The sequence below is a fragment of the Chiroxiphia lanceolata genome, chromosome 14 (assembly GCF_009829145.1).
Source record: "Chiroxiphia lanceolata isolate bChiLan1 chromosome 14, bChiLan1.pri, whole genome shotgun sequence".
Taxonomy (NCBI): Eukaryota; Metazoa; Chordata; class Aves; order Passeriformes; family Pipridae; genus Chiroxiphia; species Chiroxiphia lanceolata.
The window spans coordinates 8,895,609-9,012,708 of NC_045650.1; the positions used below are offsets into that span (position 1 = coordinate 8,895,609).

Sequence of the window (117,100 nt, forward strand, 5' to 3'; positions counted from 1 at the left end):
TTCCCCCTCCTTCTTAACCAAAGCTTCCCCGATGATGCAGCCTCCAAAGGAGGTGTTTGGAGAGACAGGAGAAAGCTGGAAGCCAGCTGAGGCTGTTTGGAGCCTGAGGACTCACAGTCAGCTGTGTGACCCTACTTCCCATCTGCACTGCTCCCAGAGGGATGCCTGGCCACATGTAGCCATTTCACCCTGCTTGAACATCCCAGGACCCTTGCAATGCTGTTAGTAGTTCTCTTTCTGCTCACAGACCACTGCCACTGAGAAGCCCAGAGGGTCTCTCCTGCTGCTGCTTGGAAGCATCAGAAAACCTCTAGTTGCTGCACCTCACATGTTCATTGCAAATAAAAGGCAGACCAAGAAACAGTAGCTATAGCAGGCAGGATGGAGATCATCCTGAGACGCCCAGGGCCAGCAACTGTAGGAAATTTGCTGGAAAAAGTACCCCATGCTAACCTGCAGAGAAAACCACATATTGGCCCCTTCCAATCTGATGGGTTGTCTCCTAATCTGGATTAAGTTTAACCTTGAGAGCATGTCCGGGCTGTACAAAGTGAGCACCTGAGAATGTAAAGGCATGAGCAGCATCTGCTGGATGAGCCGAGCCAAGTGCAGCTGCAGCTTCTGCAGAGTTTGGGAAAACCATTCTCTCTGCTGGTCACAGCACCTCTAAGGTGACAGTGTTTCCCTGCAAACCATTCTAAAATACCCAGATATCACTCACATCAGAAAACCCAGGGCTGTGGCAGTCACAGGGATTTCAGGGCAGCGGTGGGAAAAGCTTTCCAGGCAGAGAGAGTGTCTTAGTGAGTAAATTTAAGACAGCCAGGACACCCAGCTCTGAGCTGTCCTCTTCATCTCCCTTCTGCTGACCAAACTCTGGCCATGATGCCCCAACGCTCCCACCTGCTGGGGTTTTTGTGAGCCACCAAGCTCCAGCTTTCCCTGCACAGCCATTCCTGTTCCCTTTCTAAAAAGTGAGGTATCTTTACTGTATCTCTTTTTACTTGCAGGTCACCGCCCTTTGAGATGAGTGTTTTTGAGGTGCTGACATCTCACTGAGAGTTCCAATGCAGTCCAGGAGCATCAGCTCTCAATCCACTCCCCAGCTGGGGAGCTGTGCTCCTGGGATTTCCTGTATTGCCCTTCTCCAGGAGAAGTTTCAGCCTCATGGAGAGCTCAGTTGCATATGTTTCTTCTCTATTAATAGAAAGAGATAAGCAACTTCTGAACATACAAATGTAATTCTCATCCTGTGGAGTCCAAAGGACTTCTGCCAGGGCTCCCAGGACTTTTCATCTATTGCAGAGATTGTCAAGGAGCAGCACAGGAGGGAAACAAAACCAGGAAATATGGGAGGCACATGTGCATGTCTGATTAACTCGACGTTTTATGATAAACAAAGCAGCTCAAGGGCCCTATTCTCTCTGTCCCTGTAATAAATCTCCCAGTTTTACTGTTTTATGATGTCAGACATCTAAGAGCTTTCCCCAAGTTGCAAATACAACATAAATTACCTTGGGTAAATTCTGCAGACACTAATGTTATCTATAAAAACCCTGGCACTAATAACTTCACAGAAAGTCTGAGGGCTCCCAGTTTGTATCAGCAGAGTTAATTACTGTGTGCAGGCTGTAACTCAGAGGCACCGAGATTAGGAGGATGAAGTGCCAAACTGTGAACTCCTGAACCACAGCTACTTTGGATGCCAAAATAGATGGTGACCCTGACCCGAAGTTTTGGGTATAGGCTTGCAGCATCTCTCAACAGAACATGAAAGAAATCCATCCTGCTTTTATCCCAGCAAAGTCAAAGACATCTCACCCGGGTGCAAAGAAGCCATACTAAGAAGGATGAACCATGTCTCCAGGAGAGTTGCATTGCTGCTTATTATCTTAAGGAAAGCCTAGGCTGTTGTTAAGCCCTTTCCCACCCAGTCTGTGCCATAAAACTGACTGTCCTCCACAACCAAATCACCCCGTGGGCAAATCGTGACTTTGGCTTTAATGAAGAGGCTAAAACAGTGATTTCTTCTCGTGTACACGGTCCCTCAGACACCTGCGGCAAGGGCTGTGCCCCCCAGGATCTGTTCTGGGCTCAGTTCCTGCAGCAGTGCACTGGAGAGCTCTGGGAAATGAGGTCAGACCCTCTTTTTTACATGTTTCTGGCAAAAGGAGCTCAGCTCAGGGCAAATTGGTGTCCCCAGGCATGAAAGAGAAAGGGAAAAAATGGAGGCCACAGAAGCCAAAGCCATCCACACCACCCAAAACATACTTTCTAAAAATAATGGTTAGTGGTCAGATCATATTTAATAAAAAAAATAGGAATATTGAAATCACTCAGCTCCACGACATGAGTTTAGCAGACAGTTTTTAAGATTTAAATCTAAATTTAGTTGAATTAAAGTTACAATTGCAGTTGAAGAGCGCAGCAGCTTCATCTCTTCATTCTTAAGCCTAGAAGCAGTGGCAGTTGTTCTGTAGAAATACAGTGATTTCAGTCCTGTTTGCAAGTGAAAATGCAAAGTGATATCACAGTCAGCAGAGAAACAGCAACACCCCCATACTGAACTTTAATGCCACATTCATTGGTTTTAGTGATACAGCTCATGGGAATGGGACTGGACAGCAGGATGTCTGGTGGAAGACTACAGAGGAAACCACACATCCAAGAATCACCCTTTTCTTATGGCTTGTGACCAACATGACTTAACTTTTCCCATTCACTTCAGCAGTCACAGATCTTGGTCCCAAATCTTACAATGCAAAACACTTAACATTCTTTTTTTTTTTTAAATTCATGTGTGATTTTCACTGCTGAATCTTCAGGTGGTGTGTGTTGTTAAAGATCTCCCAGGTCCCAGAAGCAATCCCATGTCTACACCAGCATTTAACTGCATCTAAATTTGGTTTAGATTTCCTCTCTCCCCGTCCTTTGCAACAGATCTCTGTAAACAGTTGAGCTATCAGCATAACTTAATTAGGAGTCAGATTTTAAATGTGAACTGGGAATGTGTTACCAAACACAAAATCACAACTGGTATAAGGAACATCAAGCAAGCCACTGCAGACGAGTTTATTGCTGTTCATACACATCCCTCCATCACAACTCGTCAGGAATGTGCCACGTGTTCCCAGCTCCTGCAGAGCAGCACCATTCCCAGTCCTCGAGGAGGTTCCCCCAGGTGTGGGCGTGGATCCCACACACACTGCACCCGACTCCCCTCCTCGCCGTACATCTCCACGTTCTTGGCACTTCCACTCGGGACTGACGATGAGGCTCTATCTGTTCAACAGTGATCAAGCAAGTGGAATGAAATGTAAAACATCAGCACAGAAATCCCTCCTGCCTTTGAGGTTCTGTTGTAACTTGTCAAGTTTCACTTAAAATATGACAAACGTGACATTCTACAAAGTCTGCTGGATTTGGGTGGTTATTACCAGAGAGTCTCACACGGGAGATGTTTTACCTCATCTGTTACTGGAAGCATCACAAAAATGCAACCTAGATGTCTATACACACACTTCAGAAAAGGTGAAACTTAGCCCAATTTTTTCTTTTTTAGAGAGAGAAGGAAGGCTCAAGTATCTGCAACAGGATAGGGAATGCTTTACTAAGCCTGTTCTCACGAGAGTAGATAAATAATGGTTATTTCCATGTGACAACTATTATTCATAAATTAATATAAAACAGATTAGGTATCAAGGCACCAGTTACTGATAATCCATGTACTTAGAACATTCATGTCCCCATAATGACCATTTCATCTTCAAAACCCCTCACTCTCAACAGAGTGGACAAGACCTTTACTCATAGTTAAAAACCTCCCAAAGGTGCTGAGAATGCTCATCCTGTGCTCAATAAAACTAAAATTAAGAAGTTTGTCTACTACTTTCTGGTTAGGGCTTACGCCACCTTTCAACTGTAAACTTTCAGAAACATCTGTATTTAACTTACAGCCTAGGGGCTTTCTCTATTACTACCAAGCTAAAAGACAGTTGGCAGGTTTTCCTTGGTCAAAAAAAGATATCAGAAAACAATGTTAAAACAATGAATTATGCCAGATTTACACAAATAGGGCCTATTACACACACACACAAGTTCTCTGATAAAAGCTTGACAACCAATTTTATTTCATGGCTTTGACTCTGGACTACTAGCAAGCTTCATAAACCTCTTAAACCCACTTTCTACTTTTTAGCTCACTAGTAGTCACAGTAAAAGCACCATAAATACAATTTTACAACCCATTTTACTTTGCCTCTTGTGAAATGCGTATTTATTAATCCGGCAAAATATCCTGCTGGGAGTTTATGGCAACTGTAGCTCCAATTCTCTCATGAATTCATTTCCCTTTGAACATGAAAAATGAAAAAGCAGCTTCATGTAACAATTTATTTTTTTAAGTATTCAATAAAATCTCCCCAAACTTTAAATATAAGATTTATAAGGAAGGACCTTCATAAACACAGCAGCACCAATTTCAAGAGCATGAAACCTCTAATAGAGTGACTGGTGCTCTTGAACCAGCTCATAACCAACCACAAGCTGATTTCTCTAATGGCAACTCTGTTGTTTCCCACCTCTGGGAGAGAACAGAAGGGAAATGGAGATTCTGTTGGTAGGAGGGGAAAATATTTACGAGGCCAAGCTGCCATCAAGAGCATACCTGAACCTCACTGTACCAGCTCCTCCTGGTACACCAATGCTTGGTTCTCTTCATTAAATTGCCTAAAGCCTCACTTTTATGCCACAGGCACTGCTCAAAAGATGTGGCTTGGTACTCATCCCAACTTAGGTGATCTGTCCCAACAGTTCAGTAACCTGGAAGGAATAACTACACAGAGGGGAGACCTGAAGTCCTCATACCAAAGATTACATTTTGGAAAGGGTATTAAACATTTAACTACAATTACCTGGTATTTGTATGACTATGAAGAGATACAGAGTCATTTTGGGTCCTGTTAAATTGTAGGCTTAGATGGTGCAAAGCAGCTTCCAGCAATGAATGTTTCCATATGCCAGTTAATAAGCTTCGAGTCTCTCACCCATTAATCCGAGTGAACATCCCTCTACTCATCTCCAACAGCATCCGTGACACAGCCACTGGAATTATGTGTCTGCAGTGACTCTCTGCTCAGCTTCAAGTGCAATTCGAGATTTTGGGGAGCCTCTTTAAAGCCTTGACATTCCTGAGAGAAGAATCCCTGCAATTCTAAAGCTGAAGAGGCTATTAAGATACTCCATCTCATGTAATCCAGCACTTAAGCACAAGCTCTGCAGAGCAGGAAAAAGGCTTCACCTTTATGAAACACCCATTCCCCAAACCCATTAGATTCACTTCCCAACAAGCTGCATCAATCTTCACGGGATGAAGAACAAGGAGATGGATGTTTCAGAGGGCTAAAAGAAGGAAAAAGGGTTTGATCTTTGACAGAAAATGATGGTTTGTCCAGCAAAAAAAATTTTGAGGAAAGCAGAGTAACCACAGAGCTGAGTAAGTTCAGAGGCCCCTGCCCATCCTCCAGCCAGGGATTCAAGTCACCCACCAGTCCTGCTTGCACAGACAACCTGCAGCCAAAACCACGGTCAAACTGCTTATAAACAATACACATCTCAAAAAGTATCAACTGGTCAAACTACTAATGTGATCTGTGTCCAAGAAGTGAAGGCCTAATTAACAAGAAAGGAAACAAGTCAGACAGAGTTGTGCAGTTTTTATTTGAACAAAAACCAGTGTCGATATTTTTAATAAAGTCTACCTTACACTAAATGCATGTACATTTGTAAGAAGATACCTAGTTGTAAAGAAGGTGCAGGATAATATGTACAATCATAGTTAAGTTAAAAAAATTCACATTTTATATAGATTTACTTGACAGTCCTATGCTTTAATGGTATATAAATGGTAACCAAAAGAGGTAACAAAAAACCCCCCCAAATCACAAGAAAATTCAGCCGGAGGACTGCACACGTTTTTCAAATAAACCAGTTCACAGAATTTTTATTTGTCCTAAATCAAATTCTGGATATAATGTCTGAATTATTAGAATGAACATGTTCCAATGAGTATACTGACATTTTTGTTTTTATCAAAATGGCAATGGTGCCATTTCCTTCCATAAAAATCTGTATTTTATGCTGTAGTCTGGTCTTCAGCTTTTACAAATTAGAATAATTACACAGGATGTTTTTCAGTACATGGTAAAAATTATCAGACAGCAAGGGAGATATGTTCAAAAGACACTTTGAAGCTTTTCAGTCCACTTTCACAACACTGTAAATCTTACTTACAAACCAGAAGCAGGCAAAAAATCCAATAGTCCCTAAAATGAGAAAGTGAAAAAGGTTAGTTTATTTTACAGTTTGCTCTGAGAGAGAAATCTAACAAGTACTTCCCAGCAGGACAGAATATAACATTGTAATCCAGCTAACTACCCAGAATAACAGCACTTCTTAAATTTAACAACACACATTCATCCCCCTAAGTTATTTATTTAGAGCAAAGATGACTTTTAGGACCAGGCTGCTGACATCCATCACTGAACGTGATGCCACCACCACCAGCAGACACACAGGCACCAGTTAAGACACTGACTTTGTACACAAAGTCAGCCCCTACCTGGGTTTTTGAGTCTATGACACTTCACTGCCACCCGTGAATTATGACATGTAACAAAGCCTTGGAAAAATTCACCCGGCCCAGTTTTATATTCATCGTGCTCTATTTATACTCAAGAACAGGGAACTTCTTCCTCTGTATATCCTGTTACCTCCTTTTGCTAAAACAATGCTCTGAGTGCCACAGCAGTTGGGAGCAAGCAGCAAGTGAGACTAACAGGGACAAACCAAAACACTGTGTGAGATTAGTACAGACCAATTTTCTATTTTTAACTAATGAACAAGCCTGTGGTTTTCACCTACAGTCATTATTATGGGGCAAGTGCAAGGACATCATCCGTCACATTCACTTTTAAATTACTTTAAGAACTTCATATGCAAGGAGACAGAGACCCAGTCACTTTATTTAGTCTTCAGCCTCTAAGGAAAGTTCCTCACACCTTTACCTAGGGGTCAGCTGCCACAGAGATAGTAAGTCTTAACAGCCAGAAAAAAGGAAGGTCTGACTTCCAGGTGAATTCCCTCTCAAGGACACAGCCACATGCCAGCCCTGTGATAGCCCTTACCAGCTACACTTCAGCCAATTGCAAGATCGTGCACTCAGCTCCTCCAGTTTTACATTCATCCTTTTCTGTCTGCTCCAGGTTTTTTTCACCATTTAATTGTGACTGATTCACTAACTAGATGGGGTTTTATTAAGCATTTGTGGTTTTTTACATTAGTTACATTTCTTTCAGATCACATCCACACATTTCCCAAGTGAGAAACCCATCTTGGGAAGCTTATTATCTACATGCCAATTCTTACATTCTTCGTGCTACCATGTATATTTGCAGTTAAAGGCTTTTTGACAGCCTACTATTATATGGCACAGATTACCCTTTCCCTCCAAGTTTGCAGTTATCATCCTCTGAAACAGTAAGAGATAGCAGATTTACGGCTGTTGATAGGAGATCAGACACCAACCACAAAAGGAATATAATTCCTTTGTAGGCTTGACATCACTAAGTCTTTGCAGTTCATGGTCAATTCTCACTCCTTCCTACTGTGTCAAATACTCCAATATCAGCATTGTTACTCTAAGCCTTACTCTCATGATTTTTTCCTAATAATGGCTCTCAGCATTTGCTTTCTAGTTGTTTCTATAATATAGCCCACTCAAAGCTTTTTATGGTTTTGAAAGCCATGTTTCTTACAAATATTTAACAGATAACTTAAAAATTTATCTGCTGTTCTACAATAAAAGTGTAGTATCATAACAAAAATGTACAACTAACACAAGAATGAGAGTTACCACAGTTCTGCGAGCATGCCACAACTTAATATGGGAGCACACTCTAAATCCACAGTATTTTCCTCCAGTCCTTGTTAGTCTGAATCTTTATAATACATCAGTTTTCTACAAAACATTGCCTCAGTCATAACAGAACTTGAAGACCTGAGTAATAACAGGAAGAAAAATAGCTCTGAACTAGTGTGGCTTGTTTGAAAATTCTAGCCAGAATGTTTTCTACGTTTAGCCCATTTCACAAATCTGTCACTGGCTCCAGATTTTAGCACTTTATGTGGGAAACCACTTTATACTACATCTTTAGGCTTGTGCTTACAAGTGTAACAGGTCCCCAGATTCCTCTTTTTAACCACCTTGACTAAGGCCAATTTTAAAACACAGTTAAGTGCAGGATCAGTTTCCTACACGTGCACCTCTACCCAATACAGCTGCCATTAGTAGTTGCACTGGTTAAAATCCAACCTTGCCAGCCCATGTAGCATGACTTGAAACATATTTTCTTGAAGAGCATTCTCAGCTCTTCAGTCTTGAGCATTTTTCTAAGCACATCTTGCACTGAAATTAGAATCATCCCGTATTAAAATGAGCCTCTCATTAGAACAGGAGGACTATTTAGGTAAGCTTTAGGTAAGAGCCACCTTAGGATCTTGCTTTTATTTGTCTCTTTCAAAACACATTCAAACTGAAACCCAAGTTTTGAAGCACTGTCAACAAGGAGCCACCTCTGCAGCTCCCAGCTTCTCGGACAGACATCAGTGAACACAACATGACAGAAGACAGATACCCAAAGGTGTTTTTGTTAAAGCCGTAAAAAAAATTCTAACACTAAGTACTTAAAGCTCTCCCCCAACAACAACAAAGACCCCAACAAAAACCCAAACAAACAAACAAAACCCCACAAAAAAACCCCAACCCCACAAGCAAATAAATACGAAGACACCACTGGCTGAAAGAGTTGAGACCTCTAAAATTATTTTCTGCTTGGTCTAAACTCTGTTTCACTGTGAAGTTTTTACAGCTTTCAGATGCACATTTCTGTGAAATGACCCAGCACCAAGCCTGACACCAATTCCTCTAATGAGCCTATAAAATCTGTTTGTTTGGTTTAATCCAATATAACAAATTAGTTTCTTGGCTCATGTTTATTTTAACAAATCCTAAGCACTCACCAGCTTAAACTGAATGAAAGAACACCTGGTGGCCTGCACTGAAGAACTTACTGTTGTGGGGTAGACCTTTATTTTTCCCTAAGTAGGTGACCTGCACATTTTAAGATTCTGCCTTTTCAAATAATCCCTACTACTCTAGGAAACTGATGCTATCTCAGTGCAGAGCAGCCTGCTGTACATCACTGATCGTCCTAGGGAGGTACTGCTAAAAGATCTTTTGCAGGAGCTATTTAAAATTCAGGAACACAGTTGTGAAGATGTCGCAAGCAATTTCCCTAGCCAAGAGGCCAGATATGTCCAAAAATCCATTTATACTTAGTATAAAACACCTCAGCTGTTTTTTGATCTTTTTGTCCTCAGGTTTATAGACTGCTGAATACTCTACAACATACATACCACCACTTTCTGATACACAGAAAGATGATGTTACACACAGAAAGCTGGCATCTGACTGGGTAAGGGAAAGGTATTAGTAAACATAGTTTAAATTCAAAATTAAAACCAAGGATTATTGCACAGAATAATGTCAAAATACATTAAGCAGACTCTTCTGCTCTACTCGCCCCTTCTAGCTTTATTGTTTAATGAAGAAAAAAGAATTCAAAGCACGAGCAGATTGTAAGAAAGCAAACAGAAAAGCACTCTGCACTTCGCTGATACTTCTCATGTACCTTAAAAGCTCTCTGTATCATACTGGTTTCAATCACTGCTCAGTGGTGGGTGCTTCAGAATCTCGGATTCTAAACACAATCTACCCAGAAGATCAAAACTCAATTTTGAAAATGGCATTAACTCACGAGTGAAAATGATGTTCAAAAATAGAGGTCACTGTAAAGCAACATGCTTTTGACTATGTTCAGCATTTTTTCGTCTCTGAGAATAAAATGCATGTAATCATGTAGCCATCCCCATTCACCCACCCTTATTATTTCTTGAAAGATTAGCTGCACTTTGTACATTAAAACAAAATTGTCTGGTTTGGGGGTGCACACTAATTATTAGATTTCACTGGTCAGATTGTATTATTGTCGTTGTTGCCATACAAGCACTCAGTTCCTATTTACTTATTCACTATGATCTCTTTTGTAATGCCCAGGGTAACACAACATGCTGCCACCGAGGAGGTATTAACACTGCCCTTTATACTTCTGTCACAGTTGCTGAGACCTAACGGGCAAGAATAGAGAAAATCAAAATACCTAGTGCTAACTTAAGTGGAACAGATGAAGGTCCCATTTTGGGAACTCTATTAATGCAAACAGTGTGTAAAATTACATTAGCAAACTCCTTCACCTCCAGAAACTCATGAGGGACTGAACCCTTATTTTCTAAAGGAAGGGCTATTAAGGAATATTTTACAAAACAAAGCAAAGGGAGCTGTCTTTTGCTTGTACCATCTGTCTAGAATAGCTTGCATTTCAGATCCAAAAATCTATCATCAAACTAAATATGGAAAATTTATCACAACATTTTACATTATCAAGGGTTTATTACACACTCCATGTCTCTGTTATACCCATTACCTTTCTAGTGACTAGCTGTTCTATTAAATGTTAAAAAAAAAAAAAGGACCATGTAGTAGCTTTCCTCATGAACTACAAATGCAGCACAGCCAGCACTATTGTGGGTTTATTTCAAAATAAAAAGAAGACACTGCAGCACAGTTTATTATTGTACTTCTGGGGCCTCACTGGCCTCCATATCAAGAACTCCAGGATCAGCACATCTGAAGCTTTTAATGCCATTTCAGCTGCTGCCATGACAATTTCAATTATCATTTTATATATGAAAGGGATATTTTTAATTCTACCAATTTGCATCTTGTAAGTGAAATTGAAATTGGCAGGATAGCAACTAACCTATGCTAAAATCCAGACACATATTAACATATTGCTTTAGTTTAAAAGTAATTAAAACATTTTAGACTATAGTTTGAGGGTTGTGTTTTTTTTCTTTTCATATAGACGGAGATATACTATAGAAGACATCTGGAGCTTGTCTGTTGCACCAGGATTTAGGCAGGGGTTTAACTGGCAATATGCCAACTTCTATGTTTGTCTTCTAATAATTAAAAAATAGAATAATTAAATCCTCCCCTTTTTTCCCCACCCACTTCTTCTAAAAACTCCTTTTGGCTTTCTTTTGAAGAGACACATATCTAAATAACAAATAAAAACCTATCAGTAAGTGCCAGTTAATGTTATTAGATACAATTTCTACAGAGTAACTGCTTTGTTCAAACACATACAGTAATTTTCTTCAGTGTTTATCATGAACAGTGCTTTTTTTTTTTCTCGTGTCAACCAGTATTAGAAAAAATAAAGATGAAAGAGATTTTTCTCACTGCTGCACTGACTTGGTCTGAAGCTAAGACTTACCTTCATTACCTATTTTAGCCACTCTTTTTTAATTGCATTTAACTGAGTTAAGGGATGCATTTCATAAAGTGAACACAAAGCAATTACAACAGGTTTCAACAATCAGTCAGAAGAAGTTAAGAAGTAACAATATAAACCATCATGACATCCACAGTGAAATCCTCTATCACAAGTCTTTGGAGTGACGAACAACCAGTCATATATGAACCAGCATTTTCTCTAGTTCTGCCATTGCTGTACTTCATGCCAAGCAGTGATACATAAAAGATCTGACTTCATGTGTTAAATCTACATATACAACAGCAGCAGTACGATGAACACCAAGATAAAATGCTCCTGGCTATTTTTAAGGGCCAGTACCCTTCAAAGAGCTTCTAATTTCCTCTAACACATGGTAAATCTGGCACAGATTTCTCATCAAATCAATCTCGAAATTATAGTTTCAGTCAAGTGATTATGAATGTTAGAGTGAGTAATTCTGTAGAAGACATGTAGTCTGCATGAGTAACAGCAGAGACGTTGGACAATTAAAACTGGAGAGCCCTATTTCAAATACCCTCCTCCAGTTAAGGTAAATTCCTGCCATTAAGAGGTGGTGCTTAGTGAGCAGATGAGGCCACTTCTAACAATACTAAAACCTTCTCTTCTCAAACTCCACTTCTTCCCCAGCACCAGCCTCCTTCACTTGCTGAGAGTGAAAGCTGAAAACATTCTTTATCCGCCATATGCTGAGCGCAATTATCTTTAACTACACAACTTCTAGAACCAATTACCAAATCCAAAATCAAGTTAACACTTGATATCAAAGTGAACAAGAACAGCCCTTTGAAAAATATAATGGTTTGAACTCATTGCTAATATAATATTCAATAAAGGAAAATTAATTATGCTATAAATAAATGTAATTTCAAGTTAGGAAAAAACCATAAAGAGTACCTTCCTGTGATGTGTGGTGTCACAAACCATAAAAGTAACACTGCCTAAAGAGTCACAGATTGTATCTAATGGTTCAGAGAATCTAAATTTCACCTGATGCTTCTCATTTCAAAAGCAGAACCCCCCACATTCGCTTTAGATTGAACACTGTACTTACCTGTGAAAAGGAAAAAAATCAAGACCATGATCATTGTGTAACCAAAGTATAAAATGGTGCTGGCAGTTCCTGTTATCTGGAGTTTGGAGAAGAAGTAATGAACTGCATAGATAAAGAGATAAACTGCTGTAAAGCTGCTGGTCAAGAACGACCTCCACCACCAGTGATAATCCTGAAAGAAACAATAAACCAGTCACCAAGAGTCACCAGGTAGAAAACAAAATCTAAATAAGCCGGTTAAAAAATAACATTGTCTTCTGAAACACATTTGATTCTGCAAAATTTATCTTAGAAAAAATTCCTACATAGCACCTAGGTACTTTTTTTTCCTACAAGTCAGCTGATTGCTTCCACTATGAACATGACATTATTCTAAGATCAAGCCTGTTTATTTTTGCTTATCTGTTGCCAGTGGTGGATTTTGAAGCAAAAGGCACAATTCAGAAGAGTGGCTAAGACAGGCATGTCAAGGCTGACAGTGCAATCCATTCAGTGTCCAGCACTTCACAGTACATGTGAACACCTCACCTCTATTTCTAACATCTCCCAGCTACAAGTGGCATCTACACCAGAACTGTAACTTTTACCTCTGCACACAGATGGAAGTAGCACAGCAAAACTGTAGCCTCTGAACACGTAATTAGAAGAATTATAAAAACTAGGAACAGGAATCCAAACATGTAATACATCTGATGAGACCTAAAATTAAAAACAAAGGAAAACAAGAGTCCCATTTTTGGTTGAAGTTCTGAGTTAACTGACAGTGTCACATTGCCAGATGCTAAGTTAACCAAAACCTTCCAAAAATCCAAACAACAAACCCAAAAACCCCACACCAGAGTAACTTTAGAGTAACTTTATTGACTAATTCATAAAAATTTATTTTTAAATTATATTTTTTAATCTGGTAAGAGATAAGGGAAATAACCAAATTAACTTTTTGGGGTAAAGGTGACAATTACTGCAGTACAGGATTAGACAGAGGGAGTATTAGTTGCACATTCCCTCCATACTTCCCTTCTGTAGGATAAATAATGAGAAACAATTAGGGAACTTGCTAATTTCAGCTACAAAAGTCTAGAGTATACCTGTTTGTCACCTGATTACATTTTTCAGCACAGCTATATTACACGTTTCTATTTTTGTTGAGGACAAATATGAAAAGCTAAACTAATATATTTGCATTTAGAGCTGGTTTAGAAAACTGTTCTGTAAGATCTCTTGACATAAACAGAGGACACCATATGAAAACCTGGCACCTTCAGGACAATATTTTCCATTGAACAACAATATACTGGCATTTCATGTTTCACAATGTGAAAGTTTGAAAGATTGCACTGGTTTAATTTTTCATGCACCTGCTTGATTAGGTTTTGACAAGATTTTGGAGTGGAGTGGATGGTTCCTGGAGAGCAGAGTTTTTGTTCTGCAGAACATGGAATCCCAAGATCTTGACCCAGTTCTGATCTAACAGCTGAACCTGCTAGATCGTATTAGTTTCATAAATCATAATATAATTACACAGTGGATTAGGCTCTACCTAACCACAACATTATGGAACCACACTTGTGCTGTTCGAACCAGCAAGATAAAACAAGGCAACAGGACTCTAACATCACACTTTGCAGCTGTCATTAAAAAGAACTAGTTTCATAAGGTCTAAGAACAGAAGTAAATATATAGATTCCAGAAATTCCACAAAAGTTTGCACGATGATCAGAACTTTTAGAACTGGACTATTCCTTAGACTAATTGGTTCAGGATGTCCAAACTCACTGTGTGTATTATCAAACCAGAGGAAAAAAAAATAGTGATGCTCACCAAATGCTATTCAGAATGAAAAACAGTTGAATAAAAATACAGCCAAAGGGCAAGATACCACCCATGATGATACCAGGCAATGGCTTTGTGAAGAAGGACTGCTCCGGGATTTGGCGAGGAATCTGGTTTGTACGCACGGGATGTTCAATGGGCTGCAGAGAAAAATACCATAAATAAATGATACATTGTTACACCATAAATAACATTACTTTTCCCAAATATTGGCATCTAAAGATTTGATAAACATAGCTATATTTTCATCCATAAGCCATCGCAAGTTTTCAAATAAAAATACCCTACAAATGTGATGCCTGTCATTAGGAAAAAACACGTGTGCTTTAGACATTCCAACCACTGGCCAGTAAGCAAGTCAGAACATGAAGGAAATAAATCTGTTCAGTCCTTAATTAAAATTTAAAAAATCCAATACCACCACCTTTTTCTGAGTTGTCTGGCATTATCTCAAACTAGTGAAGCACAAACTGAAGCCCTTCTGAAGTTGTACTTCAAAAATGAAACTACTGAGGTATTGCTGAAGCAAAAAAAGCATGCAAGACCTCCAAGAGCACTGTGAAATTCTGATTCTAGTGAATGGACAGCAAAAAAAATTAGTGTGACAATACAAGCATATACTTGATTTCAAAATCATGACCAAGTGAAACATCATTTTACAATCACTGGGCCATAGATGTCTCAATTTGACCAGTTCCTGTATGCTTAGAGATTCAGTGGCTCAACAGCAGAGGACAGGTGTATTTCAAATCTGTACCTGGACCCCTACCTTCTCTTTGAAGCCAAAATAGGCACCAACAAAGGTTAGTGGGACTGAAATTCCAAACCACATAGCTAGGATAGCAACCAAAGTGCCAAAAGGGATGGCAGCTGACGATCCTTTCACCCACAGAATGAGATTCATAATGAAGAAATCAGCAAAGACAATCCTGAAAGATCAGAAAAGATATTAAAATATTCGGGAAAAGAATATATGTATCAGTTAGTATTAAAAAACATAAATCAGTTGAAAGTCTGCACAAGAAAAATGTAGCTTCTAACAATTTTCCAATCCCCCAACAGTCCTAATTCCTTTCACCAACAGTGCAGTTGAAGTAAAAATGCCTGCACCATCCAATGCTTGTAATACAGGTATCTATGGCAAAGCCAATATTTAAATAGACTCTGCACACAACCCCAAAAAGTAACAGAAACATTCCATTGCAAAAATCTATAAAAAAATGGAAAATAAATAAAATAAATAAATAAAACCCCCTCTTATCTGAACCGCCTTTCCTATTCTTACCAGACATATTTTCTCTATTTAGGTCCTTTGTAAATAGTAAATTCCTTCTGAATAAATACAGTGATATCAAAATCTCATATTTAGGCAGCCACATGTCACTCTCACAATAAATGTATGTGCTGCTGCAGGTTGTGTCACAAGCAGAAAGGGGGGATTAGAGAGGGCTCTGCCCTACACAGAAACCTTTGTATAAGCATGGACTTACACATATTAAGTAGTCCACACCTTTGGAGAATTTAAATAGACACTGCTTCAGTCATGACATGTCTCCAGACCTGTTCTTCCCTCCCCTGTTAAGCACATCTGCCTCATTTCCTAAACATCCTAGGAAAACACTAGAAAACAACTCTGAAACATATGGTGAAGATTCCAAACATCCCAATCTGAACACAAAGCAAAATGTACTGCAAAAGATCCCCTTATAAAATAAAAGCTTGCTTGAATTGCCATTATTCATAGTTTCAAGGATGCACCACAGAACATTGAGCCTCAGCAAGGGCCCCTGCAAAGCGCACCATTGTCTGGGTTTTGTTAAAAAGGTGCTCCTGAGGTAGAATTTAAACTGCCCTGAAGTGAACATGTATCCTCCACTGTAATTTAAAAGGGAAGGAAGGAGGATTAGAGCAATAGACAGCCTCCTTTTTTTCCTAGGAGAGGCCTGAGACTTGCCAAAACAGTTTGGGGGAACAGACTTGTTCAATAAGCACACCCAAGCGACCCCTGCTGTAAGCATCTTGTTGAACAAAAAACAGAAATCAAATCCATTTTCGAAGTCTTGCTAATCTTTATCATCCAGCCGAGCTCGTAACACAGACCCCACTTACCCCCTCCAAAGTTAGAAAAAAAATACTGCAAATAGGAACTCCCATCAGTCTACTGAGACTAAAAAGACCTTGGGCTGTTTATGATATTATGCAAATTCACTGAGCTAGCATAGCGTAATCAGGACATCTGTTCTATTCTACCAGCCCCAGTCATTTCACTTCCTCTGTGAAACTCAATTTATTTGGGTGTTTACATGACCAGCACAATAGTTTTGTCCATCGATATATATATTTTCTTCTCTCTCCTGATAATATCTAAATGACAGCAGGGAGACTGAAGCACATTTTGTTTAGAAGTAAGATATCTGTAGAAATACTACACTCGGCTGTTATCGAATACATTACCTTTCATTTGATGAAATTCTACTTTACTTGAAACCAAGCCATGTTTTATTCATTCTGGGGTTTTTGGGGGGAAGAAATACCTTATGAAATTTATAATCTTTTCCTCCACTTTTGCCAAGGACATTTGGCAGTACCCAAAGCTGAAACCAAGGAACTGGACATTACCTACATTTATGTATGAAGACGACAACCAGAATTACCTGGAACATACCAAGTGCTATGGTACCAGACTGGAATTACCCCATCACTGTGCCTAATGTTCTGGTGCAGTGACTCTCAAAGGCTGTGACACTACCTTGCATCATTCCTCCTACCCCCACAGCTGACTACAAAACAAGATGCTAAGAACCTGTGTTCTAGAGTACCAGGCTCCAACTCCTCTTCATATTCTCTTTTCTTCATATTCACACACAGGCAGTACAGAAAGGGAACAGCAGTTTGGAGAACCATAAACAAAATCACACAAACAAGCTTCATAACAATTCACTTTTTTTCCCCAACTCCTTCCCACAAGGGGAAACAATACTAACCCAGGGCAAAGCAGAGCTGTAAGCAAGACGTTTGTCTTCCACTTCTCACCTCTGAATGCTGAGGGGGAAAAAGTAAAAACAATTTCAAGTTCAAGACTTTTTCCAACTGTTTTACAGAATGGCAGCAAGAAGCAGATTTGTTGTCTGAGACACCAGCTCTCATCTGAGGTTTATATTCAGCCCAGCAATTCTGAATTTAACATGTTGTGTCACATTAAATAAATGCACATACTCACTCTTGTACATTCTAGCAGACACGTAACCAGCTGGAGTTCCCAGCAAGACCCACAATACAACTGCACAGGTCATCAAAGCACCACGGTTGGCAGGGGAAAGAAAACCAAGGCAAGCCAGGACTGGAGAGACAAAAAGATTTGGTTATTTGTGGACACATGTCAAAATTCCCCTGTAACAAATCACTGTGAAGGTTTATCCCTTTCACTACCAGACATTTAAATGAAGACTGTGTGCATAAGCTTGACCATAGCTCTAACAGCAGTTTCATTCAAAAGCATTCTCTCCACCTCGCCTCTTAAGAAGAAAATTTCTCAAAGCCAAAAGGCTGAACAGTAAAATACCACCATCCACCATGATGGACATTTTACTTAGGAACACACTATCCTGAAAATTAACCTCTTTAATTACAGAAGGCTGTCTGAGTGTGAACCAATTGTAGAGATCAGCCTACATATACTTGCAAAAAAGGAGTTTGTCAGTAATCTCCAGTGTACAGTTGGTTTTAAAGAGAAAAAGGACTTTCACCACCAATTTCTTTCTATGCTACACTGGTTGCACAGGAAACTATTGCAGTTAAGTAAGATACAGAGTTGTGACCAACACTGAAAGACAAGCCTATCAAGAAAATTCCACTAATCTTAAAGCATCGTGTAATAAATAGAAAAAAAGTAGCTCCTCTATGAAAGATCAAAAAAATCTGAATCAAACTTGGAGAACAAAATTTGAAAAATGCTTCTTGTGTAGTAAGTATCAGTGTACCTCCTAAATCAATTATATAGTAATAAAAGGAATGGTCATAAACTTTACAGATGACAGATAAGAAAACACCATCTTGTGACAGATGACATCATCATATGCATTTATAGCTATCTGAGGTAGGCTCTCATTATCTCAATGTTGTGTCAGCACCGTTTCATTGGTGTGCACTCTGGCTCTTATTTCTGCATGGCTGCAGATTGTCATATCAAACATATTGGATAGAAAGTGTTCCCAGAACATTAAAGCTTTGATTACATGTCTTTGAACTTGCATTACTGGACCCTTACATAATTTACAGCATGACAAATTGTTTCTGTTTTTTAAAAAGAAACTTGTAAGAAGGAAGTTTGATTTCTGTACTCATGAAGAATCTGAATTAGCCCAGAGAGCACAATGTTTTCAATGACAACACACCAGCATTACTGAAGCTACCCAGATTAGTGTTATGAAACTGCATTAATATTTTATTTTACTTAAGGAAGGACTTAAAGGCTTCTGTCATTTGTTTAATAATATTGCATCTTTCTTATCACTATTACACTACAAACACATCACCTTAATGAAGTTACTTACATAAAGTAATAAATGTCATAATGAAAATTTGTGTTCCTTGGCCCAAAAAGACAGAGAGTAACATTCCCTTCCTTGGGGGTCTAAACACATCTCCATGAACCAGCTTCCAGCCAAATTCCTCTTGGGCATCTTCCTGTATAAAATCAACAAGGTCTTTAGCAAAGATACATAATGCAGTAGTGAATTAACACAAACAAGATGCAAAATACATATTTAAAGTTTGATTAACTTCCAGTTAAGATCCAAAGCCAGACTAATTGCATCTGATTCATCACTCATTGATTTCATAACCCCCTAATGGTTCAGTGAAAAAGGCAGGATTTATCAAGAAAATCCTCATCTCTTAAAGCAAGAAAAAACCAAATGTAATTAGCCAAACCACAGAACATCATTCTAAATTTAAACTAAAACAAAGCATTCCATTTAATTCAACTGCAATCTAGTTAAAGCATTTATCTTTTTCTGCTTCCCTTTCAAAGCACATCAGTCTCAATGACAATACTGGGAAAGAATGAAACTGTCTCTGTACTACAGGAGAAAGTTTGTTCCCTGGAACCATGAGGGACAAATACCAACACTCTGTCCCACTCCCAGAGGTGAAAAGATGGATGGCATGGGCAGGGGGGATCCTAAGGAACCACTGCTGAAGAACAAGGCTCTTCAATAGAGTCACTCAAAACAGACACTGCCCCTCACACAATAAACCAACCAAAACCAACACACGACCACAAGACCACTCTCCTCCTCATAAAATTAAAAGCTACAGGTTTCATTCAACCCAGGAATACTGAGTTGAGGTCAAAGGACTGCCTACCACTAGAATTACAGCATGCAAAAAAGCAGGGTAAAGAAGAATGCAGATGACACTGGCAAATGACACAGAGCATCTTAAACTGCAACAGATTATGTAACATTTATTTGTGCTGGAAGATTGTCTTTGACTTCCTCACAATGATACCTCTGCTTGCTAGAATTTATCTTGGTGTCTGAAAAATAAAGAGAAACCAAGTCTGGAAGATTAAGACCCCCATATTGGCCTATGGGCCACAGTGTTCATCTCAAAGCTCAGTTTTTAATAAAACTCTTTCATTACAGGTCAATTAGTTGTGAGTCAGAGTATTCTGTTTAAAAAATTCAGCAGTGTTTTGTATTGCTAACCTTTATGTTCAAGATAAGGATAAGAACTGGACAGCTAAACCAAGTAGCATGCTACACTTTAGAGTTTCAAAGAGTATTTGAGGAAAATTACTCTTAAATTTTTTAGAAGTGGAGTAATCCTCATCTTATCCATTAATTTAGCTTAGTTCTCAAAACATTCTAACAAAGATTGAAGTCCCCTACACTCAAGTAGTCATTACCAAAGAGATTTGGAAAAAAACCAACTCTCACTGTTGAAAACACACTGACATGAGTTCTCTTCAGTTCTGGAATCCTCTCTTAGTCATTAGACCCTCAGAGTAATCTAATGATTTCTAAACACTTCATTACTGTTTGTCTCACTAAATCCACAACACACTAAAGCCAGCTGGCATTAGCTGAACATTAAATGCACATATTAGGACCACATCCACTGGCTCCTGCATTGATTTCTTTTCAAGTGCAATCACCAGCATCCCCTATGTGTGAGATACTAATTTGCTTCACTGCAGATTCCTCAGCCCAGCTCCTCTTTTGCACAAATATTTCACACCTTTTTAAATAAGTTCCTTGAATTGAAACAGATCCTTAAGTCTCTCACACCTGGCAAGAAAACAAAAAGTGTGGTTCTCTGAAAGTCACACCTCTCCCTGCTGTTATCCATAAAAACTAAACAAACTTCTATGAGTCTTGTTCTTTATTACATTAAAAGTTATCAACTAATAAAGACAACACAGGATAAGATATTGAACATAATTTAATTGAGAGTCTCACAGAAATAATTAGTTAAAGGACGTGGGAAAATTTTTCAACTTAAATTACTGTCTGGATTTGCATTAACAAAAGATATTTAATATCAAAACCACAAAGAAGAATAAAAGTATTTTCAGATGTTTTAGTTTCAATATGAAAATTTTTTGTGCATTTTGAAGTATTTCTTTAACCAGATAGACAGCAACAACAGTGAAAATTCAAACCTTTGTAGCATCTGACATTACTTCTCATGCTTAGGTTGCAGATATCCCTTTTACCAATGAGAATGAGTGAAAGGCTGAGTAAAAATTACTCTGAGCCTACCGGTCAAGTATTTTTAACTCACAACCAGCTACATTCTCTTCCACTAGAGGAACCTGCCCCTTTCCCATTTTAAGGAATACATATTTCAAAAGAACTCACAACAGGTTCAGGCAGATGGCAGAAGGTTTCAGCCACCTCATTAAGTCAGACAAACCAGACTCAGTTTGACACAGTGATTACCAGGTCTTTGCTAAGGCCACGTAACATGACTTAAAACAGGGCTGCATTGACACACTTATGGCTGATGCTGGAAGGGACCTCTGGAGTTCAGCTTGTCCTGCACAAGCAGGGCCACCTAAAGCAGGTTAGCCAGCAACAGGTCCAAATCACTGTCTCCAAGGATGGTGATTCCATAAAGAACACACTGGCTGCTGAGCTGTGTGTCATACCACCTGCTGCACGTCCTGACTGACTCCATAATGCAACCCCAGGACTCAGGAGAAACTGCCATGTCTTGATGGTGAGCCAATGCCAAAACACTTTTTAATGTCATCACTGTGTCTTGTGGCTGTTGGTGTACATAATAAAGTATTATTAAATTATTAATAAAGTATTTATTAAAAACCAGGCTTTCCTTGGGAACAAAGGGACTTGCATTTCAAACACAAGTTTGTTTACTATCAAAAAGTTTCTGTGAATCACTCCACGTGCCTGTCCTTGCATATTACAAGTTCATCCAGTGATGCTAGAAAAGATTTTCACATCTGCCCATGTACTCCTACTGTTAGAAAAGAAGAAATACCAATACAGTTACTTTTAACCCCCAGAGATGTTAGCATGTTTTAAATTCATCACAGTTACACATCTCTCTAGATGTACTCAAAACTAATTGATAGACATCACTATCACCAGAGCACTGTGCTCAGGTAAAAGCTGTAAATTTTACTCACTGAAGAGTCAATCTGGTTGTATCTTGCAATATCTTTATGAAGAGTCCTCAGAATGATCATAGCCACCATGCCAGATAAGAAGAGAACAATTACGAGGGAATTCATTATACTGTAAATAAAGAAAAGGTCAAACTTTTAATCCAGTTATTCAGGTTTCAGGACATGCACTCAGTTCATACCAAATGTACACCTCAAGTCTGATGAAATGTCTTAGATATTCAAACCTTTCAATGTTTTCCCACCTAGAGAAGAGAAACTGTTCTCAGTTGTGTACCTCTATGATTTCTTACGAGACAGAAGTGAGAACAGTATTTCATGATACATTGCTAATTCTCAAGACAGTTACATATTGCTTTTCTGTTTTCCTCCTTATATACCTCAAAAGTAACCTCCCTGGTGAAACAGCTACAGCTCTTAAAGTAGACTGTCACGTAGATTTTGTATCTATCAACCAATTAAATTGACATCATGCCATTTAATATTTTGTAGAGATCAATTTAATCAGATTAGCCTTTTCAAACACTTACACTGCAAAACATTAACACTTCAACACAAATTATGTGCTTACTTTTGCATGGTAAGTAGGGAAATAAGAAAGAGCTTTTCACATACATCTTTTACTCGTAAAAAAAGACCTCCTTTTTTACTGTAAGCAGCAGCTGAGTACAAAACACACACTACACTTATGTACCTCTCACTTGTCAGTCAGAGAAACCCAGACAGTGACAATAAGAACACTGCAAAGGAGCAAAAGTTCTCCCAAATGGAGGTGATAAGAGTAAAACACTGGAAGCTGCTTTCCCTTTGGACAATAATGATGCAATCCTTTAACAAAATGCAACCTGACAGTTGCTCCCCAGAGATGGAAATTTCTTCACATATGAAAACAAAAAAGTTTTCTTGCCTAAAAACTTACAGACTTTGTTCTACCACAGCAGACATTTTATATATCTATAAATCCCTAGAAGCACTACTAAGAAATCTCTGTGCTCCCCAGCAAGACTTCACCCCCCAAAAAATGCAGATCTTACCTAAACCACTGGATGTTTGTATGAGGCATGGACTCCAAAATGTAGTCCCACCTGGAAGCCCACTTAATATTATTCTTTTCCTACAAAGAAATGAAACAGCAATTAATTGAAAGAAGTACAAGTTCATTGCAGTCTCCAAGAAGGAATAAGCACACCAAATCTTTCCCATAAACCTTCCAGTCAGCATTCATATCTAAGTTTGGGATCAACCCTGGATGTTAGACCTCCCTCTTGCATTAATTCATCTCTTAAGCCTCTAAAAGAGTACCCTGGTTATTGAAATTCCCTATTCATGTCTTCTACCTTCAACTGAGGTTTCACTAAGCCTCATCTTTCCATGATTCAGGATGTAGCTGCCTGCAGATCCCAAATACAGGCTGAAAAACTATCATACCATTACTACAAGATTCCCTCAGTACAGCACACTGATCTTGAAACTTCAACTTTGTCAAACATACTCCATAAACATATTTCTAGTTTTCCCTGGAACTTTTCTTTCTCATCACATTCAATGCATTTAGCACAGGCTTCTTCACTCTGCCATAACAATGGCTGATACAGATTATTTTCCACTCTGGGTCATGGGAGACAACTTTCATTTCCAGATAGTGCTGGGATGGATTTAAGAAGTAGTTTCACCCTAAAAGATTCTTTTATTCTCTTCTGTCTCCCTTTTCTAAAATTTACATGAAAGCTGCACAAGTGAGGACTCTTTCTGACCCACAAACCTTGTCCTCCACAGCTGATCTCATGGGATGTACATACCTTCTGTCCTGCTACCAAATTTCATCCCCTGACTGGCATAATATTTTACAGAATTTTTCATGTATTTACCAGGTGGTAAGTCGGTACAGTTCATTCTCAAAATTCAGACTGTATCACCAGCTTAGAATTTTTAAGTTCTGGACAGAGAATGTGACAATGAAGAACTGCACCAACACAACAAGGTGGCCAAAACTGCCCTGAGTTGTTCTTTGTCAGCCCAATCAGCAGACGATCAGTAGTTCACAGCTATTTGATCCAAGGTTTCAGAAGTGTGGTGCTAAAGTTTGTTACATGTTTACATTTTTGTGCACCTGTGTACTAAACATTAACCCATGCTGATGCATACTTGTCACATATACAGAGCTACATACCTTGCCCATTTCAACTAATTAAAGCAGACACCACCACTGTCTCACCAGAAGTCAGCTGCCGAATTGGAAAGGACCCCAAAACAGTTACATATTTAACTGCTTTATGTATTCAGGCTGACTGAAACTAATGTTCTCCCATTTAAAAACACTTCTTGCTGATAAACACTCCCTTTTAAGTTATCCTGAAACCACTAATAAAAAGTAAAACGTGTGAGGTATTATTTCAAATCAAGGCTAAGGGATAACAGACAGAATAAGCAGTTTTGAAGTGCCATCTGCTGGAAGCAACTAAACTCACGGGATCTGAGCTCTACCTGCTCCATGCTGGAGAAAGAGGGAGTAGGTACCCAAACACCCAACACATTGCGTGACTAACCACACAAAGTTCACACTGAAATTCTAAACTGCAGTTTACCATCAAGATTTAAACACAAACGTTAATGACAGAAGGCTCATTCATGTAGGAAAATTAAGAGAGTCTAAGGAGGATTGGGTGTCTCAAGGGAAAAGTAACAGGATATGGAGTCTTGCACCTCAAGGTCATTGGTTCAAATCAAATTCAATTTGGTAGGATGAAAGCTGTTACCCTGCAATGGCTGCCTGACTGCCTGTACAAAACAAGCTGGTGGTCTCAAGCCAAATCCTCTAAGATTGGCATCTGACATCAGAGACACAACCACGCTTTCAGGACAGTCTGGAACCAAGGTACCAAGGTCTGAAGTACCTTGAATCAAATTACTGTCACCCCCAGAGAAGGTTCACTTTCCATGCTGGGGCAAACACCCATTTGCCAGAAAGCCTAATTTCCTCCTGTCTAAGTCATTACAGGCTGAATAAAGCATTAGAGTGTTGGTAATCATCAGAGTATTAATTCTAAAAGATAAATGGCTGCCTACTCTAAAAAAACCCTTGTGAACAAAATAAAAGCAACACAAAATAAGACAAACCTTTCAACTTCACTAGAAGAAAAAAAGCTTTACAATCAACGTTTAACACAAAAGTGTCCCCAAACATATAATACAAACTGTTCTTTAACATGAGACTCTCAGTACCCTGACTAAACTCTGTAAGCAGAGTTTACCTCAAGGAAGATAACACTTGCACTTATTCAATCTACTACCTTTCTATTAGTAATAAAACGGAGGGGGAGGGCAAAGTCATTATTTATACATTCAAAGCATCACTTAAACTACAGTGATGGAAAACCTACTAAGAATTTAAAAAAAATACTTCACAAGACCATCCTCATGGAATTTACACTGCTCTAATCCAGTTACAGCTATTAGCAAATTATTCAATTCCTTTGATTTCATTCTTTTGGGGAAATACATATTCATGTAACAGACTCAATACTTACTTCAAATGTCACAGAGTAAGTGTAGATCAAATTCAATTTATTGGTGAATTCTCCAGGAATCTCCATAGGTGGACCTTCACAACTTAAGTTGTTTTCATCTGTATGTTTGTAGCTAATGGGGAAAAAAGTTAAATAAATTGCATATACCATCCTATGCAATTTGAGGTTACAGGTAAAGTTGTTTGCTAAACATGTGGGGGATGAGAACCGCTGACCTCTAAAGGTCACAAGATGTGGTTCCACCCTGTCCCCTTTTCTGCCATGATCACAATGAATCCTGGTCCTAAGATAAAATGGTGGGCTGCAAAGTCTGGAGATCTTTACCTGGAAAGATGGTTTTAACACAAAATATCCCTTCTCTGCCATCATACCCCCCTTGCACATTTTAACAAGACTGCATTATTGGCAACTCAACCTCAGTGTGTGCTTGTCAGCCAGGAAGGCTGAGAATCTCTCAATCTCCCACAGCTTCTCACCTCTCAAGTTTCACAGGGAGAAGGGGGTTTATTTTATTTTGGTGGATTTGGGTTTAAAAGTTCAAATATGAAACACCTTCTCTGCAGTACTTGAGAAACACTGCAGCTATAGAAGCACAAAGGCTAAGAAACCTCAAGGTTTTCTTGAATTCACTCCTGTAAACCCCCTCTAACACTGGAAAATAGCTTTCCTCTCATACCCTCTTGGGCAAGTTGTATTTACCCAATTTAGATTAACAATTCTACCATACATTATTATATGTCCACAACTAAGCCAAGCCACAAGATAATAAAAACTTCCATGCAAGGTTAGGGTCCTCTAACCACAAATATTGCCCCATCAGGAGAGCTTCAAGGTTGAAGCAAAGCACCAAGTAAAACACCAGGACAGAGAATGACAAAATTAAGGTTATGTGCAACCTAACTGTGCCCCCTCGTGGTCTGTACTGCCAGGGAAAAGGCAAATGCTCATTTTTTCAATCACTCACAGAATCATAGAATGGTTTGGGCTGGAAGTGACCTCAAAGATCAGCTACTTTCACCTCCCCATTTAGGATGCAACTGATAAAGTTTTAATAAAAAAATGGAGAAGGTTGGTAGACTCTTCTTGCCACCACCTCAGAGCAGATGTAAATGGAAGGAATAAACCTGTATAGCAATTATAATTCACTAAAAACACACAATACTGTCACAACAGAAAAGACAAGCGAATCTGAGTCACACTGTAGCACACGTCTGTATGACTGAGAAACGCTGGTAGCAAAATTTAAGAGTGTATTTAACCTCTGTGGAAAAGAGGGAATAACTGAGCTAAAAAAAAACCAACCTACTTTGAAATTTTGTAACTGGACTGCAGTTTTCAAATGTAGGGAAGTATGAACTGTGCATGAACAGACTGACTAGAGGCCAAAGTAATTGCTTCAATCTGTTCCTGATCTCTAAGTTGTTGCACCTCCTTTCTGGTCAATGCAGAAACCATTAAACTTCTGTTTAAGAGAATCAGTTAGTCTTCTTAGGATATTAGTTGTCATCATCTGCTGTTCTGAACACCAGTATAAATTTGGTATTTCACCCATACCTCAGTATCCAAACTTACACAGGAAAAGGTACACCTGTACTGTACACAAATACTGCACATCCATACAGAGTACATTTGGGAGACACATAACAGACACAACATGGGAAACTTATTCAGTTAAAGGATGTTTCTCAGTGTATCTGAAAACATGCACACTCAGATGCAAATCAATCAATATATGAACAAGACTGTTGTTCGTGTCAGGTTCTAAGAGTCTGCATAAGCAGTTTTCCCATCAGGAGGGACTTCAGGGAACATTTTAAAAACAAAGTTAAATGACATGTACAGTTGTGTAAGTGTCCTTGTAACTACAGTTCCAGATATGAACAAGCATATGGGAAGCTTTATCAGAAGTCAGAATAACGACTTCCTCAAAACTTATTAACACCAAATATCACCCCTAAGTTTGGAAGTGCTGTCAGGACTCCTGAGTACCAGAAGCTGCTGCTTTAATGCACAGTTACCTTTGTGGCCTCAGTCTCGCCATCACCAGTCTTGCACCAGGCCAGTTTTCATCCTTCCCACTGTGGTACATGATTGTTATGTCAACGTGGTTGAAGAGGTAGAAAGTGTTCTTCTTGTTAAACTCTGACTACAAAACATTACCAAGAGATTGAGAAACTTCTCCAACAGGAGAGGGCACAAGCAGTCAAGAACTTTAAAATGAGACTGATGCTGGATGAAGGAAACACTTCAACATTAATATATCTGTATAAAATATTTATATATTTTTCTATATGATACTGAGTTCTATAAACTAGAACTCAGAAACTACACAAGAAACTATCACATCTGTGTTACTACTAAAATTTAAATGTCTTTACCAAAAAAGCCGCCAAAGGTACAAGTAATTCAGATTCACCATTTCTACACCTCTGTTCCAGCTACCAAGCCTTACAAACCATGTTCTGCTTCAAAAAACTACCCTTCACCTTCAACAGCTTTTCTACTTTGTCATCCCTATGCTTTCAGAATTCAGAAATATGAGGTGATACCAGAGTCAATTAAGTTGACTTGGATTTTCTTTTCTCCTCAATTCTGTCACTGTTTAAAAAAAAAACTTTAATTTGAATTAGAGGACCAGGATGACAGACTGCTAGCTGAGTTTCCAAGTAAAAAAATTCCTATATTTATTGTGTATATCAGCCATTTTCCAATTGACATACAAATTCCGTTCTTTGCCCACTACCAGCAAAATATGAAGGTGTCTTGCATTAAATTTATCTGGATTCTTCTTCTTTCACTATGATCAAGATTCTCATTGGGAGAAGACTGGAATCATCCCCATGTCATTCTATAACCCTGTCTTTAGGTCTCTGTATCCTCCATTTCCAAAGCAGCAGTTGAAGTAATAATGTAGCTCAGCAGCTGCATAACTGCAAGGATGAACTGTAGCTATGACACTGCATGTTAACAATCCCTTTCCTGGCCCCATTTTAAAGAGATAATTATGTCTGAGGGAACAGGTATTTGGGTATACTTGTAAAAGTATAAATCCCAGAGATGACAGTCACATCCATGGTGCTACCTTCTGATTTGCCCATGGGCCAGCGATCCCCCTGGCACTACGCCATGCAACATTCCCACTGGAATTAGAATTCACAGACCAGTATTGACATTGGATACACTGGCAGAGCCCCCACACCACTGCCAGCACACACAATTTACACAGCACTTCATGGATACCCATGAAAAGCTCCGTAGGCTCTCTAGGAAATTCAGTCACTGATATCAATGTATGAAGGCCTCCCAGTGAAAAAAAAAAAACAAATCAGCTTTTCATCCAGGTTGCTGACTTTGCTTTCTGTGTAACAGACAGCTCTCAACACAACATACACCAGTATCAACTGAACATACACCTCACATACAAAATAATGAAGTGAAACACCAAATTGGAACAGGTTATTCAATCCACAGATCACTTTCAAGAGCCTGGGGAGCCTGAGGAGCAACTGAGTTGGAAGGTGACTGTAGACAGAGTAAACTGAGCATGCATGATAAATGCAACACTTCAAAGAAGCGTCAGACCTGCTGCACACAAATGAACTGACTGCACTGCACACAAGCAGCAAGACGTGGCAGAGTAGAGTCATAGAGAGCTCCCTCCTCCCTGAGGAGTGTGGTCCCTTCCTCCAGGAGAGATAAAACTGTATCACTATTATCTGTAACTGTACTAGTTCACCACAGAACTCCCAGGAGGACTGACACATTTCCAGTTGTTGTCAATATAATTTTCCCTGTCGCAGCTGTGTTTGTTACCTTCCAGCCATCTGGGAAAACCCTGACACATTTAACTTGTAAACTGTGCTAGACCTAACTTTTGCAACTAGAACACAGTGCTCATTTCTAGGTCTTCACTAGAAAGCTTCCATCTGAAAGTGATTAACGGAAGGTCTTGCTCAGTAATATGACACAGACAAAGAATCAATAGGTACAAGGATGGATACACATGAAATTTCAAAACAAACCCACAATTTTATAAGGCTTTTAAACACCCACACCACTTATAAAACATAAACAGGTCAAAAGACCTAGATATACACTTTATTTGGACAATTGTATCAGCAAGTGCTGCATACAGCAGCAGCACTCAGCACTGTCAATGCCCACATTCTGAACACTAACCATGTTTACAAAAATACCTGTTCTTTCTCAGGAAAAGAAAACTTAAAAATAAAACCACAAACTAAGCCACATCTATACTAAGAAGAAAAGTTCCATCACTTACATTTATAACACAAGCATCTTTAACTCTACCATCTGGAGTAACAAAACATCCTATTGGAAATCCTGGATTACAGTATTTTTGTCCATCTTCCACATCATAGCACCACGTTACAGGCATGTTATCGATAATCCTAGACAGAAATCATCAAAGAACACGTCCTCAGAAAGGGATGCACCTGCTTTCCCACTGACATTTCACATTCATGTAACGCACACAGTTTTCACCAGTGCCCACAAGATGCATAGCAGAGGACAACTATCACATAGAAGGAAGAAAGCAACCACTTAGAACATAGATAACAACGTCAAAAAGCAGAAAAAAGCCCCCAAAAACAACCTCAAGGACACATCTCAGCTTACCAGTGATGCTGATAATTCAACTGCATTCCTTTCTTCAAAAAAGCCAGTTTGCTTTTATCAGCACTGTTTCCTGGATCATATGACCTTGTACAAACCTTCTTGCATGTTTCTTGCTTTTTAAAAGTGAACTGTCAAAAAAAAAGCACACAAAAGAAGAGTCATTTCAGTTTTGCTTCAAAAGTATTTTAGAGTATTTTTTTCAGGTAAAGCTGATTTTTTTATTTAGTTGCTTCACTTCCTGACTATAAAAGTCCCATACAATGCCTTTAACTTCACTGTCAAGATTTACATATATCCAGCAGTAGCAATCCCCTTTTACATTGCTAAAAATCTCCTCAATAGTCCAGATAAACTACGTTTGGATAAACCCTGAGGACTGAAAATGTAAAATCAGTAGAAAAGTTATTGCTTTTTTCTTTTACCAGTTTGTTTTATTTTGGTAATTTCATCATCTGCTAAACCAGACTTTCCCTACATCCTTTTTGAACATTTCACGTTAATTTTAGCTGGTTTTCCCCATGACTAAGTTAGTAGACAAGGCTGCCAAAAATCCAAAAAGTTGCACAACATCTAAGCTTCAAGCACAGACACCACCTAACACAAATATGCTTGCATTTGCATCTCAGCTTCTAAAGCAGTTAGGATTTACCTGCTACTGAGCAAACATACTTAAAACACACCTGAAAATTGTAATGGTATCAAGGCCTAAGTGCTAACGAGGAACAGCATTTCCTAATTGCTGCAGTGTGCAGCCATTTCAAACAAGTAATTGTTATAATACTAATCTATTCAATAGGTATCCAGTCCAAATGATCCATCATGCTACATATTTAAGATTCTTGTGACCAGCAGCCATAAAACTTAAAATTATATTAGCTCAGAGAATCAAAGGAGACTTCTAGGAGCAGTTTAGACAAGGGAGGGAGCATCACCTGCTTAGCAGACTGATGAAAAGATGTGACCAGGTCCCTAATGACTGAGCAGCAGCAGACTCAGAAACTGCTGCCTCTTTTTCCTCACAGGGATTTGGAGTATCTAGCAACCACCACACACAAACATAGCCCAGTTTTCAGCTTCACTAGCAAATCCCAGTCCCAACTGCACTTGAACAGTACCCAGCTTTCAAACATTAAGAGCCACTGCGTGACCACAGCTCCTCTATTGCTAACAGCTGTCCCAAGTTGATAGTAGAGCTTTTTGGAGATGCTGCATTTGATCATTGCTAATGCAGGGCATGAGACAGAAAAATATCACATACTTAATCTACAAAGTATTTGTATACACTTATTTTACAGAAGATTTCAAGTGATATGCATCAATAATGAAGAATTTGGTTTTAAGCAACAGATGCTAAGTGTGTCCAAGCAGGAAAGAGCTGCAAGTGAGCCCCAACTTGACTTCCCCTTCCTACTCTGGAAGTTGCACAATAGTACCATCACATATACAAAACAGTTCCTGAATCACCACTTTACAGCCTCCAATATTACACTCAATAAACTAATGCTTTCAGATCATGTAACACACCACAGTCCAGCTATTAAATAACTGCCTAAGATACAGTTTCTGGACTTCTTTACCACAGAGCAATAGGAAAGAAGGATGATTACTGGCTCAGTTTCCTAACTTTAATTAACCACCCCAAGATGCCTCTGGGCTGGGAGGAGTTTTGTTTTTATTACATAAACACTATAAAACTTATATTAAAAATATAAACAAAAATAATCACACAGTCATCAATCTTGAGCTATGTCTATGGATTACAGCCATCAGAATAACAGCTATCAAATTTAAATAGGATCAACTGCAAGGGATAAAATAACCTTATATGGAGATGATGCTATTCTCTCCCCAAAAAGCACTTGTCCAAGATTTTCTGAGGGTCTTTTCTCTTCCTTATCTTGACAGAAGTCAAAACTGGAAGAAAAGCAGCAAAAGTTACCTTTATTTCTTATTGACATATAATTGTAAATATCAGCCTAAAGCAAATTCTTAAGTTATGTCCTTAAACAGAGGTAGCAGTAGGTTGTGGAAAAACAAAAACAACAAACAAACCCACACTTATCTTTGGTGTATAAGTACTTTTTCTCAATAAGTGGTTCTAAATTCACAGGCTTTCCTAAAGTTTAATGTAAATAGAGACACTGTGGGCTTTTTGAGCTAATCTCTGGTCTTGCACTGCACAGGGTAATATCTACAACAACCTGCAAGATTCTCTTTTCTGTGTGCCCAACAGCAAGACTGCAAATCATGTGTATCACTGCTTTGTAGGCCTATAAATATATGCAAAAGCAGGTAACAGTTTTCACAGACAGGAATCAAAAAAACCAAACCAAATCAACAAACCAAGAATTAGCTACAGGGCTTTGGTGTAAAAATGAAAACTAACGGTGATTAGTCTCTGGGCTTTAGTCACCAGAAAAAAGAAACTCAAAGCTCCTTAGATTTGCATAACAGGAAGAACTTTCAAATATATTAAATTGCCAACATTAAATCCTGTACTCAGCTGAAAAGAATGCACCCATGAGAAACCCTGCAGCCTTGTTTTAATAACACCAGAGGATGGGCAGGTGGCACAGGTGTGGCCTTCGTCCCTCCCACGCTCTTGTACTTCATTCCTGCCGCTGAGACTCGGATTTACTCTTCCATCCCTACAGCCAAAATACTGACACCTGTACAGTATCAGGAGCCGAGAACAGAAAACAGCCTTTCCAAACGCTCCTGGAAGCCTGTTGTAGTGTACTTACGCATCATATTCGTATGGCAGAACTGATTCAACCGAGTCCAGCCTGTTCACGAAGAGCTCAATTAGCGACTGAAACAAGAAAGGAGAAGAAAAAGTATGAAAATAGAGACTTTCAGAAACAAACGCGTGGCTGATTCGAAACGCTTAGCTTAGTGGCAAGTGCTGCTATCCCACAGCGGAGTTACCCCTGGCTCCTGACAGGCCCCGGCCACTCCAGGAACAAGGAACCAAGGATCCTCCCGGGAAGTTCAGCGGGAGAAAGAGAACCAAGGAAATACGCGCTGGGGATGTCTGGCTTCCCGGAGCAAAGGTTGTCCCTGCGGGAGGACACCCGGGGCGGCCAGCAGCGGGGTGGGGGACACCCGGCGATCCCCTCCGGCCGCGGAAGCCCCGAGCGGGTGCTGAGGAGGGACCGCCCGCGCCGGGCCCGCCCGTGAGGGCTCTCACCTTGCAGCTCTCGGTCTCCTCGCCCTCCTCGCAGAAGCTGACGGGCGCTAGCCCGGGCAGGTAGAAGGCGGCGCAGAGCGGCGCCACCGTCAAGAGCGCGGCAGCCAAGAGCCTCATCTTGCAGCCTGGAGGGGCCAAGGCACCATGAGGCGGCTGCAGCCCCGGGCAGCGCCAGGCGGAGGCGGCCCCAGCCCAGGAGAAGGCGGGAGCGGCCGCGTCACGGCCGGGTCGGGGCCGCGGCGCCTGCGCAGTGAGGGCGGGAGGCGCTGGGCGCCATCTTGGGGAAGGGCACCCCGAGGTTCGGGAGTGACGGGGTGAGCGGGGAGCGGCTTCAAACTGACAGAGAGCACGGTTAGGGGGGACATCGGGGACAAATTCCTGACGGTGAGAGTGGTGAGGCCCTGGCACAGGATGCTTAGAGAGGCCGTGGATGTCATATCCCTGGAAATGTTCAAGGCCAGGTTGGACGGCCCTCTGAGCATCCTGGTCTAGCGGAAGGTGTCCCTGCCCATGGCAGCCGATTTGGAACAAGATGATCTTTGAAGTCTCGTCCAACCCAAACCGTTCTAGGATTCTATGATACCAGAACCTCTTTTCAGGTTTTAGCCCCCAGCATTGTATCACAGAATCAATTAGTTTGGAAAATACCTCTGAGATCATCAAGTCCAATCTGTGACCATGACACTGAGTGCCAGGTCCAGTCTCTCCTTAAACACCTCCAGGGACAGTGACTCCACCACCTTCCTGGGCGGCCCATTCCAATGTCAAATCACCCTTTCTGTGAAGAAATTCTTCCTAATGTCCAACCCGAACCTCCTCTGTGGCAGCTTGGAACTATGTCCTCTCATCCTGTCGCTTGTTACCGGGGAGAAGAGCCTGACCCTAACCTGGCTACAACCTCTTTTCAGGGAGTTGCAGAGAGTGAGAAGGACTTAAATTGGATTTTACCAGCTCAGAAATTAGAGGTGGAAATCCAAGGTTTTGCATAGCAACCTTGAAGAATTATATTTGATGATTTTTTGCTGCAGCTTGTGATGTTTGCAGCCACAACAGTGGGATGGTGCCCCATGGCTCCTTGATACAATGCAGCTACAGCCGTGCCACAGATGTGATGCCAAGCTCCAGGCTCACCTGCTCAGCTGGCAATGGCAGGAGCAGCACTCTGGGACAGCTGCAAAACCTGTCTGAGAAGCAGGGTAAGTGCAAGCAATGGCTGCAAGCCCAGCTCCATGCAACCATGGCAAGAGAGATACTCACTGTTGTCTGAGACATTGTGGTAAATGCATTGCTGTCAGCACTGGGTAGCAAACACCTGCATCTTCCTCTCTGTATTTCCCATTCATGCAAGCCGTTGCCACTCTAGTTTTCAACATTATATTTGTATTGGCCTGCAAAACCTCTATGTCCAACAATTTTAACCCATTTATCAATAAATAGTGAGTTGCCTTTACTGTAGGACAGTACCAGACAGAAGAATAAAGAGCGTATAATAATTGTTTATCTTGTGCCTCTTCAGCTGAGCCTGGAAAATTTGTGTTGTCATTTCAGGCAGCTCCAGCTATGTCTTAGGTACCTGTGATCCACCTCATATTGATAAACTGAAAGGGGCCACAATGAGATCCCAAACAGATGATTTGGGAGGAGTACATTAGGGAGTTCCAGTTTAGAAATGGCTGAGAAAGTCAGTGCCAGAAACAATTATTTTGTGCTGCTCTCATCCACTCTAGTCTGAGTTTTCTCAGTTTTGCTGAATTTCTATAAATAACTATCCACTGACAGTGCCTGCAAAATTGCTCCTTGTCACGAAAGTATTAAACTGATCTTTTCAGTTATTAGTTTTTGAATGTATATCTCAAGGGAATTACATTTCCTTTTTTATTCGTTCTGAGTGAGTCCTGTGTGATCAGATTATTTATGTATTCATTAGTCCCCATCCCCCAGCTCTCCTAAACCCTTTATCCATTTAAAACCACAAGTATGATGAACTTGGTAAAAGGCCAATGTTTGATGATAATACGCAGCATGGTACAAGGAAAATCCAAAATATTGCCCTCTGCATGAAAAAGTTTGTAGTTTAAAATCAACCACATTGTTAAACATCCTAGGATTCATTTGAGAGAGCGACATTTTAGTCAAAAGCTACCATGAAAATCCAGCAAATGCTACCCTCATAGATTGTTGTCCACCCCTCCCATCTAGTGGGCTCATTTTTAGGGTTACATAAGTAGCATACCTAATTTTTTCTGCTTTGGAAAATGTAAGGAAAACTTCCTAAGCTGTGATGATGCATGGGCAAGTATATCTGTGCTAGTTAGAGAGCAGCTGTCCTCTGTGTAAAGGTTGGTGGAATTTTCCGGGTCTCTGTCTCCCCAGTTGTCCCATCCAAGTCCATTTCCCATTCCATAGGGGCCAGTATTAGGACCTCATATTACTACCTTAATTTCGTATTAGAAAATTCAAAGTTGAGAAATCACTTGCAAAAGAAACTGTCATAGCTCTTCAGCCTTGACCTTCCTGCTAAAGAGGGATTAGTTTCCTTTCAGACTGCAGTTTGTTCTCTGATGATTTCTGTAGTTTCTCTACAAAAAATCAAATTTTTGGGAATAAAAGAAAAGGAAAAGAGGGGGAAGAATTGTAAGAATTAAAGAGTTATGTATCCTCTAATCCTCTAGGAAAAGATCTGTCTCACTGAATTTGGAGTGAGACTACACATGCTCTATGCAGGGAGACATGGTAAAATTCTGTTCCAGTTTGCACTGAGGATGCACCTAGGTTTTGATGAGAGTCCTGATGAAGATATCTCTTAGGACAAAGGACAGAAGAATTAGGCCCTGATACAATTACAACAGTAATGTTCAAATGCTGTTTCAAACATGATTATGTTCATGCTGATCCCACCAAGCTACATGTACAGTACATGTTAATACACGAGCTACATGTACAGAATGTTAATAAAATGAAGCCTGCAGTTACCAAATATTTCACTCTTGTAATCATAGAAGGAAAACCAGACTTTGCACATGCTTATCTTTCCAATTACTCGTGAGGCAGTCAGCAGATATACTGTGGGTCAGAGAAGCACACAGAGACCACACATACATAGAGACCTTTTTTACCATGTTTCTTACAGGACTAACAATTCGCTTTAGTTTTCACTATGCATCCCAGGGAGCCTCTGAAGTTTAAATTCTTTTGTATTGAAACTAGAATTTGAAGCTTTTTTTCATATGATAATTGGATGAGGATCTGGCAATGCCATTCTTCAGCAACTGCATTGATATCACGGGCAGTGCTCGCCCACTTCATTACGAAGGTCATCTTTCCCTTTTCCCATGCACAGTAACAGTATCCAGAAACTCTGAACGTCCACGCTGGAAAGGAGATCATCTTCAAGAATGTACTGGAGTCTAGAGCAGTGTTTGAGAGCTCCCTTCCTTTGTGTTCTCAACACAAGATGTTGTTTCCTGCTTTCCCTAACACAAAGAGCAGCTGAATATCAGTAGCTGACAGAGGAGACTGAAAAACTGAAGATAGGAATAGAGTCTGATGCTCTCTTATCAGGATGGAGCAATTATGCAGCTCTGTGACTGTAACAGCACTGGGCAGTGTCTGTGGGATGCACAGACCCTGTGGCACATCCCAGAAATAAACGTCTAGAGAACATGCAAGGGAGAACTTAGAAGACTGGGTGTTGGTTAGACTGGGTGACCAAGAAAACAGGCCTTGATGACTATTAATATGTTTAGATAATCTACAAGTTCATATTATGAAAATTTATTTTTGCATGCATGTATTTCCCCCTAACTTTTCTGCTATCTGGTTTAGCCATCCAAAGAAAATCTCCACAACTGAACTTCAGGTATAAATAATTTAAAACTGGAGTTAGCTGAACCAGTGCAAACCTTTGTGCTATCAACAAACACATTTCATTTTAAACCACACTTGATTTGGTTTGCTCTAAGTCTCCAAGGAAGGGGTACTGACATGGACACGTATTGATCAAACTAATTAAAAATGCCTTTAAGGCTGTTTCAGCTGAACTGGGTTAAGCTCCTGCACAGACACTTCTGACAGTACTGGGAGTGATTTTGCTTCCAAAGCAGTGACAGATCTGCTCCTTCACAGAATCACAGAATCATTGAGGTTGGAAGGGACCTCTGGAGATCCTCCAGTTCAACACCCCTGCCAAGGCAGGGTCACCTGGAGCAGGTGACACAGTAACATGTCCAGGTGGGTTTGGAACGCCTCCAGAGAGGGAGACTCCATGCCCTCCCTGGGCAGCTTGTTCCAGTGCTCTGCCACTCTCGGTGGTTCTTCCTCATGTTGAGGTGAAACTTGTTGTGTTTTAGTTTATGACTCCTCATCCTGCCGCTGGGCACCACAAAGAAGAGTCTGGCACCATCCTTTTGGACATATTCCCATGCATTGATGAGATCCCCCCTCAGCGCCCCGTCTCCGGCCTACCCAGTCCCGGCCCCGCTGGCCCGCGCGCGCCCCCTGCCGGGCCCGGCGCCGCCGCATCCGGGGCTCGGGCGGGCGGGTGACGTCAGCGCTATAAAGGGCCGCAGCGCCTTTGTTCGCCTCCATTGCGCAGTTGCGGCTCGGCGCGGGCGGAGGTGAGTGCCGGCCGGGGGCTCTGCGGGCGGCACCGCGGGGCCATGCGGGGACCCGCGGGGAGAGGCCCGGTCCGCGTGGAGGGAGCCGCGTGGCGCGCCCGTCGCTGCGGGGCGGGGGCGCGGCCGGGCCCGTTTGTCTGCTCGCCCGGCCCCGCGTGGGGCGGCGGGGTCCGCGCGGCGGCGGCGGGAGAGGGGGGTCCCGGCGGCGTGAGGCGCGGCGGCCGCCATTTTAGGTGTGGGGGTTCCCTGCACATCCCCGGGGAGGGCGAGCGGGGGACGGCGGGAGCTCCGGGCCAGTGGCTCGGGCCGGGGCCAGGCCGTGGGGTGGGTAAGCGCCGAGGCGGCCGCCGGGCACGGGGAGGGAGAGAAGCTGCTGCCAACGGCGGCCGCCATTTTGTGGCGGTGCCCGAGCCCGCGGAGGGTCCGGCGGCCCCCCGGGCCCGTGTCCCGGAGCGCGGCCCCACACGGGCCCCGTGCGGCCCGGCCCGGCCCGGCCCCGCCGGCCGCCTGCTCCCGGCAGCGCTTTGTCCGCGCTCCCCTTGCGCCTGTGCCGGGGGCTTCCCTCCATCGGCCTGGAGCCAAGCGGGCAGCGCTGGTCCACAGGCGCCGGGCGCCCTGCCAGGCACTGAGAGCTTGGGCTTTGTCTTCGGCTCGTTTTTTTTTTTGTTTTTTTTTTAAACCCTCCCACCCCCGCCTTGGTTTAGCCGTGGCATTGCTGTGTAGAACTGCAGTGGTCGTCTGGTGTCTGTTCAGGCTCATACGTTGTGTAGGCCAGGACCTTGGCTCGAAGTACTTGAAATAATACAAAGAATGGGCTTCATTTGGGAATACTGGCCCAAGATGCCTTTAAAAGTTAATAATTTTATATTACTTGGACAGATTAAGTAAATTTCTTGAAAAATCCACGACGGGATTTAAAGGAAAGGAGTGGTAGGATTGACATCAAGGGTAAAAAAGAACAGCACCTCTGAAAGAGTTTTCATATTCATTAATATTGCTTGATCTTTCCAGTACTTTGTTCCACTTTTCAAAGTTAACTGTATATTTTTGAAAGACACTGTATAATGTGAAGAAGTAACTGAGGGCAATACTACTTTCAGAAAAAAACTAAATTTTTTTCATGTACTTTATATGTCATATTTCTTAATTAACATCTCCTTCAAGAAAATTAGCTTCTACTTTTGAGGAAAAAAGTCGCTTATATTCCATGAAGTTGCATGGAAGTCTCTGTTGTAGTCTGATGTTTTGTTAATAACAGTATTACTCTTTTAATAGGTCATTTACGGCATCAAAATGGTTGAAGCAGATCGTCCTGGGAAGCTGTTCATTGGGGGCTTGAACACAGAGACTAATGAGAAAGCCCTCGAGGCTGTATTTGGCAAATATGGACGCATTGTGGAAGGTAAAGAGAAATTTTTTATTAAGATAATAAAAATGAACAACAGCACAGCTGTGATGACTTTTTCTGGCGTTGATCATCTGAAATGATGGCGCTTACATGTCCTCTAAGAAGTTCTGAGCTTAAAAAATTAAATAAAGCTGAAATGTTCCTGCCTAGTTACGGGAAAGGGTAACGTGATTTTCTTTCTGCAGTCCTTCTGATGAAAGATCGGGAAACCAACAAGTCCAGAGGATTTGCCTTTGTCACATTTGAGAGTCCAGCAGATGCAAAAGATGCTGCCAGAGATATGAATGGAAAGGTAGGAATTAAGACCTTTTGCAATAACACGTTGCTGTTGCTACTGTCCAGCAGGGTAAATCTTTGGGGTAAATTAACTTGTAATAAAAACTGGAAAAACAATGGATTAGAAGATCTTGGAGACAAGTCAGAATGTCACATTTAGCAAATTGTCCCAGGCTTCATGATGCTGGAATTGCTTTCTTCTGGTCATAGCTTTGACAGTAGAAAGTGAAGTCTAGCTGTCAGTTACACTCTTTGTTTTTAGTCCCTGATGGAGGCCTTTTTAGTAGTTAGCTCTCCATTTTTGTGTGTTTCTAATGTTTGTTTGTTTGTTTTAAATCATACTTTAATGCACTACTTTGTAAAATACACTTCAGGGAAGTGACTTACCTGAAAACTGTTAATTGTTCCCTTAACATGGGTTGAATATGACTTTCCTGCTGTGCTGGAGCATTGATGAGCTCTCTGGTATTCTGTGGATAACCTGGATTTGTGAGATGCATCATCAGTCTGCTTGGCACATGTGAGGGGCATCTTTCCAGTTAATGGGAAAGAGCTTTGCAGTTAAGCATCAACTAAATTTTTTTGTTTACACCCTAAAATGCAATGGTATAACTTTAAAAGGAAGTAAAAATGTAATGTACATGTAATGTTTTTAAAAATACAGGAATTTGGAGCAGAAGTTCTGAGATAATACCAGGATAGTTTGTCAAACAGTTGTAGGCTGCTGTGATCTGTGTCTATTGCGGTATGTGCTTGAAAAGGTAGACGTAAGCTGGCAACTTGAAGGTCATCAGCTCCTTATCTTCATAGAGGTGCTGTCTCTTCAGGCAGTGAAAGGCATCTTAGTTCATTTGAATTTCGGACTCTGGTCCTCCCCATGCATAATCTGAATGGTTGTGTTGAGGTCTAACTGCATTGGCCTTCTCAGCAGTGTCTCTTGAGATGACATTCATGTAAGGTGAACAAGCCTCGACTGATTGTGATTAAATAACTCTTGGGATTTTGATATCTGTCTGTCTGGTTAGCATAAGACATTGAAGTGGAAGAAAAATGTCCGTTACTGAAGTCAGTAAGTAAAGCAACTTTAAGAAAAAGAAAATGAGTTTGTAGTGTTCATGGTGAACACAAATAGTAAAATTTCTTTGGTTTGAGTTACAGCAGGCTTTCTGCTCCATGTGCTGGTGTTTCTGGGTGCTTTAGGACAACCTCACGACAGTGTTACTTTCCTTGAAAACTTGCTTCCTTTTTAAACAAGTTAGTTTTTGTCAAGGCAGAGAGTAACAAATTCAGATAATGTTCTTTCTAAACATCTCTAAAGGTGCTCCTTTTATTGAATTTATTTCTCCGTCGTGTAGTTTGCTGCAATTCTGAAGACTTGTTTACTGCTGTGTTCAGACACTTAATTTCCTCTGAAATAGTCATTACCCTGAATCCTCACATAAGGTAACTTCAAGTACCAATAGGTAATTGTCAGACTGAAAGGAATTCAGTCACTAATCCTAAGTGTTTGTGGAGTGCAGCTTGCAAATGAAAATCCCTTTGAAAATAATCACCAACTGTTCTACCTCTTGAATGTTGTGCCATGTGTTTGGTCACGTTGGAAATATTCAGGGAAGCAATGCTTAGCAAAGTAGCTAAATGAGACAGTGTTTGTGGCTGAGGTAATGTCTGCTTGTTCTGGAATGCACCATCTGCATCACTGTCAAGAAATGCTACAAAGGACTGCCTTGTGGATCATGGTTCTCATGGTTTTGTTTTCAACACTATAAATCTAGAAGTATCTTCATCTGCATGAAGTTTGAATGGCAAATAATGTATGAAAAGAACAGTCTCAATTGGCATGTGGCCTAGAATGTTCCCTGGTCCGGCTTGCTTTGGCCATGGATATGAAAGATGTTCATGAGGTGGTCTCTCAGTCTCTCACACTCATCTTCAGAAAGCTTTCTGGACAAGAGGTACTGCTTGTAATCTAAAAAGACTCTGCATTCAAAGTTTGAGGAGGAGTGGTGTTTGAGGCCTGCTGTGGGAAGAGATCATTGTCATACATCACAGCTTGAAGTTTTTCTGGTCATTTGGAAAGGATGGATTGGAGCAGTCTTGAGGATTTCAGGCACTTAAGAAGCAGCAGTAGAAGCCCTGTGCAGACTGCAGTTCAAGCAGTCTATAAGGAATTAGATGACCTGTCCAGCCTGGGGAAAGCGTTCTGCGTGCTCAATCTGTCATCCCAGGGGGATTCAAAGTTGTAGCCAATCGAAGAGACTGACTCAGTAGATTCTGCAAGAGTGAATTGGCATTTGATTTTTTTTTTTTACTTTGCAAGTGTTCATGAAAATTGTATAGCCAGCATTTTGCACCTATCCGGGTGGGGGGGAAAGGAAGGAGACTAATTGTGTTTCATTCCAAATTGGGACAAGCACAGACTAGTTAAAGCTTACTTGTCGAGAATTCATTTCAGTCCTGCTGAAAGAGATCAGCGGAATTATTTTGGAGATGTGATGGAGATTTTTCACTTCAACTACTTTGTGTGCAGAATTGGATCAATGTTAGCATGTCTGAGCAGCACAGAAGAAATCTACAAGTACTTTATCACAGCAGATTATCTGCCTTCTTTAAGAAGAAGCTTAATTCGTGGCAGTCTGCATCCTGATGTCACAAAATGTGTGTGCTTACCTGGACACAAGTGTGCTGGATACTCCCAAGTCATTTGGTGCAGTAGGCTGTTCCTCACAGTCTTCTGATTTTAAATCCTGAGGAAGAAATGGATAAGTAAAGAGAGGATATGACCTTAAGGGAAAGCTCCAGGACAAGCCAAAGACTTAATTCCAGTGCAGACCTGCCAAGCCAGCTGGTCTTGTTAAAAGGATGGAAGCAAATGCTGCAGTCCAAACAGTGTAAAGTGTACTCAGCACTATAGAAGGTTGTCTTCTTTAATTGGACAGACTTTCCTTTTCCTTTGGAGAAGAAGTGATATATGATGTAGAAGCTTAGCCTGATAAGAGATGATCTTCAGTTCTTGAATACATATGGTGAAAGGAAACCCACTCTGTGGCATCAAGGAACATGCAGAAATGGTGGAGTCACTGCAGCATCAACAATGAAATGATCCATTGGAGAGGAAAGCCCTGTGTGGTGTTAGGTCCAGTTTCATCCAAATTTTTGGAAATACTTTGATTTCTGCCCCCCCCACTCCCAAAATTTTACAAATTTCATTCATCTTTTCTGTTGGAATGTGGAACAGTTTGCAGGACAGTTCTCTAATTGTGTTCGGTTAAGGTTCCCTGGCTCACCTTACAAAGCTGTACAGATTGTTCATGCCACATATAGAAGACTTTGATTGCCAATCTATTACTGTCCTTAAATGATTTGTATCTTAAATTATTTTTCATGTGTTTTAGCACCAAGGTGACTCAACTTTCTGGTGCTCATATGATACTAAAAATGCTACTGTTACACTCTGAATGAGGGTTCTAAACAGGAATTAATAAGTGTTCATGTTGACAGCTGTTGCTTTCAGCTCATTGAAAAAAATCCCATATTTTGAGATGGACTGTGTTTTATCTGTTTGGTGAGATAAGACTTTTTGTCTTTGAGCTAAGAACCTATAAAATGTTGTCCTCTCTGCTTTAAAACAGGACAAACTTTGACAACTTCTGGTTAACAAAATTATTCTTGGACCTAATGAAAGGTCTTTCTGGACCTAAGGCATACCTTTTTAAACTGCTTGTGTAAAGCAGTCTGCAAAGAAACCTACCTTTTGCCTAAGTCAGATGCATAAGTGCAAGGCAGAAGAAAATAGGAGGAGAAATAAGTAAAACTGTACCTCCTACATAAAAAAAAAAGAACTCTAACCTAGCATGCAGGTTTTCAGAACCCATGCTAGCAGAAGGGGATGGTGTTTGCTTTCTAAACTTCAAACAAGCTGCCAAGAATAAGCCATGACATTGAGGACGGCAGTGGACATGATGGCAAAGCTTAAGGCTTCAAGCCCACTGTTCCTGTCTCATCCTGAACGATGAGACATCTCTCAGTATGAATTATGATGGCAAAACAATATGATACCAACTGAGAAGTTCCAGTGATTAGAGGTACTAATGCTGCTGGAATGTTTCAGCTTGCCAAAAGGCTTTTTGAGGAACCTTCCGTAAGTAAAATATTTTCATTCAGTCAAAGACAGGACCAATATGATTTCACTAGTATTCCTTATTTTTTTTCCCTCAAATGGATCAAGTTGGACCTGTGTACATACACACAGATTTTTCAAACAGTAGCTACGACTACATGTGGTGGCAAAATACATGAGCTACTACAGTGGATGGTTTCAGAGAGGGCTAGATTTTGGTGGAGAACAAAAAAAGATATTGTACTTGAATAAAATATCAGTGCAGATTAAGACACTACTAGCATTTCTTTGTGTTAATTTATTGCAGCAAAGAAGTGCAATAAACAAAACTTTCTGCCTGATAATTAATTAGTTTTTAAGGCAGAGTTAAATATTTAACTGCTAAAAGGGGCAAATAAACCATGTTTGCCAGGATAGGTGTGCAGTAACCTAATTTCAGCAGAGCTTGTGATCTTCTACTATAATTGCCAAACATGTGGTGCCTGAAAGATTATACAGAAATTTGATTGAGTTACTCAACATGTGTTACCACCTGCTCACCTTTGAGGTATAACAGCAGGCTGCAGAGGTCCTGTTATTGCAGATCTGTATTCCAGAAAAACCTCCCATTTTTGTCCTACAAAAAAGCCCTCCAACCACACAACAGAACCCACAAACAAAAATACCCCAACCACATGGAAAGCAAGTAATAGAGTAAATTGTGACAGTCACCTTGTTTGAAAACCCAACTTGAAACACTAGAAAGAAGGGGTGAATTGTCATACTCAGTCTGCTGTGTAGATGCTGAAATTACTTCTAAATGCGTCAGTGATCACCGTGTTATCAGGACATCAAGAAAATGTACTAAACGGCCTCCCCACTGCCAGAAATCCCAACTGAAGCTAAGTTACGTTCAGCTTAATCCTGTAACTACTGGTGCAGTCCTAGTTTGATACGAAAGTACGTGGCAATTGAAAGTAAATTGTAGATCATATATCATGTTTCATTTACAGAATAAATGACGTGGGGCTGCCGTAATCATTGGACGCTTGTGTTTTCACTGAAAGTCCTTTCTGATGCTGCTCTGTATTTTTTTTTCATCAATACAACAAGAATGAAGTACTGTAGAAATTGAAATTAGGCCCAACATGCTGCTGAGTACTAATACTGAAGACTGAAATCAGTTCTAGAGTTGCTCTAACTTATAAAATGGAAGCCCTATAATAGTGAAGCAAGAGGGGCTTGATTTAAGAAATACAAACATGACTGAGCAGTAAGTAAAGCAGCTTCTTCTTTAGTCATTAGATGGGAAAGCAATTAAAGTGGAACAAGCAACCAAGCCATCCTTTGAGAGTGGTGGTAGGCGTGGGCCGCCACCCCCTCCCCGAAGCAGAGGTCCTCCCAGGGGCCTTAGAGGCGCAAGAGGCGGAAGTGGCGCGAGAGGACCACCTTCAAGAGGGAGTCACTTGGGTATGTATTGACCTCTCTCATTATATACTTGGACAACATACAAGACAATCCCATTGGAAGATGACAATAATCCTACTGGAAAAAAAAAAAGTCAAACAGCCAAATAGTGCACTCCTTGTTCTTTATTAAAATGATGAAATATGATTTCGGCAGTTTAGTAAAATTTTTGATTAGGCAAGTACACCTTAAGAAAAGGCTTTCAAATATGAAGATTCCTTTCTACAACTAACACTCCACTTGACTTTTGCCTATGAAAGAAAAACAAAACTCCTGCCTTGCACATGAGAAAGGAAGCTTTCTGGTATTCAAGTTGAAAAAGTGATTCTCTTCCACCAGGGAAAGGGAACTGTCTTTCATTCTTACTAGCAAGAGGACTGAACTTAGAAAATTCTAGGGCTGATCATTCTAGATCATATTGGGAGTTAGGGCAACTAAGCCTTGTTTGTTGTTACAAAATAGTGTGTTGAGTTGAAGCTTTCTGAAGTGGAACAATAGTACATTACTTGATACTGGATATTCCTTAAGATATAGCTATTGATTCAGACTTCAGTATCAAAACAAAGCTCTGTAAGAACAAGCAAGCAGCGCCTGAGGTATAACAGTAAAAGCTGTAATGCAGAAAAAAACCCTGGAAATAGTGAAACTTCTCTCTTGCAGAGTCTGTGTAGTAGGTTCTACAGACTCGGTAGTGCCTCTGTTCCCTCTCTGTAGGCTCTTACCTAGTACATCTTCCCAGGTGGCTCTTGTCTTCTGAGAACAGTAACTTGTTGAGTATTTAAGCTGTGACTGATTACAGATATCAGCTGTCTTTTTTCCCCTTCTGTCACACCCTGTGACTTTTGGATAAGTTCTAAAAGACAATTTCTTGACAGGAGTTTAGGCTGTGGAAAGTTTGGCTCTCAATTCTGCCAGTAGCATTTAGTATGGGCTAGAAGACAAGGCTTTGAGAGATCTAATTTTAGCGGTTTACTGTTGATCATATAGTGGTAATAATGGCACTTAGGTTACTGTAGTTCAGGCTTTAGGGTCATGCAGTTAAGTATCACAGAAATAATAAGTTGGTTCATGGCTTATTCCTCTAGGGTCTTCTCGAGGGCCACTTCCCATGAAGAGAGGTCCACCTCCACGAAGTGGAGGCCCTCCACCTAAAAGATCGGCACCTTCGGGACCAGTGCGTAGCAGTAGCATGGGAGGAAGAGGTAAGGACTTTGACTTAATTAGTTGCTTGGTCAGCTGTAGCACCAGTTTTCCTTCAGAAGCTGATGCAAATCATTGATTGTAACTTCAGTCTACAGTGGGATTGGTATATTTTTCTAATTTTTAGTTCCTTTCATACCAATATAATTTTGTAGCTGTTGGGAACAGCTTGGTGTGATTTGAGTATGATCCTTTTAGTGCTACTTTTAAACTATACAAGCAGAAATGTAACGTGCTGTAATGTGGGCTACAGAGATACTTTTAAATTGCTCTAAACAATCTACTAATACTTGCCAAGAGTCTCTTGTCTGACTAAATGCTAATTAAGTTTAAAGATCTGGACTGCTTCTCTTCAGCTCCTGTGTCACGTGGAAGAGATGGTTATGGTGGTCCTCCACGCAGAGAACCAATGCCATCACGGAGAGATGTCTACATGTCTCCAAGAGATGATGGCTATAGCACTAAAGATGGGTAAATTCTTTTCCTATTTTTGGTGGGGTGGTTTTTTGTATTCAGAGAAGAATGTTGATTCCTGATCTTTTGCAGTGTGACATGGCTAATGTGTCAGTTCTTGTTCTTCGTAGTTATTCAAGCAGAGATTACCCCAGTTCTAGGGACACACGGGACTACGCGCCACCTCCACGAGACTATGCTTATCGTGACTATGGTCATTCCAGTTCACGTGATGAATACCCCTCCAGGGGATATAGGTACCTACTGTTGGATTTTTGTCCTTGTCACTTTATTCTTGCTGTTATGTTACTGATCTTGTACTGAGTCTTAGTAGTCTTTCCTCCTATAGCGATCGTGATGGATACGGTGGTGGACGTGACAGAGACTACTCGGATCATCCAAGCGGAGGCTCCTACAGAGATTCATATGAGAGTTATGGTAAGAATCCATTTTGAGGATCATGTAATTGTACAGGTGTCATAAAATCTGATTTTTACTAGGTTGCTTGCTTTAGGGGGAAGTGGCACACTTTTTTCCCCCTACAGTGAAAGTGCAGTTGTTGGTTATCATTTGATCATCTTGTTAAATAAGCTATAAGCTAAAGAAGCAAAGTCTACAGTTCAGAATTACAACTGTCTCTGGAAAATATGGCTGAGTTTCTTCTCTAAAATAACAAGCTGTTCTGGAAATCCCAGTAAAGAGCCTGCCTGAATAAACAAACACCGTCTTCATTCCTTCAGAATCTTTAAATCCACTCACTGCCTGATACGCAGTCCCCACTTTAAGTACCATTAATGTGGCAGATTCTATTAAGAACATCTCAATACATACAAAAGAGTAGCAGTAAACATTTAAATACAGCAGTTCTGTAAATTCAGATTGAAATTGTTCTATATAACTCATGGTGTTGCCGTATTACCTGACCATTGACCCTGCAGGTAACTCACGTAGTGCTCCACCTGCACGAGGGCCCCCGCCATCATATGGTGGAAGCAGTCGGTATGATGATTACGGCAGCACACGAGATGGATATGGAAGCCGAGAAAGTTACTCAAGCAGCAGAAGTGATGTCTACTCAAGTGGCCGTGATCGTGTCGGAAGACAAGACAGGGGTCTCCCCCCCTCCATGGAAAGGGGCTACCCACCTCCTCGAGATTCTTACAGTAGTTCAAGCCGCGGAGCACCCAGAGGTGCTGGCCGTGGCGGAAGCAGATCCGATAGGGGTGGAGGCAGAAGCAGATACTAAAAACACTCTTAAACTTTTGGACCAAGACAGATTACTTCTCAAACGTGGAAGTTGTTCTATCTTTACTACCAGAGGACTACTAAAAGGAAAAGTTGTTTTTAACCTTTTTTTATTGTTGCCTGTTAAGTTTTCCCCTCCATGACTTTATGCTTTTGTGAAGCAAAGTTCAAACAATGTTTAATTTCATTTCAAAATTGTTAACATTTCTTTCAGAAAGCAGATGTTAAATGTATAAACTTGAGCTGTGTACTAGTGTTGTAATTTTCAAAGTAAAGTTTCCCTGAAATGCCACACTTCCCATCTGATTTTCGTCATGAATGGAAAAAGCAGTTCTTAAGATCTTCCACACAACATCCAACCATCTAACATGGAGATGGATTGTTCTACATGTTCAGCATCTCATTCTGAAAGTATTGCTTGTGATTTGGAGGGTGGTGGGGATGATTCCACACAAAGCTCAGTTGTGCCTAGAATTTGAAGTCACAGTGTTCCCAGTACTAAATGCCTTCAGATCCTTGTGTAAAGGAAAAGAGGATTTCATTCACTTAATCTGAAAAAGCAAGTGGATAATACTATTTTCTGCCTTCCTCCTGTTTCATAGGGAGTTTAAAAAGATCTCCCTTCCAAATAAGTCATGTACATTTAAGTCAGCTACAGACTACTGTTTAAAAAACAAACAAACCCCACAAACCATTGACCAATTCCATCAAAGAAGCTGCAAAACGATGCTTACTCATACTGTTTCAAATTTTTGCAACTCTGTAGTGTTTCACTTTTAAAGGAACATCTTTGATTCCAAAGGAGAAAATAAGATAAGCAAAGAAGTCTTTCTCTCCAACTTCTCAAAGGCTTATGGCTTCCTAAAAACAAGTGAATCTTTCAGCATTCCACAGCTGATTTAAAGCATCAAATGCCTGTGAAACAGCAAAGATGGTAAGCAAAGCAAACTAGTTTTTCAGTCTAAGTCAAAATTAAACCAGTTTACCTTCCTCTAGTACAGTAAGACAAGCTGCATGTCATGGCAATGGAAGTGCTGTCTAGATTAAAAAAAAAAAATGCTCCAGTGTGTTAGAAATTCTCCAAATTCAACATTTCTTCTTGGATAAAAGCATTTATGGCATCAGTTTTGAGACTAAAGGTGTAATGCAGCTCACTGTAGAAAGAATATTGCCACATAGGGTTGGGAGGGGGTATTTTGTGCCCAGTATGTTTCAGTGAAGATGCTTAAAGAGGCTGCATATACAGTATTCTAGCAAAATTAAAGCCTTGAGAAATCAGAAATTGGTTTAGATTGACAACCAGCTTGACTAGTGGGAGTTTGAATCAAGCCATTGCAAACTTGACATTTAGTTGGATGCCTGACTTTGTTTAGTTTGACACTGCGTGGCAGGGATACCTGGTACATGTGGCAGAACCTGTGGCAAGTTGTTATGGCTCTGGTAAAGCCATGAAGTTCAAAAGATGCTCTTGACTATAGTAAACATGAAGACCTCCAACTAAAACCAAACCACCAAACCACAAACCCAAAACCTTTGTACTACTGTTTAGTCCTCAGTAAATTTTGTCATTCAACTTATGGATTTAACATGGCAGTGCACCACTGAAAAGGAGTGAGAATCCATAAGCCATGCAACTTATCTCTAAACCATCCCAGTCCATTCCAAGCCAGTGAACCTTCCACCACTTAAAGAAGTAGTAAAACTTGCAACAGACTAATCTGCAAACCCAAGCTTTTGTCATCTTTTGAAATGGGGGGAAGCATTATATGTTGACATGTGCTGTAAAATGTATTTTTCTCAGTTTATTGTATCTTCTCTTAGTTGCAGGGTGATAACTTCCAGAAGGTACCATTGGAATATAATGCTGGTTCATCTGCGATGATGGCAGAGATGAGTGGTGCCTGTGCCAGTGCATAAGGTAAATATTACAGCAGTGTAGTAGCTGGAAGAAAGATTGTGTTTGTAGGTTTGAATGGAACATCTTCATGTCTAATTAATATTTTTGACTTCTGTTTGAAGTTTGCAGGGGGAGGTTTAAGTAGGCTTTATAAGCTGACCAATTAGGAATGGCAGTGAGAGACTACTCATCTGCAAAGAGGGGTCCCATTTGAGTGCAGCTGAGCAAAAACATTTACAAATGCACTTCAAATCATATGCAGAGAGTACTTAGTCTATGAAATTTTGCAAGAGCAGACCATAAAAATATGAATTTTTAATAAGAGGTGTCAGTATAGGCATTTAATCAGTCTGGTTAAATGTGCAGAGTGAGCAGTTATACTAAGTATGATTTTGGATTAGGAATTGATCTCTGCAGAGGTCTTTGGATTGTATTAGACTTCAGGCATCTCTGGAATGGTTTAAAACTGTAGATGTGAGATGGCTGTTGATGTACGTTCATATTCTTGGGACAAATCAAATACAAAACAAATGTATTCATTGTGTATATAAAAATAATTTAAAAATTATTTAGCTTTTTTGTCTCTTGGCCTCTCAAGAGGAGACTAACTTGTGTTTCCTTTTTTCAGTTACGGTGCCTAGAAGGTGGCAGTGCAGCAGTGGATATGCTTTGGAAAATGGAAGGATAACAAAACACAACTGCTAACAGCCTGGATTTTGAGTGTGGTGTTGCCCACCATTTGTTCTAGAGGGTTATGTTAGCATTCAGGAGTTGCCTTTGAAAGTAGCACTACTAATCTCTTGGATATACAGAAAAATTCTGGTGGAAGCCAAGTGCTGTGTGCCATAGCTGACATCATCCCAGAGTCCAGAGGGAGCCCACGGGCTGGTCAGCACACACACAGCAGTACGTTCTGCAGCAGAGAAGTACTTGGGTTGCCCTTCACACATGTGCTTGCCATTTAATGCTGAAAAAAAGAGCAAGTTGTACAGAAATTAGTCTTGGTCCTCTAAAACACAGAGGACTAAGGTGTTACAAGTTCTTCTTCACCAAGAAACCATTAAAAATTCTATATTCTTACATTAACAGTTCTGTCCAGGCCTTCTGGATGAGAGGAAGGAAGTGTTGATATACTGAGGCAATGTTAGTGATAAATCCCCAGAATAATTAGTGTGGTGTATGTACTCCAGACAGCACTGCATCCTCCCTTGCAAGTAGGTGCTTTCTTCAAAACTTTGCCTAGGTTTTGATGTGTTTTTATCTTGGATACATGTTGTTGTGCCAGTGTTTGTGAGAAGAATGCTCAGGCACTGGTACTTCACGTAGAAAACACTTAACTTCAGATCGACTGAAGTACTTAAAACAATCACTGATAATAAAGTTTATACTGACTTTTGTGATAGACATGAAGTGATCTCATTTAAGAAATACTCAGTTCATAACGCGTAGCTAAAGAAGAAAAATCATGCATACGTTGTCTACAGATTTTTGGGATGAGGATATCACTTTACACTTCAGTTATGGGCTGCAGATTCTAGGAATAAGTCTGCAAGTACGTAGCAGATGGGTAGAATTGCAGTACTTGCCAGGGCTAATAAATTTACTGTTAAAAAAAAAAACATCAGTTTTGCTTTTTTTGCTAAAGTAAAAAAAAAATATGTATTGCTCAGAGACTTATGGTGGAAAAGATTCCAAGGGTTCCATCTTGGAGGATTATTGCTATAAAGTGGTCTCTGTGTCTTTTCTGCAAGAAAGAATAACATGCTGTACTGTTAAGAGACTTATTTCAGCAGTAGCTTATAGTCTGGATGCTGTTGTTTATGTAAAATGTAATGCCAACGTGGCAGCTATTGTAAAAAAAAAAACCTGCTTAAAATGCTAAATAATGAGGATGTGCCCCTGATTTAAATTAGTGGTGCATGTCAAACTTTATCGTTGAAAGCCACGAGTTGAAATGTATCAGTAGATTCTGCTGCACACAGATAAGTCCAGTGATGGTCTTTGTGCTGGGTGTTTTCTCTCTGTGCTGGGAAAAAAAGGGGGAATTACATAAATGTGAGTGACTTTGAGGAGAACCACTCAAAATGGGTTTTGAATGTGTGACTGCTGTTCTTAACTTGGTCCCGTTGCTGTGCTGTTCTGATGTGTGTGCTGTCAGAGTTGCTTGGTAATTGGCTATAGGACACATGCCCCCTTTTATTTTTACCTTTTAAATAACACTCTGCTATTTAGTCATCACTGGTGTAAATCAGGCTGCAAATTACATAACTAAGTTGACTCTGCAAGAGGTGATTGACAATTCACTATTTTGTCCCTGTCAGCAAATTAACCAAAGTTGAAGCCTTCCCAAAGACCAGACCAGGCACTGTTCCTTCCCGAGTCGCTTTACCTTCATACTCTGGGTTTGCCACAATTAATTTCATTGTGGAAGTTGGTGAACAAGCTGCAATGTATTTAGATGAGTCCTTTGTAGAAGATGGAAGGTTGGTCTTCAGGTGGCTAATCACAAACTCCATAAATTTTGGGGCTGTTTGAATATGCCTATCTGCAGGTCTTTTAAGCAGTTGGTAAGTGTTCAGGATGTGGGAAGTATTTTTATTTAATTGTGGTTGTGACCACTAACATCTGCAACAACTGAATGTGAAACAGTCTTGAGACTAAACCTGCCCATCAACACAAAAGGTTTGCTTTAGAGAAGGGGTGGGTGAGGTACTTTGGTGTTCAGGTATGAAGCCAGTGTGCAATTTTCCCAGTGTTGGAAGTATCTCTCTTGCTCTTTACATAAGAAACTGCTGTGTTCTGATGAGGTGACTGAAGTGTCTTCCATACCAAAATGCTTGTCCCCAGCTGATCATTGAGTGTTAGCAGTTACCTTGCCTACTACAGAATTGGAAAAAGAAACTATGAAAAGCAAAACTGATGTCTCCATTTTGCAAAACACTAAAAAAAGACATTCAAAACAGTAGTGCTCATCAGAACTGGAAAAAGAAAAAACAACTAACGTTGCAATTAGTCATAATTTTAAAATGTTTTGCACACACACTGATAGTTGTAGATGTGCCTCAGGAGAGAGCAGTGAGTTGTGATTGAGCCGCATCCAGTGTTACTGTTCATGCTGCACTGGCTGCTGCCTTGTGTTAACAAGTATTTCCACACAATGGAGAACTGGAATTCATCCCCAAGTCCTGGAAAAGATCAGAGGTGTGTCTAACCCTGAAAGGGCAGTTCTGATTTACTGGTGGCTGTTAAAAGTGGCCCTTAGGTAGGTCCCAGTACCAGTCATAACACCTGGAAAGCAGAGACACAAATCCATGCACATTCACAGTGTGCAGTTTATCCTTTTGCTCTTCCATTTCTCCCTACCCTTTAAATCACAGGCCTAAACAGTTTGGGAATACTGGTGCCTTGAAAACTGTTTGTTCAAGTAACAGGGTGAGGAATTGGCTCAGAACATTGTCACCAAGAAATTCTGGTCTCCAGGATAATTTGTTCCTGTTGGATTGCTTCAATCCATGATGTTCCAACTTCTTTGGCATCATCAACAGAATTGCTTCATTTCCCATCTGTTGTGGTGAAAGGACAGTTGAGATGACTGGACTGTTCTGAATTGCTGTGATAAGTAGTGATGGTTGGTACTGCCCCGAGCAGGGTGGAAAACTGATGGTACTGCCTACAGTGGATCCTGAAGAGCTGGTGGAAAGGGACATCCTAACAGGACAAGTGAAATAGTTGGGAAGTTTCATTCTCAGCTTTGGATCACTTAAATTTCTGATCTTTTTGAAGTTGTCCAGATGTTATGAGAGATTAAAATCTTCCAAGAAAACCATTTTGTATTATCTGTGCACTTGTACACAATAGTTGAAAAAAACCATTATTTGTGTATAAAGTGCATTATCAGAATTTAAAAACCAGATAATAAAAAGTTAACTGTAAAAGGCAATTTTAATAACTAGGGCTGCCACATGAAATTGAAAATGTTTATTTAAAGTTAGTGTGACATTCCTTCAAATCATCATCACTGTGAATTCAGGTTTAACAATGAATACCTCATTATTTACAGTATTGACAAAACTCCTTTGGGTAATAACCCCAAGTTCAGACCACGTTTACCAGGTGATAGGTGCCAGCTGCCACATCACTAGATGAGATATTTTTGGTGCAATAAATATTCACATGAAATACTTCTCTGTAACGTTGCTCTGTCTCTTAACAGTGCAAAGAACTATTTTATTTTTAAAAAGAGTTTCTTACCTTAGAGGAACTACTGGTTCCTAAGATTTGGTGAGTTTCTGTGCTGAGCCAAAAAAAAAAAAAAAAAGTAGTTTCACACTTGAGCTGTGCAAGCAGCAGCAGAGGCAGGAAGATGCAATCACGGATGTGGGTTCCAGCGCTGCTGCACAGGACGGCGCCAGCGGCACAACTCTCCACCATGAATCCAGAAGAACAAACTGTAACGTGGCTTATTTCATTGGGAGTCTTAAATTCCCCCAAGAAAATAGTAGATGATCCAGAGGAGTTCCTGAAAACTTCTCTGAAAGATGGAACAGTGCTTTGTAAACTCATTAACCGACTTCTTCCGGGATCTGCAGAAAAGGTAATGCTTTCCCATGCATTTCACTGCCCTGAGACAGAGCCCTGCTCAGAGGAACACTACCCTGGGCATTTCGGGTCTGGTTTCTTTTGGTGAGAGGAGCTTCATGGGGGATAAATGTTTTACATTTAAGTTTCTAACAGAGTAAAGTGTGATTGTAGATTTAGTTCTTTGATTTTGTCTCTACGTCCAGAAAAAAAAAACCCCACGAGGTTGCACTTGGCCAGGTTACACGTGTTCGTTCAGTGGCAGGAAATACTGGACCTACCAGAGATCAGAATATCTTGGCTTTGAATAGAAGGATATGCAGTTTGTCTGTATTTACGTAAATATCGTTAATTTTGACTGTAAATATATTCACTCTTTCAGAAGTCTTACTGCAAAATGCTTTGTTAGTCAGGAAATACACTGGAGAAGCAGATTAGGGCAGGAATAAACAATAACCCTTGCATCCGGGCTGTTTGATCTGTCCCAAAGCCAGCAGATCCATTGGTATTGAAGCCATGCGAGTGCCTCCTGTTACTGTTTCGTGAGGTGTATTTGCAGTCCAAAAGCATGATAAGAAACTGCAGGAGAAAAAAAGGAAAGGAGTCCAATGACAGATAGGAACTGGCAACATGAAAGAGAAGCTGTTTCATTTAAAAAAACCACCACCACAACAGGTTATCCACCCTATAAAAGAGGAGCATTTATTAAATTGTGCAAAGATCAGTTTTGCCAGCTCCTTATCTTTTGTTTACATGTCATGGTTTGGGGCAGCGTGTTGTTAAAGGTCATCAATTTCCCACTGTCACTTCAGGGCACTGTCACATGTTGAGATTTAAAACAAGATGCCGACCATTTCGATGTATTCATCACTTCCTCCAGTGGCTTTCTTCCTGCTTCGACAGCTTGCCTGCCACCCCCTCCCGCCCCCTGAAGAAGCTTCCCTAATTCAGTATAAAACGCACATGTCAATATTCATGCAGGCCCTCTCCACACAGGCGACACGGGAGGTAATGCAATGAGCTCAGTGGGTTTTCTTTCTTTAGTATTGCCTGGAGCCTAAAAATGAAGCAGATTGCATCAGTAATATTCAAGAGTTCTTGAAAGGCTGCGCACTCCTGAAAGTGGAGGTAAGTCAGCTTGGGTCCTTTCTTCTATTGTCTTAACTTGACTGTTTAATCAGCCTTGGGAAAGGGAGCCAGATATCGGAGGGACTAAGTCAGTATCCATTCCTCATCTTTTGTATTAATAGTATAAATCAAAGCATGGGTAGTTTAATATTCTGTTTGGAGAATTTGGAAACAGAGTTCATTGACTGTGAGCTTAACAGATTCCTTCTTGTCTTTTGAGACAAACCTAAACGCTCAAGCAGATGTACCTGCAGCAATAACAGGAGGTCTGTCTAAACAGACTTAAACCTGGACCTGTTTATGTAGGGTTTTTTTCATTATTAGAGGGAAGGAATTGCAGGTTTTAGCCTTGCTTTAATAGAAGGGTGAAATACTCTTAATACTGCAGTATTTTTTTCATCCCCTTGCAACTGTTGTGTGAGATTCTGCCAAACACAAATTGTTCCTTACACGTAAAAACAATCCTAATGAAATAAAAAGACACCTTTTCAATGGCTATTCCTAATCCTATCTATGCTGATTCTTATGCTTAAGCACAGCTTGTGTTTGCAAGATCAGTCTACATGAATCACTTCAGAGTTCAGCTAATTTTGCCATCAAATTTTTTACTATTTGCCTATAGACTTGAAATTTAAAGACTTTTGTATCACACTTAAATTCCTGCAGTAAAAAAAGAAACCTGTAACTAAGAATCATCACTGTCTTGTTTGAAATATGCTCAAGGTTGTGGAAAAAAGTATATTCTGAATACAAATTCTGCCAGAAGCAGGGACAGCATCCTTGGGCATTACACAGAATACTCATACACCACTGTGAGAAAAGTCCATCCCACAGTAGCTCTGTTCCTGCATTTTTTCTTTGAAGGTCTAAACAGGCAAAGAGCCTTTCTTCTCTTCAGAGGTTTTTAGCTAACCAGCATGGGAATGTGCTCATTCCAGGAGTGTCTCCCTAGCCTGTTGTTTCCCAGTAATGCATTTCTCGAGCCTGCTGCAGCAGCCCAGTTTTAAGAGCAGATATATATAGAATCCCTGAAGGCCTATCACATCCAAAATCAGTTGTTGCCAGTCCTCTGGTACTGACCATGTGATTTCCTCCATTTTTCTGAGAGTTTATTTTTCTATTTGCAAACTAATCATAAAATGGCTGTGGTGGAAAATATTTTAAAAAAAGGAATTTTGAAGAGCTAAAACACAGGACAAGGGAACAGTCCTCAACTGCTGTGCTGTAACATCTCATAGTTTTGAGAGTCCATTCTGCAATATTGCACTTACATTCCACAATTTTCAGATACACAGAACTAGCAACATTGTTTGTCCCGCTCTAGGTGTTGCTCTGATCCTCCACATGCATTTTCTTCCTTGGCTTTAATAAATTAAAGGTTTCTGACTTCTTTTTTTCTTCTGATTTATAACCTACTTCATCTTTGAAATATTCTGAGCCTTTAGTGAGATTTTCCTTCACACTCATGTGGTTGCCCCTGTCTTGTTTGCTGTCAGAGGAGACCTCAAAAGCCGAATAAAAGCTCAAATCTCTCGAGCTCAAGTTTAAATTTTGCAGTGAAATGAAAACAATTTCATCTTCCCCCCTCCCTCCCCAAAATACTGTCATATTAGAATGCCAAGTGAAGACAGGAATTTTGCTTCTTCCTGGCTCAGGAAGAAGGCTCCTCCAGCCTCAGGCAGAGGAAGGCTGGAGGTAGGACAGCTGAGATGGTGGGCAAGACATGGCACAGGCAGAGTGCTTATGCTTCCTTCTGACTCTTCTCCTGTGTTGCCAGCTTTTCTGAGTCCTCTGCAGGCAAAGCTGGAGGAGACAGGAAAACCCTCTGCCATCTGTTCCTTCTAAAAGCTGCCCTGTTTGGACCCCCTTGGCAAGGGGCCTCTAAGCAGGATACCTATGGATGGTCCTCCCTCATGCCTGATCCCTAGTTTGCCTTGGGAAGGGCCACTGCCCTTCAGAGGGGGGTTCTCTGCAGCACATTTACTCTGGAAGCAAGTCTGGAGCATCAGAACAGGCAGGGAACCTTCTGCTTCCAAGATCTATCAGCACTGAAGTTGCAGAGATTGGGTATTACGTCTAAGGATGATGATGAGCATAGGATAGGGAATCTTTTCTGCTCCAGCAACCTAGCCTGAGAAAAGAGTAACATCAGGAAAGATCTTGGCTTAATACATTTGAATTCCCTGACAGCCATCCTGCTGCTTACCCAAACCTTGGATTTGACAATAAAACCCTGATGATTCTCTCCAATTCTGCCCCTCTCCAAGTGCCACAGGAAACTCTCACTCCTCAGATATGAAGCAGTAGCCTGGGACTGGACCTGAGCCACTTCTCCTGTCTTGAGACTGACAAGTGCATGTTAAGGTCAAAGATTCTGTTCCTGTTGCAGATGTGAGCAAAAGAGGATGTTCTGAGGAAATTGAGAACTCACAACTTCTCCCCTGGATGCTGACTTATACAGAACACCCTCGTCCTGGGGAATCTCAAACATGATATTAGCATCCCATCCTATCATCCCGTGGCTTTATTGTACTTTGCCAAAGCAGTGGCTACCTTCATACTCTGCCTTCAACTTTTTTCTTGTAGTAGATTTTTGTGCAGCTGCTGTTTGGAACTGAACACACACCACTTCACTGGGCATTGCTGGCATGCAGGGGAGGTGGTCAGTGTGGAAAGTAAGGTTTTCAGCAGTTTTTAGTTGAAACCCAAGTCTCACCTTCCACTGAACAGATACTGCTTGCCAGTCTCTTCCAGTAGGAGGAAATGCAAAGAGGTACACATATGCACTTCCCTCCCACCCTTCTTTGTTGTCCTGGTAACTCACTCTTAGGAAGTGGAAGAAAGACACAGTGAGGCAAACAGCAACTTCTCCCGTTTTACAGGAGCAGTGAAACATGTGGGCATAGTGGACACTTGGACATAGGGGAAGAAGGACACTGTGTGACCTTCCTGTTTTGAGTTGGCTCCATTAAGTTGAAGGAGTTCTACAGGCTGGTGGTGTGAGCTGGAAGAATCCATCTTGTGGCAGGGTGTAAATAACCAAACTCTTCCTTAGCTTCAGTCCAGCCCAAGCCTGCGAACCTTTGCTGTTTCACTTGTGTTAGTCCTAAAAGAGAAGGCAAGCAGGGGAATCACCACTTCCTTCTAACCAGGCAAGTGTTGTAATGAGATGAAACAATGAAATTATGTCCAAAATTTTCCAACTGCTTTTCAGTGCTAGAATTTAATCTAAATTATGAGCATGTCTGTTAATCCAGCTCTGCTTAGCCAGAAGACTAGGCAAAGGACATGGGCACCTCTCTGGAGTTTAAATGTCCTTAGAGGATTCTTCCATGGTTTGGACTGAGGAACAGTGCAGATAATCTGTGTTTAATTTACACTGTGGCTTCAACCTCTGAGCTATGTATCTGACTCAAGAGCTAGTCCAGTGAGTACTGCTAAGGCAGTGCCAGCTGGATGCAAGTGGGTTGAGGTGAAAAGTGGAAGGCAGAAGGTTCTGTCCTGATGACCACGTGGAGTCTAGTGTAGAAGACAGGGAAAAGATCATGAGGAAAGAGAAAAATCATAGAAAGCTCCTGGCCCAGCTTTTTCTTGAGGACACAAATGAGAACTGTTTGCTTTTGCTCTTGACATCAGCGTGCATGTAACAGCAGCTCAATAGCTAAGCATCATTTGCTGCTGAAGAAGCACAAGATCTTCATTCAGCAGCAGAATTTTATTGCTAGCACCACAAAACTTCGGACAAGGTGCTGAATTTTGTGAGCTAAGAACTGTATCTGCCTGATAAATCAATAGCTGGATTAAACCTGGCCCTGCAGTGGGTTGTTGCCTTCATGGGCAGCACAGAGGCTATTTCTGCTCTTGGAGGTGCTTGCAACCTTCACCAAACTGTTTGTACCTGGACTGAGGGTGTGGGAGAGCAGACAAAAAGTCATCACTCTCTTGGCTCCCCATCCATCCATGCTCTCCCAAAACCTGCTGTCCTTTGGCTTCATTCCAAAGCAGCATTACCTTTCCCAGGTGGATAACATCAGAAGCAAGAGCTCCTGGCCAGCAGCGACCAGCACAAGCACTGGGAAATGGGTCTGTCTGAGCTCTCAGAGTGACCCAGTGTCCCAGAGACCCCCAGGTCCAGGTGTGGGGTGTGTCCCTGACCCCCGTGTCCCTGCATGGAGTTGGGATCTAAGGCCAGGCTCCACTGGGGATGTCAGTGCAGTGCTCCATTCCCTGTTCATGCTGCAGCCCGCTGGTGTGCTGAGGCGTCTGGGGATTTTCATGTTCCCTGCAGGAGAATGTTCCCCGAACAGATGGGCACAGGCAGCAGAGGCACCATGCTCGCTGCGGCGAGGACATGCTGTCTCCGAGCATTCACTGCCTCAAACTGAACTGTGCCTCATCCATGGGCCCTTCTGCAGCTTTTCTCAGTGCTGCAAACCTGCTGCAATTACTGTTTCAATAGCCTGAATGTTCTTTCCTTGTCCCATCCTTTCCCCCTCATTTTCCCTGTCCTTTTTAATTTTCCTTTTCCTTTCCTTTTTTTCCTGTTTTCCCTTTCTCCCCCCCCTTCTGCTTTTCCCTTTTTCCTTTCTTTTTTCCTCTCCTCTCCTCTCCTCTCCTCTCCTCTCCTCTCCTCTCCTCTCCTCTCCTCTCCTCTCCTCTCCTCTCCTCTCCTCTCCTCTCCTCTCCTCTCCTCTCCTCTCCTCTCCTCTCCTCTCCTCTCCCTCTCCCTCTCCCTCTCCCTCTCCCTCTCCCTCTCCCTCTCCCTCTCCCTCTCCCTCTCCCTCTCCCTCTCCCTCCTCTCCTTTTCCTCTCCTTTTTATAATTTCCTTTTCTTTCTTTTATCTTACTCCTCTTTCCTAATCTACTCTTCCCCTATCCCTCTCCCTTTTCCCCTCTCTTCTCTTCTCTTCCCTGATTTACTTTTACCCTTTCCCCTTTCCCTTTCCCCGGCCTTTCCCTTCTTCCCTTCGCCACCTCCCTTTCCCCTTTGCCTTCCGCTTCCCCCTCTCCCGCCCGCGGCCGGCGGAGGGAGCTGCGGCCGCACGGCCCGCCCGGGTCCCGCATCGCCCGGCGGAGCGGGGCGGAGCGGGGCGGCGGCACCGCCTGTCACTTCCCCTTCCCTTCCCTTCTCTTCCCTTCCCTTCCCCGCGCCGCGATCCGGCTCCGGGTCAGAGCCGCAGCGGCCGCCCCGCAGCAGCGCCCGCCGCCGCCGCCGCCATGCCCCGGGGCTGCGCGCCCGCCCGCCCGCCGCCGTGAGTACCGAGCGCGTCCCGTCCCGGGCGGGGGGCCCCAGCCGGGGTGTCTCCGGGCAGCTCCCACGGGTGTTATCCCCGCGGGTGTCCGCGCTGGAGGGGGTGAAGGCAGCGCGGTACCGGCGCGGGGGCTCCGCTCCGGGCGCTCGGCGGGGGCAGCGGCGTTCCCGTGCCCGTGCCCGTGCCCGGCTCCGCGGGGCCGGTGCCGGCGGAGCTCCGGCCGCGGAACGCACGGGCAGGTCCGGCGGGAGCAGCCGCGGGCGCCCCGAGCGCCGCATCGCCGGCGGCCGGAGCGAGCGGGGGACGAGCGGCTCCGTCTCCGGCTCCTTCCTGGGGTCCGGGACAGTCGCGCCGGGCTCCGGGCTTGGCACCAGCTGGGGCTTTGCCAGGGTTTTTGTCTGACTGTGGACGGCTCGGGCTCGAAGCACAGCCCGGCTTCCCCGAACTTTTCTGCACCTCCCATGCCGAGACCGGGATTTTGGGTGCTGGTAACTTGCTGGCTGCTCGCGAGTTTGGTTTTCCGCCCTTCCTGAATAGCCGGGTGCTCTTCAGGTCGCGGAGCACCGGCCCCTGCTCGCCCCGCCGCTGCCTTTGGCGGAGCGCTGGCGGTGCGGCAGTGCAGGGCTTCCCTCTCCCGGTGCGATTCCTGACGGAGCAGCCGGAGCGTTTCACCGAGGGGAGCTGCGGTCTGGGATTCTGAAAGTCAGGAACGCATTTTAATGGAGATCTTCAGATGACAGACGTAGATTTCAACGCGGTTTTACTTACATCCACCAGATCTTCCATGAGTTAAAAGCGAAAAAAGGCTTTTCTCCCTTTATTTCTCTCCTAGATGCAGCTTGTCTTTTAGTTAGGAATGGAATTATGGATGGATTGTGCTGGAAAAAGTAATTTTTAGCTCGTAAACGAGGACTTTTCTGCACACTGAATTTATTTGTCATCAAACTGTAGAATATATTTACATTACAGTAGCTGATCCAGAACAGTTTTCCACATTGTTTTTGTTACACAGTAGCTGTTCCAGACAGTTTCTCCATGTTATTGCTTGCTTTTGTGCTCGAATTTTTTGCATATCCTTCTCCCCACCATTTCTCTGTGGACTTTGTCAGCCCGATGACTCTGAACTTACAGCATTATTCTGTGCAGTGAAGGATTCAGGATGTATTTTACTACTTTGGTCCTTAGGAAAAAAAAAGCCCTTCATTCAAGGCAGGACTTGTTTTTCTGGAATTGCTGAAGTGGAAGAAAAAGGGTATGACTGAGAAAATGACACACCAGAGAGATGCACGCAAACATCCCACCCCGGCTGTTTACTTTCCTCCTGTGCAACTGTAACATCGCATCCTCCAGCAGCTGCCAGCCGGGTCAGTGCACGCCGGGGCTCTCCATTACCGCCTCCCTTTCCGTGGAGACACAAACATTTGTTGCTGCTCAGGGCTGGAGGCGATGCTCAGATAGCACTGCCTGCAATTGCAGGGCAGCAAAACTAGTTCACGCACCAGCTGGCAGAGGGGATGGGGTCTGCGTGGTCCAAAGGAGCAAACCCAAGCAAGTGCAGGTGATAGATCAGCTTAAAAATAGCCCAAGGTAGGTGGGGATGTCCCCAGCGTGTGCAGAGCAGTGGACATGACCGAAGCTGCGGAGCTACTGGTTTTAATGTTTATGATGACACAAGGTTGTTCCCCCTCTGAGCATGGATTAAATTTCTTCAGGGTAAAGGCTTCCTCCTGGTGTTGAGTGGCTGACTCAATTTTAGAGTATATTCTCAACAAAGAGCAGTGTTTGTGCTGCCTCTGTGGGACTTTGGTGCTGCACTGGTGTGTCTGTCGAGAGGAGATGCTGTGAACACCCCAGGGCAGTGGAAGAGGCCAGTCCCTTTCCTGTTTGAAATATGACAAGCGTACTCAAGAAGCTATATGTGGAAAGCAAGAAAGGGCCATTTTAAAGGGCAGTTTGAATTACCCTAAAGGTAATTAAGACTTGTGTCCTTATTTCGCAGGATACACTCTTCAGTGCATTGGAAATGTTTCTAATTAGATGGTGTCTGCCAGGACAGCTTTAAAATCATCTTCCGTGTTCATTGGATTTGTGTATCTGTGGTCTCCATCTGCAAGACAACATGTATTTGGGGATTAGCAGATGGTGCTGTGGTGGTACCATTAACAGGGACTTTTTGTATCTCTTATATTTGCTTCCTTAATGGTAGGATTTGTACAGTCTGCGTGAAGTTGAGGGCATTTCTCAGGTGTTAGAGGGGATTGCAGCATTTTGGAAACTCAGGATGCCCCTCATTGTGCTGGTGGTGATTTCTGAAGGGCTCAGTGTACAAGGTCCAGGCTATCAGTCATGGAAAATAAGCCCCTGCTAGCTCTGTATTTCTGTTTTGCTGTTGAAGCTTAGCAACACCAAATTATTTAGGGTGGAATTTTTGTATATAAAATAGCTGGTTTTGGCTTCCTGTAGAAATGTGTAAATGTTCTATATATACCATATTGCAGTAGCAGAAAATTGTGTGTTAATCCTACTGTGGAAAATATGTGTGTGTTTATACATAGATCTGTATGCACAGCCTCAATCTCTTCAGCTTTCGATAACAAAAATAGCAACAAAATCTTTCCTTCCCCCAAGGCCAGCAATAACCTTCTCGGTGATTTTCAGAGGAGTCCCTGCTCTGCAGACAGCACCAATTCCTTCCTTCCCTGTCCCCGGCGTTATACTCCAAATGCTGCCGGGTCCCCCTGCCCTTCCCACGCAGCAGCGGTGCCCCAGGAATTCTCTGGCTGTAAAGGAAATGGGACTTGTCAGCCCTGAATAATCACCCTTCCCCTGCAGAGACACACCGGCTGCCTAATTCTCACTGTCACCCTCCAGCAGCGTGGGTGGCTCAGGCAGACAGAGTGAGATGTTTTGGGCTCAACTGACCAAGTTCCTCTTTCACAGGTGTTTGATCCACATGACTTGTACACCGGAGACCAGTTCTCCAAGGTCCTGAGCACATTAACAGCTATAAATAAAGCTACTGAAGGTAAGAGAGAAAAGGGGTTTTTTTTCTGTCATTCTTTCAAATTCTTTCTTGTGTGTGTGCAGGGCTGGTTTTTATTTTTTTGCTAATTCCTAGTTAATGATGCTTTCTTGGCAAATTGTTCTGCCAGCACTGATGCCTGATGGTGGATGGTGGGATTGGCATTTCATGCTTCTACCAACTCTGTGTTTAAATGTGGTGTTTCACAGGTGCTGTGTGCACTCTGCAGAGCTCGATTATTGCTTTGCACTGCGGGACCTCTGCTCAGTTTTTGACAGTATTAAGGGACTTCAAAGTAGGTCATTGTAAGGGAGCCTCGATGTAAATGAGCATGCACCTCCCAAAATGCAAATATCAGATTTTAAATAGTGTGTTTTAAAGCCGAAGAGAAAAACAGCTCCATCTGCATAATATCTTTACCGAATGTCAAAACAAACGTAGTTGCCAGTTGCTCAGTCAATTGTATTGATGTTTTTCTCTCTCTCCTCTCCCGGGTTCCATAGAGTAGGCTTTTGGATCTGGAAATCAAGCTGATAGCTTGTCCTGCATCCCTAGGAGCAGGAGTAGGCTGCTGAAGCAAAACAAATCAGCTGATCTTGTTTCCATCCCAGATGTGTAGCTGTTCCCTGCAGGCTGCTTTAAACTGATACTCAGTCACACAGGCTGTGAAAGGAGAAGTTCAATGAGGAGGACAATGGCAGTGTGCTGCTCTGGGGAAGGGGTGAAAATACCTTCATTCTGAGGGGATGAGGAACAGATCTGCATGAAGGTGGAAAGCATTTATAGCCCCCTGTCATACAGGTGGATTGGGACAGAGTCCTGCGCACCCACTGAAGTCCAGCACCAGGAGAAGAGTTCAGTTTCCCTGTTGCAGGTCACATTTTAGGTGATTTAAGGGAGGAGAATTCAAAATCTTTATTTTCCTCTCATGGGAAGGTTTTCCTCTTTGCTTACTGCATTTTGCCTACTTTTGGTTTGTTTTGCTCTCTTATTTTACTTCTCTTTCAACTGAGTTTTTGCTTTTGGATTCTTTTTTGCTAGTACAGAAACTGCTCAGGTGTTCAGTGAAACAAACTCTTTGCTGGGAAGTTGACCCTCTCCTGCTTTTTTCTTCTTTTCTGTTCTGATGCAAGGCTTTATAAAATCATATATATAAAAATACTCACTATATTTATACATTATATAAACTATTGTATAAACTATCATGCATCAACACAGGTAATAATATGTGTATAGTAATAATATATAATGTATGATAATAGTAGTATTTATATGTACACACACACATATGACTTGTACACACAGATATGTGTGTGTAATGCTGCTCTGAAGAAATTCAGGTTCTTAGGCTGCCATTCTGCAGCCAGCACTCAGCTCTTCCCACAGCTCATTCCCTAGAAGTCTGGGAATGGTAATCTGGCCTCAGCACATCATCTCCTCCCAACCTCAGCATCTCTCACAGCCTCTCACCGTTCCCTTTCCCACAGCACCCTGTGACCCTGTGTGGAAGCTCTTGCAGTTCAGTGTGATGGGGATATAAAATGTAGGTTACCTCGACCGGGAGCAACCTTTGCAAGTGCTGCTGTTGTGATCGACAGTTGCTTTATTATTCTGAAAGCAAAAAGAGTGAGAAGCTTTCCTGCCTCTGTTCTTGCCTGTTGCTTGACCAGAGGGGTGTGATGGGTGTGTGCTCATGGGATGGCACGGCCACTGTGCCATTCTCAGAAAGTCCCCTTGTTTACAGCCCCAACTGCATTTCTGCAGCCACCCATGTCCCAGCTCAGCCCGAGACAGGGCTTCTGGGAAATAGTTCCAGTCATATGTTACTGACAGGGTTATAGGGAAGCTGGGATCCTCCTGGTTTCATGGCAAACATCTGTTTGAACATATGCTTTCTCTGTTGAAATGTTAAAAAGCACAATGCCTGCGATATAATTAGCTGCTCAGGCAGAGAGCACCCTTGAGAAAAATACAGGGTAAAATAAATACATGTCTAAAACGTTTGCTTTTTGGTGGCTTGGCCGAGTTCCTGAGGAGCAGGAGTCTGTGTCCTACAAACCGCCACTGCAGATGGTCCGGTTTGTCCGTCTCGTCAGAGGCCAAGGGCTGAATGGAGCATCAGGACAAGCCTGGTGCTGGCTACTGCAGCTCCTGCCATGGCCAAGGCTCTGGCATGCCTGCACATCCCAGCACTCACAGCACTGCTGCATCCCAACACCCTCGTCAGAGGCAGAGGGGAGTAGGTGTCAGCTAAGGAAACGCCGTGGGAATGTGTTTCTGAGCATCCATTTGAAGTCCAAATCCTTGTGTGTTCGTGGATCTTGTTATGCAAATAGCTGGAGGCATCGTTTGGAGCCGATAAACTCGTAGTTCAGCAGCTGTCCATCAAAACACAGCAATACAGAGCTTGATGCTTTTATCTGCAAGAGAGGGCAGGGGAGGAAAACCAGCTGTGCTGGATCAGACAAGGCTCATCTGCCAAAAATAGTGTAGGAATGTGAGCAGAAAACCCAGCTATTTTAACCATAGTTTAAGCAACATATGGCAGCAGTGTTCCAAGCTGGACCAGGCATAAAATAGGACACTGTCATGATGCAATATAAATGATACAGTTCCCTGCCAAACTGTCAAAGTCAGTTTTACATTTGTTTCTAGGTTGCTGCAGATATTTATAAAAGCTTTGGAAGATTGGGAGGAGCAGGGAGAAGCATAAAATCTACAGTAACCGAGTCATTTCCGTGGGACTGTGGCTGATGACTTGAACAAGCGAAGTCTGGACTTGTGGTTTACGCCCTCCCTTTCCAGAAGGAATCAGGGGAAAAACATCTCAGGCTGGCAACCAGCCACCCCTCTGGCCAGTGAGTCGCCAGGAGCAGCCAAAACCACTCCTGCTCAAATCCCAGGATGCTTCAGAGAGAAAAACCCACTCTGTGGGCAAAGTGGGTTTTCCATGTGGAGGGGTTTTGCTGTTGCTGCAGCCCAGGGAGTTGGGAATTCACCATGTGGTCATAAGGCAGTTGTGTAACGAGCAGGGCAAAAGAGAAAACTGACTCACTGACAGCACACAGGATTTATCATGGATGTTGTGGACTGGGCAGACTGGAGTGTGGGTATGGCATGGCTGGGGGTTGTAAGGCAGCAGCACCTGGAAGTCATAGTCACGGACCTGGTCCCCATTGTGCAAGGGGTTGGAGAGAGACAAAGCAAGTCCCTTCCCCAGGAGCTCACAGTTTGTGTTGCTCCAGGTCCAATCTAAGGATGAGGTGTTTTCCTATTGAAACAAAAATCCTCTGGGGAGAATAAAAGCCCAGCTGAGTTCCTGTAACTCCCACCAAACTTCCCCTTCGGAATGAGTTTTCCATGTTGACATTCAGACAGGAGGAGAATGGGGGAATAGCAGCCTTAGAGTTTATGTTTTCTTATTCCTGTGCACACTTGGTGGCTGGATCACCCTCTCCTCTTGCAGCATTTTCAAGGAAGAGCTCCAAACGTGACCCAGGGACTTGCACACCCAGCACAGTGATTCCTGCAGACTGCTTTTGAGGTCCATGGACATGGTAGGTCTGTCCTGCTTTTGAGGTCCATGGACATGGTAGGTCCACACTGCAGGTGGAAACCAGCAGCTCTGGAACACAGAAATGTTCTAAAATCTGAAGCAAAGTTATAAGGCGCATCTTAAAAGTCCTTCACAGTTTACTGGAATGCTAATATCTGCTGTTGCATTTTTTGACCACCATGGCACATAGAAAGAAGGTGATCTGAGTCATGTCCCACAGTCTGGTGTGGGGTACAGTAGCAGAGAAGTACTGGAAATTACTGGGTGGCTTGAATGCAATGGTTTTACCCCTCTGCAGCATCAAGCAGGAGTCTGAGGTTGAGCACTGCCAGGTCCTGCAGGAGCTGGGACTTCTCTTAGTGACAAAGGACACTGACTCAGCCTCTGCATAGTTGTGACCAGGAAATTTTTTACCCTCTGGCGACTTTTCGTGTATTAATATAGAAACAAATCACTAATCATAAAAACAGATGTGTCAGAGCAGCAGCATTGCCTCCAGCACCAGGCAGGTGGGGGCAGGAACAAGCCTGGAGACTGGTTTGCAAAGCAAGGAGCTTCGAGTGTGTGAAGGAGGCAACTCCAAGAGCTGCTGGGATAATCTGAGCCTTTCCGTGGGCTGTCCATCTCCTGGGGATGACACTCCTGTCCTTCCTCAGCGTGGCTTGAATCCCTCTCTCACATGGCTAATGGCAGCAGTCCATGAACAGTAATCAAAATAGTGCCTAGGCTGTTTCAGCTGGATAATGAACCCAGAAGGACTCCTCTAAATAGAGAAGCGATTGTGTTGACCAGCTGTTCAGCATTCTTCCCCACTCAGTGGGACAGCCCACGCTGCAGCTGCAGAGGTGACCTAAGAGCACTTGAGAGCTAAACTGTGACACACCTTCAACAGTGCTTACTTGGATCCCAGAAACATTCCCAGTTGGGCATCACTGGACTGTGTATTATTCTACTTTTCTACAGTTTTAAGGGGAATTTTAAAAAAATACTGCAATTGGATGTGTGGCTGGCACAACCTAGGAGTGCCTCAGGATGGAATTCAACTTCTTCCATGATGGAAGGGTTATCCCAGCCCAGAAAAACATCCTCGCTGTTGACCGGCAGTACCCACGCTGGAGACACTGTCTTGCTCTTTCAACTGTTGTGCCTTGTCATTTTCTTTACAGGCTTTACTCTTTGCTATGATGTGGAGGGGTGGTGGACAGTTGGGTAAACCTCAGATGTTGTTTTGTTTCACCAGATCAGCCACCCAAAGGGCCATGTTCACATCTGTCATCTCGTAGCTCCGCGGCTGGAGACCCCCAGACTGAGTCCAACGGCACAACTTCACAGTCAGCGAGGGTGTTACGGAGGCAATCCAAGCTTGTGGTATTCCTTATTTAACATCTGATTATGGGGTTGATGGCTGTGGGAGTAGAGGGGTATGAGTGGTAACTCTGGGTCAGGAACAGCAGAGGAGCTTTTTCTCCCCTGATCTCCATCACGGCTTTGCTGCCTCGGCTGGAGGGAGTCTCACAGCTTCTCCAAGCCACAGTGCTCCTCTGTGTGACATGAGGAGAGCGATTCTTATCTGCCATCCATTGCACTGGGAAACTAAATTAATGCTTGGGAGGGACCTTGTGGTCCTCTGGAGGGAGTGTTTACACAACAGCAAGACATTATTGCTTGTTATACAGAGCAATACTGAAAAAACAGCTGTCACAACAAAGAAGAACAATGGCTTGTCCTAGTGGTTTCTGCCTTTTTGGAGGATTTACTGATGTTTTTCCATGCTTCTTTCCTTAGGAGATGACCGAGAATGGCAGTCATCAGCTGGTGGTAAAGGCCAGGTTCAATTTTAAGCAGACCAATGAGGATGAACTCTCCGTTAACAAAGGAGACATTATTTATGTCACCCGGGTTGAAGAAGGGGGCTGGTGGGAAGGGACCTTGAATGGAAAAACCGGCTGGTTCCCAAGCAACTACGTCAGAGAAATCAAATCCACCGGTAAGCAAATTGCTTTCAAGGGCTGATTGAATGACAGCAGTATAATGCAGTGAGGACCCTTGTGCCTTTGGGAAATTGCTGCTATTTATTAAGGACCATTTGTGTTCTTACAGCAGCCGGGTTAATGGAGGGATGAATGAGGCCGGAAGGGTAAAGCCTTTTGGATGAGTTGTTTGAGAGCTGCTTCACCCCCTTCCCAGTGCATCATGCCTTTCTGCTGCTCCCCCAAGCCCCATCAGCACGGAAGCAGAGATGTTGCCAGAGGATGAGGTTGGGGACAGTTGCTTGGTTCCCCTTTGTTCTGGGGAGCTGTCAGGTCGTTCCAGTGACTGAGCACAGAATTAGCATTTTGTTAGAGACCTCGGTCAGGCGATGTGTTTGTGTTTGAGCCTGCCATTTCTGGCAGCACTGGAAGGGATGCTCACCACTGTGGTGTGCAATCCAACAAAAACTGCATGGCCACAGGGAATGGTGCCTGGTTTTGTCCATAGTGGTGGCTGATTCCTCAGGGTACATTTTGTCCCTGATGCCTCTTCTGCTGTGATACTGAGAAAGGAAGAGGGAGGGTACGATCCATCTGATGATATCTGCCTTTATTGAGCTTTGTCTTGAGTGTCCTTAACATTTTCTGGGATGTGATCATAGCCAGGCATGGGGGGGATGACATGAAGACCCTGGCCAACTGCCCTGTGGTGTTACACATCCATTCAAGTAGCTCAGCCTGTTGTTCTTCAGAGACCACTGTGTGACAGTAAACTGTTTTTTTACAAAAAACAACTTAATTCCTTAATGTGCCTTGAGGACTTACCCTGGACAGAGACCATTTGTGTGCTTGGTGCTGGTTTTATGGTTCAGGGTCAGCCCTGGCCTCAAACACTGAGATGCCAGCAGTGGTCTGCAAAGAACTGCAAAATGTGCAGCCCCCATTAGACATCCTTGCTCCCACCCTTGCAAAAAAAAAAAACCAAACAAAGGAGGGAAGAAAAAAATTAATGATTGAGTGCTCAGAATTAGGTCAGTTTTTGTTTAATTCTAAATGAAAAAATCGTTGTTAGAATATCTCATCTCCCATTCTTTCCCTCTGGGAAATGATGTCTGAGCTAGAGCAGGACATGGCAGCAGGGATTGAAGGCTTGTCTGGCACAACCCAGGAATTGCTAATTAACTTAGTGAAGGGAGAAGAGAGATGTTTTAAACAAAGGAGAGCAAACTTCAGTCCTATGGGGAAAATCAGATGGGAGCTGCATGAAATAACAGCACCTCACTAAAGGGCGAGTCTCCCACAGATCCTGATGTGAGAGCCCATCAGATTTTTACATCTACAGAGCTTTTCTCTCCAAATTCTCTCTCCAGCGTCCGTTTCACATGGAAGGAGGGTTCATTCCCCCGGTGTCTGCATGCTCAGGAGATGTGGCCATATTCCAAGTGATATATGCAGAGACTTATCAGTGAACCCTCCCCAGGAGCACTGCAGGGGGGGAGCTGCTTTCCTCACCTCCACAGTGTGAGACTTATCACTCTAAATGGAGTTAGTTGTTTTTCAGCAGTATCTGTACCTCCACTGTGTCCTAAATGTGCCCTTTGGGTGGAATTAGCTATCTGTGTGGAGGGAAAGCTCCTCTGAGTCTTTAGATGAGGCACGGAGCTCCTGGCTGGAAGTGACAGGAAGCACTTACAAGAGCAATAATTAGACAGTACATCAAGCTGCAGCTTCCAGGGGCTAAATTTATCAATATCAAGCTTCTCCCCTGCTATCGGTGTGAAAGTAATTGCCTTCTGTGAGTGATTGCAGGGAGACAGGAGAGCCTGGCTGCTCTGCAGGGCACAGAGGTGTTTCAGTAGGAGGTGTGCAGCGTGGCCAGGGCTTGCACTGCCTGCCTGTCCCAGTCCAGAGGGGATAATGGTGCCACTGTGGTTCTGGGAGAGCTGGGAAAGCTGTGCTGCTGGCAGGGAATGGGCTTCTCTAGTGAAGGAAAGATGGAGCAGGGACTTGTATGTGTGTGTGTGTGTCTGTGTGTGCGCATACATACTGTGCTGGAAGCATCCACAGGGATTTAGCAAATGCCAAATGAGAATTGACTTCCAGGTTTATGGGAGCTTTTCATTGAAATCTACCTTCATTCAGAGAAGGATTTTGCATCACCAGTGACTGCAGCGATCACGGTTCAGCATATTGATCGGGATTGCCTTCAAGTGCCTTGTGAATCACCTGGAACAAAGCATGGTAACCGTCGTTTCTTACAGACACACAGTTTTAAAACCCAAATTTTGTGGGCCAGGTGAAGTCACACTGTAGCTCCAAACAGTGCCAGACACTGGGCTGCTGCCAGGGATTTTGGAGCAAACCTGTAAGTTGGTTGGCAGAGGCTGCACAGAGCTTCTGGTGTGACTCGCTCAGTCCGTGTCAGCGTCATGCACGCCTCTGGTTTGATCCTAGCTTTTATGAAGCAGGGAAACACTCTGCAATTGAAGTTTTGTGTTCACAGGGATGAAGTTATGTCTGCTGGACATGATGTGGCAGTGTCTTTTCCTCCTGGAATAATGAGAGTTGTGCATTGTAATTTATTGATTTTTTTTTTTTTACAGATAAACCACTCTCTCCCAAAGCATTAAAAGGACTCGAAAGCACTCAGCTGACAAAGAATTATTACCCTGTGGTAAGTTTTAAAGTGCTGATCATACATTTTAATAAGTAGCATGTTATTAATCTTCTGAACTGGCTTCTTCCCTTAAAAATCATTGAAGCAATTTGTAACAATCAGGGATGTGACTCTGTGTTTAAATGCAACTGTTTCCATTCCCTTGATTCAAGGCTGTCGAGACAATAAACCACAAATGGAAGTTGCTGCAAGATGTCAAAAGGAGAGACTTGAAGTGAGTGACTGAGATAGTTCAGCAGAGGTGGCAGCTTTGAGATCAGTGTGGGGGAACAAGGCACAATGTCTTTGGTCCAGTCCTTACCATGGACTGGGACTACCTCCCGTTGATAAAGATGGGGAGACAGTGTCATGGTGTAAGCAAGCCAGATTAGGGCTCTATCCCTTTCTTGGGTTCGGCTGGAGATGTTACACCCTGAGCTGCCTCTGCCAGCAGCTGCAGCCCTTGGAGAACAGGCAGCCACTGCAGCTCACAGCCTGGTTGGTAACTTGCTCAGCTTTGGAGCAGGTTCACAGCCTGCCAGGCCAGGAACTGTGGCTATAGAAGGGGTGGGGAAACATCACCTCCTCTACATCTTGCTGCCAGAGTGAGGAGGTCTGGTAAAGGTGGGGCAGGTGCCTTCCCCCTGTGTCCAGGCTGGAGTAAACCCTGTGGTGTAAGAGAGTGAAGATGCCTGCATGTGAGCATCCCTGGCTCTCAGTGCTGGAGCTAAATCATGCTCATCAGCATGTCTAAATATATTTCAAGCAAAGCAAAGCAGTAACAGTATGTCCAGAGAGCTGGGAACCACCTCCACTGTCTCCAAAGCTCATCCACACTGAGAAACTGGAGTGCTGACTGGGAGGATGCAGGCACTGGGTTTTCCTGCCGTGAAGTGGGGGGTGAATTGGCTGCTGAGGTGGATTAGCAGGAGCAAACCCAACTCAGCATATCCTTGAAGTGGCAAGTGAGCTGTGCCCTGGCTTGAGCTGCCACAGGAGCCATCCTTGGTGCAGCCACTGCTGCATTTAAATTGTGCTGCCTTGGTGCAAACAGTGCTCCCAGGGTGCATGCACAGGTTGTTTGTTTGCACACCTTGGCAGCCAGCTGTGCGTGCAGGGCCAGGTCATGAGCCTCTTGAGGGTCAGATACTAAACTCAGGTTGGACCTGACATTGTCTTCATGCTTTGCCAGAGAAGAAGGAGCAGCCTTTAACACCTACTTTCCAGGCCCTGCCGAGTTTGCAAAGTAAAATCCCAAAATTAGCCCACCAGGACTTTGCTGAGCATTCTGGGTTCTGCATTAACAAGTGTAATTTCTGGACTTAAAATACACTTCCCTGCACTTCCACATTTGGAAGCTGATGTCATGTTCCTTTGACTAGTCTCTAGTACAAAGATCTACTCAGTGCTCTGTCTCTCACCCTAGGTGTTGCAAAATATTCTGGAAACAGAACGAGATTATGCGAAGGAACTACAGTCACTTCTGGGAACTTACTTAAGACCCCTCCAGTCTTATGATAAGTAAGATATAAGGGCATCTGAGGTGGAGAGAACACCGTAAAATCCATCATAGTTCATTACTTTCCTGCTTTTGAATGTTTAGGGACCGTTATTGCTGCTCTTACAAAGCCTCACAACTTCTCTGTGAACCAGAAAACCCGCCCATGTTCTGCAGATTTCTGCTCTTTCCCATTCCTCAGTGGTCACGCAGACACTGGGCTATGTTAGAAACGGGCATTTCCATCTGGGAGAGGGCTGGCTGTTCCCACCCATCTGCAAGCTCATGTGTGCCTGTCCCAGCATGTGTGTTCCCTGGCAGCGTGCCTTGCATGGCTTCTCCCCTTGTCATTTGCCTTGTTGTGACTTCTCAGCCCCAGTCATCTCTTCATTTCATGCCTGACGACAGGTATCCTCTGTGGTTAGATTGCCTCTCACGGAATCCAAACTGCTGCTCAGCAAAAAGTGGCTCCCCTGTGTCCCTGTCTGTGCAGCCATTGGCACTAAGTACCTCCGTACTTGAGAAGAACATGCTGCCATCCCCTGTGGCCTGAGCAACACTGGGCTGACTGGGGGGTTTGTCCAGGCTTACCCACGGAAATAAGGCCACGTGTTTTCCATCCAGCACACTGCTGCCTGTCAGCAGGTCTCTTGATAGTTTCACCTTGCACAGAAGACCCAGTGCAGTTGACTTCACCTCCTGCTCGCTGCTTCAGCTTTACAGTTGTCTCTTCCCAGCGGTGCCGTCTCGGTGACCCTGTCCATGAGCTGTGTCTGGGGCTGGGGTCCCTCTGGCTGAGTGCTCTGCGGGAGGACTGGGCAGCCTTGGGGCGTCACGGGTGGAGAGCTGGTGTTTGGACATCGTCCAGTCTGGGGAGACGGGAGAGTGGTGTCCTAAGGCCTCTGTATTTAAATCACTTCTCCCCTCCCTAAGTCTTCATGTGGAAAATTTCTCGTGCTCTCAGCCTTGTAGGCAGCAAATGGCCTAAATGAGGGTGGTATGAGGGTGACTATGAGGATGGCTTTGAGGATTACAGAAGCAAACACATTAGCTTTGGCTAGGAAAAATCCAACCTCACTCGAGGAACAAAGCAGTCCCTACCTGAGGTGCTGCTGTGTAGGACCCTTCCTTCTCCCATAGGGAAACCCACAGAATGAATCCCTGAAGACAAAGCTGTCTCTGTGTCTGTGCACACAGCCCTCCCCACCCCTGGCTGAAATCCCATCTGTCTGTGCCTATTAGACAGCTAAACGTCTGAGAAGATTAGTGTGATTAAGTGATTAAAATCCAATTAAGATAATCCTTGGCAGCAGACATCTTCTCCAGGAGTCTGTGGTCTGTAGCTCACAGATCATGAATTTTGTGTTTTCCCATGTCCCATATCTGGGGAAAGAGAAATTCTTGGGTCTTTTTGAAGGACCACTTACAAATATGAAGGGGGTGCTCCTGAGAGCAACATCTCTGATGCTGACTGGTGATTTGACTCACAGGCTCAGCGCCGTGGACATTGCAGCATTGCTGGGAAACATGGAAGAAATCTCTGCATTCCAGCAAACGCTGAACCAAGCCTTGGAAGAAGTTGCAAAGTAAGTTCCTGCCATAGCACTGAGGTTGTTAAGCTATTAAACTGCAGCTAAAAATAATAGAGAGACATGTTCATTAATCTTCCTCCTGGGTGCTGTCTTAGACTTCTTAAATATAGAAGAAAATAACAGGATTGAAGAAAGGTGGCAGGTAATGCTTTGGCAGGAGGGAAGGTAGAAAGAACTCTGACATTTTTAATGCTAAGGCATCTGCTGAATGAGAATGTCACTAGACCTGACACAAAAGATGCAAGCACATGCAGGGTGGGAGATCTGGCAGACATGAAGATGGGAATTGCCAGGAAGCAAAGAGCAAATTATTAGAGGTGCTAATTTCCTGCAGGGGAGCTGACAGACATGTTTAGCCTTAGCCCAGCCTGTCTTTTGGAAGGGCTGAAAAGAGACAGAGAAAAAACTGAATACTAAAAATATATTCAGGCTGTGGCTTCTCTTTCTCTCTTCATCTCTTCTCTCATATTCACGGGCAGCCCAGAGAGTGGGACCACCCTTACATTGCCTCCAGTTCTTTCCAGCACGTCCTCATCAGACACAATGGGCTGCAGCATCCCAGCTGCAGCTCTGCTGGTGGCACAGGTCAGGCTGGGTCACACCTTGCCCCAGGCTGATAATGGGTCGTGATTCTCTCTGTCTGTACCACAGAAACCCAGACCCATCTGAGGGTCTCCTTTTTCCTCCTCCCCAAGTGGCAGGTGTGGGTATTTTGCTGGGTTCTGCAGTGCCCTGGGAATGTCCCCATGCAGCGGGTGGTTCCTGGGCAGGTCCCTGAGGTTGCCATGGCTGCAGGGTGCAGATCAAGAGGCTCAGTGTGGCAGTGTGTTGGTGTCTGTAGGCTCCCCGAGAACCAGCAGCGTGTGGGAGGCTGTTTCACAAACCTGATGCCCCAGTTCCGCTCCCTGTACCTGACGTACTGTGCGAACCACCCGTCGGCCGTCAACGTGCTCACACAGCACAGGTGAGTGGTGGAGGAGGAGCTTCAGACTGAAACCCCTCCTTAAAAAAGTTACTTTTCTTATTGATACTTGGCCTGCCACGGATGTTGAGATGTGTTTTGACAACAGGGCAAGGGGATAACATGGGATCCTGCTGTTGGGAAAACTGCTGGGGCTTTGGGCTCTTCAGCAAAGCCTTTCAGCTCCAGCATGGAGACAACTCATTGCCACCTGTGTTCAGGGCTGGTCCTGTCTGCAGGCAACCCCAGCCCTGGCAGTAGCATCTCCTGTGATTGTTACTTGCTGAAGGACCCAGATGCTGTTTCAGACCTGCTCCTCCAGATGCTGTTTCCTCCCACTTGCTCACACACTTGCAGGGCTCCCCTGTGGCACCACAGTGAGGGGCACTTTATTGCAGAAGGAGGGTGGTCATCGAGTCACCCAGAGTTACCCAGTTTATTAATTGATCTTAAACCAAATGGTTCATTTGCAGGGTCATTGGTAGATCACTTTAAGAGCATCTTTCTCCCACTTGAGTAGACACTCGAATTTGTGTGATGTGCCAAGCCAAAAGGCTACCGCTGTGTCATGCCTAGTGCAGTTTAACTGTCCTCCCTGCAGCAAGGAGGAAGCCAGGATCCCATCCGTACTGTGTAAGTCTTCCCATTCTGTAATGGAAACTTACGTGGTGAAATCCAGCTTTAATTCAACGTAACGAAAAGCCTGGCTCCAGTAAATGACTCATTCATGTAGTTCCTCAGTCTGACCCCTTTTCTTAAATCAGTCAAAGAATCAGCTTTAGCAAATGTGCTGACACACACAAGCCATGTTTTCTGGAGCGATGGATGTGCTAACACCTGCATCATGGCTCCCAGCAGGGTTCCAGCATATTATTGCAGCATCCTCCAGCACAGCACCAGCCTCTGCAGTCCACACTGTCCACCAGACACCTGGCCCTGTGCCATCTCACTGTGCCCAGGGACCAGCTGCTGGCACTGATGTATCCCAGGGGCTGTGGATTCCAACACCTGCAGCCACACAGCATCCTCCCCTGCATCACTGGGGAGCAGGGTCTTGCTTGGCTGGGAGCTCACAGCTCTCTGCCTGCCCTGCTGGGTTGATGGGGGGTGTTCGTAGGGGAGGCTGGGCTGCCCTTAAAAAGGCACAGCTCAGAGCAGAGCCCTGGCCATCAGGAGAGAGTGTGGGAGGCAGCAGAACACAGCCCTCAGCGGTGCGAGCCCTCCTTGTCTTTGTTGTTGTTGTTGTCTCTATTTATAGTGATGAGCTGGAGAAGTTCATGGAGGGCCAGGGTGCGGCCAACCCAGGCATTCTCATCCTAACCACGAGCCTCAGCAAACCCTTCCTGAGGCTGGATAAATACGTGACACTGCTGCAGGAGCTGGAGCGGCACATGGAGGTAGGTGGGATGTGGGGCTGCTGGGCAGACTCTGCCCCTTGGTGCTGCCAGAGCTGCCCCCTGAGCTGCAAGAGACACATCTGCCCTTTGGTATTTAAGCACCATGTGGCTAAAAGTGCTTACCACCTCTCCAAGGAGATGTCCCACTTCCCCGGGACATTATCCACCTTTCAGGTTAAAAGTGGGAAAGCAGTGGAGGAGTCAGGGGATGTTGTGGGAAGGCATTGCCTGCTCTTCACCTCAGCCCTTCCTCAAAGATGGGCCATTTCCAGCACGAGTAAAAGCAGAGTTCAGGGCCGGGCTACAGCTGGTATTTGTTTGCACAGCGGGTAATAAATCAGGGGTTTTATTATCGTTTGATGAGATTCCTAAGCCTGGCCACTCGTTCCTGCGGCTCACAGGCACATTCCTACCCCTCGCCTCAGGCTTTTGCTCCTGGGTGGAGGCAGAGCTGCACAGACAGACGTGCATCTGGCAGCCAGCACAGACACGGGGGCGGAGGAGCGAGTCCTGGGAGCAGGGAGAGCAGCCGAGGGACACAGAGACTTCCTTGGCAAGTGGCAGATTGGCCTCGGGACATTTCGTTCCCCAGGGAATGTAGAGATCCCTGCCGCTGGAGCTCTCCACATCTCAGGGGTGGTGCAAGGGGGTGAAGAAAACAGAAGTAACAGTCTATTTTTAACCAGGTTTGCTTTTCCCCCTCTTCCAGTTTTAATTACCAGTTAATTACTCCGCACACTTATCCATGGCCATTCAAATCCAACACCCAGCCAAAGGGTTAAAACCTTTGTGCTTGAGCCAGGGGTATTTCTGCATAGGAGAGAGCATGAGAGCCTGCAGGGTAGGCACACACAAACCTACCTGTCCCACTCTCACCTGGCTCAGCTGAGGTGCAGCCACCATGCCCGTGCAGGGATGGTGTGCTCTTTGCAGGATGCTGTATGGGAATCAGCAGTGGATCTGGGGACACACACATCACCTGTTTCTCTGAGTTTCTAAGATGAGTGTGGGAGTTTTGTTGCATGAATCAGTAGGGCTGAGGTTTAAGCTGTGATGCTGTGGGAAGAGCACGGATGAATGCAGTATAGATGTATGCAGTGTGGATGTATTGTACCATAGCATTCCCTGCACTGCTGCACAGCTGGTGATGGGGCAGGTACGTCAGGAGAGCCCCCGTCCCACATTCCAGGCTGAGCAATCCCTGCTGCAGGGACTGCTCCATCACAACCTAGACACCTTAGGATTTGCTTGGCATGAGAACTGGGTGGTGAGGAGCTTAGAATATAGGGCCCTGGACATGCAGCTGTGGTCAGAGACAAGGGACAGCATCCTGCACTTCCCCTTCCTGAGCTCTCTGCTCAAACATGCCCTCCCTTAAACCTGGTGGTGAAGCTCCCGTTGATGCTCATGGATTTCCACCCTTGATGGGGCAGTGGCTGGAATACCTTGCACACCAATGGTTTTCTTTCTGAAGGTGAAACCACAAATCCACCCTGCACCTCTGCCCGTTTTCATTGATTTTCTTTCCAAGTCAAATTTGCTATGAGTAAAATAATATCTGCTCTTGCTCTGGCCACTTTACACTCATTAAATTGGTATCACTGAATTGCATAGCTGCTTTCAGCCGTGTCACATTGAAGTGGATGGTGGAGAAGGTACCTGGGCCCCCTCCTGCAACCTGTGCTGCCTGCACCCTCAGCCTCACAGCCCTGGTGTACTGGGACAATGGTGCTGCTCGGGGTGGGTTGATGCTCAGGGTATGTGATGCTCAGGGTATGTGATGCTCAGGGTGGGTTGATGCTCAGGGTGGGTCCTGCTGCTGCTGCTGGCTGAGGTATTTTCTCTCCCTTCACTAGGAGGCGCATCCAGATCATGAAGAGGTTTTGAAAGCTGTCACATCCTTCAAGTCCCTTGTGGTAGGTGGCAATTCTTAAAATAGAGCGCTCCATTTCAGGGCTGCATTTCACAAAGAGTGAGTCAAGCCTGACATTTGTCTCCTCATTAGAAAGAAAGGTCTTTTGGAATGGAAAAGATGGGTTATAAAGAATACTAATTTCAACTTTCAAGCCTAGAGCTGCTCCTCTGGATGTGTGTTTTGGCAATTGCACTCTGGCTCCGTGGTCCCAGAGCAGAGATAGCAAATCTTTGACTTTCTTCTCCACTGCTGAAAGCCACGTGTGGGCAATGGTGGCAGCAGGGTCCCTTTCATCTCCTTTTGCCTCCATTCCCTAATCATTTTCCACCTGAAACTGGACCACCCCTTGCTCATTGAGGTGAGCTGGGAAAGGTTAACATGGCTGTGACTGACTCAACTGCTGGTGCAGCAGGAAATTCCCCTCTGAGCCCATTGAGTAACTCTTGGTTTTGTTGAGGTTTGCTCACGGGCACTGGGATACTTTGACCACATTGCAAGTCATTTGTGGCTCTGGGTGCCATGGCCATTGGTGGGGAACAGAGCACAGGGATGAGTCAGAGATGACAAACTTATTTCTGTGAGCTGTGTTACCTGCACCCCTCAAAGTCCTGCTGCACTGAGATGAAACAGAGGGGGGAAAGCCATCCATGTGCACAAAGGTTTTACCCGGAAAAGCTTTTTTCGGTTATTAAAAAAGCTTTAGTCTCTCTCTAAAGCTTTGTAGCCACTGCCTTTCGCTATAACCACTCCAGATGTGGTCCAACTTCCTTCCTTAGCACAGCAGATGCCATTTTTCAGTGTTTAGCAGTGCAGATGAAAAATGGAGAGGAGAAAGTTCATAGAAAACAGGAAAGGGCGATCATGTTGCATTTACTTAGAAAAACTCATCTCCCTTTCCATTTATTCTGGTAGCTAACAGGGGAATAACTCAGTTAAATTACAAGGTGTCATTAATCTTTAGGAAATCTCGTAAGCGATGAACGGGTTTACTTGAAATGTGTACTTGGGTGATGAGTAATTTGATGTCGTTATGACACAACTAAAGAGGTTCGGTGCGGATTTGAGGTTACACAGGCAGAGATGCCCCTTGCCATGGACACGTGGTCCTGTTACAGGACCAGGGAGGCTCCCAAGCATGGGGAGGGAGGGACCACAGAGCCACTGTGATTCACAGTGGTGCCCCTGAAATGAACTGCTGTGGCTTTTATTTGGATTTGCGTCCTGGGAACATTGGATTGGGACACTTGGGACACCATCAAAACATGCGACAGTTGTAAAACCGGAGGAAGGCCCCACAGTTTGGTTCAAATGCGTGTGTTTCCAGAACAGACCCAATGCAGCCTCTCTCTTTGAAGACCTGGATAGTCAAAGAGTCTGTATGAAACTAAGGTGGAAAGGAGGAAAACCTCTGTCTGAAAAAAGGGTTTGGAAAAAAACCAATCAGCTGGTGAAAACTGAGCCTGGTTTTAGCTTTGCAGCAATTTTCCCTGTTGGCAGAGTGATCAGTTAAAGGAAGTTTTGCTTGGATTTGCAGGACTGTCTTTATTCAGCCAGCATTGTCCTCTGCTTGCTGAGAGCTGCTGAGGGACTGGCCACTCCGTGGAGCTCCTCCAGTCCCCAGCTGCAGAGCATTGGTGTGGTCTTTTCAATTACAGCACTTTCCAGCAGATTATTTTTGTGTGACTCTACAGCACCACCAAGTCCTGCTTTTGGGTTTGCATATTTTATTTAGAAAATATCCACCCATCTGATTCTTGGGGACTTTGCATTGCTGCAAATACAACTCTGCTGTTTGGACAAAATGGGCAAAATCTCTCTAAGCAGTAGCAAAATTAGAGACATTTAACTCTGCAGCTGTCTTGGTTTGGAAAATGTGACCCTGTACTCTCATAGGTAGGGCTGGTTTGGAAAGAAAAGTTTACTCAGTGCAGTTTGCAATTTCTTTGACATTTGAATATAGTCATTACTTCATAAATCACTAGGGTGTGATTTTTTAACAAACTTTGTGTAATAGGGTCAAAAGAGGCTTTGCTGATCCCTGACATGACCAGCCCTGAGCCCACAGGGCTGTGGGAGTGTTGCTGGTGAAACTGGGGTGGTTTGGGTTTGTGCCTGCCCTTCAGCTAACGAAGCTCCGCTGTGATTCCCAGTCACAATGCCAGGAGCTGAGGAAGAGGAAACAGCTCGAGCTGCAGATCCTTTCTGAATCCATCCAGCGCTGGGAAGGGGAGGACATAAAAACAATGGGAAACATCATCTACATGTCCCAGGTTATGGTGCAGTGTGGGGGAAGTGAGGTAAGTGAAGCCAGGTCCTTCTGACTAAAGGCATTGTGTCCAAATACCCCCTTGCTCTCAGGATGAGTGACGTGGGGCAACAGCTCCTCTCACTCCAGGCCAGGAAACTGCTGACAAATAATGGTGATAAATAATTTTACCTGGGGAAGAGCTGTGCAATGGGACTGTGCACATCTTTGGAGTGAGTCAGACACCCTGGGAGCTTAGCTTCAGGCCTTTAGTGTCGCACTTTTGAAGCAAAAAAAGTATCTCAGTGTCATAAAGCACATTAATTTCCCTCTTTCTCCCCTGTGACTTACTCTGAGAAAGGAGAGTGACTTGAAAGCGTCCTGTGTGCAGCACAGTGGTTGCTGTGACGTCCCAGTCCAGAGCTGAATGTGCTCTGGAACTAACTGAAGGGATTCCTGTGCTACTGGTCCTAATGCATCGCACCAGTGCTTGCCACCACCTTCACCAGTGGTGTTAAAGCAGTGCATGCTGCATGCTTGGTGTGGGAAAGTGCCTGTTATCACTGAATTTCTTGATGTAGCAACTTTTCCCTGAGAAGACCTGTAATGCCGGTTTGGGATGTGAGATGCTGGGAGACATAAGGTCTTCTGAGATGCTCTGCAGTGATGGGGAGGGGATTAGCAGGATGCAGACAAAAAAATCTAACGCAGGAAAAACTAGTACAGAAATAAGATGCTATAAAGAAAAAAAGCCCAAATAATTGGTTTGGGGGTGATCTGACAGGCTGTGATTCCAGCTGCAACAGGTTCAGTTTGCTGGAGGCAGGTGCTTGTGATGCATTGCAGACTGGACTAACCTAAATTTTTATCCCTGCAGGAGAAAGAAGAGCGGTATTTCTTGTTGTTTTCCAACGTTTTGCTGATGCTGTCTGCAAGCCCACGGATGAGTGGGTTCATCTATCAGGTAGGCTTGCTTAATTTGGAGTTGCAAGGCATTTGGTGTAAAAAAGGAAATCAGATAGCTCTTATCAAATTCAAATCCCCTGCATCCTTCGAACTCTCTGTTGTGATGGAAATGCTGGGAACCAGGGCTTGGTTTTGCCATGGGGACTTTCAGTGCCTTTGTCCTGCCAAGTGGTTAAGCAGCCTTTGGTAAGTGAATGCTGTGAAATTAGGAAAAAACAACCTGCATGTTGTCCTCTGTGCTGTTGTGAATGTGAAGTGTCCTGATCCAGCTGTCCACACAACCAGCCATCCAACTCTCAGTGAATGTTTCACTACTATAAAGCCCTCTGTAAAGAGCCCAAAGTTTCCACTCCATGAGGTACCCCAAAACTGCATTTCTCATGTTTTACCATTTGAATGGCTGGAATCAGGCTGTTGGGAGCTTGGCTTTTCTCCAGCTGTCTGAAAACATCAATACTGTCAGGAAGAGGCTGCTCTTGTGTTGATGTGTCATTTGTCACAGAAAGGGAGATGGGAAAGATTTGGGAAGGATTTCGCTGGGTTTTCTGACTTGACCCACTAGTGGGAGTAAGGTGAGCAGGCAGTTCAGCATGCAAATCAGAGGGACAGGGAAGGCTTTCAGAAAAACCAGGGGAAGTTGATCCTTTTGACTTAACTGTAAAAAAGGTTTGCTCTGAGTGAAGGGAAAGGGCGGCGGATGAGCCGGGATGACTCAGTTGTCATGGGAGCCGCATCTCCGGGGTTTGACCTAGTTGTGCGGGGAAATCTAGATCCATACATTAAAGGAGACTCTTCCTGCAGTCTGAGGCTTCACAAATTAGCTTTAAGTGGCGATTCCCAGAGAGAAAGGAATCAGCAGGAACAAACAGAACAACACCTGCTGGGAAGCAGATGCAGACACTGACTCCTCTTCAATTCTCCCAGGGAAAGCTGCCTTTGACAGGAATGACGCTGACGAAGCTGGAAGATGCCGAAGGGAACGAGCACATGTTTGAAATTTCAGGTCAGTAGGGCCCCTGCCTGGAGCCGTCCTCCCAGTCCAAACAACAGTTGCCACTGGAAGTACTGGTCCTCCTTCCTGAATCATGCTCTTCTTCTTGCTCTTTTACCATGTGTTGTCTGAGTTTCTGAGCAACCTCCTCCCAGTGCCGTTGCACTCTGCCTCTGGCTGCTTCTGGAGACTGGAGGGTTTTGTATGGGACAAATTCCCCACCCCAGTAGCACTGCTCTGGGCTGTGTGCCCCATCTGTGTCCAGTGTTGGTCCTGTGCAGCTCTGAGCACCTCATTTATTGACAGATTAGCAGCTCTGGTCATCAGGAAGCTTTCCTAGTTTTCCTCATTTTTACCCTTCAATGTATCTTGTTCCTATACACAGTCATTCATGCTCAGTGCCTGGGCTGCAGAGCAGCTGTCTGTGCTGGTGGCATTTGGTGTCAGGGTTCTGTTAATCAGGGAAATGTCATGTTTGCTTACTTTCAACATAAAGTAATTCTCAAACATTCATCTCACCAGTTCCCTTAGCCTTTCTGTGCACTTCCCACTCTGGCTTTCAGTGGTTGCCTGGAGCAGGATGGGCAGTCACATCATCATTGCAGACCTGGTGCTTACGGACACAATGTAGTGGTGGACCTGGCGGTGCTGGGTTAATGGTTGGACTCAGTGATCTTAGAGGTCTTTTCCAACCTTAATATTTCTATGATTCTATGTTTCTATTTTTGCCCTGGCCTTTTTGCAGCCACTGGGCTGTGCAAACTGAGGAGCCGCTTGCTGCTGCACTGAGCTGATCTCACCCCGTGTTTCCTCCTGGGTCTCTACTATTTGGTAAAGTCAGTTATTTAACCCTCTGCCACAGGGAACATGACAGAGCGGATCACTGTGTCCTGCAGCACCAGCCAGGACTTGCACGAATGGCTTGACCACCTGCAGAGGCTGACCAAAGGGACGTGCAGCACCGTCTCCAAGACACAGTCCTGGAGCCCTCATTCGGTGAGTGTCACCTCCCCGCCCTCTCTGCTGCCCGGGCTCCTCAGTGCAGGCTGAGGTCTCTGTTCCAGCAATGCACCCTGATACTGAGGTAACTTCAGGGCTGTAAGACACATCCTGCAGTTTTGTTTGTAACCATGTCACACTTGTACCATTTTACATGTATCCTGCTCTATTTTTGTTGCAACTTAGACATCTCAGAGTTCATAGTGAATGCTTGTCCATCTCCCTTCTCTTCTCTACATTGTTTGGTGGTTAACAGTCTTTGTTTGCTTCTCATCTATTTTCTCAGACATTTAGTTCAGCTGGGCAGATCCGTGGACCTCTGGAACCGCCCAAGATCCTCAAGCCCTGGAGCTTGAGCTGCCTCCGTCCTGCTCCTCCGCTCAGACCGTCGGCAGCGTTGAGTTACAAAGAGGTAATCATCCCACCTGCCTGTGCAGGACCCTGATTTCACACAATCCCTAGAGCTTGTGTCCAGTTTTCTTATGCCACAGCGAGGCCACAGAAGTATGGGTTCTTGGGGATGTTGGGAGAAATGACTGCCAGGTTTGGCCCCAGTCCTGCGATGGATGCTGGTTGCTGCACCGGGCTTTGTGCTACAAGGGACTCATGAGCACGTGTGTTTGCAGGTTGGATGTTTGCTGTTGGCTGCTGTAGCCAGTGCCCTCAGCTGCTGGATGTCACCAATCCCGCAGCAGGGTGTCCCATCAAGTGCTGTCCTTTGGCAATGCCATGGTGGAGCTGTCTCCTCTCCTCCTCCTGCCTTGATCTGAGCTGTGGGTTGGGAGCTGGCTCCCTGCCGGGATGTGTTCCAGCTCTAGCTGTACCAGTGGCTCAGCACTGCAGGACTGAGAAGCAAAGCTGCACCAAGAGGAAGAGGCAAAAGGCCTGCTCATGTTTGTTGTGTCTTTTACCTTATTTTGGTGGTTGGAACAAGGCTCTCTGCAGCAGCCATGGGCCTTGACCCTCCTTCACCACCCACCCGATGTTTTACACAGCGATGCCCTGCTGGGAGGCAGCAGCCTGAGGGATCACTTCCCCTGCAGGAACCCCAAGCCTCGGAGCTCTGAGGAGGTGTGGGGAAACCCAAAATACAGCCCAGCTCTGATTCTCACCCCACACCACAAATGCGGTGCTCTTCTTCCCTACCTCATGTTAAACTTTTGGGATTACTCACCAGTAACTTGGGTAATGTTCCCCTTACTGAGTGAGCACTCTGGATCTGAGTCAGCTGCCTTTCTTGGTACAGCAGCCCTGGGAGCATCACTGCCCGTGCTCCCAGTGGGGATGGGGATGGGGTCTTGGACCCCCTCACCCCACCAGCACTCAGGGATGGAAAGCCCAGTAGCCAGGGGGCTGTGGGTCCACTGATTCAGGCAGAGATTTTAGGTAGCCTCATCATATTTTGTTGCATTTTGTTTCTTAAAATTTGTAAAAGAATGCATTTCAGTTTGGGAATTAAATTGTTCAAATACCAACTGAGAAGACTGAAAATGACCTGTAGTCTTTGCATGGTCCAAGTCCCAAACAGAGACTAAACCGTTTCTTGCTTGTGTGGTGAATTAAAATATATGAAGAGGCTTGAGGTAGAGGAGAAATTTTTCTGTGTGAAAAACCACAGATTGAGTGATATGATTAATACTGCAGTCCTTTGCAGTTTCTTGTCCCCTGCCACACATAGCAGGAGTTAAACTCTCTGTGTCGAAACCAGGGGAGAGGTTTTTGCCATAGAGGCCGAGCAGGCGGGGAGCCCCTAGGGGTGGAATGCTGGATGGTATCCTGTGAGTTGTCAAAGGACCAAAAATATCATTTTCATGGGAACAGGCTGTGCTGGCCAGTTGGTGGAGAACCAAAGGCCAACGGGTCCAGCAGATCTGGGCAGGCACAGCCTGGTACCCAGTCAGTCCAATCTGAGCCCCCTTCTCAGGGGAGGGACTCGTGGACATGAGTTTGTGATGACAAATGGGAAATAAGTTCTGTTGTCCCAAGCAGATCCTCATCTGTCTTGTCCCTCCCTCTGGGGTGCTCAATCACTAAGGGGAATCCCTATTCCACTGTATTTTATGTTTTTTTTTTAATTTAAAGTAGGGCACAAAATAAACTACGCAAACAGCTCCATGCAAGTCACCTTCCTATAATGAAGATAAAATAAAGAAATACAAACTTAAAGATTATTTGCAGGGAAGTGAGTGGGAGAGTTTGATTAAAAGGTTAGAGATTTTCAGACATCCATGTTACTTTAATTGGCTTCTGGTAGTGTAGGATGGGATGGCACAGTCTTGTGCATTTCCTCATACCTTGCTGTGCTCAGGAAACCCCAGACCCTGCTTGCGTACTGCACCTCACTCTTGTTATTTCCATTGAAATTGGGTCATTTTTCCTGTTCTGTTTCCAGTAATCATTTGAAATAACAGAACAGGTAAGTTCTGTGGGTAAAACAATGTGTCTGGATTCAAGTTAGCAAAGGAAGAAAGATTTACCAATCATTTTTTCTACCACTTCTTTTTTTTTTTTTTAAACTGGCTGCTTTGCATTAAGTGTAAGATTTATAACTTCAGGATTTTGCTGGTCAGACCTGCAGGAGAGCTATGTGGCTCCCTGGACAGAACATCCCAGGGATGGGACCCTCCACAGGGTGTGTAGGGAGCTCCCCATCCTTCCATCAGAGCAGGGAGATGCTGCAGCGCTGATGCCTGATGTAGTCAGTTCTCCAGCGAGGCTGGCAGGTCCCCTTTGAGAAGATGCAGTCCTGGGAGGCTGTCACCAGGGTGGGCAGAGCATCCTGCCATCCTGGCGGGGGTTGAGGCCAGCAGGACTGGTGTTGAGCACGGGGCCACACCCCGAGCTGCTCCCCAGGGCTTGGATGGAGCCAGACACACGGGAGTCTGGCATTTGGAAGCATCATTTTAGGCAACCAACATCCACAGACACCGACTACTAACAGGAGGCATGTTCTCTATGTGTTTAGAGTGTATTAATGCCCACTTACCATGCGTTTCACATGTAATTTTTTGAGTTTTGCATGACACCGTGCTCCTTTGCATGTTGATAGTGCTCTAAAACCAGTACGGAGGGTTTGCCGCATTAATCGCAAGACTAACATTTAAATGTGTTTTAGAATTGTGAATTTAAAGGACTTGGTCAATAAAATCATCAGTCTCTCACACTCATCTTCTCTTTCTTTGCATATTCATTGTAGAGGATGTCTTATATCTTAAAGGTAAGGGTAGATACATCTCTTTGGCTTATCGTGGCAAAGAATGCTCGTTCCTGTTCATGCTTCTTATGCTTGCATGACCCTAATTTTGCCTGGCTGTATCAGTAAGTTATTGTGAGAGTCAGTAGCAACTGGCAAATATATTTTGAGATAACTCTCAAGAAGGATTTAGTATTATGGTACTTAAACTTCCTGGCATGCCTCTTCTCCTGCTTTAAATCCCTATTGCATGTAACCTACTAATACACTAATTCTCTCCAAATCAGCAAGACTTGTAACTGAGTGAAGGAGATAAAAGCTTGTGTTTCCTACTCGTGGAGTCATAGCAAACACTAACTTTGTGTGTGTTTGTTTGTTCTCTGTGTATGTGTGGGGGGGATTTATACTATCAAACAAATTGTGGGCATTTAGAAACAGTGTTATTTGCCTACTCTTATATTAGAAATCAAATCAAGTCAGTGGAATAAACAATACTTTAGGGTTTTCTAGCACAGACCACAGAGTTGGTAAGCAGGCTAAAAGTGCTATGAATGTATTTGAATTCTTTGGCTAAAGGATTTTAGACACGGGTTGAATTTGCTAGAGGAGCCTGTCCTGGCCCAACCCTGCAGGTACAATTCCCACTGCTGTTCCAGGAAGCTGGCACATGGGAAAGGCAAACCCCATCATTTTCCCCGACTTTATCGTTGTCTGCTTTGTAGTTCTCTAACGTGTTGTGTGTAACAGAGATAACTGCACCGGCTGCACTGCTCCGCTGTCTGAGCTGCCTGTGGGTCTGGGTACACACAAGAGTCTGTTTCTCTGTAGGATTCCAGCAAAAGCCCAAAAACAATGAAGAAGTTTCTTCCAAAAAGGAAAACTGAAAGAAAACCATCTGACGAAGAGTTTGTTATTCGGAAAAGTAAGTGTTGCCCAGAGAAGCTGTGGTTGCCCCATCCCTGGCAGTGTTTAAGGCCAGGTTGGACGGGGCTTGGAGCAACCTGGTCTAGTGGAAGGTGACCCTGCCCATGGCAGGGGTTCAGACTGAATGATCTTTAAGGTCCCTTCCAACCCAAATCATTCTATGATTCTATTTTTCTGTTATTTCTGGAGGTTTCTGTGTTCTCAGTCATCTCCACGGGACTTTGAGGACATCCTTTCTTTACAGGCAGGGTGCTCTCATTGTGATGAGCCCACATGCTGCTGAGCAGGGGAGGCTTCTGGAGGTGCACTGGTCCTCAGCCTCTGACAGATCCCCTCCTCCCCTCCCAGTTATGACTGCTACACATGCCACCACCCTCCTTGTGATTGCTACCACAAGGTCACAGGTTGTGGGTGCTCTTGTTCTGGGTATGAAGCCAGGGAACTACTCCCAAGTAGTTAAAAGCTGCAGTAAAACTGCACATCAGGAGTGGCCAAAATATGTCTAAGAGCTGGGGCAATCCTGGCCATGCCAGTAAGTCATAGAATAGTTTACATGGGGAATCAGGGAACAAAAAAAGCCCAAGTCCTGCCAGGGTGTTCACCTGCAAAGAGGGATGTCCTGACAGCTCCCTAAAGCCCACTTGGGACATTCCTCTGGGGCTTTACATGAAGGGCCATGGGCACCCAGGCCATGGTCAAGCTGCAGTGTGCAGCTCTCCCTCGAAAAACAGCACTGAGAGGAGGCTGGAAATTAAGTCTTTGTGTTTCCAAGTCCTGCTCTGGTGCTGATGTACCAGAGCCCCCATACCAGGGCTGCTTTGCCTGCCCATCTCCCAGCGCTGCCTGCATCCAAAGTCAGGCATCACCCCCTGGGTTTTGCTGAAATGAGCAGCCAGAAGTGCGTTTTCATACCAGTGCTCAATGCCACACAGGCCCAAAAATGCAAAGGACCTCAAAAGAGAATTGAACAAAGTCCTAGATAGAGTGTCAGCCACAGAAACAACACAATCTTCTCTTAAGGGGCTTGGGAGCAAAGGCTGGGAGAGATGAGGCCAGAGCACCTCGGTTTTCGTGCGAGCTGTTGTTTGCAATGTTTTACAGGTACTGCTGCGCTGGAGGAAGATGCTCAGATCCTGAAGGTGATCGAGGCATACTGTACTGGGGCAGGCTTCCAGCAAGCTCTCAGCTCAGGTGGGCACACAACCAGATTATTTAGTTCATACTCTGCCCACAACACTGATAACCCCTCTGGGAAAAAACAGATGTTGCATCATACAGCAATGAGGCTCATGCTAGGAAACTGTGTGGTGCTCAGTCTTTGAGATAAGGGAGCTTTATCTGCCTGGTGGTTTAGTTGCCATTGTTTTTCTTCTAAACACAGAGAAGAAGCAGGTAGGAGGGCAGATGAGACACTGCTATTTCACCAGTGATTACCTGATGGTAATCTCAGGTTGCTTATAGCTTTAGAAAGGAAGCATGAATATTATCTTTTAATCAGCTGCATGTTTAAGAACAAGCAGCTTCATAAGAACCTAACATCTTCAACTCTGGAAATACAACTATTTATCATTGCTACTGAAATGTCAAATTAAATCACTGACCTGTCAAATAATGGTACATTTAAAAAAGGGAGGCCACGGTTCTTCTGGGAGCTCTTGCCCCTAATCGAATGGTTTCATTTATAAGTCATGATGTAACTTTAGATGCAATGGGCACTCTTGAAAACTTTCCACTTGCTGCTGTAGCTCGGGGATGTACAAGCCTGCACTTAGCCATGGCAGGGAGCTGATGTCTCCAGGCTGCCCCAGGCTCACAGCGGAGCAGGGAGAACGAGGGTTCCTGTCTCCAGAGCAGGGTGGGCACCAGGGAAATTTCCCCCTTTTTCTTCCTGATGAACAATTCTTGTACACAGGCTCCCGCAAAGACTCCATCCCCCAAGTCCTTCTTCCTGAGGAAGAGAAAATCATCATAGAGGAAACACGAAGCAATGGCCAGACAGTCACAGAGGAAAAGTAAGTGTGGTTGCCCTCCACCTGCAGATCCCCATGTCACTTTTTGGAAAGGCATTGAAAACCAATGCCCTCTCCTTCTGTGTCCCCACACAGAGGAGCAGGGCTGATGTCACTGACTGCTGCCTTAGTTCTGGCAAAGAACCACAGGGCAATTTCAGTTGCTGTTTTGTCCCTTTTAAGGGCAGAGCTGCCTTCCCAACTGCCCTGACCTGGCTGTATCCCTATGGATACTCCCTCTGGGAGTCTGGATCCCCAGTTTATGGCTTATCCAGATGTAGCTAATGGGGTCAGGGAGGACAGAACCAAACAAGTGACTCTTTTTTTTTTTTTAACTACTGACATGCTGGGCTGCTGCTCCCCTGGGGGAGCCTGCCTGGCACCCTGCCTGTGAGTGCTCCCAGCCTGTTCCAGAGCTTATGCATCTGGGTGACTGTGTTGATCTGCTCCCTTTCCAACCCAGATGGTGCATTCCTTTCATGTTTGGTTTTTTGCAGCATAACCTCAAGGAATCAAGCTGCTTTACAAAAGATTCTCAGGCATTTCCATGTTTAAAGACATTGTTATTTATTGCTGTAGCATAAACAAGGAAGCCAAAGCCACAGACCATTGTTAATAACTTAAAGACAGCAGAACAAGGTATTGAAGTTTGAGAAAAGAGCCCTGAGTTTTGGACCAGTGGCTTATCAATGCTCCTGGGCTGTGTTTCCAGAGTAACTTTACAGGCAGCAGCCTGATGCTTGTGAAGCAGAAGCTGGAAGCACCTTCCCAGTCAGTGCCTGGTTCATGACAGCTCCTGTGCTGTCACTGTTTTCCTGCACACCAACTTTCTTCTTTTTTTTTTTTTTTTCATTTTTTTTCAGGAGCCTTGTTGACACAGTTTATGCACTGAAAGATGAAGTCAAAGAGCTAAAGCAGGTAATTTGAGTGGGATTGTTTGTGCTGGGAGTTGAGCAAAAGCCAGTCAGGCTGTGCTGGGTCATCCTTGACTGGTCAGTGCTCAGGAAAAGTCCTGCTGATGCTGGTCCCACCCTGCAGCTCCCTGAATGAACATTAGTTTTCTTCTGATTTAGCTCCTTCAATCACAGAATCATAGAATCTTCAAGGCTTTAAAAGACCTTGAGGATCATTGAGTGCAACTGTCAACCCAGAACCACGTTGACCACTAAACCATGTTCACAAGTGCCACATCCACACATTCTATGAACAACTCCAGGAATGGTGACTCCACCACTTCCCTGTTCCAGTGCTTGACAAGCCTTTCTGTGAAGAAATTTTTCCTAATATCCAGTCTAAATCTCCCCTGGCACAACCGGAGGCCGTTTCCTCTCATCCTCCATGCAATTACTTGAGCACCAAAAACTGCAGGAGGAAAGGAGGAGTAGCTGCTCTTGTGGTAACATGAAACTTTCCCCCTGTTCTAAAAGCTCTTTCAACTTGACTGTCCATATAGGTGTCTGGTGGATACCAGTTCTTATAGACTCAGAGAAAATATGTCCTCTGCCCTCCAGCACCAAGCCTGGAGGTGGGAGAAACCACCCCAGGAGAAGAGGGTTCTTCAACCCAGGCTAAAATTACATTTCTAGGGAGGATGTTTCTTCCTGATTAAAGTCAGGAGACTTTTTTGCAGGTCTGTGAGGTAGTAAGGATCTGTTTGGGTTAATTGTGGTCCAGTCCACTTATATTCTCATCCTCAGAAGCTCCTATCAAATATCCCTGATATTTCATCACCTCTGAGGCACCAGGCAGCAGGCACATGGAAGTACCTCATTGCATCAAGTGCCTGGGCATTAACTGCATCTTTATTCCTTTATTTCTCACCTTGCAGGAGAACAAAAGGATGAAACAGTGTTTGGAGGAAGAGCTAAAATCCAGGAAGGACTTGGAGAAGCTGGTTAGAAGGCTGCTGAAGCAGACAGACGAGTGTGGCAGGGAGGACACGGGGCGCAAGTCGTCCCTGATCGCCTGAATTCGGGGAGAAGCTGCTGGCAGTGGTGTGTGACCTCAGGTGTTTTTTGGGAAGCGGAACTGGATCCTTTGCCTCTTCTTGCTCCTTATTTTGTTGGTTTGGGGAATTTTGTTACCAAAAAAAAAAAAAAAAAGTCATAGAGAAAAAAAAATAGTTTTTCTTCCATCCAGTAAGGAAATAAAGCAGAAACAATCGATCACAAGTAAACCAGTAAGCAAGCGGTCCATGATTCACAATTCATCTGCAGCAACTAATACCTCATCGTACCTGCTACTGGGAGCAAATACAAACTCTGCTGATGATTACTGCTCACAAAGGCTTGGGCAGCAGTTTCCTGAAGGAAGCTTAGGCACTTTTTAATGCTTTCATTCTTTTCAAAAGCACCGGTACCTATTTATTGAATGAAAACATTATTGAGGTGGCACTGAGCAGAAACCAAAAAGCACCATGCTACTCTTTTCAGATAATCACAACTGGGGAAGCTTTTCCCATTCACCTTCTTTTTCCCCATTAGTTGACTGTAGCGAACTAGAGCCCAGCAATACTGTGGTTCCTGTGTGGCCTTGATACTGATTAAAATGTGCAATTAACATGAAGACATTTGAACTCCCTGGGGAGGTCAGATCTGGAGCACCTGTCAGAGCGCATGGGAAGGTGTGTTGCACAGTGCTGCCTCCTTACAGCTCGTGATTAGCACAACAGGTAACTGCTGTTCTGCCCCCCATCCCTTTTCTTATGCATGACCTAAAACTCCTACCCCCCTGCTTTGTTTTCACATTGAGTGTCCAGGTATCCTAGGAGATTATAGTTTTGCTGCGCTTCCCCTTGCAGGACATGCTTTTCTTTGTATGAAATGTAAACACTGCTTGACAACAACACAACAACCCCAAATGTGCTGGTTCCTGCTCCCTCCTGCCCACGTTAGGCTCTCCATCACTCCTTCCCAAAGGCTGGGAATGTAGCCAATGGCCACTTCTCCCCCCGTCGCCCCAAAGGGGCTTTCTGCTAGAGAAAAGGAACTTTCTCTTGGAATAGGAAAGGTATTTATGCTTTGACAAGAGCTGGAACGCTTCTGGGAAAAGGATGTGCAACACCCTTCCAGATCCCTGCACAGCTCCTCGAACACAGCACACAGGCAACATGCATATGTATCAGCTATCTTCATCTTATTTGGTGTTATACCCTAGTTTAGAACTGATGTTTTCCTTCCTTCCTTAACAGCATTATAAAAGTAACCTTCTGTTAAAGTTAATGGTAAGTCTTATTTATCTCACAGGGCAGCATGGTCCCAGGGTGTGCAAAGGCACCACAGATCATTACAGTCACACTGTTACGTTGGTCATGAAGGACATAACAGAGGCAATAATTACAACTCCCTCCTTGCCATTAAAATTCAGCCAGGACATAGCAAATGGTGTTTAGGGAGAAATAGACTCAAGAAGATCATAAGGAGTGTAGTAAGAAACGCTCTTTAAGCTGTTTCTAGGACAAAACAGAGGTCTGGCTACATTTGCCATGCCCAGAGCATCCCAGCTGGATGGCAGCTCCCCACATCCCCACCCAGGCACACAGCTGAGTGGTTTGGTCAGCAGTTGAGCCCTAGTGTTCCTGTTAATCGTTTTCCAGGAAAAGGACCTTTGCTGCACATTCTGCTGCCCTGGGATGCCATGCCCAGACACCTCAGCACTATCTGGTCCTGCTGCCTGCCCAAAGCTGGGCTGGTAACTGGGCTTGCAACATGCAGCCAGTGCAAGGAAGCAAACCAAGGACCCTTTACACTCTGAGGAGAGGGTAGAAATGTGTCCTCGCTGCCCCCAGGTTTAGTTGAAACCCGTGCTGTGTACATATGCATGTTTGTGAGATGTAATGTGATGGAGGGCACACTGGGACTTTTTGGATCAAGCGTTTTGTCAAGAGCTAGAAGCCAAAAAAAGACAAGAAAATAAAAAGGAAAAGAAGCCATGCCGGATGGACAGCAATGTTTCCATATTTACTTTGTTTACAGTGCTTTGTAAGTAGGTTCCAGTGAGTCTGTCTTTAGATGGATGTTGTGTCAGCTGCCTTCCAGTTTATCTTTGTCATGTAGGTTTATTTACTGTAACTACTTATGCAAGTTCAACTTTTCTAACATGTTTTTATTTTGAACAGTTTTTTAATTGACATTTTCAACAAATAAAGAAGGATAAAAGTCTCTTCTTAGCCCTCGGTGCTGCTTCCTTTGTTTCCATCACAAAAGCAAAGCCAGGACGTGCTCTGGGCATCGCTGATTTGCTCAAAATGCCCGTGGCTGCATCGTCCTGCCTCTGATTTGCTGGATGCTGTGGGGATACAGGAGAAAGGGTGATGCTGGCACTTGGGCTGTTATTCCTCCCATCACCCAGACCTGCAGCAGGGAAGGGCGCCTGCTCCCAGGGGAAGAAGATACACTTCCATCCCTCAGGCCCTGCATGCACTCTGCTCACAAGGATGCTTTATGGAGAACAGGCTGCTCTCTGCTGCACCAGCCAGCTGCTGTAGATAAGTGACTTCCTGCCTGAGATTTTTTTTTTTTTTTTAAGTTTAGTGTGTTCTTTTCTGGGGATTAGGTGTGGTGACAGGATTTCCTTTGGTCTACCACTTGGACAAGACTCTCCTGCACACTGGGGTTTTTTTTAACTCTTTGGTAGAGACATGCCACACTCTCAGCGTGCAGCCAAAGCGCAAGGATTGAGAGCAAGAGGACTGAACCCTGCTCTTCCTCTCCAAACAGCTCTTGGAGTGGAAAATAGAACATGGAAAAAAAGAAATACTGGCCTTGCGTGCATCATGGAAAAACACTCAAGTCTGAAACTGACGGAGGGCAGGTTTAGATGGGATATTAGGAAGAAATTCTTTACTGTGAGGATGGTGAGGCACAGGTTGCCCAGAGAAGCTGTGAATGCTCCATCCCTGGAAGTGTTCAAGGCCAGGTTGGATGAAGCTTGGGGAAACATGGATTAGTGAAAGGTGTCTCTGCCCATGCAAGGGGGTTGGAAGTAGATGATCCTTAAGATCCTTTCCAACCCAAACTGTTGTAGGATTCTGCAAGACAGCCCACTTGAACCCAAGTGGCACTTTGGAGAATTGTTGCAGAGGCAGAGCAAGACCACATCCAGACCCAAGAGCTCCGGACAGGCATCCTGCAGTTCCTGCTGCCTGTCAGCTCGGAGCTCAGTGGCCCAAGCTGGAGAGACCCTGCTTGCAAACTCACATACAAATCTTTTTTGAAGAAAGAAAACCCAAAATCTCCTTTCTTGTACAAAACTCAGTATATGTATATGTATTTCCAGCAAGTTCAGTGTGTCTTCAGCCATGTAAGCACCTCTCTCAGCAGATGACTGTGCTGCTGCTTACTCCTGCCACTGCTCATCTATCACCCCCTGTGCCAGTCCTGCTGATGTGTCCCACATAATCATCATCCTCTCTTCCCCTTCTTTACTCAGAGAGAAGAACAAAAATCAGTTTGGAAACCATAAAATCCACAGCCCAAGGACTAATATAGAGGCCCAACGTCAAGGGAAAAGTCAGTGTATTGACAACCTTCAAACTTTCCATGGGGAGAGGAAACCTGTGCCCGCTACAGCACCAGGCAGGGCAGTGGAGAACAAACCACCCGGGAGAAGGGCACAGCTGGATGGCAGCAATTGAATCTCCTCCCCTCCCACACACTACCTCACATCTGAATCCCACAGGCTATTTTTGGCAAGCAAAGAAACAGAGGCAAGAAACAAAAGCCCTGGGAAAAGCAGCAGCATGGGCAGGGGCCAGGGTCAGGCAGGCAGCCCACGGGCAGGGGAGGTGGCAGTTGGCACCTGCTGCCCTCGTTGCAGAATTTACAGACTTGTTTTATGCCTGCTTTTTGTCCCCTCTTTAATTGTGTCCCCCAATCATGTGATTTGCAGCTCTTGGATCCCCTGTCAGTGATATGGGCTGGGAATCACAGCCCAGCCCAAAGTCTCCAGCAGGTGCCCCTGGCCACTGAGTCTGGGGGCTGCAGGGGCTCCAAGGCTGTGCACTGATCACAGTGCTCGTGATGAACAGTTTTTCTGCTCCTGAAGGTTTTTGGCCACACACATGCTCCTCATGGCCCTCCCCTCCCCATCTGCTCACTCCCAGCTTTTTCTGTCTCAGACCACGCCAGTTTACACCATCTTTGGTTTCTCCTGTGGCTCCCACCCACACTCCCACTGTGATCAAGCAACTCCACCTCCCCTGTGGAGATTTGGGGCTCTCAAGCCATGCCAGCACTGCCTGGCTGTGTTTCAGCAGCAGCAGAAATGCGGTCAGACCCTTGACACTGCAGGAGATGGGGGAGGCAGCAGCTGCCCAGCTCCACACACAGCAGCCACAGGATCCCAGCTTGTGCAGCATCCATCCTCTGCTCCAAAGCAGAGACATCTGTGCAGGCTCCATGACCTTAGGACAGGCAGGAATAATCCTCTTCCAGTCAGGTGTCCTCAATCCTGTTAAACTACTCCCCACCCCTCTGCTCCACAGCTGTGCCTGGTGCTGCACCTCCAGTGCCCTGCTGCCTTCCCAGGGCAGGGCAGGGCTCCCTTCTTCCTCCTCCAGCCAAAATGTCCCCAGCGATGCCTGGCCCTGGCATCCCAACATGCCCCAGGGAACGTGGTGGGATGGCTGCCCCTGGAGGCTTTTGGGACTGGCTGTCCCCAGTGTGCCCCCCCGGTGTGTCCCCAGTGCCACCCCACTGCACTCTCAGTCCCCAGGCTCCAAGCAGGACCCCAGGAAATCCCAGCCTGGGACGGGGAAGGCTGAGCAGCATTTGAAACATACAAGGCCACCTATCTCTTAATTCATAAACTGTATTAGCTGGGTGATCAGTGGACAAAACCCCACACTGGGGAAGGGGAAACCATGGATATTGAAATAGGTTGCAACATAGTCCCCTAGCACGCAATCTCTCTCTGGTTACAAATATAAGACTATTTTAGTTAAATAAATGTTCCTTATGCATGGTGTCAGACAAGAGTGGTCCACTCCCTGATGAAGTTAGGCAGTTTTGGAGAACAGCCAAAAAATACATATTAAATTATAGTGAAACCAGACTGTCTCTGAGCTGTATTGATTTTGGTAGGGGGCTGTGCTGGACACCCAGCACTGCAACGAGCTGTGCGAAGACTGCCCTGTCCATCCCATCATTGGTGGCACTCAGGCACTGTATTAAGACTAGACCTGCAGCCTCCAGCCAAGAAAAGCCTAAGGACTGCCAAAATCTGGAAGCAGGTTTCTAGGAGTCTCTCCAAATTTTGTGACTCTGACAAGTGTCACCAGTGTAACACAATGCCCCAGGCTTGTCACCTATGTAATCTTCAAATACTTTAATAAAATGCTGCATCAGCATCCTTGTGCCCTGCTCACCTTCCCCACATGCCAAGCTGCAGAATAGAGTTGGGAGGACCCCAGTGTGCAGTGTTTACCAGGTACCCCACCCCCTGCCAAAGACAGGGTCCTGCTCTCCTGGAGCTCAGGAAAAGTGCCACTGTTGGCACATCCTCAGTGAGGCCAGCCAGAAGATGCTCTGCACATGCCCCTTCAAGGGCTTGGTCCTGCCATCCTTGTGCTTTTCTGGTCCTCCTCTTAGGGTAGGAGGGGTCTCAGGAGAAGATGCAAGTCCAATTCTGAGGTGCTGTCCAATGGCCCTTATACAGAGGAGTGAAACAGTCCACAGGCAGAGGGTTTTCTACCTGCAGAGGCAGGAGGGAGGACAGTCTGGTGAGCAGATTCAGGTCACCAAGAGCAGAGCACCACTGGTGCCTTACCCTCACTCTGCCTTGAAATCAGCAGTCCCACCTCAGCCACCAATCGCTCCTCTGATGTGGAGCAACTGTCACCAAGTATGAACCCAGCCAAGGCAGTGACACACTGGGAAGACTGGTTGAGCTTCATAGATAGGCATGGATGGAAAATATGGGGTTCTCAAAATACAGCAGACAGGGTGGCAACGATGCATCACCAGCAGCTAGAACGTAAGGACAGCGCTGGGCTGACTGATTCCTTTAGAGAAGACGTTCCTAAGCCTTTTTATGTTTTTCCGTTGATGTTTGGTAAGCAGATTGGTACGGGAGATATGCATGAACACAGCTTGGCTGAAGTGCCCCAAGCCGTCCTACAGTTGCTAGGAAAGAAACGTTGATGGTAGTTTGCTAAACAAAGCTCTTGTGACATAACGGGGACAGTGACCCTGCCAGGAATGTGGGGTGTGTGGACCCAGACACGCAGCACCAGCATGTACCAAATCATTGGCAGTGGCAGAAGAAAGCTAAAAGCAAACAACAACAGCCTCAAACTTTGTTCCATTTGTGTTCTCAGGGCCCCCTGGCCCTCATTAATAAATAACAAAATATACAAATTAAGAAACAAGAAAAACAAAGAGGCAGAGGAACATAAATAAAGGGAAACAGGGAAAGGCACGTTGCTCAACAAAGTTGGGCTGGAACCGCAGCTCGGGTTCCTCACTACAGCTTGAAGATGCCAAAGTAGTTGTTGCCATGGTTGTAGTTCAGTTTTGTGGAGTCTGTCACGTTGACAAAGACCATGTCATCTTCCCGGAGCTTGAAGACACCTCCCACCCGGATGGACCGGAGTTCGCAGTCACTCCCGGTGCCCTGTGTCTGTAGTCCCTTCAGCAAGAGCCGGTCCTCTTCCTCGGGGAGATGCAAGTACATAAAGAGGGTGAAGGGTGCTGAGGATGCTTCCTTGGTGCAGAAGCTGACTTGGGAGTAGATGTAGTAGAGCCCTGCTTCCTTCACCTTCAGTTTCCCCTCGTGGTTGGATATCAAGATGTTTGTGGGGCCATACATGGTCTCCTGCCACTGTAGCACTGTGGAGAGAGTGTGGCAGGTGAGCTGGGAGAAGGAGACATCCAGTTTTTGTGAGGACCCCCCACAGACATCTGGCCTCACAGCCTCTGTTTGTCTGTGGGGTGTGGGGGTGGGTCCTTCCCACCCCAGGACACCAACCCCAGCCCATGGGAGCAGGTCCCTTTCCCCAAGGCCAGGGCAGGTTTAACCCATGTTGCTGGTCACTGGCCTTGACACCCTTGAATCGATATGCAAGTGGAGGAGCACTTTGCTTCCTTCATCAGGCCAAGTGGAAATGCTTAGGGAGGAGGATTGCACATGGTTACCACCACAGACCAAACACACTCCTGTGTCAACTCCTGTAGGGTTGCTATCTCCATGGATTTCAGGGATACAACCTCCAAGCCCTCAGAGCGCTGCCAAAGCATACTGCAACTCCATTATTCAGAACCTCCCATCCCAGGGCACACAGCCTTTCCTCCAAAGTCCCTCCTCCACCTGGCCTCTGGAGATGGCAAGACTTTACCAAGGAAGCACAAAACTGAACACCCCACAATTCTGATCCCTGCCTGGGTGCAGAGCTGGAAGGGCTTTGCACAGTGAGTGCTGCTTCCCACCACCGGGACCACGGCTCACACAGACCGGCTGCTGCCGTGGTTTTTGGGGCACTACTGGTATCGTCATGGTAGCTCACAGAGCTGGTGCAGATAAGCCAATACCGAGATCAGGAAACCATAGGGACTGAGGTCAGCTATGACCTCTGGGAAGGAATTTGAACCTCTGCCTTCCCCAGCCTACAGAGACACCTGCAAGAGTAGCCAGGGTGAGCAACCTGGCTCCAAGGGAAATAATGGGTTTGACTGCCCCAGCCCAGAGTCCCAGTCCCTGTGGCAGGGTGGCATGGGTGATCCTGGGGGAGCCACGTAGCCCATAGTCCAAGACTGATCATCCCACAGGGACATTTGCCCTCACGGAGCTGAGCACCAGGCAACTGCTGCTCTCTGGGCTATTTCAACTTGCTTTATGGGCTCAACAAGTGCTTGAGCAAGGAGTTTTAAAATGCAGCGAGTTTCTCACTTTGATCTTATCTAACACTAAGCTTTCCACAGATAAACTATGCTCTGGGTGAAATGCTGCGTCAGAGATGGAAAGAGCAGTTGCTGATCGCTGTCAGTTACTCCAGAATTAAATCAGAAGTGCTCAGACTGTGAAAGCCTTGCCAGACGGAGAGACTGGCCTGGCAAGCTCATACTCACTTTGGTAATCCTTGCTCTTGAGGGATGTCCCTTACCTAAGGCTATGCTGGGGGACAGAGCAGTGAGAGCCCCCATTGTCAATACAGAGGGGCACACAAGTGCAAATGGACTCAGGTAGATCTCTCAAACCTAGCGTGGCCATGGCTGTGAATAAGTGCAGCTTGCCTAAATCAGTTTGGATCTACGTTGTGACTGTAAAGTCCTCAGCCAGCCCACATTGCTACCACGACCACTACGGGTGAGAAGAGGATTAAATCAGCAGACACAATATACCAGCAGAGCCCTCCTGCAGCAGCCACCCCAGCTAGGTGTGTCCAGGAGAGCAAAAGATCTCAATTTGAAGAGCTAAAGACCTCAATATGAAGAACAAAAGAAAAATGGGAAATTGTTTCTTAAATTTGATGAGAAAAATTTTACCACTTGTAAAGATTAAGCTGTTGTGGTGCATTTCCAGGAAGGCACATATATACGGCTACTGAGGACAGTTGGCAGGGGATGTGTGAACCCCATGTGGCACAGGAGCACGTGGTGCCATGCTCTGTGAGGTTTGCTGTGCTTTGGGGACACAGTTTCATGCTGGAGTTGCTTTGTCCCTGTCCCTGCCTCTCGAGAGCCACGGGGCAGGACTGGGGATGCACACTGCCATGTCCCACTGGCTCCCTGGCCGAGGTCAGACCGAGTGGGTCTGTCTTACCTGAGCCTCCATTGTCGCTTTTCTGAACTGCCAGGTGGACTGCAATTGGCTGCCTCTTCTCTGCTGCAATTCCAAAAGGCCAGTGTTATTAATGCCTTGGCACCCTGTCCCCCCTGGGCAGCACAGCTCCTCTACAGGGACTGCAGCACCTCCCACTATTATGTTTCTCTACAGGCCAATTCCAGCTCAGATACACTGTCTCCAGATTCCAACCCCAGCTCAGAGTAAAGCAGGACCTGGCCTCTACTCAGCAGAGACATGCAGTTGCCTCTGAGACAGAGCCTCTGAGGCATAAAGCCCATGGAGGAGACAGTGCCACCTTTCCCACTGCTGGGACGGGATCTGGATGTGCCCACACCTCACCTGCCACAGATGTCTCATTCTTGTGTGTCAAATGGGGATGTTCATGGTGCTCATGACCTGCAATGCAGAAAGACCATGAATTTAGTTTCGGGTTCAGTTTCATCAACTTCAGCCATTGTGCCACCCAGAACTGCCTGCCCTGGTGAGACACCCATGCCCAGTGCCTCCCTTCACCAGCCCCATGCTGTGCACAGTCCTACCCCCATGGGGATGCATCAAACCCTGATCTGTCCCCTGCCTCCGTGCCATACCCTGAGCTGCTGCAGGGTGAAGGAAATCCCTTTCCAGACCAAGCTATGGGTGCACTGGTGACAGCAAGAAACTCACCTCTCTGCATGTCATACTTGGGCTGCTCCTCGATGGCTCCGTCCTGTAACAACAGTAAAAACATATATATTTTTTTGAAGATGTACAAATACATGATTTTGAAAGCTTCTGTATGGTCACTGCTCGAGTTGGTGCTGTTTGGCCCTGACATCTCCTAGTAGAGGTGTCAAAAACAACAGAGCCCTTCCTCCCCAGCATCATTGTTTGCAGCAGGGGGTTTGTTTATGATCTTAGTTTTCATGCAATTAAAATTATGTCAAGGGGAAAGTCTATTTAAAAAAAAAAAAAAGAAAGAAAGAAGCAAACAAACATCTTTTAATTTAAAAACATGTCAGAGAGCTTTAAGTGCTGCCAGGCACATCCCTGCCCCTACAGCAGGGGGTTTCAGGGCTGCTGAGCAGGGCCCATCTCAGACACAATTTTGGTAGTCAGTCAGGCACTGATGCAAACCTGAAGGTTTAGCTGAGGTCATTGTTGTCATCAGGCAGTGACAATGAGGAAGAAATGTCCCCTTCCTACCTGCTTTGGCCAGCACAGCCACTCCTAAACAGAGACCCCTTCTTTATTCGCAGAGCAGCACGTACCTTGTACTGGAGATTCTGGAAACGCTTTAAAATCTGTTCACAGTCCAGTAATGTTGACTTCTGACCTTCTGGTGTCCGACATTTCTGTACTTTCCTCAGGAAGATGTAATCTTCATTTAAGCTCAACGCTTCTTCCATCTGCCAACAGGGGAGAGAAGAGAGGGTGAATGGAATGTTAGTGGGAAACCTGCAACAGCTGCCAGCAGAGCCATGCTGTATTCCTGCCAGGGATAAATTACAGCCTGGGAAGCTCAGGGTCAGATGTTCAGCATTGGGATGAGCTGGGCAGACAAATTGTGGGTACCAAGAGCTCCCACCAGCCACCCAACACAGCATCTGCACCTCCTCTGGGAATTGCACCCACAGAGCTCACCCTGATTGGCAATGCCGGGTGGGAGGATGATTGTTCAGGATCTGTTTTTCTATCACCTTAATAATGAGTTTAAATGTCTCTCTCTACCTTTTCCAAAAGGCACAGAAACCTCAGGAAAGCCCAGGGACTCAGGGTTTGCGGCTGCTTCCCCAGTAGCCCCAGCAGCTGGGCTGCTTGCTCTGCCCCTTGTTTCCCTGCCCACACAGGGGGCTTGACATTTTTTACTCACTTACTGATTAAAAGAGCTGCCAAGAAAACAAAACAACTTGAGGGTTGGGGCTGAATTGCACCAAGAGTTTCAGATTGAAAAAAAAATGGGAAACCAATAAATTAATAAATAAATGCATCAATATACTGATTTGTGAAATTATACCTGGTTTTGTTCTTTTTTTTTTTCTTTTTAAACCTAGCAGTCAGCTAAATGGCAAAGAGAAAGTGCAGCTGGACACAAAGACACATGGCCGGGCAGAGCGCTCAGCACAAGCAGCACAGGGATGTGGAGGGTTGGGTTTGAAGTCCTGCCACAAGCTCTGAAGGCAGCTGAAATCCTCCTGCCACCTGTGACTGCATTTCAGCTGCCTCTAATCCTCTGTGGTGACCCCATGCAGTCACATTTCACTCTGCTGGGGACCCTCTACTCACTCCTTTGCTCCAAGCTGCAAACTCTGTGCAGCAAAGTTCCCTGCCACCCCCCTTTAAGATCCTCTAGCTCAGGATTGCTCTCCATCCTTGAAGATCAGAAATCACCCACTTAAATTTCAATTTAAGTTGAGACAATACATTTAAAAATCAATAATGATGACCTTATTGGTGCATCTGGCAAGAAAAACTCGGTCTGGGTTTTAGGCACATATTTCTTTAGCTGGCAGTCTTTTCTGATTTGGAGGAAAGTAGCTTTAGATTGCTGATTTTAAGCATTATGCAGTGTGGCTGCAATCATGGCAACCTCATAAACAGCTTTTCAGACTCTAACTTTTTAGTAAATATTGTCCCAAGTATGGGACAGGATCACCGATGCCACGTCTCTTCAAAAAATGACAAACTACTAAGGTCCCGTCTTCTCTTCCCTGAATTGAAAGATAGCATCTGAAGCGAGACATTGGTAAAATTCATACATATAACTCTAAAAAAATTTTCATTTCTGGACCTTTCATCTTCACAATTAGTGTCACAGTGTGTGCCAAGTGCTACAAAACCAGAAAAACCACCACCAAGCCCAAAACAGCCACTTGAACACCTAAACCACACTCTCCCGTCCCCGGACTGGCCATGGGCTGCCAGGGTTGCTCTTAACGGCTCTTCTTGAGTGATCCATTCTCTTTTTGTTAAGAAAGGGAACAGACCTCTTCCCCAGAGTACATCTTCATGTCAAACTAAAGCAGAAATGAGAACACGGGTGAGATAAATGCTACTGCTGCATCCCTCCAGTGGTCAGCATCGTCTTCTGCCGTGTTCATCCTTTTGGTGAGCAGCCTCACCACAGCTGAAGTCAAACCGTGCCAGCAGTCCAGCAGAGACAGGCAACCTTCTTTCTCCACTTACCTTATCCATCTTCATGTGAAGATATAAACAGAAGAGCACGGTCCCGATCATCTGTGCGACAATAAATACGGTGAGGAAGCCCATGAACATCTTCATGGTGCCAGGCGAGGTGCTGCTGATGGGTCGGGGTGTCTCAGGGCTGTAGGGTTCATTCATCCTCCTTGCACTTGGCTGGGGCTCCTTCAAATGAGCTGCTTGCAAGTAGCATGAGAACTGTTGCGCGAGCGCCCGCTGCTCAAGGGATACAGGTTGCAGCAACCTACACTTCCTGGAAAAACCTCTTCGTAGTGGGTAGGTTTGTTCACTACCCTCTCCCACAACAACAAAAAAAAAAAAGGTTGCTTAGACTTTCTTCTCTCTGTTGCACTTCCATGCCTTTTTCCTACTGTTCTACAAGAAACAGAGAGAGGTTCTTATTCTGTATATTCATACTTGCCCTTGAATCACTCCAAACTATTCCCTGCTGTTTTTTTTTCCTGTTGCTGATGAGAGTTTTGTGGCAAGTTGTCCTCAAAGAAATGCAGACTATGAATACAGGTAGAGAGCTGCTGAGCAGTACTGTGGGCTGCCAGGGGCTAGGAAGCACTCAGAAAGTTGGTTGTTTCTCAAAAGGGGAAAAAAGGCTTTTTGCTGTTCATTTCCTTCAAGAGAAGGACGATTTTTGGCAGTGAAGACACTTGGCTGAGGCAGGTGGGTTATGCTGGTTTCTGCCTTCTCTTGTGCTCCCCAGGGGTGAAGTCTCTGCCTGGGGAGGCTGGATGATCTGGGAGGAGGGATCATCTCTACGGGCACCCTAGTGACCCTAGTGTGGGCACAGCTTTCATGATCCTCTACAGACAGTGGGGCTTTGAAGCCCAAAGTTTGAACCCCCCTCTCCAAATCAATTTGGAGAGACAAGTTTTAAGCACCTTTCTTAGTATCTTTGGGAGGTGCTCACCTTGCACCCAAAGGCACCAGCCACCTCAGACCCTGCATCTACTTATCCATGTTACCTATATCTACATATCGAGGCATGAAAAATGCTGTTGGAGATGACAGGCACTCCTGTCAGCTGCTGACCTTCCAGTATCACCACCAACTTTGGGCAATGCTTGTCCCCTCTATGCCCTTACCCCTCTCAACCTGGCAGCAAGGAGGTGAGGTCCTGCCCCCAAGCTTTTCAGGCATCCGACATTCTTGTGTACGTGTAACTAAAATAATTTAGGGTAAATACAGAGGGGTCCTCACTGCTTTCAACAGGGGACAGACCTCTTTTTCTCCATATAAAGAGAATAAATCTGGGGGGCTGTTGGGGTGTAGAGGAGGAGGACTGTGAGGTTTGAAGGCATCATCGAGCCATCATGTAGAGCTGTTTTGAAAGTGTAGAAGGGATGCTGGAGGCAGTGCTCTTATCAGATGTGCATGCAGCAAATAAAGGGTTGGATCCTGCCGAGGCAGTGGGTGCTGAGCAGGTGCTGCTCTCCACCAGCCCCAGGAGAGGAGGGTACACAGTGCCTTTCAGGTTGCTCAGAGCGTTGCAGGGTTGAGTCTAGCATTGCTTTTGCTTTCTGCCCTCTCTCCTGCATCCTGCCCTGTGTGGTTAGGGCACTGTGAACTGCAAATGCAAAAGCTGGTAACAAAGCACAAACATCTCTGCAACTGAATCAGAGTTTGACCTCAGCAGGTCGCTTTTGCCTTCTGGAGGACAGATTGGCTCCTGGAGTCCCTGCCCTGGGGACCCATACCCTGAGGGCTGCCCATGCACCCTGACCATCCAAGTGGTGCCTCGGTGTTCAGCTCACCAGGGCTTCCCATCCCCCCCAAGAACATCCTCCTGGCAGAAGCAGGGTGACCCAAACAGTGCTGGGGATGCACTATGCTGTGTTCCCAAAGGGGGTTTCCTTAGCATTGCCAGGCTTTGGATCTGGTCCCTTGGGCCTGCAGCCCTGCTGTGCAAAGGACCAAGCCCACACACAGCCTGGGACCACTCCCAAGTGCCAGCTTTTATTCCGTTTTATCTTAAAATTGGCATCATCTTTGGAAAGACCAGCCCTGGCTTCCTCACAGGTGTCTGGTCTGACATCAAGCTCTTGCACACACCCCCTGCCATAGTGAGCTTGCCACAGGTAGAAAGACATTTGGATATTCCCAAGAACACCCCAGACAGTTGAGGGCCATGAGGCCATGGTGGGAAGAAGCCCTCGCTCCCCAAAGCCCTCACCCTGTGCCTTAGCCCCATCACACTCACCAGCATTTTCCAGGGCTCTTCAGAGTTTCCTCTGAATTTAACACATCTGGGGGAAGTTGCTAGATGAGAAACAAAATGACATGAGAAATCATCACTTAACACCATTCCTGAATGTGCTGAGACAGAGGCAGCCAATAACATGTGAAACCACAGCACTGAGTGTTGCAGAGAGGTTTTGCACAGCTATTCCTCAGCCCTGGCTGTCCCCAGCAGACAAAACCTCTTCAAAGCCATTTCTGGATAGCCACCTGTCACTGCTTCACCAAAAGGAGAAGAACCTGTAGGTAATGCCGGAAAGCCCAAGCACGTCACTGGCCCCGTTGCAGGCACCTTGCTGGGGAGGCTGGAGCCAGCAGAATCCTCAGAGGGGCTGATGGGTTCGGTGAGGAGGATGGGGAAAGACTCTGGTTCTGGGTACCCAGCACAAAACATCACCAGAGGCTTGGCCAGCTTGTGCTGCAAACCAGGAAACTGAATCTGTAGTCACTGGCACTCTGATGGGAGACCAAGTGGAAAATGTGACAGTGGTGATCGTGGCAGAGGTTCATCAGAGGCAGCTCCTCTTCTGGAAACCATTGCTGCATGTCAGTGATCCAGCCCCTTGCTGCCCTGGCTGGCGGGGAGCAGGCCCTCGGGAGCCATCCACCCCACACCACCTGTTCCTTCAAGCCAGACTACTGTGACTGCTATGCCAGTGTCAGAGCGACCAGGGGGTACCAACCAAGCTCGGTGGGAGGCAGAGCCCCAGCGGGTTGTTCTACCACAGTTGCTGTTCAGAACCAGGCAGCCCAGGAGGAAAAAACTGTTGCAGGGTGTGTGGGGGTGTTGGGCCTTGGGGACATGCTCTGTTGCCATCTCACTTCCTCACATGGATAGTAGGGATGGGGGGAAAGACTCAAAATCCTCAAAGCCCGTGTTACCTCAATGCCAGGGCCAGGCAGCATCACAGTTGCACATCCCCGACTGTTTACCTGCTGTAGGAACATGGGGGAGTATAGCAGAGGGGGGAACACAGCTTTGGAGAAAGAGGGGCATGGTCCAGGGGAACGATGAGCAATGGAGAGAGGACCCAGCACCAGAAGGAAGAGTCTGCCTGCATGGATAATCCCAGGGAACATGAAGTTACACCTTCACTTGCTGACAAGCCCACCACTCAGAAACCAACTGGGTTTTCTTTTCCCACCCCAAGCCCTCTGAACACAACCATGCCCATCCACCTGTGAACCAGACTGGCACAGTTCCTCCAGCCAGATAACCCCCGGGTGCGACAATGGGAAAATGTGATCCATCACTTGCATTCCTACTGACCTAGTTGTGGTATTTCCGCTGATCAGCGAATTGTCTCCACTTGTACTCGGTGCTCTGAGTTTTGTTTACTGAGAAAATATCCGGTTGCCTGCCCCTGTGATCTGTCAAAGGCTGGGAGCATCTCTGAAAGCAACAAGGTGAAAGCTGTAAGAGAGTGATTTTTTCTTTTGGTGTGCTTGCTGCGGTTTTGTGACTAGCTTTTTGAAATGTGCTGCTCACCCCACATACTCTTTACAATTAAAATCTGGGTGGTGTGCAGTGCTAAGAACAATACACTGAAAAAGAAGATTTTATTCTGAGTCAGAAAAGGAGTTTGCCTGCGATGCCGTGGGAGGGATGCAGAAGGGAATCTATGAGAGAAACCTAAATTAAGTCCCTTCAGCACAGAGCCATGGGCAAAAGGGAAATATGAGCTTTTCCACCATTTGCTTTGTCACTTCTTTAGACTTTTCACTCTCCTGTATCCTCTGAGCTTTCATCACCCTGTTATCAGAGAGGAAGGGGGGACAGCCATAGCCAGAACACCACAGAAAACATCACCAGCATCCGGAGAAGGAAAAGTTGCGCTGCAGTTTCCGTTAATGTTCTACCTTGGTATGAATTAAAGAAAGTTCTTGGAGACCAGAGCAGCAGGAAGCAGCCTCAGGTAGAGACGAAGATGTCAACACTTGTGACAGTCACGTCTTTCTGTGGAAGAACAGAGCAGAAGATGGTGGTTTAGCCACTAAGGTGGCAAGGGCAGGCTGCAGCCCCATTGCCACGGCCCTCAGCCATAGAGACACCCATGTGGAGGTCACCAGAAGTTCAAAATTCCGGCAGACATGAATGCAGGTGGTCCCGGCAGGTAGATCAGATCAGGGTGTACAGTGCCATCTCCACTGCATTTTTCTCACAGATACGAGGGGACATTTGCCCCTCCAGTCGACTGCCCCTTCTCTGCCACCCTCTAGAGCAGCAAAGAGCAATGGAGAGCGACAGGGGATGGCACTGGGGTGCTGCTGTCCCTCTGAGCCTCCCTGCTCTGAGGGTCATTGTCATCTGTGCCCACTTCCCTCCTTGCCCCCTCACCTTCCTGCCTTCTGTATGACCCACGGGCACACCCCGTGAGGAGCAGGGAACAGCAAAAACACAAGCCCCAGTGACCCCACAGAGGATGGAGGGCCTCAAAGGGCACGTGCCTTTCGTGCCACATCAGGGTGGCACTGCCAGCCTTGCTGTGCTGAGCCACAGAGAGCACCCGGCCTCCAAACTGCTGATGCTGAGCCTTACCGGAGCTGCAAAACCACAAATGGCACTAGAAACTTCTTGCTGTGAAGGCTGCACCTACTTCTCCCGACTCCCTAAAAATAGAGCCCGGTGCGGAGGCCCCCACGGCCCCGGCCCTGCCAAACAAGCTCCTGCTGCCTGAGTCACGGCGGAAGGGAGCAGAGCATCCCGAGCGTCCCCCCGCACTCGGCCAACAGCCGAGAGCTGCTCTCCCCGGCACGGGGTGCGGGGGCTGCGCTCATCAAAGCCTCAGAGAAACGCCCCGGCGAGGCTCTACCCTTTCATGCTGCGAAAGGAGAGGGTACGAGTGGGGGAAAAGCAAAACCCGCGGGAGGCTGCAGGGCTGCCGATGCCCGCGGCCGCCTCCCACGGCGCGGTGCGATGGGTGGGTGGGGAGGGTCCCAGCATCGACTTTGCATCGCCCCTTCCTCCTCGCCTGCCCCGTCAGGATCAAAAGACAGACAGGACCACGTCTTCCACATCCGTGTGGGACACACAAATAAAACAAAAGGCTTGGGAGGAGACGGGGGATGCTGACATTCCTCCCCACACGGAGCTGAGTCCCTGGCAGCCGCATCTGCAGCTGGCTCCAAGCACTCGCTGAGCTCCACGAGGACAAACCCAACCTTGCCACAGCAGAGCCACCCAGCCCTCGGCTCCCATCACAGGGTGGGACAGTGCCCACGGATCAAGGCATTGTGCCCTATGGAGGGTTTCACAGCTCTTGGCCAAAGTCCACGTGTAGCACTGGGATGGATGGGGTGCCAAGGACTTTGTGTGGGTTCTGTCGTGGGAGGTGGGTGAGACACAACCTGGATCAGCTGCTGTCCTGCTCAGCCTTTCCCTCCTTTCCCTCCTTCTGTAGCTGGAGGTTTGCAGTGAGCCCTTGCACTGGCTGAGCCCCAGGCTGGCTATGCCTGGTTATCCCAGTGGGCACTGACACATCCTGCAGTAAATCATCTGGATCCTGATTGGAAATTATCAAGAGATGGGCAATCTCCCAAGGCAGATTTGGCAGCCACTAATTCAATCTTCCCCATTTCTCTTCTTCATTACACCACAATCCCCCTGCCAAGGCAATATTAATGCAAATTACTCATCTTTTCCAAAACCTTTTGCACCTCTTGCTCCATAAGACTCCCATCACAGGGCTTTCTTCACCACTACGAGAATCACCTCTGTGGCTCTTCAGTCATACCCTTTCAACCTTTGCTGTCATTTCTCCCCTCTCCCCACTGATCTCTGAATCCCCTGGGAGGCTGTGCTCATCCCTCATGATCACTAGGATCCCACTGGGGTCACACACAGTCCCAAGGCGAGCAAGAGAGAGTGACACTGCTGTCAGTGGCAGGAGATGAGCCAGCCAGGGTGAGCAGCCAAAGGGGCAAAGGGCAGACAGGGAACACTGCTCTGACCTGAGGGCTTTGGGGAGGAAATCCTCAGGTGGAAATTCACATGCAGCCATGCTTACTCTGGGAGCCCAGCCAAGGCAGTGCACACACAGTCAGAGGCAGCAAAACCAATCTTGAATCTCTTGGGAAGCGATGCAAAGACAGATCAGCATCGCCTTCCATGGCGTGTGACAGACACTGCAGTGCTATCCCACAGCCCCTTCTCCTTGCCATGATGCTCTGAGCAGGGCATGTTGGTATCTCCCTGCATGTTGCCAGCCCTTCTGCTGCTGCAGTGCAGTGGTGGGAATGCTTGCCCCAACCCCAGCCCCAGCTTGCTCCTAGGCCACGCTACAATAGACCCAGCTTTGGGGTGTCATCTTGATAACAAATCCATCATAAATTCCCTGTGAACCTGTGGGAGGCACAGGAGAGCAAACGCTAAACCAACTCTGCCATCTACTGACTTCTCGGTCTCCTCTCTCTGCCCTGTCCATCCTTCCATCCCTGCCTCACACAGACACCTGGAAAGTTGTTAAAAATGAAGGGTCTCCATGCTGGGACATGATGACACAGGCGATGCCAGAGGAGCCCTGCAGCCAAGCACATGTCCTGCCTCACCTGTCCTGTGCCCCAGACGTGGGCACAGCTCAGGCTGCAGAGCAAAGGGCTTTGTGGGGAGAAGAGCAAAGTAGAGCTACAAAAGCTGCTCTTGACATAACAACGTTATCAGTGCTCAGGCCACAGACAAGACCAGCTTAAAGAAGAAAGTAAGTCTGGCTTCCATGAAGCACTGATGTTTTGGGAACTTCTCCATCTGAGCAGATCTTAGAGGCAGGTTTCCTTTTCAAGGAAGCAGCACCTCATGGCTGGCAAGTTTCTTGTCAAGGTCCACCACTGCTTTCCCCACAGCCCATGGGAGCAGGGCTGGTGCAGAGCCCAGGTCTGGCTCAGCATGTAGCAGTGGGGAAGAGCAGGTGACAGCTCCAAGCCAGCCTGGCAGCCCCTACACTGTGACCAGAGGGGGTGCAAAGCCTGGGTCTGGGCTGAGCTCTGACCTCGCTCAGCGGTTTTTGCTGATGGCCACTGGGGCAGAGACAACCCCCAGGCAGGAAGGGATGTCACCCCTTTTGTAGGAACTCCTGTCTGTGGGCTGAGCACAGAAACCTGAGCAGCACTATCAGCTCAGTGTTGCATAATTAGTGAAATAAAAAGGAAACAAGACATTCAGAAGTGGAAATAGAACAATCTCCCTGGTGCTGTGGAAACCATCCTGCCAGTGTGGGAAGGTACTTCCCGGACTAAATCCTGGCCACTGGGGCAGGTCCCTCTTTCCAGCACTGCAAAGCAAAGTTTTGGCTGCAGAGATCTGGAAAGACTCCCAGCCATAAGGACAGGGACATCACTGGCATCCCAGTCTTAGTTCGTGCCTAAGTTCATGCCTAAGCAGTGCAGAGGCAGCTGTGTGTGATAAGTGGGAGTATTGAAACACCAGAAATTCATTTTCTCTTTTGATTTTCTCCACAGCAGTGTCCCAGAGCATGGGGGTGCAGGAGCTCCAAGGCTGGAGTGGCCACTGGGCCAAGGCACCAAACTGCTGAGAAAGCACCACAGCCTCAGCCCCAAAATCTCACCTCCACACCAAAGCAGCTCGGGGGGCTTCTGCAGAGGAAAATGGTGGCATCAGGATGGCAAATGTCAAGCTCGTGTCTCCGGGCCTGGGGTCAGCATCTGTAGCACTCCAGGTATTCACCAGATGGAGGATGGAGACTCCCCATGGCAGTGCTGCAGTTGGATAGTGTGACCAGAAGGAGTGACATAAGGCCTTTAAGATGTTTCTCTTTCAAAACAATGAGAAAATTAAAGCCATGGTAATTGTGTAAATGAGCTGTCCTACCAATACTTTATTTTCCCAAGGGAGATATTTTCTTTTTACCAACACAGCCCCACTTTGAACGTTTTTTGGTCACTGCCCAAAGAGATGCAGGTCTGCAAACACCCTCTGAGCTGTCTGTACTAATTGTCCTGTCTGTAAAGGGTGTGCAAGCTTAAAGATGAGCATGAGGTCGATAGAGATGTCCATTCTTAGTACCTGGTGATGGCATGGCATTGAATATGCTGGTTCAGCATTCCCCTCTGCCCCTTTTAGCCTGGAGGAGTGGCATTTCCAAGAAGTTGCTCCAGCCTGGGTGAATCGCAGCCCGACACAGAAGCAGGACATGTCCCATCCTTCCAGGAACGTGACATCAGAAGATGCAGCAGCCCTGGTTCCTGTTCCTGCTGATGCTGGGAGTGAATCTGCTGCAGTTTCTGGGTACAAGTCACTCTTACCAGCAGACACACGGTGCTTCTCGGAGCTTGCAGCCTGTTTACAGAGGCTGAGAGACGTCAGCTCATCTCACATTTACCACAGGGGCCAGGGATGCACGCAGGCAGCTCCAGCAGAGTCGCTGCCCTGCTGGGAGCCCCACACCCAGCCCTGGCCCCTCTCCCACCATGCTCAGGCTGTGATGGGCTGGAAGCCCCTGGGAAGCACACTGAGTGTGTCAGCTGCTTCATCCTTCCCAGAGGTTTCCCATAAGGTGTGGAGAAAATGCTGTAGAGCTACAGAAAACATGGCTTGTTCAAGCACTCAGTTTTAAGGGATGATGGAGCTGAAAAACAAAAATTAAGATGATTTTCCAGATGCAGCTCCCCCAGGATCCAGTCACACCAGAGGAACAAGTTTCTCATGGAGAAGATTCATCCAAACATATCTCATGTATAATAAACCAGACACAGAGCTATGTGCCTCATGGGTGAGTGCGAATTACAGGACCGAGGGACACATTAGCACATCAGATTGCAGAGCATGGGATTTCAGCTTCCTTGCTGGTGCCCAGGCTCATCCAGAGTACCATCCAGCCCATCTCCACATCCCATTGGAACCCATCACACCATTACTTAGGCTGATGAGAGCTGGCCTGGGGACACACAGATGCTGTTCAGGGCACACTTTCTCTTTCCAGAGCAGTTCCTCATACGCCCGGTCTGCTGGACACATTTCTCCTCACTCACTTGAATGAGTGACCAAATGCCAGAGGTTGTAATTCCCTTTTAGCAGAAAAGCAACTTTCACTTTAAAGTGGAAAATCTTTGGCCTAAAACCCCCCTGTGCACCTGGAGGGAAGTATTACAGGGATGTGATGCAGTCAGAGAGGCTTGCACGCTGGAATGGCCACTTGCTGCAAAACACAGTGAAAGGGAAACCCCAAACAACCTGTTCAGGGAAAACACCCTACTGACACTAACTCTAAGGACAGAAAAAAAGGACCATTTCCCCCCAGTATTCAGGGTGTGGAAGATGAACACACAACAGTCAAGAAACTATGACCATTTTGCTGAGCCACAAGAAAAGCTACCCACAGAAACAGTGAGTGTTGTCATCCCCATGACAGTCAGTTGGGGAAACAGTTACAGAAACTGGGCTCAGTGGTTTAAGAGAAGAGAAAGCAAACCCAGAGCACGTTCCAGTGTGTTCCCTCAGCATCAGCCTCCTTACACCCCATTACAGGCCATGAGCTAGTCAGGATGTGGATCATGTGGGCCTTTGCCACCTGGGCATATAGATGGAGAGATCTGGAAGGCAGGACACTCGCTTTCTCTTGCTGCCTGTGTCTGATTGCTTGTGGTACCTTAGAAAGTCAGCTGGTCTCAATCTCATCACTGGTGAAATGAGGCATCTCTGTTGCTGGGAAGGGTGAAGATCTAGAGATACCCAAAACAGATTGAGTGGATATAGAAAAAAAAATCACTATGCCAGCTCTAATCTGCAGAGCAATATAACTTTTTCAGAGTGAATTGTCTCTCAAGGTGAGGCTGCAGGATTAGCAAAACCTTTTTTTTTTCCCCCAAGTCTCTTTTGGACATGATGGTAATTGCTGAGTGATCCCTTATCTCAGAGCTTTTTCATCTTACCTTCTTCCCCTGTTTTGTTGAGAGAACAGCTGGGTGGGCATCTGGCAGTCAAGTTCAACCCATCACAAAGTTCCAGCCCTCCAACAGCCCCATTCACCTCCCACCAGGCAATGCAGCTCCTGAGGAACATCACTGCCCCTCCTGACTCCCTGACCCAGAAATTAACCCTAATTCTTAAAGAACTGAGCTGAATCACTATAGATAATAATTACACAGTGAAATGGTGAGTGTCAGTGCTGCCACAGGCATCCATCTCCTGTCCCTATTAACCAGCCCCTAGCCTGTGAAGCTCCATGGCAGTGACACATGATGCAGAGACAGTCTCTAAGTGACAGCCTGGATTTGGTGAAGGAAGGAAAATTTCCCCCGATTCCCTTCATAATAGCAGAGTGTGCAGCCTCTGGGGTGGTCTTCAGGCTCTTTGAAAAGAGAGCTCAGATGAGTTTTTTTTAGCTTTGCAGGGCAAGGAGATCAATAGAACTGAAAGTAGGTTCACACCACAGAGCCCACCCATGCAAAACTATCACAAACCACAAAACCAGGCAATTACACAATCTCCTTCTAATGTTTACCAGGTTCATTTTCCGGGCACTGGCTGCTGTTGAAAACAGCCTCAGAAGAGCTTGGTGGTAGAAATGACCTCTTGGTCACCAATAGTCAGAAAACCCACTAAGCTTGTCCTAGAGGGTAGAAGCATATGATTGAGCCCCGGTCTTCAAATAATCCTGGAAGTGTTTTGGTACAAACCCAGAGCTCTCATATCACCATCTTTCACATATCTGAGATCAAAGGGGGAAGATGCAAAGCAAGTTTTCCCCCCTGCATGGCAAGGATGGACAGGTATCTCCCAGGACGATGGAGTTTGAGGTTCATCATGCCTAGAAAGAACCATATGGAAAGGACAGATCTGATTAACAGCAGACAATGGGTGGGCATCTCTTAGACAAACTATGTCCTTTTAGCTCATTTCTGAGCTGCCAAGCACTGTCCCTGCCAAAATCCAGACTGGGTTCTCCAGGCTCTCTTTGGTCATGGCCAAAAGCACTATCACACATGGCATCCAGCAGAGGAGAGAGTGGGTAATCATCCCTTCCTCTAAGCAGATTTACCAAAACCCTCTCCAGACTCGGGAAGAAGCACAATTTACAATCCCTTTGCACGGTGGGGCCGTGCCTTCCCCTCCCTGCACAGCACAGGAGCAGCAACATTCCCTGGAGGATCGCAGGGCATTTGAAACTTCTGCTCCCATGTCCTCCTCACAGCCTGTGGATAACATATTCACAGGATGGGTCAACTTTCTCCTCCATCCCAGAAGGAGGAAATTTTTTCCCTAACAGCCACCACTACAACACTTTGCTGCGTGGTGGCTTCTGCTGGGTGGTGAAGTGCCAGTGAGTCATTCATAAAATTATGCCTCAGGTAGGAAAAAGGCCAGAGCTCTGCATGGGAAATAAAATGCTCTTGAAATTACATAGCTGTCCTGGGGATATGAACATACAAAACTAATGAGGAGCCCTTGAGCGTTTCGTACATCAGCCCAGTGTACAGCCTTGGTGAACACCAAACCCCAGCACTCAGCAGCTCTGGGACAAAATTGCAGCCAAGGAAGCACTCAGCAGATGTGAGTCCTGAATTGCTGTGTCCCTGCAGGGTATGGTGGTGGCAGAAGGTCTCACTTGGATTGGTAGCACATTGCCCAGTGGTTTTGGTCTGCACACACAGTGTTAGAGGATGCAGGATGAGGTTGCGTGATGCTCAGCACACACCATCACACAGGCCAAGGTCTGGATTATGATTCCAGCCCAGCCCAGCTGGAGCTCAGGAGTCTCAAGGCATAAAAACCATCCTACTTTAAGATCAAAGATCCAGTGCCCATCCCCAATAGTAGCTGATAACCAAGGAAATTAAGGATCTACCTTGTGCCCATCAAAGTTTGTTTGCAAATTCCCGCATCTAAAGGGCTGCGTTTAGGAGAGACCTGTGCTTCCACCACAGCATCCCTCAGCTGGCAGCACCACAGTTTGGTCACACATTGTGACAGAAACACTTGTTTTCCCTTGTTCCATCTTGTCTGATGCTCACTGAGCTGCTCTCCAG

At 45.0% G+C, this 117,100-nt stretch overlaps 4 protein-coding genes, 1 long non-coding RNA gene and 1 other non-coding gene across 12 annotated transcripts; 4 read left to right on the plus strand and 2 right to left on the minus strand.

Annotated features, from left to right (window-relative positions):
• Positions 1-5,697: 5,697 nt before the first annotated feature.
• On the minus strand, positions 5,698-33,614 carry LOC116793821 (transmembrane 9 superfamily member 2-like). Its single transcript, XM_032701971.1, has 17 exons — positions 33,395-33,614; positions 32,949-33,016; positions 32,025-32,118; positions 30,205-30,332; positions 29,846-29,975; positions 27,582-27,709; positions 25,564-25,675; positions 23,071-23,150; positions 22,040-22,148; positions 18,936-19,068; positions 17,603-17,722; positions 17,367-17,424; positions 15,152-15,311; positions 14,371-14,522; positions 13,137-13,248; positions 12,550-12,721; positions 5,698-6,323 (listed from the first exon to the last, which is right to left on the minus strand). Exons 1-17 carry the CDS (start codon positions 33,509-33,511, stop codon positions 6,256-6,258), a joined length of 1,941 nt encoding a protein of 646 aa, XP_032557862.1. The 5' UTR covers positions 33,512-33,614; the 3' UTR covers positions 5,698-6,255.
• Positions 33,615-33,648: 34 nt separating this feature from the next.
• Positions 33,649-35,278, plus strand: LOC116793822. The gene is made up of 3 exons (XR_004359595.1): positions 33,649-33,745; positions 34,423-34,590; positions 34,943-35,278. It is a non-coding gene; the product is annotated as an uncharacterized LOC116793822 (long non-coding RNA).
• Positions 35,279-37,901: 2,623 nt separating this feature from the next.
• RBMX (RNA binding motif protein X-linked) lies at positions 37,902-51,457 on the plus strand. Of its 5 annotated transcripts, none has more exons than XM_032701643.1 (11): positions 37,902-38,010; positions 39,286-39,412; positions 39,604-39,710; positions 45,092-45,263; positions 46,346-46,462; positions 46,796-46,931; positions 47,045-47,170; positions 47,248-47,351; positions 47,852-49,092; positions 49,980-50,076; positions 50,684-51,457. In XM_032701643.1, the coding sequence occupies exons 2-9, from the start codon at positions 39,304-39,306 to the stop codon at positions 48,157-48,159; spliced, it is 1,179 nt and encodes a 392-aa protein (XP_032557534.1). In that variant the 5' UTR covers positions 37,902-38,010; positions 39,286-39,303; the 3' UTR covers positions 48,160-49,092; positions 49,980-50,076; positions 50,684-51,457. The 5 variants fall into 5 exon arrangements, with proteins under 5 accessions (XP_032557534.1, XP_032557536.1, XP_032557537.1 ...); XM_032701645.1 differs by having other exon boundaries at positions 47,263-47,351; XM_032701646.1 differs by having other exon boundaries at positions 46,817-46,931.
• Positions 39,460-39,533, plus strand: LOC116794138. The gene has a single exon (XR_004359706.1). It is a non-coding gene; the product is annotated as a small nucleolar RNA SNORD61 (small nucleolar RNA).
• A 2,981-nt stretch (positions 51,458-54,438) lies between the features above and the next one.
• Positions 54,439-95,071, plus strand: ARHGEF6 (Rac/Cdc42 guanine nucleotide exchange factor 6). 3 transcript variants are annotated; one of them, XM_032701639.1, is made up of 22 exons: positions 54,439-54,649; positions 55,678-55,761; positions 63,954-64,038; positions 68,832-68,959; positions 69,377-69,578; positions 72,165-72,235; positions 73,644-73,738; positions 75,206-75,301; positions 76,149-76,271; positions 77,527-77,665; positions 79,522-79,581; positions 81,731-81,877; positions 82,703-82,789; positions 83,716-83,794; positions 84,645-84,778; positions 85,068-85,193; positions 87,978-87,998; positions 88,803-88,896; positions 90,000-90,089; positions 90,811-90,910; positions 91,771-91,825; positions 92,736-95,071. In XM_032701639.1, the coding sequence occupies exons 1-22, from the start codon at positions 54,485-54,487 to the stop codon at positions 92,874-92,876; spliced, it is 2,322 nt and encodes a 773-aa protein (XP_032557530.1). In that variant the 5' UTR covers positions 54,439-54,484; the 3' UTR covers positions 92,877-95,071. The 3 variants fall into 3 exon arrangements, with proteins under 3 accessions (XP_032557530.1, XP_032557531.1, XP_032557532.1); XM_032701640.1 differs by lacking the exon at positions 87,978-87,998; XM_032701641.1 differs by lacking the exons at positions 54,439-54,649; positions 55,678-55,761 and adding an exon at positions 60,995-61,013.
• Positions 95,072-99,191: 4,120 nt separating this feature from the next.
• On the minus strand, positions 99,192-105,064 carry CD40LG (CD40 ligand). The gene is made up of 6 exons (XM_032702004.1): positions 104,855-105,064; positions 102,940-103,077; positions 102,356-102,398; positions 102,029-102,085; positions 101,666-101,728; positions 99,192-99,735 (listed from the first exon to the last, which is right to left on the minus strand). The coding sequence occupies exons 1-6, from the start codon at positions 105,008-105,010 to the stop codon at positions 99,371-99,373; spliced, it is 822 nt and encodes a 273-aa protein (XP_032557895.1). The 5' UTR covers positions 105,011-105,064; the 3' UTR covers positions 99,192-99,370.
• Positions 105,065-117,100: the final 12,036 nt, after the last annotated feature.

Excerpts from the sequence above, each read along its gene's own strand:
- CD40LG (XM_032702004.1), bottom strand. The coding sequence starts at position 105,010 with ATGAATGAACCCTACAGCCCTGAGACACCCCGACCCATCAGCAGCACC. Across the intron at positions 103,078-104,854 it reads TTCACATGAAGATGGATAAG|ATGGAAGAAGCGTTGAGCTT; the intron begins GTAAGTGGAGAA and ends CCCTGTTGGCAG. Across the intron at positions 101,729-102,028 it reads GAATGAGACATCTGTGGCAG|CAGAGAAGAGGCAGCCAATT; the intron begins GTGAGGTGTGGG and ends TTGGAATTGCAG.
- LOC116793821 (XM_032701971.1), bottom strand. The coding sequence starts at position 33,511 with ATGAGGCTCTTGGCTGCCGCGCTCTTGACGGTGGCGCCGCTCTGCGCC. Across the intron at positions 17,723-18,935 it reads TATGACATTTATTACTTTAT|TCCTGGCTTGCCTTGGTTTT; the intron begins GTAAGTAACTTC and ends TTGTCTCTCCAG. Across the intron at positions 13,249-14,370 it reads TTCATTCTGAATAGCATTTG|GTCTCATCAGATGTATTACA; the intron begins GTGAGCATCACT and ends TTTTAATTTTAG.
- ARHGEF6 (XM_032701639.1), top strand. The coding sequence starts at position 54,485 with ATGAATCCAGAAGAACAAACTGTAACGTGGCTTATTTCATTGGGAGTC. Across the intron at positions 54,650-55,677 it reads TTCCGGGATCTGCAGAAAAG|TATTGCCTGGAGCCTAAAAA; the intron begins GTAATGCTTTCC and ends TTCTTTCTTTAG. Across the intron at positions 82,790-83,715 it reads TGAGTGGGTTCATCTATCAG|GGAAAGCTGCCTTTGACAGG; the intron begins GTAGGCTTGCTT and ends CAATTCTCCCAG.
- RBMX (XM_032701643.1), top strand. The coding sequence starts at position 39,304 with ATGGTTGAAGCAGATCGTCCTGGGAAGCTGTTCATTGGGGGCTTGAAC. Across the intron at positions 46,932-47,044 it reads GGCTATAGCACTAAAGATGG|TTATTCAAGCAGAGATTACC; the intron begins GTAAATTCTTTT and ends TGTTCTTCGTAG. Across the intron at positions 47,352-47,851 it reads AGATTCATATGAGAGTTATG|GTAACTCACGTAGTGCTCCA; the intron begins GTAAGAATCCAT and ends TTGACCCTGCAG.